The sequence below is a fragment of the Hyperolius riggenbachi genome, chromosome 6 (genome assembly GCF_040937935.1).
Source record: "Hyperolius riggenbachi isolate aHypRig1 chromosome 6, aHypRig1.pri, whole genome shotgun sequence".
NCBI lineage: Eukaryota > Metazoa > Chordata > Amphibia > Anura > Hyperoliidae > Hyperolius > Hyperolius riggenbachi.
Genome location: NC_090651.1, coordinates 271,082,299 through 271,226,477, shown reverse-complemented (window position 1 = coordinate 271,226,477; position 144,179 = coordinate 271,082,299). Strand labels below are relative to the sequence as shown.

General features: G+C 44.7%; 4 protein-coding genes across 5 annotated transcripts; 2 read left to right on the top strand and 2 right to left on the bottom strand.

The window, feature by feature from the left end:
- The first annotated feature begins 29,337 nt into the window (after positions 1–29,337).
- TREH (trehalase) lies at positions 29,338–76,761 on the top strand. 2 transcript variants are annotated; one of them, XM_068240837.1, is made up of 15 exons: positions 29,338–29,484; positions 36,849–36,949; positions 38,996–39,143; positions 40,264–40,351; positions 40,434–40,534; positions 43,373–43,465; positions 45,379–45,495; positions 45,577–45,699; positions 49,790–49,839; positions 52,074–52,238; positions 54,685–54,902; positions 58,771–58,882; positions 66,324–66,436; positions 67,096–67,149; positions 76,014–76,761. In XM_068240837.1, the coding sequence occupies exons 1-15, from the start codon at positions 29,390–29,392 to the stop codon at positions 76,173–76,175; spliced, it is 1,740 nt and encodes a 579-aa protein (XP_068096938.1). In that variant the 5' UTR covers positions 29,338–29,389; the 3' UTR covers positions 76,176–76,761. The 2 variants fall into 2 exon arrangements, with proteins under 2 accessions (XP_068096938.1, XP_068096937.1); XM_068240836.1 differs by having other exon boundaries at positions 52,050–52,238.
- Positions 76,762–81,191: 4,430 nt separating this feature from the next.
- REXO2 (RNA exonuclease 2) lies at positions 81,192–120,101 on the bottom strand. Its single transcript, XM_068240842.1, has 7 exons — positions 119,854–120,101; positions 111,647–111,730; positions 106,543–106,620; positions 89,027–89,138; positions 87,864–87,972; positions 84,642–84,695; positions 81,192–81,529 (listed from the first exon to the last, which is right to left on the bottom strand). Exons 1-7 carry the CDS (start codon positions 119,992–119,994, stop codon positions 81,439–81,441), a joined length of 669 nt encoding a protein of 222 aa, XP_068096943.1. The 5' UTR covers positions 119,995–120,101; the 3' UTR covers positions 81,192–81,438.
- A 6,209-nt stretch (positions 120,102–126,310) lies between these two features.
- On the top strand, positions 126,311–127,961 carry LOC137522160 (uncharacterized). The gene is made up of 3 exons (XM_068242191.1): positions 126,311–126,324; positions 126,414–126,515; positions 127,062–127,961. Exons 1-3 carry the CDS (start codon positions 126,311–126,313, stop codon positions 127,933–127,935), a joined length of 990 nt encoding a protein of 329 aa, XP_068098292.1. The 3' UTR covers positions 127,936–127,961.
- A 302-nt stretch (positions 127,962–128,263) lies between these two features.
- On the bottom strand, positions 128,264–129,832 carry LOC137522159 (activating signal cointegrator 1 complex subunit 2 homolog). Its single transcript, XM_068242190.1, has 2 exons — positions 129,681–129,832; positions 128,264–129,287 (listed from the first exon to the last, which is right to left on the bottom strand). The coding sequence occupies exons 1-2, from the start codon at positions 129,830–129,832 to the stop codon at positions 128,264–128,266; spliced, it is 1,176 nt and encodes a 391-aa protein (XP_068098291.1).
- Between the last annotated feature and the right edge of the window lie 14,347 nt (positions 129,833–144,179).

Sequence of the window (144,179 nt, the reverse complement as noted above, 5' to 3'; positions counted from 1 at the left end):
GTTTACACAGCAAATCTAGCTGCAAACAGCTTTAATAGAATATGATTATTTCTTCCTGTGATACGACAGCAGCCATGTTGTTTGTAAACATTACACAGAGGCAGGCTTATCTACATCTTGAGCAAAAAAAATTAATCACCCCACCTCTCTTCTGCCTCTGAAATCTCTGGCTAGTAATACCTCCCACTCCTCCTGCCCAGACTGAGCTCCCATAAGCCCTTGCTACTGTCTGATAGAGATGTCGCGAACCTCCGATTTTTGGTTCGCGAACCGGGTCCGCGAACTTCCGCGGAAGGTTCGGTTCGCGGAAAAGTTCGCGAACCGCAATAGACTTCAATGGGGAGGCGAACTTTGAAAAATAGAAAAAATTATGCTGGCCACAAAAGTGATGGAAAAGATGTTTGAAGGGGTCTAACACCTGGAGGGGGGCATGGCGGAGTGGGATACACGCCAAAAGTCCCGGGGAAAAATCTGGATGTGACGCAAAACAGCGTTTTAAAGGCAGAAATCACATTGAATGCTCAATTGCAGGCCTAACGTGCTTTAAAACATCTTGCATGTGTATACATCAATCAGGTAGTGTAATTAGAGTACTGCTTCACACTGACACACCAAACTAACTGTGTAACGAACCGCAAGTTACCAGCTGTTTGTGTAGTGGCGGCCATGCTGGACTACTGTGCAACATGGCGAGATTGCTCTTCCTCACTCAGTGATGTCAGGTAATGTGTGACTGCCTTATCAACTTTCCATGGCATTGTTAAAAAGCTTACGTTTTGTTTTTAAATTACATTTTCTACTTGCTGTGTACTTGTTCAGTACCGCTACAATGAGAATCCTATGGAGGCGGGCAAGTCTGGCATTGTGACCCCAGGTAATGGCCGGGGAATGAGGGTTTGAATCCGGTGTGGAGCCTGAGCAACGGCTACCACTACACATCCAAGGAGGGCAGCAGGCAGGCATGCACGCCCGCCCGCCCCAAGGTAGTGACCAAAAATAACAATACAGGAGGAGGACTTTCGAGGCCCTGCTGTGTATTTGAAATGAATTAACTTTAAATCCTTTAATGAGTACCAGTTATGGCAGGAAATTAGTATATGGTTGGCAATCCAAAAGATCTCCTTTCACGAGAATCATATGGAGGGCAAGTCTGCCATTGTGACCGCGGGGAATGAAGGTTGGATTCCGGCCCGAAGTGGGAGCCTGCTGAGACCCATGCTGTAGCTGCCCTGACCGTGCTTTGCAGACCAGGCATCTGTGGTCAGATGGACCCTTGAGCCAGCGGAAGACAAACCAAGTCGAAAGCATTTGCCAAGAATGTTTTACGGAGGGCAAGTTTTTTTGCCCTTTTTTTACATTTTTTGAAAATGATAGATGGTTGTATTTTTAAATTGTTTGAAAGTTTACATGGTTGTATTTTTAAATTGTTTGAAAGTTTAGATAATTGTATTTTTAAATTGTTTAAAAGTGTATCCATTCTTCCTCCCCACAGCCACGAACAATACCATGGGAACGTGGAGCAGCAGAAGCCCCCTGTGACGGCTGCCGCGGTTGTTCTCCGCGGCTTGTCTTTTGAGGGGTGCTGCTTTTCCTCAGGTGTTCTTGCCAATCATAGCTGTTTGGGCCTTCTCTCCAGGTGCCTTCATAAAGCAATTGTCCCTATGTGACAGTTGGCCTTTCCACGGCTCAATTTTTGCTGGCAGAGACAACAGATGGCTTTGCTCCGATCTGAGACACACACGTTCAAAAATTTCCAAACCGCTGAGCCCCCCTGGGCTGATGGCGCTACGGTGGCATCAGCAGCTGAGGTTGAAGGGCATGTTGGCTGTCTGGCCATAGCGGGCGATACATGGCGCCGGACACTGCCCCCAGCTGTTTCTGAGGACGAGCTCCCTCTTGTATTGCGTTCCGGAGTTGGAGCCTGATCAACGTCTACCACCACACATCCAGGCAAGGAGGCATGCAGGCATGCACGCCCGCCCCGAGGTAGTGACCAAAAATAACAATACAGGACTCAGGAGGACCTTTTGCGGCCCTAATTGAAATGAATTAACTTTAAATCCTTTAACAGGAATCCGTTATGGAGGGCAAGTCTGCCATTGTCGCCGCGGGGAATGAAGGTTGGATTCCGGCCCGAAGTGGGAGCCTGCTGAGACCCATGCTGTAGCTGCCCTGACCGTGCTTTGCAGACCAGGCATCTGTGGTCAGATGGACCCTTGAGCCAGCGGAAGACAAACCAAGTCGAAAGCATTTGCCAAGAATGTTGTACGGAGGGCAAGTTTTTTTGCCCTTTTTTTTACATTTTTTGAAAATGATAGATGGTTGTATTTTTAAATTGTTTACAAGTGTATCCATTCAAGTGCAAGTTATGCACTGACTGCCAGGTATAATGTGCAGTCACAGATGCAGTGAAAGGTATGCAGTGACTGCAAACAGCCGTTTGTGTAGTGACGGCAGTGCTGGACTGGTGCGCACCGTGACGAGAGTGCAGGTGACGGTGGCTTTTAAGCCCATATGCTCGCCCGGCTGATGTAGCTGAATGACAGAACAGTGACTGTCCAGCTGATCAAATTTGGTCTGACCACAATGAAGCAACGACCTTATTATCTTGTGTGCCACCCCCACCCGAGACACTCAAATAGCCGGCGGTCATTGCTTCATTGTGATGCGCAAGCCCCTTCACCGCGGCAAGGTAATGATCACGAAGGGGGATGGGCACATGTACACACACCAGAAAAATTAGTGTAGCGCCTAGGAATCCGCCTAGAGTCCTGGACCCTGTTGGTAGTGGCGGAGAAGGCAGTCAAGCGGCCTGCAGGCAGAGATGCTGTGTGTGGGGAATGACTTAGTCTTCGGTCGTGCAGTAGCCCTCCGTGATCCATTCCTCATTCATTTTGATAAAGGTCAGGTACTGAACACTGTCGTGACTTAGGCGACTTCTCTTCTCAGTAACTATGCCTCCAGCTGCACTGAAGGTCCTTTCTGACAGGACGCTTGCGGCAGGGCAAGAGAGAAGTTGTATGGCAAATTGGGACAGCTCTGGCCACAGGTCAAGCCTGCGCAACCAGTAGTCCAAGGGTTCATCGTCGCTTTTCGCAGAGTCTACATCCACACTCAAGGCCAGGTAGTCGGCTACCTGCCGGTCCAGGCGTTGGTGGAGGGTGGATCCGGAAGGACTATGGCGAGGAGTTGGACTAAAGAACGTCTGCATGTCCGACATCACCCTGAGATCGCTGGAGCGTCCTGTTCTTGCCTGCGTGGACTTGGGAGGAGGAGGGTTACTGCCAGTGGTACCTTGATTGCGTTGTGCAGCCACATCACCCTTAAATGCATTGTAAAGCATCATCGACAGCTTGTTCTGCAAGTGCTGCATCCTTTCCGCCTTTTGTTGAGTTGCTAAGAGGTCCGCCACTTTGTGCATGTACCGAGGGTCTAGTAGCGTGGCCACCCAGTACAGGTCATTCGTCTTGAGTTTTTTGATACGGGGGTCCCTCAACAGGCTGGACAACATGAAAGAGGACATCTGCACAAAGCTGGATGCAGACGTACTCTCCATCTCCTCTTGCTCTTCCTCAGTGAGGGGACGCAACTCCTCTTCCTCCCCCCAGCCACGAACAATACCACGGGAACGTGGAGCAGCAGAAGCCCCCTGTGATGGCTGCCGCGGTTGTTCTCCTTCCGCCGTCTCTTCCTCCTCCACAGAAACACCTTCCTCATCATCACCATCATCAGAGTCTGACTCCTCTCCTTCCCCACACGACTCCTCTTCTTCCTCCTCCTCCCCCCTCTGTGCTGCCGCCGGTGTTGTGGAAACATCGGGTTCGTGTGTAAATGGCTCCCAAGACTCCTGCTGCCCTAACTCTTCTTGTTCACGTTCCTCCACACTGTATCCACCACTCTACGCACGGCACGCTCCAGGAAGTAGGCGTAGGGGATCAAGTCGCTGATGGTGCCCTCATCGCGACTCACCAGTTTGGTCACCTCATCAAATGGCTCCATGACCCTGCATGCATTTCGCATCAGTGTCCAGTTGTTGGGCCACAACATCCCCATCCTCCCTCCCTATTTCTGAGGACGAGCTCCCTCTGCTTCTATCATGGAGTCGTCTCCTCCTACTCCTCTCTGACTCCTCCTCTGAACTGTCCACCTGGTCATCTCCTCTACCGGGAACATATGTGGTATCCGTATAATCGTCATCATAATCCTCCTGGCCAGCTGCGCTTTCCTCAGACACCTCCTCAAGTGCACCAACTTCAGGTGGTCCACCATCATCCCCATCCACACACGTTACGTCCATACTTTCGCCACCTAACTCAGACGTAGGAGGTGGTGTACCTGCGCCTTCTTGTTGTTGTTGTTGCAGTAGTGGCTGGGAATCAGTGATTTCACCACCACCACCAAATAACTCCTGCGAAATGTCAAATGCAGCGGATGTGGTGCTTGTTGTAGCGCTGGTGGCTGCGGGAGATGAGGTGTTCTGTGTTAAATACTCAATCACCTCCTCACGATTTTGGGAAGTGATGGCACGTGCCTTCTTCTGAGCACTGTATTTTGGGGCAGGTCCGCACGAAATCACAGCAACACCACCTCGCACAGCCACAGACCTGCCGGTGCCTGGTGGCCTTCCTCTGGGTCTGCCTCTACCTCTTCCTCTACCTGGTTTGTCCATTTTGTCCATCTCGGGGGTATGCTAGCTATATGCACTGAGGTGGGTTCTCACTCAACACAACAGGTAGTTAGATGCAGTGAGCTGGGTTCACTCAACAGTAAAGGTACTTAAGATGCAGTGAGGTGGGTTCTCACTTAACACAACAGGTAGTTAGATGCAACAAGGTGGCCAGGTGGGTTCACACTCAACACAACAGGTAGTTAGATGCAGTGAGCTGGGTTCACTCAACACAACGCTAGGTATATGCAGTGATGAGGTGGGTTAAGTAAACACAACAGGTACTGGGTAGTTAGATGCATTGAGCTGGGTTCACTCAACAGTAAAGGTACTTAAGATGCAGTGACTGAGGTAGGTTCTCACTTAACACAACAGGTAGTTAGATGCAGCAAGGTGGCCAGGTGGGTTCACACTCAACACAACAGGTAGTTAGATGCAGTGAGCTGGGTTCACTCAACACAACGCTAGGTATATGCAGTGATGAGGTGGGTTAAGTAAACACAACAGGTACTGGGTAGCTAGATGCAGTGAGCTGGGTTCACTCAACAGTAAAGGTACTTAAGATGCAGTGAGGTGGGTTCTCACTCAACACAACAGGTAGTTAGATGCAGTGAGGTGGCCAGGTGGGTTCTCACTCAACACAACAGGTAGTTAGATGCAGTAAGCTGGGTTCACTCAACAGTAAAGGTACTTAAGATGAGGTGAGGTGGGTTCTCACTCAACACAACAGGTAGTTAGATGCAGCAAGGTGGCCAGGTGGGTTCACACTCAACACAACAGGTAGTTAGATGCAGTGAGCTGGGTTCACTCAACACAACGCTAGGTATATGCAGTGATGAGGTGGGTTAAGTAAACACAACAGGTACTGGGTAGTTAGATGCAGTGAGCTGGGTTCACTCAACACAAAGCTAGGTATATGCAGTGATGAGGTGGGTTAAGTAAACACAACCGGTACTGGGGTATATGCAGTACTGGGTAGTACAATGTGCAGCTCCCTGTCACACACACAGGTAGTCACTGAATGTGCTGGGCTGCTGGCAGTGGCACACACACTATCAATTAGCAAGGCTGTGCATGCAACAAAACTGTCAGTTTGACACACAGAAAAAAAAAATGTACAGGTTGAGCTCTGAAAAGAGCTGTTGCTGGGTGCTTTAAAAGCAATAATAATCAGTCAGGAGCAAGCAAAGCAGCCTAGAACCTAACTAATCTGTCCCTAGGAGAAAAAGTCTGCAGCAGCTGTCCCTTTCCTCTCACTAGCAGGCACACGAGTGAGTGTAATGGCCGCCGGAGCCTGCCTTATATAAGGGGGGGTGGGGCTCCAGGGCTTAGTGTAGCCTGAATGGCTACAATGTGCCTGCTGACTGTGATGCAGAGGGTCAAAGTTGACCCTCATAGTGCATTATGGGGCGAATCGAACTTCCGCAAAAGTTCGCCTGGTGCAGACGAACGCGAACCCCCTAAGTTCGCCTGGAACCGTTCGCCGGCGAACCGTTCGCTACACCTCTACTGTCTGAAAGTGCCTTGGCTCTCTGAAAACCTGTAAACCTATAAACAAAAGGAAAGGAACACAATTATGCAATGAGTAAAAGTTCATCTCGGATCCACTTTAAATATTACCAACAGTGCATGTTTTGTGAAAACCACAGAGGTAGTTAATCAGTTCTACTGATATTCTAATTACCTTTTCTGTGAATGTGTGTGGTTTTCTGCAATAAAGTACTGTTGGTGGTACTTGAGGAAAGGGTTGGGTAGCCCTGCTCTATATTATCCAGAGCCTTCCCCCTCCTTGGGTAAGTTACGTCACTTCAGATTTACTTTTAGGTCAGGGTCACACTTTCCGATTACCTTCCCAAATTCCATTTCACTAAACCTAATACTGCACAGAAAATTAAAATGATAGACTCCTGCACCATTTCCTGAGTGTTGCGCTTAAATACAAAGTATACAAAGCGATTTCCCCAGCGCTTTTAAAGAGACACTGAAGCGAGAATAATTCTCGCTTCAGAGCTCATAGTTAGCCCCTGCTAAAATGCCGCTATTCCCGTGCCTAAACGGGGGTCCCTTCACCCCCCCCGCAAAATCAATGACCAAATTGGTCGTAGATTTTACTGCTCCCAGAGGCAGGGCTTACGGCCGCAGCCCTGCCTCTAGTCGCGTCTATCAGCGGCGCATCGCCGCCTCTCCCCTGCCTCTCTCAGCGAAGGAAGGAAGAATGAGAGGGGCGGGGGAGAGGCGGAGATACGCGCTGACAGACGCGCGTGGGGCAGGGCTGCGGCGGTTAGCCCTGCCTCAAACAGGAAGTAATCCCCCGCTGCACGGAGGGGATTTGGGGGGTCAGGGACCCTCGTTTAGCCGCGGGATAGCGGCGGTTTAGCAGGGGCACACATGCCCCTGCTAACTATGAGCTCTAAAGCGAGATTTATTCTCGCTTCAGAGTCTCTTTAAGAATAAATACATTGTATTTATTCTGTTCCAGGCAAAGAGTTCGCTTTCTGTCACCAGGAAGTTAAAAAAAAAAAAAGAATCGCTGGGCAAAAGCGCTGAGAAAAGCTCTTAACAAAGAGCTCAGCGCTTGCAATTGTGCTGGCGATTTATAATGTGAACAAGGCCTCATTGGAAGCATTTTTTTTTTAAATGAGAAAGACAGACAAAACGCTTTTTGGTGAGTCAGGGCCCTGAAGCTGATTTGGTCTGGCACCCTGGAAGGCAGGACTTCACTCTGGCAGAGCAGGTTTAGGTTACATCTAATGAAGCTTTTTTGCATGCCTTTAGATGTGAAAATTTGTATACTGGCATACAGAAGAGCTCCCTTTGGACAGAAAACCCCAACTCATACCGTACACACAGCTGACTGCTGACTTTCTCCACAACTGGTGGTAAGTGGGACTTACCAAGCAGGGTTTAGTGAATGGAAGCAGGTTTGTACGGTAAATTACCAAGCTAGTACCGTATGCTTGAAATCTTTAGTGAATTTGGGAAAAAGTGTAAAATACCGAATGTAGTCATTTACTAACCTAAATGACTTTACTGAACTGCCCTTAGTAAATTGAGGCCATAGTCTCACCACATGAGGTTAGTCCTCATGCACCAGGGGGAACCCAGGACCCACTACACAAGTATGGGGTATGAGAAATGTGAGAAATGGTCCAAGGTGCTGATGCCCACACTGTAGAGGTCTGTGTGTCCCTACATGGATATGCCTCCCCAGACCATCACTAATCCACCACCAAACCGTTCCTGCTGAATGATGTTGCAGGCAGCATAATGTTCTCCATGGCTTCCCCAGCTTCTTTCATGGCTGTCATGTGCGCCCAAGGTGATCTGCCTCTCATCTGTGAAAAGCAGAGGGTGACTGTAGTTGAACTTCCTGGTGTTCCATGAAAATGATAAATCTAGCTCCATGGCAGTGGGCAAAGGGCCCACTAGAAACATCAGGTACCTAGACCAACCTCATGAAGGCCAGAAACCCACTAGGAGCCATTTGTAATCGCTAGTGATTTGAAAAAGCTCTTGCTAATGAAATGCTATGAGGGATTTTTATAAAATCACATCGCTCAAGTGGGATCATACCCATAGCATTACATTAGCAAGAGTTTTCAAATCACAAAGCGCTCAGAGAATTGCTCCTAGTGGGTTTCTGGCTGAAGGGCTGGTGCACAGCAAGAGCGCTTTTAAAAACTTTAGTGCTTTGAACACCGCTTGGCTAATGTATTTGATTGGGATGGATCACACCAGAGCAATGTGATTTATTTTTTTCCCAAGTGCAAACCCACAGTACTGCAGCATTTCTGAGGCGATTCGTCCTCAATGTTAAGTATAGGAAAGTGAAATATCGCTCTAAAAAGCGCTATAACAGAGCAATTTTCCAAGTGTTTTTTTTTTTAATTTTTTTTTTTTATAAAAGCTGTTTACTTGCTACACATGCCTAGACTACTGCAACACCCTGCTCTGTGGTCTACCAAAAAACAGGCTAGCACCTCTCAAATCCCTTCTAAATTCAGCGGTCCGCCTCATTCACCTTTCCACACGCTCTTCCGACGCAGCCCCACTGTGCCGTTCTCTCCACTGGTTACCCATTACCCAGAGGATCCAGTTCAAACTCCTGACTCTAACATACAAAGCCCTCCACAAGTTGTCTCCTCCATACATCTCCTCACTAATCTCAAAATATTGTCGCTCCCGCAACCTTCGCTCCTCCCAAGAAATTCTCCTGGCCTCTAAGCTGATCACCTCCTCTCATGCTCGCATCCAGGACTTTACACGAGCATCACCCCTTATCTGGAACTCTCTTCCACAGCCTGTACGTCATGCTCCAAACCTGGACATCTTCAAATGCACTCTTAAAACACACCTTTTCAGACAAGCTTATAACATTCTATAGCCCTTATTTACTTATCTGTCACAATGTAATCAGAGGCAAATGGTCACTGCCTCATCCATTCTCCACCCCCACTACCCATTAGATTGTAAGCTTGCAAGGGCAGGGTCATCCTCCTAATGTTTACTGTTTTGTAGCAATATTTGTGCTACTTGGAACTCTGCTGTACATTTGTTAGTTGTATCTATGTTCCCCTTGTCGTCTTATTGTGCTTCGTAAAGCGCTGCGGAATATGTTTGCGCTATATAAATAAAAAATAATAATAATAATTGTTAAGCCCCATCTACACCATACAATTTGTTATCTGATTCGATTCACTGATTCGATTCAATCCAACATGTCTGATCGGGATTCGATCCGATTCAATTTGCCATTGTTTGGCAATGGCAAATTGAATTGAATCAAATCATATCCCGATCGGACATGTCGGATTAAATTGAATCGAATCAATTAATCGAATCGGACAAAAAATTGTATGGTGTAGATGGGGCTTTAGTAGAGCGGAGATTGCTTGTAGGATGGTATCTGGAAATAAGTTGATTTAGAAAGGAAGGAGCTAGGTTGTACAGAGCTTTGTAGGCGAGAGTCAGGATTTTAAATTGTATCCTTTGTGTAACTGGCTGCCAGTGAAGGGACTGACAGAGGGGGATTGGGTTGGAGAAGCAGGAGGAGAGGTGAACGAGTTGTGCAGCAGAGTTTATAATGGACTGTAGAGAAGTCAAACAGTTAGCGGGTAGGCCACAGAGCTACAGTAGTCTAGACATTAGTCAGGGCATGCACAAGAAGTTTGGACGTGTCCTGCGTGAGAAATGGACAGATGCGAGAGATGATTTTTAGGTGAAGGTGACAAGAGGAGGATAGTTTGACAATGTGTGGTTTGAATGAGAGTCAAGTCCAGTATTACACCTGGGAGAAATAGCCCAGGGCTCGCAGGGCTTTACTTCCTTGAAGAGGCAGAGCTTTGCGCTGTAGCTCTGCCTCCTCCACAGTCAATCTCTGCCGATCGCCGCCTCCTCCCGCACCTCTGTTTTCTTTCACTGAGAGGGGTGGGAGGAGGCGGAGATCCGCAGAGCTACAGCACAAAACTCTGCCTCCCCGGGCAGCATAATATGCAACCTGCAAAGTTGTGGAACTTTGCAGGTCTATTTCTCAGTAGTAAATCACTCATCTGCCGCGGAGATGCGGAGATTCCACTTTAATTAATTAATGCTGAAGAGGATTTTATGACAATATAAGGTAAAAAAAGAGACTTCAGAGTCTTTAAATTGTGGTGGAAAAATAAATATTTTGTTCTTGTCCATGTTGAGTTTTAGAAAACGGGAGGACATGAAGGAGGAGATAGCGTTCAGTCAGGAACATGAGCTGTCATTACCAATGCACAAACGGAACCGCATTGTGTACAAACGCACGCCATCTGCGCTTGCATATGTTGTGTGGCTGATTCCCATTTACTGTAGTGAATGGGACAGCCATGTGTCAGGAACCGGCCCGCGGCACGCCTGCGTATACGGTTCCCGACTGCGGGTTTGACCAGATCAAGCTGGGAGCAGCCTTATTCGAGCTAAAACAAGGCTGGGACCCCTCAGAACACCTCTCACTGCCACCACTAACGGTTCGCTATACACTTCCACTCTGCTGTCAAGTCCTCAGCGTGCAATCCGCATTTTTGTATTCGGGTCAGCTTTGTGCTTAGGCCGAATACGGGAACGCCACGCACCCACACACACACAATTGCAATCTTACACTGTAGTGAAGCAAAACCACTAACAGTCGTTCCGAACGATACTGTTAGCTACTCTGCTGTCGAGCTACTCGCACTGGCGTTTTCGTACGTTGGGTCAGCTGCGCGCTTTAGGCCAACGTATGACAAACGCCCCCACACACAATGCAATTACAATTTCATATGGTAGTGTTGCTCAAGAATACAATTAGGCATGGACTTATACACAGTTACACTGCAGTCTCCTCTAGGCTATGAGTGTTAGTTTAGTACAGCAGAAGTCAAGCAAGTGTTTCCTTGCTAGTGTTTAGGTAGACAGTTCCTAATTACTGTCCAGGTTCCTTTGCCTATTGAAGGTGACTGGTCTATTCAATGAAAACAATGGCAGTTCCCTTGATCTCTGCCCTCAATGCAAATTGAATCTACATACAGACATTATCCAGGTGACACCTTCCAAAAGCCAGACTGGCTGACATACAATCCCATATAATACAGTAGTACACAGCAGACATAAAAATGGGAAAATGAAAATACATTACTGTATTATCCTTAACAGCATCAGCACCCCAATATATCACCACACCTCCGTCGTTAACTTGGTGCAAGGCAGATGATCTTCCCAGATCATCCTGCCTGCACCTACACTGTTGGTTCTGCTTGACGGGACAACCCGTTCGCATTCCCATGATTGCTCCCCTTCCAGATGGCGCTGGCAGACGATTCTAGCGAATCATCCTGCCAAAGCCTACATTGACGGCCTGGCCGGGTTCCCCACTTGTCAGTTAGCTCCAAGCTACGCGACTGGAAAGCTCGGTCAGGTTGCTGCAAGGTGTCGTTGCCCTTGGCAACCTGACGTAACCAACCAGGGGAATGCGGGTCAGTGACGACTGTGAATTCGCGACCATAGAGACAGTGCTGCAGCTGGGGACGGGTTCCGACCGTCACTAACCGCACTCTCTCTAAAGTGGCAGGAGCTATCTCTCGGGCCCTTTGAGGAACGATTATCTGCCGGTCTGCCTCCTCCACTTCAGACAGCTCTGAGGGAATAACTTCCCAGAACCCTCTCAGCCCGCCCCTCCCAGCTGGTGACCTGCTGGCCAGACCCCTGAGCTGTCCCAGGCTGCTGTCAAATCGAACAGCCCCAGAGAGCTCAGTGCTGCCTGTCACACATTCCAGGAAGGCTGCAGACGGAGAGGCTCCTGGGCCCTCAGGGCCAGGTTCCGAAGTGGATGTTGCTGACCCAGCAACCTTTGTCACTTCAGTGGACAGTCCCTCTGCTGTAGACCCGCTAGTGCTGCGGGTTACTACTGCAGCTGAGGGAGTGCCCACATTACACACATCATAAATCACATCACATTTGGTCTTAAAAACATCTGAAGGGGAAAGATCTGGCCTGGTGCCGCCTGCCCCTTCAGTGGACAGTCCACCTGCTGCAGCCCAGCGACCACTGCTGGTTACTTCTGCAGCCGACGGAGTGTCCACAGGACAAGCATCATTACGTAGCACAACACATATGACATTAGCATTGTCCGTCTTACGCATATTGCCATTTAGAACATCACATTCCACATCAACATTATCTGCAGCATTATACCCAGTGCTACTCAGCACTTCACAGGTAGCATCAACAGTTCCTGCATCGATCGCCTCGATAGTCCGTGCGTCATAAATTACATCATAAGTTTCTGCATTCTCCGTATCAACATGTCCCACTCCAGGCCTAGGTACTGGAAAATCACTAGGGCTGGCTCCTAGTACACAGTCCATAGCCCCTGGGGCCTCACCAGCACTCCCCACTTGCACAGCATTATCAAACAGTACCTTGCAAGAGTTCTGAACTTCTGCTGGGGATGCCGGCTCCACGGGGTTTGGAGTAGGCTCATACCGGGCCACTAACCGTCCCAGGTCAGTACCCAGCAAAACGTTGGTGGGGATTTTGTCAGTTACCCTAACTTCTTTCATTCCGCTGCCGGCCCCCCAATCCAGGTGGACCAAGGCGGTGGGTATGGCTGGGGCGACAGCCCAAACTCCTCTGACAGCAATCATTTTCCCAGGTATGTACTGCTCCGGGTTCACAAGCTGGGGATGTATGAGAGTCACTTCTGCTCCAGTGTCTCTCAGCCCAGTGGCAACTGTTCCCCCAACCGTGACAAGCTGCAGATTCTCTGCATAGCCAGTGGCATTCCTGGTAGCACACAAAGCCGTTGGGACTTCACTGGGGTTTGAGGCCTCACTGGATTTTGGGGCCTCCCTCTTCCTCTCTGGGCAAGTCATGCTGATATGACCCACCCTGTCACACACAAAGCATTTCCGAGTGTCAGTGGTTGGTTGGTTGCCTGAATCCAGGAGACAGCGTTGCTTGCCTCCTCTGGGTGCTGGGTGACACAGGTTTAGCAATCTGTTCTCCCCTCCAGCTGGGCGTAGTAGTCCTCCGGGACTCGGGTGCTCTATGGGCGGTGTAGGAATCGGCCATTTCCGCAGCCTCATCCACTGTCTTTGGTTCTCGGTCCAGCACAAACAGCCGGACCTCAACAGGACAAGTGTGGAGGAACTGGTCTTTTATCATCAGCTCCTGCAGGGCGTCCAAGGTTTCCACTGACAGTCCTTTTAGCCACTGCTGGAAGGCAGTGCGCAGGTTGCAAGCATGATCCAGGTAACTGTCATTAGGACCTCGCTGCACTGTCCTGAAACGTTTTCGATACACCTCTGGCGTGAGGTGGTATCACGCAATGATGGCTTTCTTAATCGCCTCAAAGTCTGTTTCTTACTCCTGGGGGAGACTCACAAACGCCTCCAGGGCCTTGCCTCTCAGCCCTGGTGTGAGGTATCTTGCCCACTGCTCACAGGGCAGCCCATACTGCCGACAAGTCCTTTCAAACCCCTGTAGGAAAGTGTCTATGTCAGAGTCCTTGTCCATAGTGGGGAACTTATCCAGGGGGATTCTGTGGACTCGCTCACCTTCGCGTTCTGCAGGTCCAGCAGACCGGTTCTGCTGCTGAAGTTTAGCCAGCTCCAGCTGGTGTTGCCGTTCAGCTCTTCCCTCCTCTGCCCGGAGTCGCTGGGCAGCTTGTTCCCTCTCTGCTTGCCGATGTTCCAGGATCAGCTTTAGGCACAGTTCGGGCTCAGCCGAACCTAGTAGCTGTAGGTCGGCTTCCAGAGATGTCATCTCCGTGTTCGGCGGATCGTCCAGGACATAGTCTCCACTCACATTCTGTGGCGGGAGCGATTCCTCCTCTGGCGTGTCGTGAGCTTCATCCGCTGGCGTTGGAGCACGGGCTTGCTCTGCCTCATACTCCTCGAAGGCACGAACCAACTGCTCCTTAGTCTGGCCGTTCGCCGTCTCGATGCCTCTGTGCTCACACAGGTTGAGTAGCATCTCTTTGTTTTGCCTTGCATAGCTGGATGCTTTCTGAGCCATCGTGTTGCAAAAGAAAAAGAAAAAGGGGGGGGGGGAAGCAAAATACTTGTGTGTATCTTTGAGAAAAAAAAAGTATATAAATTCTGCACTGAGTAGACTTCTGTAGGCTAGTTGCTTCTAGCAAGCTTCCAGCCTTTAGTACTCAGAATAGCGAGCTAAACTGCATACTAATGTACTAAACGTTCCCACCACTGCCAGCCAATTATGTCAGGAACCGGCCCGCGGCACGCCTGCGTATACGGTTCCCGACTGCGGGTTTGACCAGATCAAGCGGGGAGCAGCCTTATTCGAGCTAAAACAAGGCTGGGACCCCTCAGAACACCTCTCACTGCCACCACTAGCGATTCGCTAGACACTTCCACTCTGCTGTCGAGTCCTCAGCGCGCAATCCGCGTTTTCGTATTCAGGTCAGCTTTGCGCTTAGGCCGAATATGGGAACGCCACGCACCCACACACACACACAGTTGCAATCCTACACTGTAGTGAAGCAAAACCACTAACAGTCGTTCCGAACGATACTGTTAGCTACTCTGCTGTCGAGCTACTCGCACTGGCGTTTTCGTACGTTGGGTCAGCTGCGCGCTTTAGGCCAACGTATGACAAACGCCCCCACACACAATGCAATTACAATTTCATATGGTAGTGTTGCTCAAGCATACAATTAGGCATGGACTTATACACAGTTACACTGCAGTCTCCTCTAGGCTATGAATGTTAGTTTAGTACAGCAGAAGTCAAGCTTATTAAATAATAATTTAATATTCCAGGAAAATGTGGAACAATGCAGAACTTAATATATACAAAAGATGTACAAAAAAACAAAGTAAAAAAGTTACAAAGATAAAAGTTACAAAAATAAAAGTTACAAAAATACACACAAAACAAGTTGCCAAAAATAAAAATGGAATAAACTAAAGTGAACTTTTACCATCGCAAATGTCCAACCGTGGAGAGACGCGGATTTACCGATTTCCTCGGGATCATCTCTAGAGATGAGCTACTCTCGGGAAAAGATCCCTGTGACTGCCCTTGACCAGCTTAAATAGTCTGAATTGTCCCCTGGGGCATTAAATGTCCAGCCCCCAGGAACTAATGCAATTTTCCAGTTTGTGACATCACCGAACGCTTGTCATAATCTTCCTGTGATATGCGAACTTCAAAGGGTTCCTGTTTCAGCTTTTTGAAGGTTGCAGATTTCACAGGTAAGATTGTATCCTGAGAACAACAAGTATCCTGCTTACACTTTCAGATTTCAAAGCAATTCCACTTCCAGCCCACTATTCAGACTAAGAAGTAGCCGAACGCCTGTGTGGGCTTCAACCTGGTCGGGTAAATGTCTAAGTGTTTCCTTGCTAGTGTTTAGGTAGACAGTTCCTAATTACTGTCCAGGTTCCTTTGCCTATTGAAGGTGACTGGTCTATTCAATGAAAACAATGGCAGTTCCCTTGATCTCTGCCCTCAATGCAAATTGCATCTACATACAGACATTATCCAGGTGACACCTTCCAAAAGCCAGACTGGCTGACATACAATCCCATATAATACAGTAGTACACAGCAGACATATAAATGGGAAAATGAAAATATATTACTGTATTATCCTTAACAGCATCAGCACCCCAATATATCACCACACTATGCATTTGGACAAGAACCGCACTGGTCCACAACGCATGCATGTTGAACATCAGACAGTCTATGCACTTCTGATGTCGTGCGTTTCTGCCTTCCGCATGTGTTACCGACATACGGATGACAACACGTATAATGTGAACGGGGCCTTAGAGTAGCCAAGTCAGGAGCTGAAAGGTACATTTGGGTAAAAACACATAAATCCAGACACATCACCTCAAGTTAGGACATTATCATACAAAAGGATCATACAAATGTATTCACAGAAATTAATCATCCAGGAACCACTGCTATCCCTACAGCTAAGTTAAAAAGCGGGGTCTTGGTACAAAAATATATTTTCTTGCATAGTCCCCTACACCACGTAGAGGTACCCAGGAATTCGTGGGTGTCCTAACTCTGGCCCTGTAACATGCATAGATAGTGCAGACATGCAAGCATTCATTGCATCATACCTATGTAAACAAAATATATCCATGTGCAGCATGCACACACCACCATAAGCTGTGTGCATACTGACAATGGTCACATACAGGGGAAGGAGGGAGTGCACTGGATTAAACTGTGGCAACAAGGGTAACTTAGAAGAAAAAACACATAAATCCAGGCACATCTCCTCAAGTTATGACATTTAAATACGTTATTAGGGAGCTGCTAAAAGGGGTGTGGCCAGAAAAATGGCAAAGTCAGTTAACTCTCTGCCCACTCACATGGAAATGTTCATACAAATCCATTCACAGTAATCAATCATCCAGGAATCACTGCTATGCGTTTCTAGCATTTTTGTCACTCCAGGCAAGAAATCCTGTGGTCCTTCCCCCCCCCCCCACACACACACACAATAAAAAAAAATAAAAAAAAATCACACCTATTATAGAACGCTTCCCATATGATATAAGCCATAAGCCATCAGAAAAGGATTACTATGAAATGGGCCCTAGACAAGATAACACTTTTTGCCCTCCACTGATGGTCACTTGGCTTATTTAGTTTAGGCTTGCATCCTTCCAGCCCCTACACTCTCTCCAGGCCCTAGGAAACTGCCTAGGTTTGCCTTGTGGATGATCCAGCTCTGTATGCCATACAGCACGTGCTGCCACTATGCACCTCAAATAAGAACACCCACACTACCAGTTCAGACATAATGTCATGTCCTTCACATTGCAGGATCAGATTATCAAGCAAGACGGTTTTTATTTCAGAATAATTTTTTCACAAATATTATGGGATATGCAAATATGTTACTGTCTGTGAGGATAGAACTGGAGTGGGTTTATCATGACATTGAAGAGCTGACATAGTGAGATGGTACAATAGTTTAGCATTCATAACCCATTCTGGAGATAAGCACAGTGTGTTGGTAGTGTAAGTGAGACAAGATAAAGGTGGCCATACACTGGTCTATTTGCCATCAGATTCGACCAACAGTTAGATCCCTCTCTGATCGAATCTGATCAGAGAGGGATCGTATGGCCACCTTTACTGCAAACAGATTGTGAATCGATTTCAGTCTGAAACCGATCACAATCTGTGGAGCTGCCGCTGCTGCCGCCTCCCTGCATACATTACCTGTTCCGCCGGCGCGACTCCCATGGTCCCCGCTGTCTTCTTCTCCGCTCCGGGCTCTGGATCGTTCCTACAGCTACTGAACTTCCTGTCCAGGGGAAGTTTAAACAGTAGAGGGCGCTCTACTGTTTAAACTTCCTGCCGGGACAGGAAGTTCTGTGTAGCTGCAGCAGTATGGAACCCAGCGTGGAAAAAAGACAGCAGGGACCAGGGGAGTCGCGCCGGCGGAACAGGTAATGAATACCCGCTGTATTGCGTCGGTCGTCAGGCATTCGAACACCGCTATCGACGCACTCCCGACCCGCCGGTAATTGAGAAAAATCTTCCACACGGACGGATTGACGGGAACGATCGATTTCGGACGGAAATCGATCGCTCTGTCAGCGGTGTGCGCGGCGATTTCACAGCCGATTCGATCACTGTGATCGAATCAGCTGTATATCGGCGGGAAAATCGTTAGGTGTATGGGCCACTTTAGAGAAGTAGAATGGAGGGAGGAAGGGTAGTAGAGGGTCAGAATTGATTACATGGATGAGCAGATAGATACCAGCGGAATAGAGGCATACTGGATAGCACTATTGTATTATAGTGGTTTCAACATTGGCTAGGGCAAAATCTGCATGGAGTTTCATTAAGACACTTCATATTCTCCTACATCCCAAAAACATACTAATAAGTCAACTGGTTTCCCCCAAAACAATACGCTGAAAATAGTAGACTATAACTATGGTAGGGATTATTGTGAGCTCCTCTGAGGACAGTCAGAGACATGACTGTGATCTGCAAAGTGCTGCAGAAGATATCAGTGCTCTATAAATACATAGAGCAATAGTAATATTGCAGGGATATTAGACTATGACTATGATAGGATTAGACTGTGAGATCCTCTGAGGACAGTCTGTGACATGACTATGTGATCTGCAAGGTGCTGCAGAAGATGTCAGTGCTTTACAAGATGCCTTCCACAAATGGCAGAGCCCTCATAAGAACACAGACCTGCTTACAGACACTTACAGCATGTCATACGATGCAGACAACAGAGGCTGACTGGGGCACATGTATCTCACAGCTTCTACTCCTGGGTCCTGATCTCACTATGCTGTCCTGTCCTCAGGCTGGGAGCGCACTTGTCTGTTTCTGTGTTTTCTGCAGAGGAAAACTATGTATTAAAGAGACTCCGTAACAAAAATTGCATCCTATTTTTTATCATCCTACAAGTTCCAAAAGCTATTCTAATGTGTTCTGGCTTACTGCAACACTTTCTACTGTCACAGTCTCTGCAATAAATCAATGTATCTTTCCCCTGTCAGACTTGTCAGCCTGTGTCTGGAAGGCTGCCAAGTTCTTCAGTGTTGTGGTTCTGCTATGAACTCCCCCTTCCAGGCCCCTCTATGCACACTGCCTGTGTATTATTTAGATTAGGGCAGCTTCTCTCTTCTCTTTTACAAGCTGGATAAATCGTCCTCTGAGCTGGCTGGGCTTTCACATAGTGAAGAATTACAGACAAGGGCAAAGCTGTTTGCAGGAAGAAAAGAGCAGCCTGAAACTTCAGTGCATGAGAACAGGGGGAAAGAAACACACAGATGATCTCTTGAGATTCAAAAGGAAGGCTGTATACAGCCTGCTTGTGTATGGATGTATTTTCTATGTGTGGACATGCTGTACATCAACCTACTTCCTGTTTTGGTGGCCATTTTGTTTGTTTATAAACAAACTTTTATAAACTGTTTTTAACCACTTTTAATGCGGCGAGGAGCGGCGAAATTGTGTCAGAGGGTAATAGGAGATGTCCCCTAACGCAGGGATCCCCAACCTGTGGTCCGCGGCCCACTGGTGGTCCGCAGGACGTTTTCAGTTGGGCCGCGGGACTGTCCTCTTGTCTGCCCCCGCCGCCCCGCCCCCTCCGCGGCCGCCGCTGCTGTTACCTTTGGCAGCCGCGTGGTCTCTTATATTCCCCTTTTCTCTCTTCCCAGCGTGTGAGTCACAACAGCGCGCCCTGCGGCTGCTGTGATAGAGAGGGAGGAAGCAGGAGAGAAAGAGCGGCCTCCTGTAGCGGCGCGCCGTTACTATGGGAACCGCTCTCTCCTTCCTGCTTCCTCCCTCTCTATCACAGCAGCCGCAGGGCGCGCTGTTGTGACTCACACGCTGGGAAGAGAGAGAGAGGGGAATATGAGAGACCTCCGGCCAAGGTAACTGCAGCGGCGGCCACGGGGGGGGAGGTGGGGGCTGCTATACTGGGGCACTATACTAGGGCACTATACTTGCTATACTGGGGCACTATACTTGCTATACTGGGGCACTATACTTGCTATACTGGGGCACTATACTTGCTATACTGGGGCACTATACTAGCTATACTGGGGCACTATACTAGGGCACTATACTTGCTATACTAGGGCACTATACTTGCTATACTGGGCACTATACTAGGCGTAGTGGGCACTATACTGGGGCGCTATACTGGGGCACTATACTAGCTATACTGGGGCATACTAGCTATACTGGGGCACTATACTAGCTATACTGGGGCATACTAGCTATACTGAGGCACTATACTTGCTATACTGGGGCACTATACTAGCTATACTGGGGCACTATACTAGCTATACTGGGGCACTATACTAGCTATACTGGGGCACTATACTAGCTATACTAGCTATACTGGGGCATACTAACTATACTGGGGCATACTAACTATACTGGGGCATACTAGCTATACTGGGCACTTTACTAGCTATACTGGGGCACTACCTACCCATACTGGGCACTATACTAGCTATACTGGGGCACTACCTACCTATACTGGGCACTATACTAGTTACACTGGGCACTATATTAGCTTTACTGGGCACTATACTAGCTATACTGGGGTAACTGTACTAGCCATACTGGGGCAACTAAACTCCCTATACTGGGGCAACTATGCTAGCTATGCCCCCCCCAGTAACCCGCTGTGCACGACACTGTCCACTAGGACGCTAAGCTACGCCACCCCCCCTGTGGCCCCCGGAGAAAAATTTGGTCAGAGAGTGGTCCCCGGGCCGGAAAAGGTTGGGGCCCCCTGCCCTAACGCACTGGTATGTTTACTTTTGTGCGATTTTAACAATACAGATTCTCTTTAATGTTAATCAATTGGCACAAGCACTGCACACATTATTTTCTATCAATTATATTCTCTTTTGTGATATCCTCTTTTGTGATAAAATGTGCATGTTTTCACACATACAGACACACATGGTGTGCAGAAAAAGCATACAGTAAAACGCACACAGAAAACTGACAGACGAGTGTGCTTCCAGCCTCTGCTTCATATTACACCCACACTGTCGTCCTTTGATGAAACAGAACTGGCTCTGCAGACTCAGTAGCATCGCTACAGTACAGTGCCTTTGTGAAGGGTGTGAAGAGGCTAGGTGAATAGCGCTGCGCCTCTGTACACAAGATCCTGCTGTGCACTGAATAGGGACTGCCAACAAATCTCTGCAAAACTAGTCAACAAAACACTCCTAGGAGTTCTGGTTCACCATGAGCTCACTGGGTAGTCTGTAACTCTACAAAACTTTGTATGATTCCTTGTTAGTGGCTGAGCAGTTTTTGTCTCCTGTACCCTTCGCTGTCAATCTCTCAGGAGGGGAAAATAAACTTTTTTTTTTTGTAATCAGCTCTGTGGTTTGAAACCCTATGGAGGGGTGGAGAGGCGCTTAGAACAGCTATAAACAAAACCTTCTGCGCAGGGAGAGTCTATAAATCCAAGTTCTGAATGATTCTTTATCAGTGGCTAAACAGATGCAGTCATTAGAACAATTGTGAAGAAAGCAGAAAGCTTTTTCTCTCCAGACCCTTAAAATGGACTGACAGCAATTTACTGTGGCCTTCCCCAGCATTGCGCTCCAGGCCATCACCTGGACTGCCTATGGGTTTAGACACCTCTGATCCCTACAGCTAAGTTCAATGTGACTATTGTCAGTATGCACACAGCTCATGCTGGTGTGCACATGGTGCATGGAGGTGGAAGTTGAGAATAGATTCATACCAGAAGAAAACAGATATTGCAGCCTAGTAGAGTAAATGCATGGAGGTGGAAGTTGAGTTCAGGTTCATACCTGTGGATGGAGAAGAAGACACTTTGACATCGACACCACCTTAGGACCGCCTAACACCAATTGGTGGCCGCAAGGTGGCTCCCCCAGGATCGCCTAATGCTGATTGGCGTCAAGTCCTGGGGGAGTGTTTTGTAGGCGATCGCGTGTGCCAATGCGCACGCATCCCCGCTTGAGTGACGGAGCGGAGCTCTGTCAACAGTCTGCCAGCTTACAAACTGAAAAAAAAAAGTAACGGCCAATTCTTTTTATAGGCTCTCTCAGACTATCCTGCTGATTGGCTCTTGGGGGGAGGGAGAAAAAAATACACCATTTTATAAAAAAATAAAAAAATAAATTAATATAAAAAAGAATACTGCCTGCAGCAGCGATCAGAGCTCATCAAAAGAAAGCTCTGTTGGTGGACAGAAAAGGGGGAGGGGGGATTCATTTGTGTGCTACCTCGTATGGCTCTGCAGCGAGCTGTTAAAGCTGCAGAGCACTGAATTGTAAAAAAATAGCCTGGTCACTACGGGGATGGGACGCCTGTGCCTAAGGAGCCTGTGGTCCTTAAAGGAACCTAAACTGAGAAGGATATGGATTTTTCCTTTTAAAATAATACCAGTTGCCTTACTCTCCTGCTGATCCTGTGTCTCTATTACTTTTAGCCACAGCCCCTCAACAGCATGCAGATCAGGTGCTCTGACTGAAGTCAGACTGGATTAGCTGCATGCTTGAGATCAGCAGGACTGCCAGGCAACTAGTATTGTTTAAAAGGTAACATCCATATCCCTCTCAGTTAAAGTCCCCTTGAAGTGGTTAAAAGGAGACACACAACCAAGAAATATTGTGTAATTTTGTACAACTAATAACACTTATGTAATATCTGTTTATAAAGTATTAATTCAGTTCTAAAAAAAAAAAAAGCAGTGTTTGATTTGCATAGTAATTGCTTATGGTTAGAATACAATTATAGATGTTGCTAATCATTGGGATATGAGTAAATAAAGCCTTTGGCTATAGTATAAGGAACAGAACCATTAAAATCACTTAATATGTAAAGCTGTTCTGTGTTATAAATGTGTTTTATAGTGGGAAGATTGTAACATTCATGAATTGTATGATCAATAACTGGTCCGAATTTGTATAATAGGAAGTCATACTTAATTATTGTACACTAGGCTACCTAAGCCCGTTTAAAAATGGGCTCTAGGTAGTTAAACTACCGCCGCCACTCAGAGCGCGAGCGCGATCCCGCCGCAAGCGTGTGCCCACCGCGAGCGCGCGCCGTCCGCCGCTTGCGCACACGACCGCCCTTCTCCCTGGCCCGACCTCCCGTCCCAACGGCTGTCTGTACTGCGCACATGCGCAGTACAAAAAAGCTTCAGATGGACGGACAGACAGGGAAAGTGGATGACTGTGTACTGTGTGTGTGTGCGTGGCGTTCCCGTATTCGGCCTAAAGCGCAAAGCTGACCCGAATACGAAAACGCGGATTGCGTGAGCACTAGACAGCAGAGTGGACGTTTCTAGCAACAGCTAGTGATGGCAGTGAGAAGTGTTTAAGGGGTCCCAGCCTTGTTTGTAGCTTGAATAAGGCTGCTCCCCGCTTGATCTTGTCAAACCCGCAGTTGGGAACCGTAGACGCAGGTGTGTCGCGGGCCGGTTCCTGGGACAGTTAGGTTTTATTGTATAGGATTGACCCATAAAATAATTAAAGATAACCTGTTGGCTTTATTACTTTGGGCCCAATTCAATGACAATTAGTGACAGTGTAAAAAAACAACAACTTGCAGTGACATGGATCATGATGAGGTAAACTTGTGTACTGTATTTTACAAAAGTGAAAACACCCCTCACTTTTTTGTAAATATTATACCTTTTCATGAGACACACTGAAGCTATGACACTGATGCAAGGTAAAGTAGTCAGTGTACAGCTTGTATAACAGTGTTAGGCTCCGTTCAAACTTTTAACCGCAATTGCATTGCTGTGTTCTGCAAGTTTTTCGGCTATTGAGTTTTGCGATTCTCATTTCAGGGAATGATAATTGCGACGCAATCGGCGGAAAAATGTTACATGCAGCACACCTTTGTGAACATCAGAAATCACAAACATGCCGCAATCGCTGCAGTGCGAGTAATCACTTGGCTTAATTGTACTGCATCGCTTTACTGATTGCTGGCAAAGCACAAAACGCGGGCTAAAAGTGCCTAAGTGTGTACAGTTTCATTCCTGCCAAAATAACTCAACACACAGCTATTAATGTCTAAACCGCTGGCAAAAAAGTTAGTACATTCCTAAGTGAAGAATGTTCTATTCCAAAAAAAAGGACAAAAGATTTGGTATAAAGCACCATTCAATCAATAACTTTATGATATAGAAAAATTGGTATCAGTGTTGGCCTGACCATTCTGTACATTCACACCAACACACGTGCGCATAAGGGCCGGTTCAGACGGACGTCTTCCAGTGTCCTGTTCTGTGGCGTGTCGTTCGGGGGCTTGTGCGGGCTTTCAGCGTTTTTAGTCCCCGCATGCGGTTTCCAGGGTCGTCTAGAACGACAGAAAAAAGGGATCGGAACGCCGCATTCACCTAAGTGACGGTAAACAGCCGATATAAACGCTCCCATTCACTTGATTGGAAGCGTTGTATAAGATGCCCGCGGTAATCGGCGTCAAGCGTATGTGTGAATTGCCCCTAAAGGGACATGCAAAGCAAGTCCAGTACTGTTGGGTGTCCTGCTATGCAAAGCAAGTCCAGTACTGTTGGGGAACCCCATAAGTTATACATAGGTCGATCCAATTCTGCAAATGAGCCTAATTAGACTCAGGAGAGCAAATCCTGTATGGGGGGGGGGGGGGGGGGGGGTATCCGGCCAGCCCACAACAGAGCCAAACAGTTCATAGGAAGCTCATTCAGCAGAGAGCAAGCAACTTCAATAAGGCTGTGCCGATCACCCACTTCGGACAGCCAATTACGTGTTAACTCAGTAATTCTGTCCTACAGCGTTCTTCAACTACAGGAGCTATAGGGTTGCATTTAAAAATATGAAGTCAAGCAGCCTGATCTACATATCAGCAAGAAGGTACTGAGGCACTTAATTTAGAAGTAGGAGAAGATATTGGGGCGTTCAAGTCAGTCAATCTAAAAGATTCAGGGAGAGAGAGAACTTTCAGCTGCTTAGTGGAATTTGAGAGCATCTTTAAAGGTAATCTGAAGTGAAAATACATGTATGAGATAATGATTTGTAGTAGTAGTACAGCTAAGAAATAGAATGTTGGTACAGAAGTGAGCCTCATATTATTTCAAGGAATAAAAACGGGGCAGTGGAAACACCCCAAGCGCAATCAGACCACCCACTCTTTGCTTTGCTAGTCCATACCTACGCATAGAAATTCATTAGATTAAAGAACTGCAAAACTGACACAAAATACATATATAAATATCCCATGCTCTCACACAAAACCCACTGGTCATAAGTATACAGATAAATATCCATCTATACAAAAAATAAAAAATTACATATATGCATATATACCATCATAAAAAAAAATATTTTTTTATGATGGTATATATGCATATATGTATATGTAATTTTTTATTTTTTTGTATAGAAGGATATTTATCTGTATATTTATGACCAGTGGGTTTTGTGTGAGAGCATGGGATATTTATATATGTATTTTGTGTCAGAGTTACGCAGTTCTTTAATCTAATGAATTTCTATGCGTATGTATGGGATATTGTCCTTTTAGATCTAATATAACTTGATCTTGGTGAGAAGAATACAGATGCTAATGCTTTTTGCATAGCTCATCAATTTACGTTAGTCTCCTCTTGTCCATCTATTAGAAGTGCTACGTTTGTCCTGATTACTATGAAGATTATGGTCCTAATCTCTGCCCCACACAGGACCGATTGGTAGAAAAGCTTATGATGTCATGTATAAAATGAACTAATTTTATTTAGTGTATTAGACTTGAAAAAGCGGAGGCTGATCCTCCGTGAAACGCGTTGTCAGTTTTAATAAATTAATATAGACCCTTTTTGCCTTATGGTGGCTTCTTACAATAGACCACCTCCTTTCCTTAGCCTATAGACGCTGCTCGCAGTGCCTCTGCGGTACGAGCGCGCGCCGTGGTTTCCATAGCTACCATCCAGGAAACGCGCAGGAGAGTGACGTCACATCCGCCCAGTCCAACTCGGAGAGCCTGGTCCCCGGCTCGGCAGAGGGGGTCATATGCTGATCGCGGCCAAGTACGCTGTGCTGGCCAAACTGTAAACAGGTGAGACCTGTCCTGGAAGTGGGTTAATCCTGTTTGACTTGAAGGCTCAGAGCGCTCCTCTTTTTCTTTTATATAATATTATTTCAAGTACAGGAAGAGTTTAGAAACCTCATTTGTTATCTATGCAAAAGAGCTACTCTGAACTCTCTGACCAAACTTGGTCGGCTACAGTGCTGTTTTCTGAAGCATTTATCTCAACCTGTCTCTCACTGTTTCTTGTTTGTGTAAGGTTTTCCTGCCAGGGAGTTCGAAGGGTCATTAGCTCTGCTCTGTTTCATCATTTAAAATACAAAGTGTAATTTGTAAACTGCAAATATTAGAGAATGATGCAATATTATAGAAAAACAGGTATATAACCAATGTCACTTTAACCTTGAAGCACTGAAATTTGAGAGACTAGTCTACAGACAACACCACTGCCAGGGATTAGAAAACCACTCTAAAACATAGAAGTATTATATTATCACTCACTACCATCTGTTCAGTTAGGGCTTGTTCACACCATAAATTGCCAGCGCTCTCACAGTCATTGATCGATTTATTGAGAGGGTTTTCTTTTGCTTTTCCTTGCGCTTTGTGCTTAGAAAAGCTCTTAGAAAAGCGCTTTTGCAGAGCGATTTGGCGATTTTGTTTTTTCACTTCCTGATGTTAGTCAGGGATTGAACACTTTCACCCGGAAATGAAGAAATACAATGTATTTATTCAAGAAAGCGCTGGGAAAATCGCTATTCCAAGCAGGGCCGGATTTGTACTTTCCAGTGCCCTAGGCCTGCTGTCACCAAGCGCCCCCCCCCCCCAAAAAAAAATATTTTGTCCAACACTCTGACTAGCGATCATTGGTTTGAATGGGCTCATTTCAGTTGTGCTGCTCTGCCCCCATTCAACAAATAATTCCTGTAATTTGCGCTCCTGCCCGAATGTGCACAGCAGCCGATAGTGTTCTGGGCATGCATACTTGAGAAATGACGCTGATGTATGACCGGTACTTGTCAAGAATGCATAATACTGTACCGGCCATAGGCAGAAGCAAGAAATTACAGGGAGCGCGAGTTGCCAGAGCATGCGCTGCTTCTTTGTCCTCTGTGCGACTGGCTGCAGTTGGAGCCACAAACAGGTGGCAGAGCAGTGCAATGGAGAGATGCCCATCCAAAACAGAGAACAGGTAAGAAGCAAACATCCTATCAAGACCCACTTTGGATATTCTGTTGTAATTAGAGTGAACCTGAACTCAGAACTTCCTCTCTGCTCTAAAAGATACACAACAACATAACCTTTGAATAAAAACATTTCTTTGTTACAGCTGATACAAATCCTGCAATAAATCTGCAGTGTGCCTACTTCCTGCTTTTATGGAAGCAGACATATTTTTAACATCTTGTGCTTTCAAATGAGCTTAGATGTTGTGGCAGTCAGGTGATACAGTGTAGAGATAAATTACAACTTGTGATTAGACACAGAGGAGGGGGAATTAGACAGGCTCTCTAAATACATACAAGGTACATTTCTCTGTTTTCCTTCTGTCCTGTGCAAGAGTTCAGCTCCACTTTAAGGCCTCTTTTCCAAGAACTGTTGATAGGCAGTGAAATGCCTCTCAAACGCTCACAACTGCTCGCTGCTGCCTGGTAACTGCTCACTGCTGCCTGGTAACTGCTCGCTGCTGCCTGGTAACTGCTTGCGTAGCACACCGCTCAACAGTTCGTGAAAACAGGCCTAAAGCATCTGAATGACATTTATTTATATTTGCTGAAAAATATATGCATCTCTTTGGAATGTTGAATGTACATATGGTGGTGTGCTCTAACATATTGACAGTATACAGCAACAAAGTATGAAGAAGGCTTATTAGCAGAAAGCTTACTTTTTCTTTTAAGCCAATAAATGGTATCATCCTGATTCAAAACTCTCTGCTTTCGCTGATGGCTAAGATGGTACAATGCTCTACTACAGGAAAGTATAAGGATGCCAAACCTTACACACTAGCATAGAGGTAGTAACAGCTCAGGTGTCCTTTAAAGTGACAGTTTAGCAATGAAAGGGAAGCAAACAGCATTTTTATTCCTGCAATTTTCATAGATGGTAGGAGCAGGACATAAAATGAGACAGGAAAGAGTTAACTGAATCAGACAAGAGATCACTGCTAGCTAGTAAAAATAAAGTTATAAATTAGGATTAGTAATTAACAACTGCTGGGGTCAGTGTCAAAGCTGTAAAAGAGGTGAAGAAACTAGCAGAGCTCACTGATGTTTGGGAATGCCTGCATTAAAACTCAGTGGAACTTAGTTCTATCTGCTTTGTAATGTAAATCTCTGGTATTTCTCACATCATCTGTATGTCTATCATACAGAGGAATGGATTATCAGGTGACAGTTATGATTGATCCTGATTGTCATAACACATCAGGAAATGTGAGAGAGAGAAGCAGGGATTGGGGAACTCTGGAATTCAGCTATTAGTGCAGAGCAGGGCGCTGGCTGGCTGCACTGCTGGATCAGAAGAGATGATTTACTTTGACATATGACCTCTTCTCTCTCCAAGTCATGCCGCCCTTCTTATCTTTTCTGATTTTTTCGCCCTAGGCCATGGCTTTTCCGGCCTTTCCGGAAATCCGGCCCTGATTCCAAGCTCTTTTTCAAGCACTTTGTGATTTCCCTATACCTTCCATTGAGCAAAAAGCGCTCCGAAAATGGTACAGGATGCGCCTTGCTGCGGATAGAAATCAAACCAATCAGATGTGAACACTCTCATAGGGAATAATTGCACAAGCGCTTTCAGGGTGATTTTGAAAATCGCCAACGCTTAAAAAAAAACCCCGAAGAACGACCTAGGTGTGAACAAACCCAAACAAGGCAGATCCAGTTGTAAACAGCTTGGACTGTTGGCACAATTTTGTTAATTTCCACCACAAATTTCAATAATGAAAAAAAAAACACAAACTGCTGCCTGAAGGCAATTAATAATTTTACCTGAATTATTTGAGTTGCACACTGGCTTGATTTAAAGGGCAACTGAAGTGATAAGAATATGTAGGCTGCCATATTTATTTCTTTTTAAACAATACCAGTTGCTTGGCTATACAGCGGATCCTCTACCTCTAATATATTTAGCAACAGACCCTGAACAAGCATGCAGCAGATCAGGTGTTTCTGACATTATTGTCAGATCTCACAAGATTAGCTGGATGCTTGTTTCCGGTGTTATTCAGACATTACTGCAGCCAGAGATCAGCAGGGCTGCCAGGCGGCTGGTATTGTTTAAAAGAAAAATTATATATGGCAGTCTCCATATCCCTCTTGCTACAGTTGTCCTTTAATGCACTTGCTACACACAAAAAAAATGTATAAGTTCAGTGCTGAGGCAATATACTGTCTTTTCTTGTTGCACATTGATTGACAGCTTCTGCAATCTTTAATTACAGGTATCTTTTTCAGGAGGGCAGGAACTTTGAACCAAGCTAGTGATAATTCAGGTTGACGAGTATTCCATAACGCGAGTTGAGTGGACCGAATACCTGGGCGTGGTGAGAGGATTCGAGCAGAATGCCAAGGAGCAGATTATTAATAGTTCATTAACTCATCTGAACACTGTTTTTCTTCACTGGAACTTTGAGCAGCCACTACATTTGCTTTACTTTCTGCAACGCATGATGAAGCAGAAGGGTTGGTTGGTGACATTTTTTGTCATATTCTATGTTTTGAAGACAGGTCTTCTTGCTGACCTACCTCCTCCATGTGATAGGTAAGTCATAAGCTTCATAAAAATAGGATGAAATTAATTGGGTTGTAGCAAATAAATTGAAATCTGAAATCTGCACATCTGTGCAATTATAATTGCAAGTACTTTTCAAGGGAAATATCAAACATTTCACTCCTGGGCCCATATGCAATTACCATTATCTCCTGAGTTTTCTCATAGGCGATATTTTTGTGAATAAAATGTTTTTTTAAACCACCAGCAAGCAAGAAAATACTCAAAATAATTTCTGATCTCTGTAAAGGACAAGGACAAGAGTGGGGAGGGGGGAGAGCGCACTCAATAGACCATTGATAGCCAACCGTGGAATAATCTCACTTGAGATTCTTGCCAATTAGCCCATATGGGTTGGTCGGCTGGAGAGCTTTTGTCCCACTCAGAACTAGGGATGAGGTATTTTCAGCGATCCTCCTCCACAAGATGTACTGGCACATACGCTTCTCCGGCCACCAAACTTCCGTTTGAGCTTGTGGTTCCAGGAGCTGGCTTGGTTTGCGTGAGGGGTAATGGCTGAAGGAAGCTCCACTCTGCTCTGCGTGGCTTACACAAGCAAGCAGCAGGCAGCTGGAGAGGTTTGTAAGCTGACAAACGTGGTGCGTGGTAGTAAGCATCAGGGGCGTCGCTAGCCCTGTTTTGGGGGGGCACGTGCCCCCAATCTATCCTGGGGTGCCACGGATCTCCGCCCAGCCCCCTCTGGCAGCGGCTCCCTATAGCCGCCGCCGCCGCGTCACTCAGACCTCAGGATCAGGCGGCGAGCCGGCGACCAATCGTGCGGGCGCTAGGACCCAGCGCCCGCACTGATATGCGGAAGTGACATCACTTCCGCATATCGAGCGGGTGCGTCCAGCGCCCGCTCTTACTGGTCGGGTCGCCGCTGATCCTGAGGTCTGCTACAAGGTAAGGGGGGTGGGGGAAGCAGCGGCGGCGGCGGGGGGCCTCCCTGGCACTCACTCACTCCCTAAAGGGGCTCCCTGGCACTCACTCACTCCCTAAAGGGGCTCCCTGGCACTCACTCACTCCCTAAAGGGGCTCCCCCTGGCGCTCACTCACTCCCTAAAGGGGCTCCCCCTGGCACTCACTCACTCCCTAAAGGGGCTCCCTGGCACTCACTCACTCCCTAAAGGGGCTCCCTGGCACTCACTCACTCCCTAAAGGGGCTCCCCCTGGCACTCACTCACTCCCTAAAGGGGCTCCCCCTGGCACTCACTCACTCCCTAAAGGGGCTCCCTGGCACTCACTCACTCCCTAAAGGGGCTTCCCCTGGCACTCACTCACTCCCTAAAGGGGCTCCCTGGCACTCACTCACTCCCTAAAGGGGCTCCCTGGCACTCACTCCCTAAAGGGGCTCCCTGGCACTCACTCACTCCCTAAAGGGGCTCCCTGGCACTCACTCACTAAAGGGGCTCCCTGGCACTCACTCACTCCCTAAAGCGGCTCCCCTGGCACTCACTCACTCCCTAAAGGGGCTCCCTGGCACTCATTTACTCCCTAAAGGGGCTCCCCCTGGCACTCACTCACTCCCTAAAGGGGCTCCCTGGCACTCACTCCCTAAAGGGGCTCCCCCTGGCACTCACTCACTCCCTAAAGGGGCTCCCTGGCACTCACTCACTCCCTAAAGCGGCTCCCCTGGCACTTACTCACTCCCTAATGGGGCTCCCTGGCTCTCACTCCCTAAAGGGGCTCCCCCTGGCACTCACTCACTCCCTAAAGGGGCTCCCTGGCACTCACTCACTCCCTAAAGGGGCTCCCCCTGGCACTCACTCACTCCCTAAAGGGGCTCCCCCTGGCACTCACTCACTCCCTAAAGGGGCTCTCCCTGGCACTCACTCACTCCCTAAAGGGGCTCCCTGGCACTCACTCCCTAAAGGGGCTCCCTGGCACTCACTCACTCCCTAAAGGGGCTCCCTGGCACTCACTCACTCCCTAAAGGGGCTCCCCCTGGCACTCACTCACTGCCTAAAGGGGCTCCCCCTGGCACTCACTCACTCCCTAAAGGGGCTCCCTGTCACTCACTATCGGGGTCCCTGTCACTCACTACCTAACTGGAGGCGCCTGTCACTCACTAGCTAACCTGGGGGTCCCTGTCACTCACTACCTAACGTGGGGGCTACCATATTAAGGGGGGATTCTGCCTATTATGTGAAATGCTGTCTATTTATGTGCCTCATGACTGCTGAATTTGTCTTGTTGGGAGCCTTATGATTTGTTGGGGGCCTCAAGATTGTTGAATTTGTCTTGTTGGGGGCCTCATGATTTGTTGGGGTCCTCATGATTGCTGAATTTCTTGTTGGGGGCCTCATGATTTGTTGGAGGCTTCATGATTGCTGAATTTGTCTTGTTGGGGGCCTCATGATTTGTTGGGGGCCTCATGATTGCTGAATTTGTCTTGTTGGGGGTCACATGATTGCTAACTGCGAGACTATGGGAAAAGCTGAATCCTTATCATATGAGACAATAGCATTAAACCTACTTTTTTAGCTTTTTAAAACAGAAAATAAAACTGGGAGGTTCTAAAAAATTGAATACATTTTTCAGGAGTAGGATGGATGAAATTGTTTATCTTCACAGTTTATTTTCAACTTGGATTTTCCATAATGTTCATGTATGAGTTAAAACGTTTGTACAGTATTTAGTTTAAATTGCGGTTGCCACTTTGCGATAGATAAGTGACTTTTGGGTTGCAGTTTGGGCACTCGGCCTCCAAAAGGTTCGCTACCACTGTCATAATCTAATGTCCCACCATTGCTAGGTTCATGTAAATTTGTTTCCACCCGGCCGTTACCACACCTATATTCTGGTCCATGGCCCACCCATTTTTCGGTGCGGCACGTTAAGCACACCGCACAACGTGATCCTCATATTTTTGGCACGCTAGCTGCAGTGTGCTGAATTCTGCTGCCTACAGTATGTACAGTATACGCTGTTCTCTAGTTGCTGCACTGTGTGCTGATTTACCTCCAGTGTGTACAGTGTAAGGTGTTACTCTGTGCCTTTACTGATTGTAAACCAGCTATATTGTATGCTGATCCCTGCTACTTTCAGTATGTACAGTATTAGCTGTAAAGCCTGGTACACACATACAATTTTGATTAGCCAATTTTAGCTCTGTTCATAAAATTCATTGTCTGTTGGCCCACTTACTGCACGGGGGTGGTAAAATTGGGGGTCAGTAATTGACCAATCAAAATTGTATGTGCGTATACATCTTTGAACTATGCCTATACTGATTGTAAATTATCCAAATAAAGGACAGGGGGCTCCATCCAATATTTCGATGGGCAGGCCCGTTATCTGTAGCTTACACCGCTGCTAAGTTCATGTACATTTGGCCCCACCCATGGTCACGCCCACTCACCGCATGGCCACGCCCATTTTTTTTGCCGCGGCGCGCGCACTCCCCGCCTGGTGCCCACAGGTGCCCCCGATCTCCAAGGACCCTAGAAACGCCCCTGCTACACTATAGTTAAATCATTAATTAGCTTGATTGATGTCATAGTGTGACAGTTAGAGTGTGTGCTCCAGTGCTGCTAGCCTAGGAAGGGCTGTACACAGTGATAAAGCTGTTCAGTGATTAACCCCTTCACTATCACTACACTATTGTTAAATCTTTAATTAGCTTGATGTCATTTGTGTGACAGTCAGTGTGTGCTGCATGCAGCTGCTATGTGTCTGTGTGTGTGCTGTGCACAGACCAGGCCAGCTGCTGCCTGCTGGCCAGCTATTAGCCTTAGGTATAGGTTAGGTAGGTTAGGGATTAGGGAATATGATTACTGTGTTATTGTGTAGTTAGTTAGTACTGTAGTACTGCAGTCAGTGTGCTAGTAGTTGTTAGAGTAGTAGTACTACGATGTTAGCTTTGTAGAGAACTGCTGTGCTGTGAGCAGTGCCAGTGTGACAGTTAGTGTGCACTAGTGTCTTAGCCTCTGCTGTCTGACTGTCACTCGGCACGTGTCCCATGGCACTTGGCACATATCCTGTGGCACGTGTCACATGCCAAGTGTCACGTGTCACATGCCAAGTGTCACGTGTCACATGCCAAGTGTCACGTGTCACATGCCAAGTGTCACGTGTCACATGCCACGTGTCACATGTCACATGCCACGTGTCACATGCCACGTGTCACATGCTTAAAGCGGACCTAAACTCAGAACTTCCTCTCTGCTCTAAAAGATATGCAAGAGCATAATAACCTATAAAGAAAAACATTCTTTGTTACAGCTGATACAAATCCTAAAATAAACCTCCAGTGCTTCTACTTCCCGCTTTCATGGAAGCAGACATATTGTTAACATCCTGTGCTTTCAAATGAGCTTATCAGCTTATCTGCCATGGCAGTCATGTGACACGGGGAGATATCAAATTACAACTTGTGATTAGACACAGATGAGGCGTAATTAGACAGGCTAAGCGCTCTAAATACATACAGGGTGCATTTCTCTATGTTTTCCTTCTGTCCTGCGCAAGATTTCAGGTTCACTTTAAGCCCGTTTTCCATGGGAGGCTCAAGTAAGCGAATTTACTGCCTGTCAGCAGTTCACATGTATTGGATTGGTGCTTGCTAGCACTCAGTGCAGGCATTGGAGAGGGGGAACCCCATATAGGGGCGGCCACAGTGTATACGTCATTAGTGGTGAGATGACTGATAACCCTGAAGCAGTCACACCTCTCTAGGGACTAACAAATACCAGATAATGTGTCAGTTACTAGGGATGCACGGGTGCAGTAGATATCACAATATATCTCATCACTGCATGATGTAGACTGCATGACTTCATGTACTTTGTAATTCCCTGTGGTTGCAAACTAATAATTTTTACATTATAATTTAAAATACACTTTCTACGGTGTGACATGATAGGCAAAATTAGGATTAACCAAGGCTTTAGTTTAACATTTTTTATTTTAAAGTTATACATGTCTCCAAAAGCTGCATGAAAACCAGCACCACTCAATAGAAGATCTAAGCTTTTCTAAACTAATAAAACATGTTTTAACAGTCATTTGACTTTAAGGGTGGGCAGCACGGTGGCCATTGGTTAGAACTCTTGCCTTGCAGCGCTGGGTCCCCAGTTCGAATCCCAGCCAGGACACTACATGCATGGAGTTTGCATGTGCTTCCTGTCTCTGCATGGGTTTCCTCCAGGCACTTCAGTTTCCACCCACATTCCAAAAACATACAGATAAGTTAATTGGCTTCCTTCCAAAAATTGGCCCTAGACTAGGATACATACACTACATCATACATACATAGATATACAGTGCTGCCCATAATCATTCGTACCCCTGGCAAATTTTGATTTAAATGTACTTTTATTCAACCAGCAAGTATTTTTTTTATGTGAAATTACATCAGTGTCTCCCAAAAGATAATGAGATGATGTACAAGAGGCATTATTGTGGAAAAATAAAAATTTTCAGCTTTTATTTACATTTGAGCAAAAAATTACTTGCTGGTTGAATAAAAGTTTAATAAAAGTCAAAATTTGCCAGGGGTGTGAATAATTATGGGCAGCACTGTATGACTATGGTAGATTGTGAGCCCCTCTGAGGGACAGTTAAGTGACAAGACAAATATACTCTGTACAGCGCTGTGGGAGATGTCAGGGCTATTTAAATACTAAATAATAAAGGGTGAATTTGCTATTACTATGTAATATTTTGTATGGATTTTGTCACATTGACTGAAGTCAGTAAATTCAACAAAACATGTTGCAATAACTATTTAGTCATCCTCTAAATGGTCAGGCACAACATTTCTGTGATAACTTGAAATTTGTCTGGCATTTGATGTGAGTACTGTGTATTTATTTTAAAGGTCATTACAGGTAATGTTCTAGATTTCCAGATTACTGGGACAGATCTCAACAGGTTTTGACACATTAATAATGTACCTAACTGATAGCAACCGGATCCAACATTTAAATAAACACACACACCTTCACGTTAGACTGTAGGTGTGACTGAGTATGTATGCACTAAATTTGTATTTGGGAAATGTGTTAGTTTATAATGTAGCATTATATGTTTTAATACTTAATCCACTCTTCACCTCTACCAGTGTTAGGAAAAAGCTCACCTTTATTTATCTTCCAAATCTCCAACCTCCCAGCTGAATCAAAAAAAGTTAAGCTTTACTTACCTGGGGCTTCTTCCAGCCCCTGAAGTCTATGTGGTCCAGAGTTTCAGTTCTTCTGCCCTCCAGGTTGCATCTGACCACAGTTGTTGGTTGCTGGCTTCTGCACATGCACGGGTACACAAAGTGCCTCTCGTGATCGTGCTTCCATGGCTGGGAGCATTTTGTGCTTGTGGAGTTCAAGTGTTTGTGAACTGCGCAGGTGCAGAATGCTCCCAGTCACAGGAGCTGCACATGCGCAGAAGCCTACAACTAATCTCATGGAGGGGACTGCGGCTCCCAGGACGGCAGTGGAACTGAAGCTCTGGACCAGATAGGCTTCTTGGGGCTGGAGAAAAGCCACAGGTGAGTAAATCTTAACTTTTTTTTTTTTACAACTTGGATATCCTTTAAAGTACACCTGAACAGGTTTTTTTTTTTTTTTTTAAATTACCGTATATTCCCACGTATAAGACGACTGGGTATATAAGACGACCCCCCAACTTTTCCAGTCAAAATATAGAGTTTGGGATATACTCAACGTATAAGACTACCACTCTTCCAATGCACACCAACTAAAAATTAAAAAAAAAACATATACGGGGGCTATGTATGAACAGATACTGGTGCTGTACTGTATGTGGTACCCAGTATATAGGTGACTGCCTGGTTGGATTGGCCAATTCTCCCTCTCCCTAAGTGGATTGGTTAGCTCTCTTTGTCTACCTGTTTATCACAGTGGTATGGAAGAATAGATCACGCTGTGCCAATAAAACACGCCTCTTCCACCCTTGTATCCTATTTACCTCCTTCTCTGCCTCTCAGATCCTGCACATGTGCGCCTGCGCCGCTTCACTACAATCCTCAGCAGCGATATCTAAAAGACAGTAACAGGATAGGGCATATTGCCTGGCATCAATGGCACCTGGCATATAAGACGACCCCTGACTTTTCAGAAGATTTTCAAGGGTTAAAAAGTAGACTTATACGCCAGAATATACAGTAGATACTTAGATACTTCCTTGATGTTCTCTTAGACATCACAATCATTATTCCTAATGTATCTCTGAATGTTTTGGCTTCCTTTGGCAAACAAATAGCCTTGGTTTACATTTTCCTCATTTTGATATTCAAACAAACTAGTAACTACGATTTTTTTTTCATTATTATTTACTAATCACCATCTTAACTTGCCCGAATTCTCTGATGTTCTTCATTTCATGACTTTCATTCTCAGCCAGATCTATTGCACAGGAGATATCATTCATGAAGTCCAGATGCAGAAGCTTTTTGAAGATGATAAACATTTTGTTGACATGGGTCTCCGCGATACACCTGGTTAGTCCCACTTTTGATTTTGTTTTCCGTAGTATTGATATTTTACATCCTACACATGATTTGTATAATTCTAAATACCAACCTTAGCCAGGAAAGGAAATCAAATTTAAAAATAAAACAAAAATTACTGATTTATTCACAATCAAACAAATTAAAGAGGACCAAGGTTGTAAAATATAACATTAGTAGTATAATGAAAACCTCTGTTTTAGTTCTGCAAAAATCGGCGGGTGCCAGGGTAAGCAACTCACCTGTTCCCACATAAATCACTGTATGTCTGAAACTCCACCCCCTCGGGTGCCGGAAGTGTTCACAAAGCTCTGTGACCACCCCCACCTGTGCTCCCGTGGCCCATTCACAGCTCGGCAGCCACCTTTTATGCTGTGGCTGCTGAGCTGGAGGTGGGCCATAACAACACAGGTGGCGGTGGCCACATGACTTTGTGGAAAAACTTCAAGCAAAAAACACCATGGTGGCTTTGCCAGGGGGCTGGGTTCCAGACATATAATGATTTACAGGTTAGAGGGTGTGTTACTCACCTTGGCACCCATTGATTCTTGCATTAATAAAAAAAGATCATGTTTTATATTTTACAACCTTGGTACACTTTAATACTTGTAGTATACTGATCATGCTTGCATGCTCTGTATAATGATTCTGTAGCTGAATGTTACCGCCCTGGTTCAGATAGAAATGCTTTCCTAGATCTGTGCAGCACTTGGTTGCTTGCAGATATTGTTTTTATTAGTCTACAAGTTACTTCATTTTCTGTTGGCAGAAGCTCTAGTTCCCCCTTTCTGAGTTTATTTAATTAGTAAAGGTGAATAGGGATCTGTACTGTTACTCACACAGTATTCAGTGTTGAACATCAAAAGATAGCATTGTATATCATAGGTGCCCACTCTTTTTCGGCTTTCAAGCTAGTTTAAATATTATGAATTAAAAATGATCTACCTACAGGTGCAATCCGCAACTGCAGCGTATGCACAGCAGCAGTCCATTAGTGATTACCACAAGCTGCCAGTCAATAAGATGCATATCATAAAGTCCCGCTCAGTAAGCCAAATATAACAGTGATTGACCACAATATCATGCCTACATTATTTTGCTCAGTGTCTGGCAAAATTATATTCAGCAGTAGCACATAATGGGCCAGATTAATCAAATGCCAATAATACTGTGGTGCCAACATAGAGCACGGTAGCATTAGCATCACTTCAGCACGCAGCACAGCGACTTACGCCAGTAGCGTGACTCGTGGTACTAGAGTAGCGTGACTTGTTAGTAATGGGTGTTACTGTAGCAACAGTGGTGCTACTGTAGTACTGCAAGTTGCGCTAATGGCGTAACGTGCTGTGCTGCATGCAGAAGGATGGTGATGCTGCAATGCGTTGTGTGCGCTGCAGTATTACCACTATTTGATGAATCTAGCTCATTGCTTGTAAATAAATGGCCCCCCACCTTGCAGCATCATAATCCTCTACACTGCAAAACTTGAGGACAGCATAACACACTAAGCTTAAAACAAAGAGATGACGCAAACATCACTCAGGCAGTAGGTGTGGGATCTACCCAGAAGTCCTTTACGATTTACCAGTAGATCACAATCTATGCAATGGGCACCCTGTTGTATATAGTATGGCATAACACACACACTTGTGGTCAAGCTTTATATTGTTTGTATTGATTTATACCAGTTACCCCTGTCTTAGATCAATTCCACTCCCGTCCGGACAATATCATCATCCATTATAACTGAAACAACACTGATGAGATCATAAGTAGGCATGGTCTTCCACATTGTATAATGTCATATATGTATATTTGTTCATAATAACAGTGATCTGGTGCACCCTATCAGGCTGGTTAATGCACTTAGCACACACTTTGTTTGGTCTATACTACTTGCTGTATTTAGAACTGGTTCAAAAGGTGGCAAAGCTTGAAATCTTTGCACTTAAATGTGAAATACTATGTAATGTATTAGGTGCAAAAATGATAAATGACTACGGTATTTAATGAGACTGATGTGTTCTTACTCCTCAGAGAATACAATAAATAAATTTAAGAGTCTATATACGAGAAATCCTATGAGAAGTATATCTAGGGAAACATTGATTGAATTTGTCAACACATCGTTCCATGAACCGGGCACAGAAATACAACAATGGGATCCACCAGACTGGAAAGAAAGGTAAGAAGATACATTTTGTCAATTGTATTTAATTCTGAGCGCTCTTTCACACTAGCTAACATGTGCACGAACCCGATTCTGTGCTTGTGTTATGACTTACGACATGACGTCTGGAAGTTGCAACGGGTGTTGTGTTGAACACTTGAGCGGTACGATTAAACACTCTCAGATGCATTACAATGTAACGCTCTGGAACAATTTGTCTAATATGAAAGGTAACATGGAAGCCAATAGACTTTCATGTGACCTTTCTTACTGCATCTTAGGTGCGTTCCTTCAAAAAGGACGGAACAGCTCCCAGTGTGAAAGAGCCCTGATGGAAATATTTATGGCACAGTTTGTTAGTAACAAAAACCTTTTTATAGCAATTTATTTTGCACTGACATCTTCCACAGCACTTAACAGAGTACATAGTCATGTCATTCAGAGGAGCTTACAATATACTCCCTACCATAGCCATAGTCTAAAGTACTTATCATAGTCTTAGCCAAATTTTGGGAGAAATCAATTAACTTTTGAAACATGGGAGGAACCCCACACAAACACAGGAGGCAGGCCCGGATTTACATCACAGGAGCCTATAGGCACAGATGTCCTGGCACCCTAGACTCCGCCCTCCATGAACCTACAACCCCCGACAAAATGCACGGCAACTTCTCCCTTACTTCCTTTGCCCGACATAGGTAGCTACTGGTGCCGCCAAGTATTAGGTAGCGATGACCTCGACTGAAGGGAAATCTGGTCAGTAGAATGCCAAAAGACAGGTAAATACCCTCTCATTTACACTGGGACTCTGCATAGGGAATAACGGAGGGAGACACTCGAGGGGCAGAGTGAGCCACCTTTCTATAATCGGGTACCTGTAGGCATGTGCCTACAGTGCCTTATGGTAAATCTGGCCCTGACAGGAGGGAACATACAAACTCTGTGTAGATAGTGTCTTGGCTAGTGCTGTAGGGCAAGAGTGCCAACCACCACACCTCCATTCCACCTTGGGCTCTTATCTCATCTATAGATCTACTTTATACATTGATCACTCAACTCATAAATGATGGAGCATTTGTTGCTTTTTATGTTAGTGTTCTTGATTATAATAATTTGTTTTGTTTCTTTTTGCCAGTCCTAAATTTGTATCTAACATATCCGATTCAAACCTCCAGAAGTGGGCGAAAGATCTTAATGATCTCTGGAAGTTTTTGGGGAGAAAGGTCAGTGAATAAATAAGACAAATTGTGATATGTTGAACACTGAATGCATTTTGTAAACTGTATCAACCATGTTAATTTACAGATCAAAGATGAAGTAAAGGTGGAACCAGAAAAACATTCACAGATCTATGTTCCAAATCCACTGATTGTACCTGGAGGTAGATTCCGAGAGTTTTACTACTGGTGCGTTAAACACTGCAATTGCCCTTTTATTTATCCCCTAATGAAGGTAGAGAAAACTTTATAGTAAAGTCTTAATGTACAAAGCAATTAATGACAGGGCCAAGAGTCAGTAATTGCTGTCTATCTTTGAGAGCATCAATCCCAATTCAGAGAAAAAACATGTAATCTGTGCCATTTGTAGTCTAGCAAGAGAGAGGGTCAGCCTGGAAGTCATTGTCGTTGGCGACGCATAGATTTTTAAGAAAAGCAACGACGTGAAGGTGTGGCGTACATGTGCGTAAGTGTATTTAATCAATACACTTCCATATACCCGAAGCAGGAAGTGACGACAAGCACGTGTCATGTTCGTGTCACTTCTTGCTTGGCCGGTGGCCAATAGCGTGGTGTTCCCTGAAGGCCTGTTTTTGACAGTGCGATGCGGTACTTTGGGCGTGACACACTACATTGCTGACACTGGTTTGGTGTGAAACCAGCCTCAGGGTTAGTTTTTTTTAAGGATTGACAGATTGGATCTTCATGCAGTCCATTGAACTCTCAAAAGTGACTATTACGTTTGTACTAGTTTTACTTTCATTTTTTTTAATACTGTTTTTGACAAATCTGTCAGACGTTCCTTTTACTGATTATAAACAATCTACAGTCTGTGTAAATCCCCTTCTGAAAAAATGTCCAGCTCCCTACACTCATTACTGTCCCTCTGGTGAACTCAGGCCTGGATTTACATCACAGAAGCCTATAGGCACATAAGTCCTGGCACCCTAGACTTTGACCTCCATAAATCTAAAAATCCCTGCTGAACCACACCAGAAGTGTGCTGGTTGTCTCAGTTGTTGGTTCTTCCTTACTTCCCTTGCCTGTCTTTGATAGTTACAGGTGTCCCTTAGCATTAGGTAGCCAGAGGTACCCTCAGTATTAAGTAGCTAGTGATGCACCCTACTGAAGGGAGAGCGCGTCAGTGGAATGCCCAGAGCTGAGTGAGTAACCTCTTATTTACGCTTTGCTTTGGACTCTGTATAGAGAAGGAAGGAGGGAGGCAATAGGGAAGAGGAGTGAGCCTCCTTTTTATTATCAGGCGCCTGTAGGCGAATGCCTACAGTGCCTTATGGTAAATCCGGCCCTGAGTGAACTGCTGATCACATCTAGAAATGCTGGGGGGGGGGGGGGGGAAGGGGGATTTACTGTATAAAAGAAAGGTGGTTTGGAGCAAAATAGGTAGAACAAATACCAAGATTAAGGATTCAGACCAGTGACCTGAAGCAAAACTGATGCAAAAGGTGAGCAGTTGCTCAGATTTTTATTGTACTGGTTTTGATAAATCTGCCCCTATGCATAGAATATGTCTGGTGATTACCGGTGCTCATTTCTGTAATTTGCCATCAAGGGGTGAAGAAAGTATGGGCAGGTTTCTTAACAAAAAGCCATAGTACAGGCATTCCGCTTAACTACAGATTTTTTTTTTTACTTTTAAAATGCCTTACATTTCTTATTCAAGAAATACACATTTCAAACTAGTGAAACTAATATAAACCACACCTGCCTAAATGGACAGCCATGTGAATTTTGCCATGTTTTGCCCCACTGCTAATATCCTATATAATAATTTGCAAGTGTCTCTGCGTCCCATGTCCCTGTGTTTCTGTGTCCCGTGTCCCGGCTTTCAGACCTGACAGTTTGCTGCCTGCGAACCTCATTGCATTGTGGGAAATAACAGCTTTTTCCAACTGCCAAACAAGCAACAATTCCCTGTGTGCATAGGCTTTGGACAGGGGTGTTTCTAGCCACTTTGTCACTCCAGGCAAGAAAACCTGTGGCCCCCCCCCCCCCCCACTCAAATCTCAGGGCCAGCCAGGGGAGAGTGGGGCATATAATATCAAGAGGGGTCACGCCACTCACTATGAGGGTGTCCCCTCTGCTGCTCTGTACACTGCGCAGCAAGTGTGTCTCCCTCCCTCCGAGTCCTGCCCAGACCCACACAGCAGCAGGCATGAAGCTATATATGCCTGTGTTTAATATCCATTCCCAGGAGCCACTGGGCGAGCGGGGGGGATATGGGCGAGCGGGGGGGCGGAATCAGGGCCGGCCAGCCAGCCAGGATGCATATAAAAAAATTATCAAGAGCAGCAGTCAGATCTGAGGATTGGCACTCACTGTCTGTGTGTGTGTCGTCTCTCAGGCTCTGCTAGTTTGTGCGCTGTGTGCACACTGACTCAGGTCAGGTGTCAGCCGGCGGTAGCACTGGTCCCTCCGTCTGGCGTCACACACGGTGCCTTCAAGCACGTGTGACAGGCGGGGGGCGGAGTTAGGGGCGGCGCCGGCGCGGCGTGTAAACAAACTAGCGTGCGGCGGCCGCACGCTCTAAACAGAGAGGGAGAGAGGGGGCGGGGAGAGGGGGCGAACCAGTAGGCGGCGGCACAGCACTCCCACATAAACTAATGTGCGTGCTGCTGCTGCTCGCTCGGAAAAGAGGAGAGGAAGGGGGCGGACCAGTAGGCGGCGCCGGGCACAGGCTGAGCTGCCTGTCACAGCCGGCGCCGACCTGGCTGAAAAAAATAAATAAAATAAACACGAACAGAGCGGTGACTTGTCGGGAGGGCGCCCACTTCCACCAATGGCGCTATAGGCAAAAATTTAGAGTTGCCTAGTGACTCAGACGCCCCTGGCTTTGGACAGCGATGGTGGATGGGCAATCGGGATATGTCTGTGCACGCAATGTGCGGGGGGGGGGGGGGGGGGGGGGAGGGATTGGGGTCTGGCTGCCATGGCCTTTTTAACGGGCGGGCCTTTTTACTAGTTTGTATATATCTTTAAATCAAGTCTGATTTTTATACTTTTTTTCAGGGATTCGTACTGGGTTATCAATGGACTTCTTCTCTCAGAGATGAGGGACACAGCTAGAGGGATGATAGAAAATTTTCTCTACATGGTGGATAAGTAAGCTAGACCATAATCTACAAATCAATATTATTATTATTATTATTGCAAATTGAATGATATCAGCATGCATTACTCATAGGCTCAATATAAACCTCTCACAAATATTAAGGTTAAAGTGAGAGATATATGAAAAGTGCCATCGCACTACAATAGATACTATAGAAATAGGATGCACCACCAGTAATTGAAATACTCACCCGTAAGAACGGATGGAACTGCTCTCAACTATTGTACAATAGGCGAAAATAATAGCAATAGGCGCTCTATATAATTTCAAAAAACCATTGTGCCATCAATACAAATACATCAAGACAAAGCCATCCCCTTCCTACCCATTGAAATCCATAAAATCCCATATGCTAATCGGACCTGCAGCCACATAGGCGCTGATAGTCTAATTGGACTGGTCCCACACTCACACCACTCCCACTCAGCAGACAGAGCCAATACATCCTAATACAATGGCCCTGGCCATGATAGACATCCACAGAGTGAGGAGACTATCAATATGAGCGGTGATCCAAGTGCTAAGGACAATATAACTGATCTCACCCAGTCCCAGTATCCCCAAGTCTCTAATGGGAGCTATACAACAAGTGCTTCAGGGTCCACAAGGCATGCCCTAGTCCTGCAGGTCCAGTTTCCACATTTTCAGCAACAGCATCCAGATGTCCATCGTGTGTCTCAGCTCAGAGTCCCAAGCGCTAATAAAAGAGTGTGCAGCCATGGCTGAGTCTCAGTATGTGGGAGTGCTTCCACTGTGGCCAGATAGCAATCTGGGAACCCTCCAAACCAGCTATCTACATGTTTTGACTGATGTTTTGGGCTTTGCCATGGCTGTGCAAGGGGAAAGTATGGTGAGAGTGGACTGGTCGAATTAGACCAGTGGTTCTCAAACTGTTTTGGGTGAGGGCGCCCTTGATGGCTTTAAACTTCAACTTGCCTGATTATTGCACCCAGAGCCATATAGCATGCAAGCACTTAGCCTAGGGCCTAGTGGGTGTCCAGGGGCCTAAGTGTCATTTTCTATGAGCCCATGACCATGTCTTATGTTAGCAGAAATAACACCTGGTCTCACAGAATGCTCTGGGAGAAGTATTCTGCATAGAAAAAACAGCCTAGGCTAAATATCACTGGGAGGGCGGGGCTGTGTACCAATATACAGCAATACAGTATATAGAATTAAGAAGTATTTATGATGCAGAAACCAGGATAATTAAAGCAGATCTGAGATGAAAAACTAACTAGAACAAGTAACTTGTCTATATATGTTATCTAAAGTTTAGATCGTTTACACAGCATATCTAGCTGCAAACAGCTTCAAAAGTTTATGATTATTTATTGCTGTGATACAATGAGGGCAGCCATGTTCTGTTTGTCACATTGTCACAGGCTGAGGGCTTGAGATGCTATCAACTTGCCTGTGTGTAAATTCAATCCCCTCTCCTCCTCCCTCCTCCCCTCTGCCTCTAAAATCAATGGCTGGTAACCTCCTCCTCCTCCTGCCCAGACTGAGCTCCCATAAGCCCTTGCTACAGTGCCAAGGCACAAAAGGAGCTGTGGGCGAGGCTTGTTTAGTTTATAGGTAATAAGAGTATAAAAGTATTTGGCTTGAGGAATGCCATATAAACTATATGAAAGGAACACAATTATGCATTGACTAAAAGTTTATCTCGCATCCACTTTAACGTAAAAGTGGGTATCCTGAATCATATATTACATTTTACTATATTTCACTGGAGTTGCTTTTTAAACATGTACTCTGTATCGGCATTTGCATAAGCCCTACCAATAGAGCCATATCCAACCCATACATTGCACTTATGAAGGTTGTGTGTGTGTTTATAGATAGAAGAAAGAGCAGTATTTGCATAGACCAATTTAGGTGCTTTTTTCTGTTGATCTCACAGATATGGTATAATTCCAAATGGAGGAAGAGTTTATTACCTGTGCAGAAGCCAGCCACCATTCCTTACTTTAATGATGGAGAGCTACATGGCCAATCAAAACAACCTCACTTTTCTCAGGTAATGCTCTTAACGGACTTCATGATTTGATGAATCGTGGTCAATTCAAAATAACTTACATGCTGTCAATCTCTAACAAAGGCAGAACATCCATTTGTTGGCAAAAGAATATGACTTCTGGATGAATAACCGGAGCGTATCAGTTACACTCAATGGAACAGATTACACCCTGAATCGCTACTATGTGCCAGCAGGAGGACCAAGGTGAGACAATAACATATTATTAATGAACGATTTTGACAGTTACAGTTGCCCAGTCTATTTTAAGAAAATCAAGAAAAATTAGTTCAAATATAATTTTCCCGTATAAGGAAACCACTCAAAAAGAAAAAGGGTAGCAAAAAACACTATAAATAATTATAGATCAGCTTTATTTTACACATCACTATATATAGCATTTAAAAACATGAAACTCTTCCGTATGATATAACATTTACAAATAACATTTATGTAGCGCTTTTCTCCTGGCAGACTCATTGCAATAGAGCTGCAGTCACTAGGGCGTGCTCTACAGGCAGTAGCAGTGTTAGGGAGTCTTTCCCAAGGTCTACTCACTGAATAGGTGCTGGCTTACTGGCTTACTGGGCAGGAAGAGCTGAGATTTGAATCCAGGTCACCTGTGTCAGTGGGAAGGATGAGAAGGATGCAGCTCAAAGCAGAACTACAATTCATGGCCGGTGAGGCATTTTCCCACTCAATGGGCTCTATTCAGATGACAAAACACTGAAAAATTTTACCAAAAAATTTCCGCCAGCGGTAAACTCCACATTTTTTCCACATTCACTAATATTTTCCGCATGTTTTCCGCATGCGGGAAAAAAGATGTGGTAACAGCCATTATTCATGCGGAAATCATGCGGTAAAAAGGTCGCATGAAAAAGTGTTTAAAAAAAAAATGTTAAAGTCCAGCAAGCACAGCCCATAAGCCTCCAGACTTCATTAAAGTCAATGGGATGGGGAATATATCTTGTAGGTGATAAAAAAAAATCGGTAAATAATGACGAAATGATGCGCCTGAACAGTTTTGAGAATTGATTTTTTTTCCAGAAAATACCGACTTTTGCGGAAATGTTTCCCGCACTTTTACCGCACTTTTTCTGCATGCAGAGAAAACATGCGGAAACCTTTGTGAATGTGAACTTGCCGATGTTTTGGTCGCAATCTTCCCGCATGTACTTTACCGCATGCAGGAAGTCATTGAGAATAGAGCCCAATGAATTGATGAAGGTGAGGCCGCCTCTTCCCATGCTAGCTTACCACCTGATATCACCATAAATGATCAATCTTGGCTACAAAAATCTAGCATGTGTACATCAGTTCCGTAGAATAGCATGTCTGGTAATAAAGTATAGGGAGACTTAATGTCCATTTTAAATAAACATTTTATTTTAACCAGCTGAGCGGTCTGGACGAGCTCAGCTCGTCCAACACCGCCAGCGGCTGCCGCTCAGGCCCTGCTGGGCCGATTTTAATGAAATAAAAAGCAGCACACGCAGCCGGCACTTTGCCAGCCGCGTGTGCTGCCTGATCGCCGCCGCTCTGCGGCGATTCGCCGCGAGCAGCGGCGAAAGAGGGTCCCCCCAGCCGCCTGAGCCCAGCGTAGCCGGAACAAAAAGTTCCGGCCAGCGCTAAGGGCTGGATCGGAGGCGGCTGACGTCACGACGTCGGCTGACGTCGATGACGTCACTCCGCTCGTCGCTATGGCGACGATATAAGCAAAACATATATAAACATATATATATAACACAATATAAGCTCATTGCGGCCTTCCTTGTTTATTCTGGGCGCCGGAGGCGATCGGAAGATCGCCTCCGGAGCGCCCTCTAGTGGGCTTTCATGCAGCCAACTTTCAGTTGGCTACATGAAATAGTTTTTTTTTTATTTAAAAAAAACCCTCCCGCAGCCACCCTGGCGATTTAATCAGAACGCCAGGGTGGTTAACAGCCAGGACTATTTATTTGTAAGCACTAAAATGATGAAATGAAGCTTTAGAGTAGGAACACATTAGGCAGAATCGCATATGCGTTTTCCATAGCACATCGTGGAAAACGCATATGCGATTCTGCCTAGTGTGTTCCTACCATTAGAGATTTATTTACAGCTAGTGGAACAGGATCTGTCAAGCCCTGCCATATTATTATCTCAGTATGTGAATTTACTGTATCGTTAAGATTACTATAAAGACTAATTACGCTGATCTGGGGTTTTCATCGCTCCTGCGCTGATTAGGTGCAGCTGGAGCCAAAGTCTGCACAATCTTTTATTGCAACTGTATATTTGCTATCCTTAATTGCCACATCATCTGTTTTCTGAAAAACACGTGGCTCAGTCATATGCTGAGTCAGCTCGTTTGGAATCTTTTCCATAAGGAATTTCATGTCCCTATGGCCACTGATTTTATGTGAGTTTTTCTGGACGCAGTTGCCAAATTATATACATCTTAGTTACATAGTTATTTTGGTTGAAAAAAGACATACGTCCATCGAGTTCAACCAGTATAAAGTACAACACCAGCCTGCTCCCTCACATATCCCTGTTGATCCAGATCTGTGCAGCCCCATTTCTAGGGGCGTGCAGGCCATACGAATGCCATGAGCGCTATGAGAGGGAGGGGGCGCCGTGATGGAGAGGGAAACCGCGGCCACACTGAGTCTCAGCCGTGTGGAGGGGAGCCCGACTTCTCCCTCCATTCCTCTCTTCCATGCTCCTGCCTCTATGCAGAGTTAGCGCAGCGGGAAGCCTGGTATGCGCAACTCACCTTCCTGCTCTCTCCAATCGCTGAGCTCCTCTTACCAGGCTTCCTGCTGCGCTAACTCTGCATAGAGGGGGGAGCACGGAGGGGAGCCGTGGGGAGAGGAAGGGAGGGAGAAGTCAGGCTCCATGCGTCTGAGACTCAGTGTGGCCGCAGCTACTGCCTCTATCACCTATAGGGGGGCACCTACCTATCTAACATATACTGGAGGCACATACCTAGCTAACCTACACTAGGGGCACCTACCTATCTAACCTTTACTGGGGGCACCTACCTATCTAACCTATGCTGGAGGCACCTACCTATCTAGCCTATACTGGGGACACCTACCTGATACTGTGGGCACCTACCTATCTAACATACAATGCGGGAACCTACCTATCTAACAAAAAATGCGGGCACCAACCTATCTAACCTATACTGGGGGCACCTACCTATCTAACCTATACTGGTGGGAACTATACTGTCTACCTATATTAGAAGCACCCACCTAGCTAATCTATACTGGGAGCACCTACCTATCTAGCCTATACTGGGGGCACCTGCCTATCTAACCTATGCTGGAGGCACCTACCTGGCTAACCTATACTGAAGGCAATTATACTGCCTACCTATACTGGGGGCACCTATGCCTGGCTACCTATACTGGGGGGACCTATAGTCCTATATTTATACCTTCGCCCTAGATGCAATTTAGCCTAGAAACTGCCCTGCATCTGTGCATTCATCTGTGTAGAATGTTCCACTGATTTAGGATTTTAGCTATGTGATGTTGTTTTTGAGTCATTTAAACTGTTACTTTCTTTGTCATTTGGCTGAGGGAAAGCATAGAGAAATGCACCCTGTATGTCTTGAGATAGTTTAGCTTGTCTAATTCCCCCTCATCTGTGATTAATCACTGCTGTAATTTGATCTCTCAGCTGCATCAGCTCAGGAATCTCCTCTGCCATGAAAGCAGGAAGGAGACACACTGCAGATTTATTGCAGGATTTCTATCAGCTGTAACAAAGAAATAGGTTATTATGCTGTTGCGTATCTTTTAGAGAACAGAGAGGAAGTTCTGAGTTCAGGTCTGCTTTAAATAATTTTTTGATGCTGGGCATCCAAGGATAAAACATTCCGGTGCCAAAATGAGTTATAATGGAAGTACAAGTACCACCGGCAGTTATTGTTTGTAGTGCAGGAAGGAGGTGATATATTGATGATGCTTACGCTTTTTTACATACTTACGAGCTGCAAAAATATAAGACAGTAATGCTGCATTTGTTTCAATATTTATAATTTTGCATTTTTTTCTTGTTTGAAATATCAAATATTTATTGAGATCTGTTTTATGTTTGATGCATTATTTTATAAACTTTCTTTATGAAGAATTTAAATTAACAAGCAGCTACATGAACATGAACGGATATACGGTACCGTTAAGACACCATGTTGGGGAGAGATATTTAAATTTGTAAATTATAAAAATAAAGAAGTCTGTAATGATGCAAACTTTAAGAAATATAAGTCCCTTTGAAGATTATGTCATATCTTTCGCAGGCCCGAGGCTTATTCGGCTGACTATGAACAAGCACAAAAACTTGCAGAAGGTAAGAATTATTTTTTGCACGTATCTAAGGGCTTGTCTTTTTTTTTGTTTTTTGCATCAAACTGGATTTAAATAGCATCTGAACTTGTATGTGAAAAATGTGTTGCATTTGAATAAGAGTTTTATTTGCCCAAGTCACATATTTGCTTGTAGCCATGCACTAAATTCAGTAAAATTAGAAAAGCACTGCAAAAACAGGATGACAACACTTCTAAACATTGTTTAGAAAAATTCAAAGCCTGACAAAAGCTGTAAAAAAAGGGGGGCATGTTTACACTACTCTCAGGGCTGGATTTACCATAAGGCACTGTAGGCACGTGCCTACAGGCGCCTGATGATGGAAAGGCAGCTCCCTCCCCCCTCCCCGAGTGCCTCCTTCCCTATGCAGAGTCCTGATGAGAGTGTAATTGAGAGTTTACTAACCCGGGTCTCAGCACTCCACTGACCTGATCTCCCTTCAGTGAGGGGTACCTCTAGCTACTTAATACTGTGGTTCTGCTAGCTACCTAATACTGAGGGGCACCTCTAGCTACTTATTAAGGGTTCTTCTGCCTACCTAATGCTAAGGGGCACCTGTAGCTACCTATGACGGGCAAGGGAGGTAAGGGAGAAGTGACAGTAGGGACATCCAGCACACTTGCGGTGCAGTTTGGTGGGGGTTTGTAGGTTCAAGAAGACTTAAGTGCCAGGACATCTGTGCCTATAGGCTCCTGTGAAGTAAATCCGGGCCTGACTACTCTACATGCCATGCAATCACTGTCACAAGAATAAGTACTCAATCCTTCACGCAACAGTTTGGGGTCCAAATTTTGTAGAGATGTGTCACTGGCCTACAAGCTACCTACGCATTCTGTTGCTGTGAAAGGCGGAGGATGGCTGATGGCTTGGCGCATGACAGTGTGTGGAGTAAAAAGAAATCTGAAGCAAAATCATTGGTAGCGGTTTAAATGACGCACATCAACATCAAATAGATAATCTTGAATGAACATCACGTTTATTTCTTAAAAATAGTCCATATTCTTCTGTTTTCATGTAACAAAGTAGACTGGATATAGCTCCAAGAACAATACTCAAAACAGATGCCTGACACATTTTGAAAACCAAAGATTGCTTCCTCCGAGGCAAACACATGTACACACGTTCATATTCCAATGACCAAAAACTTAAAGGGACACTGTCTGTTACGCTTTCCAAATAGGCCAAAATGTGTCGGGACACATCTATCTGACCACGAGGATTGCAGTGCCACCTCTCACTCACCACCAGGACAAAAACTATGCATCTCTATCCCTGTGGCAAGGGAGACATGGCATTTCTAATAGTGTCCCTTGAACTTTTTGTTCATTGAAATAGGATCATGTGTAATCGTTCATTGGAATTGGATCAGTCGTTATGTGTGACGACTCTACGAGCAAGGGGAGGGGGAAGAGGCAGGAAGAAGAGAAACACTGTGTGTGTGCAATTCCTTAACTTAGTAGCTAAGCATTGCTGCAGTCTGGAGCTTGTATTTTACAGACAGGAAGTTTTGAATCAGGATAATACCATGTATTGGCTAATTTAGAAGAGAAACAGTAAGCTATTAAGCATTCTACAGATTCCTGTTTACTGACAATGTTAGAACATACATTCAGATGGAGGTAGAGAGATTTTTTTTTTGCAAATATAAGTGTCATCCAGATACATTAATTACAAGGGATCTTGCAAGGATTGTGAGGTATTTATGGCAAATAGATAAGGCCCTTTGTTTTCTTAATGCCCATAAAGACTCAGGCTGACATGGACCCTGTCCCGTGCGATGTACTCTGCTGGAGCCGTGAAACAGTTAACTGTATGTTACTGAGCAGGAGGGGCACTGAGAGGGACACAGTGATTCCTAGGGTGAGCCAGTGCCTTTGCATGCCCCATTGTAGCGCTGCCACTGGAAGAAAGGTTGTTTACGTCCATATATGTCCATCATAGTCTAGGGACAATATTAGGGGGAAGCCAATTAACTTATCTGTGTGTTTTGTGATGTGGGAGGAAACTATTTCTGTGAATGGAGTTTAGGTATAGCTTTTGTTTGCTAACAAATTGCAGAGTTCTGATCCACCCAAAGTGTTTCAGAAATGCATATCAGATGTAAAACACAAGTGCTCATATACATAAGTATTCTTATTAATGTTAATGTAAAAGCCCTATGTACTAACAACATAATGTTTTATTTATAAATAGAAGAAAAAACACCATTTTATTCAGATATTAAAGCTGCTGCTGAGTCTGGCTGGGACTTCTCCTCTCGCTGGTTCTACGGTCCAAGAGGTAATCTGCTGGATACAAAGACAAATTCTGTCGTACCTGCGGACTTAAATGCCATACTGTGCCGTGTGGAGAGAATACTGGCCAACTTCTACACGCAACTAGGTGAAATATTGGATTTAATTACATTTTGCAAACATTATTTTCAATCAGGAAGGTAACTTATAATCAGTAAAAAAAATGTAGGTACATACTAGAGCAGTCGTGCTCCGCTTTATACAGTTTACAGTACTAAAATTATATCTGAACTCTTTGAGGGGTGGAGGGGGTGGGGTGCTACCATAATAGTCCCTAAGCTATTAAATATACAAGAGTTTATTATTCTCCTGTGATCTAAATGACTATTGATGCTCGGTACACGCACACACACTATCTCACAAAAGTGAATACACCTCTCACATCTTTGTAAATACTGTTCTTCCAGTGTACACTACAGTGTGTGCTTTCAGAATAAAGCTGCTTCAGTTTTTGGATTAGTTGAGCTTTAAATCACTGTAACATTGTTTGAATGGATGAATTTGTTTCTCTGCCTCCTGGAGTGTAATACTTTTAGTTTTCATTCTTCCAACGATGCCGAAATTGTTGGCACCCCAGAATTTTTTCCCAGAAAATCAATTATTTCTCAGAGTAAGTATTGCAGCAACACGTTTTGCTATAAACATGTTTATTCCCTTTGTGTGTTTTGGGACAAAACAAAAACAAAAAAGTGAGGAAAAAAGCAAATTGGACATAATGTCACACAAAACTCCAAAAATAGTCTGGACAAAATTATTGGCACTCTTAACTTAATATTTGGTTGCACAACCTTTGGAAAAAAATAACTGAAATCAGTCGCTTCCTATAACGATCAATAAGCTTCTTACACCTCTCACACAGAATTTTGGACCACTCTTTCTTTGCAAACTGCTGCAGGTTTCTCTTATTGGAAGGGCGCCTTTTCCCAACAGCAATTTTAAGATCTCTCCACAGGTGTTCAATGGGATTTAGATCTGGACTCATTGCTGGCCACTTCAGAACTCTCCAGCACTTTGTTGCCATCCATTTCTGAGTGCCTTTTGACATATGTTTGGGGTCATTGTCCTGCTGGAAGACCCAAGATCTCGGATGCAAACCCAGCTTTCTGACACTGGGCTCTACAGTGCGACCAGAAATCCTTTGTTAATCCTCAGATTTCATGATGCCTTGCACACATTCAAGGCTCCCAGTGCCAGAGGCAGCAAAATAACCCCAAAACATAATTGAACCTCCACCATATTTCACTTTAGGTACATTGTTAATTTCTTTGTAGGCCTCATTCCGTTTTCAGTAAACAGAATTATGTGCTTTACCAAAAAGCTCTATCTTGGTCTCATCTGTACACAAGACGTTTTCTCAGGATTTCGGCTTACAATTTAACAAACTGTAGTCTTGCATTTTTATGTCTCTGTGTCAGCAGTGGGGTCCTCCTCGGTCTCCTGCCATAGCGTTTCATTTCATTTAAATGTCGACGGATTGTTTGCGCTGATACTGATGCTCCCTGAGCCTGCAGGACAGCTTGAATTTCTTTGGAACTTGTTTGAAACTCTTTCTGTTGTCCATGCTTAGTGTGGCACACACAGACACACAATGCAAAGACTAAGTGAACTTCTCTCCTTTGTATCTGCTTTCAGGTGTGATTTTTAAATAGCCCACACCTGTTACTCACCCCAGGTGAGTTTAACCACTTGCCGACCAGAGGATTTTTCTGTGATCGGTGCTGCGTGGGCTCTACAGCCCGCAGCACCGATCAGGAGTGCAGCAGGGCGATCAGACTACCCCCCTTTTTTCCCCACTAGGGGGATGTCCTGCTGGGGGGGTCTGATCGCCTCTGGCTGCATTTGCTTAGCGGGGGGGGCTCTTCAGAGCCCCCCTCCGCAGCGTTCTCCGCCGTCTTGCCCGCTCCCTCCCTCTCCCTCCCCCTGTGAGCTGCGCAGGACGGATTTCCGTCCTGCGCATTGAAGGATAGGCTTTAGCCTATCATATGCTGGCGATCCCCGGCCAATCAGAGGCCGGGGATCGCCGATCTGCCTTACGGCGCTGCTGCGCAGCAGTGCCGTATGATGTAAACAGCGGGGATTCCTTCCCCGCCTGTTTACATTTTGCCGGCGAGCCGCGATCGGCGAGCGGCTGTTTCCATGGTAACCCGCAGACGACCAGTTTATGCCAATCGGCGTTAGCTGGTCGTCAAGAGGTTAAAGGAGCATCGCATGCTTGAAACAATCTTATTTATCAACCATTTTGAAAGGGTGCCAATAATTTTGTCCAGGCCATTTTTTGGGGGAGTTTTGTGTGACATTATGTCCAATTTGCTTTTTTTCCTCCCTTTTTCTGTTTTGTTCGAATACACACAAAGGGAAAAAACACGTGTATAGCAAAACATGTACTGCAATTACTGCAATACTTTCTGTGAGAAATCTGTATTCACAATTTTTTTTCTACCCAACTCAGTATTTGATGAATCAAAAGTAATGCATCACGTCTGCTCAGGATAACTATGCTTTGTTCCCGTTCTGTGTTCCTTTGCTATGTACAGATATGCCGCAGGAGGCATCTCGGTTTTCAGCAGCCCATACTCAACGGATTGATGCTGTGCATAATGTACTGTGGGACGACAAACTGGGAGTCTGGCTGGATTATAATGTAGAACTTCAGTACCGGAATCCAAACTTTTACCCCAGTAATTTGGCTCCTCTTTGGGCTTCTTGTTACACCAACAGTGCAGTTGTTGACAAAGTGGTTTCTTATTTAGAGGTCAGTTCATTGTATTTATTAATGCTTAACCTCCTATTCCACAAATAAATGTTCATACTGTAATTTGTATTGCTTTATCTCCATAACAAAAGTGATAACTGAGGCTCCTTGCCAGCTTCCCTGTTTTGATGTCTTTCATCTTATAAAGTGTAATTTATTGAAGCAATTTCCATATAAATGACAGAGTACAGCAAAAAGTCATACAAATAGTTTAACAAAGCATGAAAGATAATACATGAAAGTTGGATGAATCATATGGTGATACAAAGAACCACATGAATAGTGCAAATAGTCATCAAAGCAATAAAACAGAACAGAAAGCATAACAACAACAAAATTTGTGCATCACATACATTCACACGCTAGGCAATTTGTGTGTTTTGATGTTTTTCAAAGCATATTTTGGTTGTCACATTTCATTGGGTAAATGCAAGGGTTGTGGGTGGGGTGTGTATTTCACTACACTGAACCGTGAAGCGTATGACAGCATACCCCCCAACAGGGCTCCTGTAATACGGCCTATACGCTATGCTATAATTGTATACAATGTATATTTTTTGCACCTTGGCACGTTAGCACTTTACTGTCTGCACTTACCCTTGAAAAAGGTTCCTTATGAATTGAAACATGTCGGGTTTTATGGTGGAGGGTGTTTAATTTTAATATACAAACACTGCAATTGGAATGGGTGTTCCATAATACAATACTTACCTTACAATGGTTTCCAACACAGTCTATTGCTATCTGTCCATCTCATACATGATAGCATTTTCACTTGATATTAAACTTGCTATTAAAGGTTAAGTTTTAGTATTCAGTCCCTCTTAGGGAAATTCCTATGTATCTAGGTTCTGACCCTAGCCAGGATTTGAACCCTGGTCTCCCATGGCAAAGGCGGTGCCCTTAACCAGTACACTATCCAGCCCCTAAGTTAGCAAACGATCATATTACTTTACATAAGTGCAACGGCTTTAGACCATTTTGTGTCAGTTGCCCTTTGTCAAGCGATAGTCATCTATTTACTTCTTTTACTTGTCAGTTATTCCACTTTATCTTGATTATGAGCTTCACAAATAAAATTACCTTAGACAACAAGCCCTATGGACTGCTTGTTTCCTTACTTATTAGATATAAAAACAAGGCAAAAATAAAGAAAAGGAAAACTCATCTGCATTTAGTCAAGTTCAAGTAGAAGAGTTTTATTGGCATATAAAGTACTCTTAGGATATTTAATGGCAGTCAGGGGTGTTAGCTGTTGCTAAGGCCTGGCCTCCAGTCCAGTGTGTAGCCAGTCAGTCAGGTAGGATCTGCAGATTCAGTTTTTCTTATTGTACTCACCAAGCAGCTTAATTTGCTGACATTATCATCTGCCTAACAGCAAAAGAGAAAGTGTCATCTGCACAGGACTACCAAAATATTTGTGCCTAGATTTGGTCTTTATGAGGATGATTCTGTTGTAGAATTACTTGCTAAATCCACCACTGTGGTTAGTTTCTTGCCTGCAGTTCAGTGTAGGAATGGTCGGAAATTACGATTTCTGTCAATTACCGATTCTGCGGACTTCCAAAGAGTCTTTTTTTTGTGGTCATTTTTGGCATTCTCTGATCGGCCAATCACTTCCAACTCTCCGAGTTGACTCTGCATAATCTGGTCCAATGCGTCCAAGTTCTGTGATTGGGCTAAAATTACCGAGTTGCGGTAATGCGGTATATCCACGGAAATCCGTTTCCGGAAATCCGATGAGAAATGCAGAGATTGTCTGTACCTTTATATCATTTCACTGTTGGATTTCACTGCCTAAATCGGAGCCTGGTTGGTTTTCAGAAATTGTTAAAGCGGTTTAAAACTCTGACAAAAATTTCAACAAAAATGTGTTTTCCTACTTTTTATAACCCATACAATTATCATATTTGCGTTTGTGCACAAGTATTATTATTCATTCAGACATAACTTCCCAAAGTTCAGTTAATTTATTTTTAAAGCTGCTGGTGCATTTTATTCATAACTGTTGTAATTATGTTGTGAATGCAGCCACCAGTGATTTCTGACCTGTGGTTCACCCCAGGACTCATCAGCTGAAGTCCTGCACAGCCAGAGAATGTTTACATAAATGTATCAAGTAAAGAATGTGTACACAAGATAAGCTTAACAGCAGTTTGGATGCGGGTTCTCCCTGCAGAAGAAAGAGTCAGCCCTGTGATGTAACCCTTTGAATGCTGTTTTTACTAAAAAAAAAACCCATTGTGTTAGTATATTATATGCTGTAAATAATCTTTTAGAGCAAAGACGAAATTCTGGATTATATTCCGCTTTAATAGTGTAACGATTGTGGAATTCTCTCCGTGATCAGCGCACAAGACGTGCGCTGACACTGCGGAAATCCTCCACAAGCATGTAATTTGAGGGAACCCAGCAAAAGGTGCAATGCACCTGTAGAGGGAAATTCCTGTCGACAGGTGGAGCTGTGGAGTGCAGAGGAACAGCTCCTCTGCCCTGCCACACACGCCAGACAGGAATTGCACGAAGGAAGAAATGCAGGGCAAGATAGCCCTGAAAGAGAGAGATCAAAGCGACAGAGGGTATGTGTGTCCCCCAAACTAGTCGCCACCCTGCGACGATGAACACACAACCATGAAGACAAAGTGAGAAGGCAATCGCCAGAGATGGCGATTGCTAACAGCGACACAAGACCGAATAAGCACAGATGAGGAATGTATGTATGTCCACCAATCTAGCCGCCACCCTGCGACGGCGGACACACAACAGGGGAAACCAAGTGAGAACGCAATCGCAAGAGAAGCGATTGCAAAAGAGAATGAGCACAGGGACAGATTGTATGTGTGTGCACCAAACTAGTCGCCAACCCGCGACGGTGCATACACAACAGCAGATATGAAGTAGGAACGCAATCGCGAGAGATGCGATTGCCCGAGGTGACACAAGGCTACAGCAAGGCAGAGCACGAGAGTAGCAAAGGCACAGCAAATGATACAATGAGAAGATAAGGAAAATAACAAACGCTAGCTAAACGCGAACACCGCACTCATTCGCAACAGTGCACGCGTTTATGCGCGGTCTCCGCGTGTTAAGCACAACAGAGACAAGCACGCCTAACTAACCACCGACAGACAAACATGAAACAGAGGACGCGAGCGCTTGCTTAACGGTTACCTCACCGAGCCTCCAGCAAGCGTTCGTAGCAGACAAGACAGATACACGAAAACAGGAATAAGTGAGAGAGACGGATCGACAGCACTAGCGAAAGGCGAGTGCGATCCAGGCGAAACAGATTAGAGGAGATAGCTGGTAGCAACCGCTGCTCCAGCTATACTCCAAGAACAAAAATCAGAATGACTTCCTGTCGACCACCGCTGGGACAGAACAATCGCAACAGACAAACAAAACAGATATGCAATCCTAACTGCACTAGGGAAACTGCCTAGTGCAGTTCCAGGAATTACTCTAAGCTAATCTTCAAACAATGAGCAAGGCTGACACTCCGGGAGTGTTCCACAGGACTAACCCTCATGACCAGCAAAGGACTCTGGGAAACATAGCTCTTTATACTGCCAGTCATCAAAGGAGGCAGGTAGGGGATTTGCATAACGAGTGTATGCAAATTCCTCAGCAGCAGAACAGACAAGAAACTTGTAATGGAAAGACAGGTCTCTCTTGCAGAGACCTGCAGCCCACAGACTAGAGAAATGGTCAAACAGCTGTCTGCCAGTGCATCCAGCTGAGCGGATCATTACAAATAGTAGTTTAATGGATGACAGATTTCACATTTTGAAGGAATAGGTTTATTCCTTTGTAGTTTACCAGTTTTTCATGATTCAAAATAACCAGACTGACATCATACTTTTGGCAGAAAAGTGGAGCGCTGTCTTACAAGAATGGGCTTCCAACCTCTCTCAACAACACTGGACAGCAGTGGGACTTCCCCAATGGCTGGGCACCCTTGCAGCACATGGTAATTGAAGGTGAGAATCACTAACTGAAGCAGTAAGTACAATATATGTGTATATCAAGAATATATAGTCATGTGACAGTGTACAAATGTCTACAGGTCTCTGAAGATCACTGTTAAAGGGAACCTAAAATGAGAGGGCTATAGGGGTTTTTAATTTCCTTTTACACAATACTAGTTTCTAGCAGTCATGGTTATCCTCTGCCTCAAATACCTTTAGCCATAGACCCTGAAAACAAGCATGCAGATCAGATCTATCTGACAAAGATCTGAAAAGATTAGCTGCATGCTTGTTTCAGGTGTTTAATTCAGGCACTACTGCAACCAGTATAATTAGCAGGATGCCAGGCAACTGTTATTGTTTTTAAAGAAAATGAATATGGCAGCCTCCATATCTCTCTCACTTCAGGTTCACGTTAAGCCTCGTACACATGTATGAGGACTGTCATCTGGGAGGGATTGAGACTTGATACCTCAGGCAACAGCGCAGGCCCAAGGCTGTACAGACAAGTCACCATCTTCCAGGCTAGCAACACAGTCTTTTTCTGTGTGTGGGGAGGAGGGCCTATAGAGTGGGGCACAAAGAGCATGTAGGTGAGTTAGGAGGACAATGCCCTTAGCCATATTGATCCAACAGGTGGATCACTCGCCAACATGCCAAGTGGGGATCGGGGCTGCTGTACACGCACTAGAATCACAGCAGAGGCAGTCATTATTAGCTAAATGTAATCTTGCATGTGTACGAAGCTCTAGACTCACATCTGAATAGTGAAGTCTGCACACAAGGGCACTTGAGGCTTATGTGAACATGTACATTTATTAATGGGTGAGAATATATTTATTAATGAGGTGTAAGGAGCTTATCATAATCCCCTTTGCTCTATTAATACAATTGAGCATCAATCTTGATGATCTTCATTTTTAATAGTTATTCAAATAATTCAATGTTTTCATAAAGTCTAACATCTAATGTCTTAAAAATGTGGAATAGTATATGCTAGAATATCATATAAATAATATCATAAGACACAGTCAGCTTAGATTTAGGAAAGATAAATGTTGTGGAACAAACCTACAGTACTTGCGTTATTATAGAGCAGTTAGTAGATATTTAGACAGGCTTTAAGCCTGGTTCACACTTTCAATGATGATTGGCCAATCACTGACAAATTGTTCCACACTTCCACCTCCATGTAGTGTGAGAGTTTATCCACACAATCTGCTCATAGTATTCCATACCTGTTGACCTCATACTACATGGCGGCGGTAAAATTGGTCAATGATTGGCCAATCATAACTGAAAGTGTGTACCAGGCTTTAAACTTTTTTTTTTTCAACAAGAACATTTTATTGAGGTCACCAACAAATTTTGCAATACAACTTTCAGAGAGCAAACAGTGAAATTTATAAACAAGGTACATATAGTGAAGTTTACAGAAGGACATACTTATCAAGTGTTACTTACAAAACTTCTAGATAAACCAATATTAGCCAAAATTCTTTCCCTAAGGCAGGGCACACACTCACAGGGCCGTTTTCCCCTGCGTTTCCCAGGTTTCCGTCGGGTTTTGCGGTCGCGTCTAACGCGTGCGTTTTTCCGCGTGCGCTTCCGCGTTTATGCGTTTGCATGGCATGTAGTGCCATGCAATGTGCGGGAAAAAGCAGAAAGCTGTGCGGGTACAAAACGCGGAAAAAAACGTGAACGCAAACACGCACAAACGCATGCGGCGCAGCGTTTCCTGAGCTAGGCTATTAATTTCAATAGCCTTTAAAATCGTGCGCGTTTTGCCGTATATATGTGCATATATAATTTTTTCAAGTTTTAAAGAAGCATTTATCTGTACAATCCACATATTTAGGGAAGGGGGATTGGGTTTCTTTCAAATCTGAAGGATCAATTTTCTAGCAATAAACAATGATCTTATAACTGCAATTTTGGTGTGTTCTGATATATTACCATCCTCAAAGGAGCCCAAAATACATACCCAGGGGCAAATCCAGGATTTTCAAGGGGGGGGGGGGGATTCCTGATAGGTCTCTTTTGGCAAGCCGCACACTACCGCGCATGCGTTTGCCCACAAAATCCACATGATGCACAACATTTCTCCACAAAATACACACAATGCGCGGTGTTTCCCTACAAAATACACATTTTAGTAGTGTTTCGCCAAAATATATATAATGTGGCGGTGATTAAGTAGCCAGATAACCCCCCTTTATTATGGATAACGAAATTACCCCACCCCTCTTTAGTATAGGTGACCAGATGACCCCCATTTATCACACAGGTAGCAGACCTGAATATCGAAATGTGGGCAACATTCACCAGAAAATCGCAATGTGGGCAGCAGTGACCAGAAAATCGTAATGTGGGCAGCAGACACCTGAAAATCGTAATGTGGGCAGCAGTGACCAGAAAATCGTAATGTGGGCAGCAGACACCTGAAAATCGCAATGTGGGCAGCAGTGACCAGAAAATCGTAATGTGGGCAGCAGACACCTGAAAATCGCAATGTGGGCAGCAGTTACCAGAAAATCGCAATGTGGGCAGCAGACACCTGAAAATCGCAATGTGGGCAGCAGTCACCAGAAAATCGTAATGTGGGCAACAGTCACCAGAAAATCGTAATGTGGGCAACAGTCACCAGAAAATCGTAATGTGGGCAACAGTCACCAGAAAATCACAATGTGGGCAGCAGTGACCAGAAAATCGTAATGTGGGCAGCAGACACCTGAAAATCGCAATGTGGGCAGCAGTCACCAGAAAATTGTAATGTGGGCAGCAGACACCTGAAAATTGCAATGTGGGCAGCAGTGACCAGAAAATCGTAATGTGGGCAGCAGACACCTGAAAATCGTAATGTGGGCAGGAGACACCTGAAAATCGCAATGTGGGCAGCAGTTACCAGAAAATCATAATGTGGGCAGCAGACACCTGAAAATCGCAATGTGGGCAGCAGACACCAGAAAATCGTAATGTGGGCAGCAGACACCTGAAAATCGCAATGTGGGCAGCAGTGACCAGAAAATCATAATGTGGGCAGCAGACACCTGAAAATCGCAATGTGGGCAGCAGACACCAGAAAATCATAATGTGTGCAGCAGACACCTGAAAATCGTAATGTGGGCAGCAGACACCTGAAAATCACAATGTGTGCAGCAGACACCTGAAAATCACAATGTGTGCAGCAGACACCTGAAAATCACAATGTGTGCAGCAGGCACTAGAAAATCACAATGTGTGCAGCAGACACCTGAAAATCGTAATGTGGGCAGCAGACACCTGAAAATCGTAATGTGGGCAGCAGTCACCTGAAAAATCGTAATGTGGGCAGCAGTCACCTGAAAAATCGTAATGTGGGCAGCAGTCACCTGAAAAATCGCAATGTGGGCAGCAGTCACCTGAAAAATCGCAATGTGGGCAGCAGTGACCAGAAAATCACAATGTGGGCAGCAGTCACCTGAAAATCGTAATGTGGGCAGCAGGCACCAGAAAATCGCAATGTGGGCAGCAGGCACCAGAAAATCGCAATGTGGGCAGCAGTCACCAGAAAATCGTAATGTGAGCAGCAGACACCAGAAAATCGTAATGTGGGCAGCAGTGACCAGAAAATCGTAATGTGGGCAGCAGTCACCAGAAAATCGTAATGTGGGCAGCAGACACCTGAAAATCGCAATGTGGGCAGCAGTCATCAGAAAATCGCAATGAGGGCAGCAGACACCAGAAAATCGTAATGTGGGCAGCAGTCACCAGAAAATCGTAATGTGGGCAGCAGTCACCAGAAAATCGTAATGTGGGCAGCAGTCACCAGAAAATCGTAATGTGGGCAGCAGGCACCAGAAAATCGTAATGTGGGCGGCAGTGACCAGAAAATCGTAATGTGGGCAGCAGTCACCAGAAAATCGCAATGAGGGCAGCAGTCACCAGAAAATCGTAATGTGGGCAGCAGTGACCAGAAAATCGTAATGTGGGCAGCAGACACCTGAAAATCTCAATGTGGGCAGCAGACACCAGAAAATCACAATGTGGGCAGCAGTGACCAGAAAATCGCAATGTGGGCAGCAGTGACCAGAAAATCGTAATGTGGGCAGCAGACACCTGAAAATCGTAATGTATGCAGCAGACACCAGAAAATCACAATGTAGGCAGCAGACACCAGAAAATCACAATGTAGGCAGCAGACACCAGAAAAAAAAATGCACCTGTGAAAAAAAAAAATTCACTTACCTGGCAGAAGTCTGCTCTCCCAGCATCTGGCGCGCAGCTCCCCGACGATCCTCCAGCAGCACATCTCCCGCGCTGACAGGCAGAGTGCAGGGCTATGACAAGATGGCTCCCGAAGCCCTGTACTGGAGACACAAATAGTCTCCAGTGCAGGGCTTCAGCAGCCATCTTGCCGTAGCCCTGCTCTGCCTCCCGGGAGACTGAGGGCTGCGGGGAAGAAGCTCTACACCTGGCTGGGGGGTCCCGCAATCGGGAGGGCGTCAGCGCTCCCCCCCCACACACACGGCTGGTGGGCCCCGTGGCCCCCCTGCGGCCGATAAGGAACCCGGCGCACACACATGAGCAGGCGGCAGCTGCACTATAACAGTGGCTGCCGCTGCTCAGATTCAGGAGGCACTTCCGGTCTAGGTGCGAGGGGGTGGTTCCAGACACCCGGAACACCCCCTTCCGTGCGCCATTGATACCAGTACAGTGTGTGGGACTTTTATTTGGAATGCCTGATCAATAACATCCAGAACGCTACCCCAGTATCTTCTGAGTTTGGGCCAGTTCCAAAGCATATGTAAAAGATCACCATGATCTCTAGCACATCTGGTACAAATTGGGGAAGGAAACAGACCAAAGCGGTGTAGACTAGGTGTGTAATGTGTCCTGTGTATAATTTGCAGCTGCGTAAGGGCTTTATACTCTTTAGTCAGTCTTTATGCACCTCTTATCCAATCTTGGATGTTTTAATACACACATCCATGTTTTGGGGGCCAATCACTGACCAATTTTACAACATCCATTTAGTATGAGGGTCAACAGACTTTGAATGCTACGAACAAATTGTGTAGCTAAGCCCTCCTACTACAGGGAAATGGTAGAATTGGCCAATCAAAGTTGGATGTGTGTACCAGGGTATAGATGCTGTCAGAGTAGTTGGGCTGTGAGAGGGGTCGTCAGCTGTTGTGCACTAAAGTATAACTTCTTCATCAATGGAGGTGCTTAGCAAATCAGGACCACAATATGTATAAGTTAAGATCTGTTGGTGTAAGAAATAAAGTATATACATCAGGGGTGTTGCTAGCCCCGAAGATTAGTGGCACGTGCCCCGGATCTATTCTGGGGTGCCCCGAATGTCCCCCAGGCAGAGTCAGAGCTGTGGAGCATCTATGGGGGCATGCTGGGAGCTGTGATGCATTAATGGGGGGTATGCTGGGTGCTGTGGTGCCTCTATGGGCGCATGTTGGGTGCTGTGGTGCCATGCTGGGTGCTGTGGAGCCTTTATGGAGGGGCATGTAGGGAGCTGTGGATGTTCTATGGGGGCATGCTGGGAGTTGTGGCGCCTCAATGGGAGGCCCATTGGAGCATGGGAGGCGGTCCACTAAGTTCAGGGAATGCTATGGGGGAACTGCCAGATAACCTGGCGGTAGGCCAGCTCGCCTGTAGAAAGCCAGACCAGCCAGCACAGAAGCCAGGTTATGTTCTGCCTAGTTATGTTTAAGTGACATTGCCTATGTATGTAATATGCTGCATTTATATATTTTTTTTTGTATTAATGGAGAGGGGGCTTAATCCAACATTTTGCTGGGCAGGCCTACCTAGACCGCTGTTAAAGTGAACCTCCAGACTAAAAATCAACTCAGCAGCACTGAAAAGGCTTGGTGTTTCTTTAACAGTTTCACAGCATCAGAACTTCGTTTCTCTTACCCAAGCCTCATTTTTAGTTGCACAGAAGAAAACTGCCCGGGCATTTTTCCCCTGATGCTGTGCAAAGCAGGATGGGATTTCTGATGTTGTTCTCGTTCTGCTGTTTTTTGAATAAAGTTGATAGAGTGAATACAAATATACTCACAAAGCAGGGTTACCTCAAAGGCAAACACTGTAACAGCAGGTGGGGAGATTAGACCTGACCCCACTCAGGATAAGAAGTCACTCTCTGTAGATTAGGAAAAAGGGGATGACACCCCTCCACCAAGGGTGGACTTAGAACAATGGACTTAGAACAATGTAACAGGGATACAGAGGCGCCAGAATAAAAATGTCTAAAAAGTTTAAAATTTGTGCAGGCAGTGGTGGACTTACCTCCTCCAAACAGACAAGATATGCCAACAAAGTTTAGCAGAACAAATTTATTTACATACTCCAGGGAAAAATGCAATGCGTTTTGCAGGTATGACCCCGCTTCTTCAGGCAACAGGTAGGAGTAGGTACAGTGCAGGTCTGTAGCTGGGCCAAGCACCTCTGAGGAGGCTCATACTACATGGAGGTGATACAATTGGCCAGTGATTGGCCAATCATAATTTAAAGTGTGTCATTTAAAGTGTGTACCAGGCATAAAGTGTAACAGATATGGTACACTAGCACTAATTTATACTTGCCCAGGGCTTCCTTCAGGCCCATAAGCACCATGGCTTCCCTCACTGTCCTCTTCAGCCCCTCCGTTCGGGCGGTATGAGTCCTGGTCATCTGGTCAGTCGCCACCAGTTGAGGGCTTCTGCGCATACGCTCCCCCACCGCGCTCCAGGGCATTGGAGCACAACAAGGGGTGCGCGCACGGCCAAATCGTGCATGCGCAGGAGCCTGCCACTGCCTGGATTACCAGGAGTCATAGCGCCTTAAAAGAGGGGCCAAGGAGGACGGCAAGGGAGGCCACAGTACTTATGGGGCTAGACGAAGCCCCAGGTAAGTATAAATTAGCGCTTGTGAGTGATCTCAGGTTCACTTTAAGGTGCTTTCTTCCCAGATCCTGCTGCTTTCATTACTCCAAAAAGTGTCATTAGGTCTCTGTTCTATCTGTACATAGTTAACTGCACATTTCTTTCAGTTTCTTTCTGTTTTACTGAACACATTTGCATAGCACTGACACTTTTCCTGCAGTGCTTTAGGTAAAAAGCTAAATGTATTTACATCACGAAGTGCCCCATCTGGTATTCACAAACCCCTACCACATTCTAGTCCAAATATTGGGGTAGCGAGTTAACCTACCAGTTTGTGTTTGGTAGGTCAGGTGGTAGTAAACCAGAGTACTCAAGGAAAATAACAAGCTCGGAGGGAAGTAGTCTCCATGGGTTGTGCCCTGGCCAGGATCAGACCTGATATTTCAGTGCCAGAAGGTGAGCATGCCAGCTATGTAGCCAGATGTGCTGTAATTGGTGTCTACTAAGTAACTATAAACCTTGTATCATTGAATACAGTACACAGATAGGATTACATCTTATAATACATTTGATTTTGTCCATGGCAGGTCTAGAGAAAACACAATCTGCAAAAGCCAAGGAAATTGCCTTCAAGCTAGCTCAAAAGTGGGTGCAAGTTAATTATGATGCCTACAAGAAGTACAATGCCATGTATGAAAAGGTATGCAAATACACTCTTAACAGTCTAAAAAAGTCCTACATGAAAATGGCAAGAAACCATTATTATGACATCTAGGCTACATTCACAGAGGGGTGTGGTGTTGCGCATCCTGCAAATACAAGATTGCAACAGGGGAAAAGTCACATTGTGTGGTATACATGCACTGCATAACCTGCGGTGAGGCATACAGTACGTACACAGTATGTTTCACAGCACCTGTTAATGCATGTGATATGCAGTACTGCTTTTCATGCACCGCATTACGCCAACAGATTCCAATGTACCATACTGCTATGTGAATGTACCATTTCAATACAATTGCATTGGAGCTTGACATCCCTGCTCTAGAGGTATGAATACAGTGCAGGTACCTCTGAAGGTAACTTGGTACCAGTCAGTGCACTTCTGGCCAACACCCAGTTTGAAAAACACTCAAACTATTCTGGGGAACCTCTTCAAACGAGGGCTTTGAAACACCAGCCGTGTAAACACAGAACACTGACCATGGAGCTGACTTGGCACTTCTCAAACACAGAAACAGCCGCTTGTTAAGTAAATCTTCTTCGTAGTTAATATTTTTAATACACTGATCTTTGCAAAAAATTGATCCTAAATGTATGTGATACCAATTAGTGATATATTGCTTTATTTTTCCATAGTATGATGTTGAAGGTGATGGAAAACCAGGTGGAGGAGGGGAATATGAAGTTCAGGTAAATCTAGGATGATACCACAGATACATGTATTTTTATTAGTTTAATTATTAGTATGTTTTTATCTTTGTCCTCATCTGAGCCCCTCAGTTTGTTCAATCTGTGTAATACCTTTGGAACCTACTGTTCCAAGTGGTGACCTGATTAACATGAATACATCACAGGGCAATACAGGAACTTGGCAGATTAGCTTTTTGTCCCAAGGTTTGTGCAAAGGACTCGATCTGCGTATGGAGGAAAAAAGGTTTTGCCATCTATTTAGGAAAGTAGGAAGTGTTCTTTACAATAAGAGTTGTTAAAAGGTTGAATATTTAACAACAGAAAGTAGTTATGACAAATTTTATATCTGCATTTATAAGATATTTGGATGCTTTCCTTGCATTGAATAACATGGTGTACTGGTAAAGATTTATTTTGAGGCTGTCATTAAAATCTATTCAGTAGAGAATAAATCTTCTGTCACTTATTTTTCTTAAAGGGAAGGTTCAAGCAAAATAAAAAAATGAGTTTCACTTATCGGGGGCTTCTACCAGCCCCATGCAGCCATCCTGTGCCCTCGTAGTCTCTCACTGCTGCTCCAGTCCCCCGCTGGCAGCTTCCTGACCTCGGAGGTCAGCAGGACGCATTGCGTACATTTTTACGCATTCCCGATAGTGCAGGAACATTAACGCATACATTTTTACGCGTTACTGGTTCAATGCGTACATTTTTACGCATTGAACCAGTAATGCGTAAAAATGTATGTATTAATGTTCCTGCACTAGCGGGAATGCGTAAAAATGTACGCAATGCGTCCCGCCGACCTCCGAGGTCGGCAAGCTGCCAGCTGGGGACTGGAGCAACAGTGAGTGACTACGAGGGCACAGGATGGCTGCATGGGGCTGGTAGAAGCCCCCGATAAGTGAAACTCTTTTTTTTATTTTGCTTGGACCTTCCCTTTAAGGAAATGGGAGCAGATTTTTGCATAAACAAAAATTCCCAGAAGTTGCAAATACTTTTGTGAAAAGTGGATTTCTACAGACTCCAGAGATCAGAGAGACTTCAATAGAACAGGGATAGAAGGCAAAGAGTGGTGGCAAACGGAACATAACTCAAAATGGGAAGCTGTTAGCAGTGGGGTACCACAGGGGTCAGTACTTGGTCCTATTCTTTTCAGTTTATTTATTAATGATCTAGTAGACGGAATACAATGTAATGTAGCCATCTTTGCAGATGATACAAAACTATGAAGAATTATCAACACTAAGACTGATAGTGACATATTACAGCAGGACCTTGACAACACGGCCATATGGGATAGCACATGGCAGGTTAAATTTAATAAAAGGTGGGGGGAAAGGCTGCGCGTCCCTAAACACATGCTGCAATTGAATAGTTAATCGCACGGGCATACACCGCCTCTGCTAGACTGAAAAATGCATGCCCTGCATCCAAGACAAGTGCTAACATTTATTAAACTAGGAGGAACTTTAGCTTCCAATATGGTTTGCATGCAAAGTATATTATACTAGACACTTGCGCCACGGTGAGGCAAACCTCCGGGCAAGTGACCCAACCTAAATTTAAAACCTTGGGAGCATCTAAGCAAAAAAATGTGTAACTTACATTTGGTTGAACAGCGAGGAGAACGCCAGCGCATACCACTAAGGCTGCATCCGAAATGACCACTAGCTCAGTGTGCAGCACCTAAATAGATTTTCTGCACTTTGCATTAAATTCAGATGCAAATCATATGCAAATCTGCTACTAATTATGCAAACAGGAAACTCAGGAGGAGGGGCTGGGAGCAGCTAACCTGACAGTTACATACTTACAAAGTTAACCACTTGAGGACCGTGGGCTTTACACCCCTTAAGGACCGGCCACTTTTTTTCCATTCAGACCACTGCAGCTTTGACGGTTTATTGCTCGGTCATACAACCTACCACCTAAATGAATTTTGGCTCCTTTTCTTGTCACTAATAAAGCTTTCTTTTGGTGCTATTTGATTGCTCCTGCGATTTTTACTTTTTATTATATTCATCAAAAAAGACATGAATTTTGGAAAAAAAATATTTTTTTAACTTTCTGTGCTGACATTTTTCAAATAAAGTAAAATTTCTGTATACATGCAGCGCGAAAAATGTGGACAAACATGTTTTTGATAAAAAAAAAACCCATTCAGTGTATATTTATTGGTTTGGGTAAAAGTTATAGCGTTTACAAACTATGGTGCAAAAAGTGAATTTTCCCATTTTCAAGCATCTATGACTTTTCTGACCACCTGACATGTTTCATGAGGGGCTAGAATTCCAGGATAGTATAAATACCCCCCAAATGACCCCATTTTGGAAAGAAGACATCCCAAAGTATTCACTGAGAGGCATAGTGAGTTCATAGAAGATATTAATTTTTGTCACAAGTAAGCGAAAAAATGACACTTTGTGACAAAAAAAAAAAGTTTCCATTTCTTCTAACTTGCGACAAAAAAAAAAATGAAATCTGCCACGGACTCACCATGCCCCTCTCTGAATACCTTGAAGTGTCTACTTTCCAAAATGGGGTCATTTGTGGGGTGTGTTTACTGTCCTCGCATTTTGGAAGGTGCTAATTTGTAAGCACCCATGTAAAGCCTAAAGGTGCTCATTGGACTTTGGGCCCCTTAGCGCAGCTAGGGTGCAAAAAAGTGCCACACATGTGGTATTGCCGTACTCAGGAGAAGTAGTATAATGTGTTTTGGGGTGTATTTTTACACATACCCATGCTGGGTGGGAGAAATATCTCTGTAAATGACAATTTTTTTTTACACACAATTGTCCATTTACAGAGATCTTTCTCCCACTCAGCATGGGTATGTGTAAAAATACACCCCAAAACACATTATACTACTTCTCCCGAGTACGGCGATACCACATGATTTTTTTTTTTGCAGCCTAACTGCGCTAAGGGGCCCAAAGTCCAATGAGTACCTTTAGGATTTCACAGGTCATTTTTGTTTCAAGACTACTCCTCACGGTTTAGGGACCCTAAAATGCCAGGGCAGTATAGGAAACCCACTAATGACCCCATTTTAGAAAGAAGACACCCCAAGGTATTCCGTTAGGAGTATGGTGAGTTCATAGAAGTTTTTATTTTTTTGTCACAAGTTAGCGGAAATTGATTTTAATTGTTTTTTTTCACAAAGTGTCATTTTCCGCTAACTTGTGACAAAAAATAAAATCTTCTATGAACTCACCATACTCCTAACGGAATACGTTTGGGTGTCTTCTTTCTAGAATGGGGTCATTTTTGGGGTTCCTATACTGCCCTGGCATTTTAGGGGCCCTAAACCGTGAGGAGTAGTCTTGAAACAAAAATGACCTGTGAAATCCTAAAGGTACTCATTGGACTTTGGGCCCCTTAGCGCAGTTAGGCTGCAAAAAAGTGCCAATCATGTGGTATCGCCGTACTCGGGAGAAGTAGTATAATGTGTTTTGGGGTGTATTTTTACACATACCCATGCTGGGTGGGAGAAATACCTTTGTAAATGACAATTGTTTGATTTTTTTTTTTACACACAATTGTCCATTTACAGAGAGATTTCTCCCACCCAGCATGGGTATGTGTAAAAATACACCCCAAAACACATTATACTACTTCTCCTGAGTACGGCGATACCACATGTGTGACACTTTTTTGCAGCCTAGGTGCGCTAAGGGGCCCAACTTCCTAATCACAGGTCATTTTGAGGCATTTGTTTTCTAGACTACTCCTCACGGTTTAGGGCCCCTAAAATGCCAGGGCAGTATAGGAACCCCACAAGTGACCCCATTTTGGAAAGAAGACACCCCAAGGTATTCCGTTAGGTGTATGGCGAGTTCATAGAAGATTTTATTTTTTGTCACAAGTTAGTGAAAAATGACACTTTGTGAAAAAAAAAAAAATCTTCTATGAACTCGTCATACACCTAACAGAATACATTGGGGTGTCTTTTCTAAAATGGGGTCAGTTTCTGGGGTTCCTATACCGCCCTGGCATTTTACGGGCCCAAAACCGTGAGTAGTCTGGAAACCAAATGTCTCAAAATGACTGTTCAGGGGTATAAGCATCTGCAAATTTTGATGACAGGTGGTCTATGAGGGGGCGAATTTTGTGGAAACGGTCATATACAGGGTGGCATTTTAGATGACAGGTTGTATTGGACCCGATCTGATGGATAGGAGTGCTGGGGGGGTGACAGGAGGTGATTGATGGGTGTCTCAGGGGGTGGTTAGAGGGGAAAATAGATGCAATCAATGCACTGGGGAGGTGATCGGAAGGGGGTCTGAGGGGGATCTGAGGGTTTGGCTGAGTGATCAGGAGCCCACACGGGGCAAATTAGGGCCTGATCTGATGGGTAGGTGTGCTAGGGGGTGACAGGAGGTGATTGATGGGTGTCTCAAGGTGTGATTAGAAGGGGGAATAGATGCAAACAATGCACTGGCGAGGTGATCAGGGCTGGGGCCTGAGGGCATTCTGAGGGTGTGGGCGGGTGATTGAGTGCCCTAGGGGCAGATAGGGGTCTAATCTGATAGGAAGCAGTGACAGGGGGTGATTGATGGGTAATTAGTGGATGTTTAGGGTAGAGAACAGATATAAACACTGCACTTGGGAGGTGATCTGACGTCGGATCTGCGGGCGAACTATTGGTGTGGGTGGGTGATCAGATTGCCCGCAAGGGGCAGGTTAGGGGCTGATTGATGAGTGGCAGTGACAGGGGGTGATTGATGGGTGGTAGTGCCAGGGGGTGATTGATGGGTGGCAGTAACAGGGGGTGATTGATGGGTGATTGACAGGTGATCAGTGGGTTATTACAGGGAAGAACAGATGTAACTAATGCACTGGCGAATTGATAAGGGGGAGTCTGAGGGCAATCTGAGTGTGTAGGCGGGTGATTGGGTGCCCGCAAGGGGCAGATTAGGGTCTGATCTGATGGGTAACAGTGACAGGTGGTGATAGGGGGTGATTGATGGGTAATTAGTGGGTGTTTAGAGGAGAGAATAGATGTAAACACTGCGTTTGGGTGGTGATCTGATGTCGGATCTGCGGGCGATCTATTGGTGTGGGTGGGTGATCAGATTGCCCGCAAGGGGCAGGTTAGGGGCTGATTGATGGGTGGCAGTGACAGGGGGTGATTGATGGGTGATTGACAGGTGATCAGGGGGGATAGATGCATACAGTACACAGGGGGGGGGGGGGGGGGTGTCTGGGGAGAATCTGAGGGGTGGGGGGGGTGATCAGGAGGGGGCAGTGGGCGGGGGGATAAAAAAAAAATAGCATTGACAGATAGTGACAGGGAGTGATTGATGGGTGATTAGGGGGGTGATTGGGTGCAAACAGGGGTCTGGGGGGTGGGCAGGGGTGGGTCTGAGGGGTGCTGTGGGCGATCTGGGGCAGGGGGGGGAGAAATCAGTGTGCTTGGGTGCGACATAGGGTGGCTGCAGCCTGCCCTGGTGGTCCCTCGGACACTGGGACCACCAGGGCAGGAGGCAGCCTGTATAATACACTTTGTAAACATTACAAAGTGTATTATACACTTTGTATGCGGCGATCGCGGGGTTAACATCCCGCCGGCGCTTCCGTATAGCCGGCGGGATGTTGCGGCGGGCGAGCGGTGACAGGCGCCGGCGGAGGATCGCGTCACGGATGACGCGATCGCTCCGCCCATGCCCTTACAAGGACCGCCGCCTCTGTGGGTGAGCTAGTCCTTAAGGGCTCCACTTCCCGGCCGCCGCTGTGCGTTAGGCGGTCGGGAAGTGGTTAAGAAAAGGTGGGGGGAAAGGCTGCGTGTCCCTAAACACATGCTGCAATTGAATGGTTAATCGCACAGGTATACACCGCCTCTGCTAGACTGAAAAATGCATGCCCTGCATCCAAGACAAGTGCTAACATTTATTAAACTAGGAGGTTAAATTTAATGTTGATAAATCTAAAGCCATGCACCTTGGACACACCAATGGTAGATCACCATATAAAATAAATGGCATACAGCTGGGAACATTAGACTTGGAGAAGGACTTAGGGCGCATTTCCACTTGAGCGGAAACCGCCGCAAATCCGCAGTTTCCCCGCAGGCGGATAGTGCGGTTAAACTCTGCCATAGGGTGCAATGGTAACGCCGGCCGAATCGCTACCGCTAGCGATTCGGCCGGCTTTTCCATCCGAATCGGCACGGGAGGCTGCGGATCCCATAGCCGTGCATGGCACGGCTGATGGGATTCGTGTGCTTTCCCCGCAGACCCAGAAGAGCCGACTCACGTCTCGCAGACGCGCACCGCTCTAGTGGAATCGCGCCCTTAGGAATACTGGTTGATAACAAGTTAGGTAATCCTATACAATGCCAAGCAGTGGTAGCTTAAGCAAATAAAATTCCGGGATACATAAAAAGGGAAACAATATCTCAAGATGCTAGTATACTACTCCCTCAGTATAAATCACTTGTGAGGCCACATCTGGAGTATGGAGTACAGTTTTGGGCACCACACTATAGAAACGACATTGACCTTCTGGAACGGGTACAAAGACGGGCAACTAAATTAATCAGAGGGATAGAAGATCTCACTTACCAAGAAAGGTCGGACAAACTGGGCTTATTTAGCTTGGAAAAAAGGCGACAGAGGTGACCTGATTCAAAAGCTTGGTATATGAGCTTTTTCTCCCTAGGGTTGTACGACGGACAAGGGGACATGATTTTCATGTGGAGGAAAAAAGTTTTCGCCATCTATTTCGAAAGGGGTCGTTCACAGGGAGAGTGGTTGAAATCTGGAACATCTTACCTCAGGAAGTAGTTATGGCAAACGCTATATCTGCATTTAAAGAGGGCTTGGATACTTTCCTTGCATTGAAGGGCATCCATGGCTATAATTTTTAGGTAATTTGCAGAAGAGCTGATCCAGGGATTTATCTGACTGCCATCTGGAGTCGGGAAGGAGTTTTTCCCTTTTAATGCCAATGAGCTCAGGCCTTGTAAGATTTTTTGCCTTCCCCTGCATCAACTGGGATATGTGCAGGTTCAGGATGGTGTTTTATTTATTTTTCTGGTTGGACTTGGACAAATTTTCAACCAAAATATGTATCTATATGTAACTATGTATGGGCCCAATTCCAAACAACATACAATTTGCATTACATTTGCTTGCAAGTCAGAACTTGTCCTTCTAGCTAGGTCACCTCCTCTTACTCACCCATCAAAGACTTCTCATGTGCATCACCTCTTCTTTGGAAGCCTGTCCATCATGCTGCAAGTCTGGAAACCTTCAAACATATTCTCAAAACACACCTGTTCAGACAAGCCTATAATTTGCTAAAGGTAGCATTGGGGGTTAATTGCCTCTTCTACTAACCCTAATGTCATCGACCCTCTCCTCCACCTCGTGTTTCTTAATCTGCTGTAATTTATCATATGTTCAATGTACCAGTATTGGTGATGTCTCAAACCACACATGATCTATATATGTATTTGTATTGCTGGATGTCCTGATTGTACAGAGTTTTGAATGTTTCATGTATCTATGCTCTCCACAATTTGTTTTGTACTATTTACAGCGCTACAGAATATGTTGGTGCCATATACATAAATAATGAATTAGCATCTTATTCACCATTTTTAGAAGCAGGATTTGGACTTTTGAGCTGAAAACATTGACAGTAAATTCTATACTGAAGTGGACCCAAAGTAAAAATACAAGATTTCAGAAACAAAATCGATTTTCTAAATTATAATAAATAGCAGCCTTTTTTCAGCTGCATGATGACAAATATAAAATATTTTACATTTATTGGAGGAACCCCTCCCTTCCTTTCATATTGCTGGGACAGAATCCTGCAGACTGGTGGAGTAGGAGGTGTCTGGCAAAGGAGGAATTGCTAATGGCTGCCACCTGTATAACCCTAGTTATGAAAAGAGAAGAGTGAAAAGCATGCTCTGAAATGCTCATAGGCTTGAAGGAGTGTTTATTTATCTTTGTATGTGTCAGAGTGGTGCAACTAAATATTTTGAATTAAAAAAAATGTTCGGTTTGGGTCCGCTTTAAAGATCACCTTAAGTCAAAAAAAAAAATAAAAAAAAAAAATGAGATGAACTCACCTGGGGCTTCCCTCAGCCCCCTGCAGACGATCGGTGCCCTCGCAGCTCCGCTCCGACGCCTCTGCACCCGCCGGCAAACACTTCCGGTTTTGCCGTCACCGGCCGACAGGCATGGGAACGCGAGTGATTGTTCGCGTTCCCAGCCTGTATATCACCCCCTATGCTGCTATTGCTGCCTTCTGGCCGCAATAGCAGCATAGGGGGCGATATACAGGCTGGGAACGCGAACAATCACTCGCGTTCCCATGCCTGTCGGCCGGTGACGGCAAAACCAGAAGTCGTCGCCGGCGGGTCCAGAGGCATCGGACCGGAGCTGCGAGGGCACCGATCGTCTGCAGGGGGCTGAGGGAAGCCCCAGGTGAGTTCATCTCATTTTTTTTTTTTTGCCTTTAGGTTCACTTTAAGCCTAGTGCTTACCTTCAATTTTGATTGGCCAATCACTGACCAATTTTAATACCTGCATGTAGTAAGAAAGTTTAGCTGTACAATCTGTTTATAGTATTAAAAATCTGTTGACCCTCATACTACTACATGGAGGTGGTAAAATTGGCCAACCAAAATTGAAGGTGTGTACCACGCTTTACTGGTGTGCTGCCACCTCTGTAGGGGAGCTGGATATATTAACAGGGGGCACAATAAGAGGAAGCACTATAATGAGGGGAGGGATTTTGATGGGAACATACAGGGAAGCAATATGAGGGTGGGTACTATAATAGAATGCTCTATGATAATCCAGTGATAATGTGCATTGTCTAATCCAGCTATTTTGTGTTGTCCTCAGCTGGGCTTTGGATGGAGTAATGGAGTAATCATGCAGCTTCTGGACCTCTATGGTACCCGCCTGACAAGCTCTGCCATCACAACTTCATTATCTTTCTTAACTGTATTATTTCCTGTATTAATCACTGCTGTCGGTATACATTTTATGCAATGTCTGCCATAAGCTTTCACTCATTTTTAATCATGCGAGTTTCATGTAATCCTGGCAAGGTTTGAGAAAATACTATTGGTTATCCATTTGTATATTAATTATTTTACGTCTCAGTGGAATTTATTGAATACAGATGCCCATAACTGAAGTTTGTCGAGTGTATCTTAAAACTGTATGAGTGGCAATAGTTTAAGATTTTCCAATAAAAGTCTATGGCGAAGGAGAGGTCTTTGGTGGGCCATCCCAGAGAGACACGGAGGGTGGGATCGGTTAACAAAGCATTAGCAACCAACAGGGCTATGGGCCAAAGAAGTGTGAAATATTTCAATAGTGTGGCCTATCAGAGTGGGGCAGGGTAGGAGGGGGCGCTTGTGAGTTGGACGGGCACACAAACGTACATACAGTCCCAAGCATGGAAATTATAATTATAGATGGACTGCATCATGCTCCCCTAAACACACCAATGTTGATAAAGTAAAAGAAAAATTTGTTTTTGTACTTTGTTTATTCATCAGGGTCCCTGTCGCAAGGGCCCTCACGTGAGTGGATGTTTTAAGTTCATGTATTTTAATAAATGGGAGATCGTAATTGATACTTACAGGTGACTTTTTACGTTTTATTGCCAATTTACGTGAATCTGCTACTTGGAGTGGCTGTGGACTTTGCACGACAGAGAGAGGCTGGCTTCACATATGACAAGAGTGAAAATGTAGCATTTTCAGATGGTGCGTTTGCGATTTTCTATTGCGTTTTTACCACATTTCTGCCATTTAGCGATTTTTTTTTTACGCAGATGCGTTTTTTCATGCATTTTGCTAATGGAAACCGCATGCATTTTGTATGCGTTTTTTTATATGCAAATCACTAGGAAGACAACAGGAAGCAGAAACACATCACAGAGCTTTACTTTTTAATGAAAAACGCATAAAAAAATCATGAAAAACGCAATGCATATGCATTACCATAGACTTTCATTATGTGCATTTTGGCAGCCATCCTGCATACTATGCAACACTACAAGCATCTGCAGAACGCTTACTGTAAATTGCAAGTGCAACGCTGGTACTTCTGCGTCCCAAAGACTAACATTGCTGCATAAAACGCAGCATTTCTGCCATGTGTGCACTCAGCCAGAGGATCAGGCAGTAGAGGAGCTGGCTGCTGGTCCATATAAGGCGTTCTCAGACCATGTAATTAAGGTCTACATCATATCTGGTAAGCGTGTCCACAATTACTTTGGTGTGGTGGTGGGGGAAGTGTAAGGTCAGCGCTGAAGGTTGACAGATTATATGTGAAAAAGGTGTACTGAAGCACTGGACTTTTAGCAGCGACCTGTTCATTTCATTTCATTGGAGTGCAGATATATTAAGGATCTTTGTGCATTTCATGCAATTTATGTGATGGAGACAATCTAAAAAGTAGCATTTTATTGATGGCCAGAAGGCCACAATAGCAGCATAGGGGGCGATATTATGGCTGGGAACGCGAACAATCACTCGCGTTCCCATGCCTGTCGGACGGTGACGGCCAAACCGGAAAGCGGTCGCCGGCGGGGCTGCGAGGGCACCGATCAGCTGCAGGGGGCACTGCAGGTTCTGTTGCATGTGGAGCTATTGCACACCATCACCACCATGCACCATATCCCGAGATATCAGCATTGGACCAAAATTGGTTGCATCCTCGATCGGGTATGCTCTTCGCCAAGTTGAGTGATGTATGAGCACCTTAACAACTGTGCAAGTTGGAAAAGGTGTAATATCTGAACGCTGCATAGCTAGGCCCTCATTGCAGAACTGCAGTAAACATAGAAGTGTTGATATTGTGGCTACTTCCCAGGTGTGCATCTGCATAATGACATCTTTTAACTCATTGCATGTCCACGCTGCTCCATGCTTCCGGCCCCGTAGTGGGTTGGCTGCTGCTGCACACGTCTCGTGATTGTGCTCTCACTGCTGGGAACATAGTTACATAGTTACATAGTTACATAGTTATTTTGGTTGAAAAAAGACATACGTCCATCGAGTTCAACCAGTACAAAGTACAACACCAGCCTGCTCCCTCACATATCCCTGTTGATCCAGAGGAAGGCGAAAAAACCCTTACAAGGCATGGTCCAATTAGCCCCTAAAGGGAAAAATTCCTTCCCGACTCCAGATGGCAATCAGATAAAATCCCTGGATCAACATCATTAGGCATTACCTAGTAATTGTAGCCATGGATGTCTTTCAACGCAAGGAAAGCATCTAAGCCCCCTTTAAATGCAGGTATAGAGTTTGCCATAACGACTTCCTGTGGCAATGCATTCCACATCTTAATCACTCTTACTGTAAAGAACCCTTTCCTAAATAAATGGCTAAAACGTTTTTCCTCCATGCGCAGATCATGTCCTCTAGTCCTTTGAGAAGGCCTAGGGACAAAAAGCTCATCCGCCAAGGTATTATATTGCCCTCTGATGTATTTATACATGTTAATTAGATCCCCTCTAAGGCGTCTTTTCTCTAGACTAAATAAACCCAGTTTATCTAACCTTTCTTGATAAGTGAGACCTTCCATCCCACGCATCAATTTTGTTGCTCGTCTCTGCACCTGCTCTAAAACTGCAATATCTTTTTTGTAATGTGGTGCCCAGAACTGAATTCCATATTCCAGATGTGGCCTTACTAGAGAGTTAAACAGGGGCAATATTATGCTAGCATCTCGAGTTTTTATTTCCCTTTTAATGCATCCCAAAATTTTGTTAGCTTTAGCTGCAGCTGCTTGGCATTGAGTACGATTATTTAACTTGTTGTCAATGAGTACTCCTAAGTCCTTCTCCAAGTTTGATGTCCCCAACTGTATCCCATTTATTTTTTATGGTGCTAGACCATTCGTACGTCCAAAATGCATGACCTTACATTTGTCAACATTGAATTTCATCTGCCATGTATGTGCCCATATAGCCATCCTATCCAGATCCTGTTGCAATATGACACTATCTTCCTGAGAGTTAATGATTCTGCACAATTTTGTATCATCTGCAAAAATAGCAACATTGCTCACTACTGCATCTACTAGGTCATTAATAAATAAATTGAAGAGCACTGGACCCAGAACAGACCCCTGTGGGACCCCACTGCTAACAGTCTCCCATTTTGAGTATGATCCATTGACCACAACTCTTTGTTTTCTGTCCATTAGCCAGTTCCCTATCCATGAACACAGACTCTTCCCCAGTCCTTGCATTCTCAACTTTTGCACCAGACTTTTGTGGGGAACGTTCTGCGCTTGTGCAAAATGCTCCCAGAGATGGGAGCGAGATCGCAAGAAACACACATGCTTGAGTGGCAGCACCAAACGATTGGGGGGGGGGGGGGGGGGTAGCGATGGGTGTCTGCAATCTACTACGAGGCGGGGAGTGCAGACCTGTGTGGCATGGGACACACACACACACACACACACACACACACACACACACACACACACACACACACACACACACACACACACACACTTCAAAGGGCTGGAAGAAGCCCTAGGTAAGTAAATCTGAATACATTATTCTCATCTGACAACTCCTATAAGGCCTCTATAAATTACACATTTTATCATGTTTATCAAACAAACTTCAGTGGTCAGTAACAATTGCTGGGTTTCATTTGTGGAGAGTTAGGCTAGTTTCACACTGGTGAGTATGTGAAGAACTGGAAGCAAAAAGGGCCTTTTTTTAATGTTTTACATACTTTTTCACTAGTGAAAAATTCTGTATTACACTATAAAATATTATAAAATAGAAGCATGTATATATCCTACAATACACAAATGAAATGACAATTCATTAATATGCCACAATGAAACCTTATTTACATTCTGTCAATGCTTAGTAGTCTGGCGCGCCTTCTTGATACCTTCTGATATAATTCTGTTTGTCATGCCGAACCATAATCATTCACTAACCGCCTAACCTAAACTCAGTGCAGAGGCAATAAAACCGTAGTGCAGTGCAATAATCAGTTGGTTGTTAGCAAGAGTAGATCATTTGAGTGGTGGTATTCGGCTATTATACAACTGAGTGCTGGGCAACTGTTATGCTCCAGTTAGCCGAGTGAAGTGCAGCCAACAGCTATGCCCAGTTAGCACATAGCCGAGTGCACTGCAGTTAGCCGAGTGCAGTGCAGCCAACAGCTACGCTCCAGTTAGTACAGTACTGAGCAAACAATGTCCTACATGCGCTGTCAATCCAGCCCGCCGCTGGGCAACACTATTCCTCTCCTCCCTCCCTGCAAAGTTGTGAACGGGCGATAGGAAGAGGGTTAACTCACGTAATTGCCGCTTCCAGCGTTGGGTCTCCATGGCCACAGCAGCGTCACGTGACACACAGTCAGGATGCGCTAGCATGTAACGCCATGGAGACTACGCTGGAAGTGGTGATTAGGCTAGTTAAACCTCTTATTGCCCACTCGCAACTCTACAGGGAGGGAAGGAAAAAAACAAAACAAAAAAAAACGACAAAACAATGTGGCCCGATCTGCTTAAACTTTGCCCAGGCCTTAGTAAGTACAAAACCGAGTGCACTTTTGCCAACAGCTCCACTCATTCTACATCTGCCACCACTGGTGTGATGCAGCAGCAACAAAAAAAATAAATGCCATACGCTAAAATGATTTTATAATACCTAGCAAAGAAAAAGTGTTATGCACAGGAGATACCAGGATGTCCTGACATTTAATGACTGGATATCCTTTGTGCCCAAATAGGGGCATCTGTGCCAGTATCCTCTATAATAAAACCCTACTGTCTCTGCATCCCATGTCCCTGTGTGTCCCACATGCGCTCTGCACATGTGTAGGGACGCAGAGACATTGAGGGAGAGTGACGCTCGGCGAGCGATGACGGTGCAAAGGGGCGGACGTGCCAGCGGGCGCGGCAGAAATGTGCGGGTGCATGCGCAGTGACAGACCTAGCTAGTTTTTAAACGGGCTTAGGTCCACTAGTTTTATATAGTATTCTTTTGTTCAAGCTAAAGTTTATATATATCAAGGGAAGACAATATGTATTTATTTATGAACTTTATTATCAAATACAAATAGTTTAAAATAAGCCAAGTTTTTCATATGTCATTTCATGTGTAAAGGCAATATTTCATCCAGGAAGAACAGCAAGTCTTTATTTACTGTAACAATCCAACCTTTTTTTTTTTTAATTGTCTGACATCATCCCAGACCTGAACAAACACAGGCGCAGAATTCACCATTGTGATGTTCATACTGGGCAACTGTAAAGACAGACATTTTCATTCTCAAGTTCTCTTTTCATTCTGGTTCTTCTTGAAAATGTGTTCCCTGTAAAACCGCAGCTCCTTGATGCTCTCTTGGATATCATCCAAGGCTCTGAAAAGTGACCAATATTTATAAATCATGAACAGCCAGCAAATGCATATCAAGCTGCATGAGCAGAGCAAAAATGCAGATAGTCACCTATAATTACCTCCCCTCCCCCCCAAACATTTTATTCATATATTTTGTAAATGTCTCACCTGAACCCTAATTTACATTCTTAAATGTATTTAGAGATGCCGGCATCTTTACTGCTGGTAAGGTGCATCCCTGTTTTTTTTTTTTTTTTTTAATCTGCTTTGTGCGTTGAGCAATTACATCACCCAGAATACTAAGTGTCATGATAGCCTAGGCTATCATCACTGACGGCTCACCCTGCTGCCACTCAAATTCCTGTGGCATTCATTACTATACCCCCTCAGAGTCGTAGCAACTCGGAGGGAGAAGTAATTCCGGGTCCAGTTATCGCCGCATTACACTGCTGCGCGGCCACAGACATGCAGAACACTCCAGACCATGTGACCGTGATTGACAGGAGCGTTCGCACAGGCACAGTAGAGGCCGACCTGGCGAGGTGGGTTTCTGAAACTGAGGGGATCCTGGGACACCTAAACTGCTGCGAGGGACATAGCTGCTGTCAGGAGCTGGAGGAAGCCCCGGGTAAGTAGAGCGTTTTTTTGCTGCTCGGATGCTTCCTTTAATGGATGTAACAGATATGATGACAATCCTAATTAGGGTTGCCGCGATTTACCGGTATCGCGGTATACCATGGTTTTACAATGCACGGTAATCACGGTAAGCACTTTTAGGAAATACCGGTTTAGGCTGCATTTCCGTTTCCCCCGCCACCGCTCCAGCATTGTCCTGCTCTCCGTCTCCCTCCGTTAGGAAGGCAAGCTCCCAAAGCTAGTTCCTGATTGCGGGAGGCTTGCCGACATGAGTGCAGGAGCTGGGTGGTGATACGCGTCCTGTGATGACGCGGGCGGCCACGGCTGGAGAGCACACAGAGATCTTTCCTTCCCCTGCCCGCCCGCAATGTTTCCGCTTGTGGTTTTTTATTGTGGACTGTACCACAAAGGCAGAGGGGGAGTCACCAGGTCATTCCTACCTAAATAAATACGGGAAATGAGAAAAAGCAACAGCCCGTTCTCCCTCCTGCTAGATGTATGCAGCCCCCTGCCTCCCCCGACTGCAGAGCTGACAAACACTGATACAGATCAGTGTTCAAAGGAATGTCCAGCTCTCCTCCCCCATGAAAATGAGTATGCCGCCCGCCCGGGAGAAGGAGCGAGAGACACACTGCACGTGGACAAGCTGAAGCTTATGACACAAGATAAGCAATGTTGCTGTGTGAGAGGTGCTGTGTTTGAATGCAGCCAGTGTGTAATGTATGGCATGTGTGTGATGCCTGAGCTATGTCTGCCTGATGGATGAATGTCTGCCTGATGGATGAATGTCTGCCTGATGTATATGTTTGTGATGGTGTGTGTGTGGGTGGGTGTGTGTGTACAGTGTGTGAGTGTGTGTGTGCGTCTGCCTGATGTACGTGTGTTTGTGTGATGTCATGTCCTCATGCCCACCGCTCTCCCCTGTTCTACTCTGTCCCCCTACTTTTAAAAGAAATCGTCCGCAGTGGCTTAGCACAGGACTTCACCTAATTCATGTCCGCTCCACCCATTTGCATTTTATTTTTCAGCTCTGGTATCCTTTAAAGGAAACCAGAGACGCAGCATGGTGAAAGTTTTATAGGTAACTGCGGCTTCCTCCAGCCCGATCATGCGCACAAATCCCTCCCACGCCGCCATCCTCAGCCTTTTCTATCGCTGTTACTGAGTCCCGTAACTTTGGCCAGTCGCTGCCAGTTTTACGCATGCGCAGTGCGCTCCCTCTGTCAGAAAATATTATTACTATGCCTACGTAGTATTATTCTCCGCTGCAGAGAACGCACTGCGCATGCTCAGACTGGCCGCAACTGGCTCAAGTTACCGGACTCAATACCAGCGATAGAAAAGGCTGAGGATGGCGGCGTGGGAGGGATCCGTGCACATGATGAGGCTGGAGGAAGCCGCAGGTATATATAAAACTTTCACAATGCTTCATCTCTGGTACACTAAGGTGTATAGTAAAGTTTACCACCAGCATTTTTAAAGTGGACCTGAACTCAAAACGTCCTCTCTGCTCAAAAAGATATGCAACAGCAATTTCTTTCTTTGTTACAGCTGATACAAATCCTAAAATAAATCTGCACAGTTTCTACTTCCTGATTCATGGAAGCCGACATATTAACCTTCTGTGCTTTCAAATGGCCTTATTATCTGCCCTCTCTGCCATAGGCAGTCATGTGACACGGGGAGAATGAGATTTACTTTTGGTACTGTTTGGGATTGTTGTTTTTTTTGACATTTTTATAGGTAGATTGGAATGAGAATAATTGCGTAATACCGTATACCGTAATACCGTGGTATTTTTTTTGACGGTTATCATACCGTGAATTTTCATACCGTTGCAACCCTAATCCTAATACATCATATTCAAGGTGTGTATTTAGCCCCAAGGGGCTGGGCATATCTCTGGAGCTTTCACTTCACTTGCAGCCTGTGAGCGCTGCCCATTGCTTGCTGTCTTCTGAACAAATGTGTATACCATTTATGGCTAGCTGCACCAGGTAAGGATTATGATTTTAAATTTTAGACTAGCTAGGGTTCACTGTTGGATATGTTTCACTGTTGAATATGTTTCACTGTTACATTAGTTTGAGGTTTTAACCTTTTTTTCTTCTTTTTTTTTTGGACAATTTTCATTGTTTGAACATGCTTCACTTTTTTATATGTTTCACTGCTAGATTAGTGGTTAGTTTCTCTCCTATGGGGCACATCACCGCCGTTGGAGAGTCTATTAGGGATAATTTGTGCACAACTTATGCTAAAGCTAACGCCCCCCTTTACTGTACCTGTTTTGAATGCAAGGTGTGTAACCTGCCCGTTATTTGAGCTCTGCATACCTGTGCAGGTAGTCAATTCAGGTGCAGCGTCTGTTTGGAAGCGCTGCCATTGCCTTCTGCTGTACAATCCTAATACATGCCTCTGTTGTTGAACTAAGTTTTCATATAGAAATAAAGCTATATTTAAAACAAACAAAAAAATAACAGAATTAGCAAGAGACATACCTATGTGAAGATGCTTTCTTTGGTGCAAGTTCATATTCTACTGGATACCAACGCCTGCAAGAAGTGCATAAACTGGTGTTTACAAAACAGATCTCACAATGGAAAGTTACAAAGAGGGGTTAAATATAAAACCTTGAGCAATGTGACCGTTAGGTCCCTCCCCCATTTGCAACGCAGGTGGCCGTAGCGTTGCTCTCCAATACAGTGCAGATCCCACTAATTTATAATGAATCCGATCATATTAAAGAGAACCCGAGGTGTGTTTAAAGAATGTTATCTGCATACAGAGGCTGGATCTGCCTATACAGCCCAGCCTCTGTTGCTATCCCAAATCCCCCTAAGGTCCCCCTGCACTCTGCAATCCCCCATAAATCACAGCCGTGCTGTGAGGCTTTGTTTACATCTGTAGAGTCAGCAGACTGACACTATAGAGATAAACACAGCCAGCTCTGACAAGCTGTTTGTCAGCAGCGTGGCTGTGATTTATGAGGGATTGCAGAGTGCAGGGGGACCTTAGGGGGGTTTGGGATAGCAACAGAGGCTGGGCTGTATAGGCAGATCCAGCCTCTGTATGCAGATAACATTTTTCAAACCCACCTCGGGTTCTCTTTAAGTATTTGCTCATAATTGCATGCAACCATGCATTGCTATGCAGAATCGCAGCGCATGTCACACTGCAATGGATCAGCAGGTTCCAATGAAAATTGACAGTATTCAAGTCGTAGCGCTAAAAGAGTGTTTTAATTTCTAATAGGCTGCAAAAGTATACAAGTGGTTAACTCTCATCCCCACCTTGATAAAAATGCAATAAAACAGATACCTGCGCCTTCAATAGTAAAATACTATGATCATTTAATAAAGTCATTGCACAGTACAGTAAAACATGCAATGAAATAAAATAAATGAGCTCCAAGCACACACACATACAAATCTCATTACCACTCAGAGTCCATAGCAGCTTCCTGCTCGATCTCCTACTGTGGCAATCTGTCTATCAATAGTGCACTATTGTCAAACTAATTCTATTTAATCCCTTTGGGCACTCATATGATCTCTATTGAGATAGGTACACAGCAGCAAATGGTTCTAAAAGCACTTTTAAAATCCGCAGCAGCGGAAAAAGTTTCATATGGCAACAAATTCCAAAAAGCACTTGAACTCCGCAGCAGCGGACTAACTTCAAAGGCGGCAGTTTCCTTAATTAGACGTGCGTTCCATCCTCCGCAACGCCAAAACAGTTTTTTCATCAGGTATAAAAAGATATGTCACTCACGAAACTCCTAGAGTGCGGAGGGAGGCAGTAGTGTTCAAAGTTCGTGTGGTCTTCAATGGCAATAAGTCCCGGCCGGCGACTTTCCAAGGGATGTTTCAACTGGTTACCGTATAGACCCCAAGCGTATACATGAATCCCGGTGCTGTCTACCGGAAATTCGGGTGACGTCACCACAAGTTTGCAGCCAATCCGCTTACGCGTTTCGGTAGGTCCGCCTACCTTCTTCAGAGCTCAGGTGCTGTGTACCTATCTCAATAGAGATCATATGAGTGCCCAAAGGGATTCATTAGAATTAGTTTGACAATAGTGCACTATTGATAGACAGATTGATTGCCACAGTAGGAGATCGAGCAGGAAGCTGCGATGGACTCTGAGTGGTAATGAGATTTGTATGCGTGTGTTTGGAGTCATTTATTTTATTTCATTGCATGTTTTACTGTGCTGTGCAATGGCTTTATTAAATGATCATAGTATTTTACTATTGAAGGTGCAGGTATCTGTTTTATTGCAGGTTCCAATGAAGTAAGTAGACGCAATAATCACACACACGGATGCGTTCCCCCATATAGCATATGGGGGAACGCATCTGCCCCTGGCTACAGCTGGACCACCAGCTCCCACTGTGGTCTGGAACAAGTGGGAACACAGCCTCAGCTGTAAAATAAGCAGTGAATTAATGTGTAGTGAAAAAAAAAAAAAAGGGGGGGGGGGGGTGTAGTGGGGAGGCTGACAGAAGTGGTGTCACTTTAAGCATCACAGAAAAAAGAAAGTGAAGATGAAAAACCGCAGAAATATTCTTTTTTCATATCTCATTTCTCTTAAATCTGACAGTAAACCTCTAAAATCAACAGGATAGGTAAGCTAAATAGTTTAAGGATTTATTTTTTTTTCCGCTAATGTGGAGCTCAATTTAAAGAGAATCTGTACTCTAATATTCTTACAATAAAAAGCATACCATTCTATTCATTATTTTCTCCTGTGCCCCTCTGTGCTGTTTCTGCCACTCTCTGCTGCAATCCTGGCTTGTAATTAACAGTTTTAGGCAGTGTTTACAAGCAAACTAACCAGCTTCTAATAGGCTCAGCTAAGCATAGTGTGTGAGTCATTTACAGTATGCAGGGGGCCTGCAGAGGGTGTGTATCGCTTCTACCAATCACAAGCAGCCCTGCACATTCCACACAATCAATCCTTAGCCCGACAAACAGGACAGAGAAAAGATACATTGATTTATTACAGAGACAGTGCAGTTAGGAAAGACTGCAGTAAGCCAGAGCAGATTAGAACAGGCATAGGAACTTATAGGATAGAAGAACTAAAACTGAAAAATTTGTTACAGAGTCTCTTTAAAGGGATACTGTAAGGGTGGGTGGGTCGGGGGAAAAAACTAGTTGAACTTACCCGGGGGCTTCTAACGGTCCCCCACAGACATCCTGTGCCCGTGCAGCCACTCACCAATGCTCCGGCCCCGCCTCTGGTTCACTTCTGGAATTTCAGATTTTAAAGACTGAAAACCACTGTGCCTGCATTGCCGTGTCCTCGATCCCGCTGATTTCACCAGAAGTGTACTGCGCATACACAGACTATACTGGGCCTGCGCAGTATGCTCCTGGTGACATCAGCGGGATCGAGGACACGGCAACGCAGGCGCAGTGGTTTTCAGACTTTAAAATCTGAAATTCCAGAAGTGAACCGGAGGCGGGGCCGGAACATCGGTAAGTGGCTGCGTGGGCACAGGATGTCTGCGGGGAACCATTAGAAGCCCCGGGTAAGTTCAACTAATTTTCCTCCCAAACCCCCCTACAGTGTCCCTTTAAATATCAGAGTAGCTGGTTATTTCAAAGTTAGTGTTATATAGTCTATGACATATTAAATCAAAAACATTACCCGAATTGTGAAAGTGACAATTTGTTTTAATTCCTGGGTATTGTGGCATGGTTTGTGCTTCTTACCTGCATAATTCTTTTATGGTGCTTACATCAACAATCCTATAGTGCAGATGTCGCATGAATTGAGGCATATATTTGTTCAGAAACACTTTATCCACATGCACAGAATTCCCTGATGAAAAAACAAACAAACTATTATTTTCATATAAACATACCACAACATCACTGTAAAGCCCACTTCACCTTACAAAGCTCCCTCATACCCAGGGCCGGCGCTACCATTAAGGCAAAGGAGGCAGCTGCCCCAGGGCCCCAGAGCTTGTAGGGGCCCCCAGTGGCTACAAGAGGAAAAAAAAAATTTTCAAATCGGCCTTATACTTTGAGAAAATCGATTTTAAAGTTTCAAAGGAAAAAAAAAAAAACACATTTAAAAACCTGCCGACTTTAATGGTTAATAGCAAATCCACCTTAAATGCCAGAAACCCTACATTTGCAGGATATGTTAAGGAGATCATTAGAAATAAGAGGAAAAAACATTTTTTCAAAAAGACCTTATAGTTTTTTAAACTATATAGTTTTAAAGTTTAGAAGGAAAAAAGTATAGTTTTAAATGCGGTAAATGTCACTTTTAGTAGCAAACCTAACGGTAGTGTAATTTTACATGCATCAAACGAAAGCGCGATAAATTTCCTGACGGGGTTTCCAGGGGGTCTATACGCAGCCGCAGCGCTTTGGCCAGGGATCGCTATACAGCTGCAATATGGCTGTATGAAGATCCCTGGCATTTTTTCCTATTTTCCCAATTTTTTTTTATGTTCAGAGTTTGGGAATTTTTTTTTTTTTAATTATGTGGGGTCCCCCCTCCAGAAACTTTTTAACCACTTGTCCCCCATGCAGGCTGGGATAGCCAGAATGTGGAGCTCTGACCGATTGGGACTTCACACCCTGACTATACCAGCTGCAAAAAAGGTCCCCTAATGCCGATTTTTGTTCCGGGGTATATGTTGGGGGGCCCCCCAGGTTTATTTTGCCCTGGGGCCCCATTGTTGCTTAAACCGGCCCTGCTCATACCCCTCTATCTTCAGTGTCACAAAGGAAAATTACTAGTTTCACTGTATTCATCCTGCGATTTTATTAGTGTTGGCGTTGCTTGTTTGTACTGCCCAAATTCAGTTGACTAGATATTACGGTATTTCCATGATTAAATAAAAAAATGGAATACTTACCAGCTAGAGGGCAAACACCCGGGGGCGTGTTTTGTCTGATGAAAGAAAGAAATTCATACTCTGCTTGTGGCAGGGATACTTTACTATTCCGTACAGCTTCAGTTAGGCCAGACTGCAAAGGATAATTTATAAACATTAAACAGTGAATAATTCTAAAAGTACAAACATCAAGTCAAAGTGGAAGTCTGGCCAAAAATAACTGGTTTTAAGTTTTGATGGGATGGGGAAGGCTTAGATATTGGTTGGATTTTTGCCTAAAATATAAAGTTTTTGTCTTAACATCTAACCGCAACTTGAAAAGTAAATCTCTGCAAAAGGGCTCCGTAAACACTGAAAAAAATAAATCACAACTGCAAACGTGCGATTGTGATTTGCATCTATGTACAAAATGCACATTCCCAAGCGACTGTAATGCGATTGCGTGGAACTTCACAGCACAATTGCACTGAAAGAATTTTAAAATGGATGAACAAAAAAACAAAAAAACAAAAAAAAAAAACGACTTCTTCCCAGTGTTGAAAATAAATCACAAATGGTCCTGTTCTATGCAGCCAATTATTCATGAAGGAAAAGGTAACTTTCTAAGCAGTCCATACTCCAAAGAGAGTGCTTTTACAAAGTTTATCACTGGCTGCAAATTTAAAAATGTGTTACCAATGAAAAAAAAGGTCTAACATAATTAACACTGGACACAGTATCCCAAAGCAGGGATATTATGAACGCCACGGGGCTGCCAAGATTTGGTGGCAAAGATTTGGGCGCTGCCATAGGCTGTATTGTGTAATATAGCTAAAGTGGTGCTCAGTGAGTAATTTGGGCGCCGGCAAAAGACGGAGCTCAAATTGGGAAAAACAACAATTTTAATTTGGCTGCCAATCTTACCCCACTGATCAACTGCTTCAGAGGGGAAATAAAAGTATTTAACATCCTCAGGAAATTTGCCACAGCAGGGTGAGCCTTTTTTGGCTTTTTACTTTTTGGCCACTAGATGACCCCACACTATCCTGTGTACTGTGCACAGGCCGTAATCATATGCTTGTAAATACAAGGCTACATGTATCTACACCCTTGGTTGTTAAAGGGGAACTGAAGAGAGAGGTATATGGAGGCTGCCATGTTTATTTCCTTTTAAGCAATACCAGTTACCTGACATCCTCTGCCTCTAATACTATTAGCCATAGCCCCTGAACAAGCATGCAGCAGATCAGGTGTTTTAGACTTTAAAGTCAGAGCTGACAAGACTAGCTGCATGCTTGTTTCTGGTGTTATTCAGATAGTACTGCAGAGAAATAGACCAGCAGGGCTGCCAGGCAACTGGTATTGATTAAAAGAAAATAAATATGGCAGCCTCCGTATACCTCTTACTTCAGTTCCCCTTTAAGTAAAGGCTAGAGGAGCGTACTGTAGATACACTATGGGGCGGTGTGGAACTGGTTATTGATTATTGCCGGTTATGGTTGCCTTTTGTTTATGGTAATGTGCTGTGGCACTTAGAGGTTTCTTGTAGATGTTTGCAGCCTTCCCATCTGTATGAAGATGAAATTGTATTTTATTAAACAAAAAACACAGAAATGACAAATCAAAGCCTAGGAGAAACGGCCCATTTTGCATGAAATTACGTTTTATATGCAATCAGATTTTAATGTCCAAAAATGTTGGGCTACTTGATTAAGATCACATTTAAATGTGTAATTATACTGGCATGCATGCAATGAAGGCGAAGGGTGAGCCTTTTTTTTGCCACAGCACATTATCATAAACAAAAGGCAACCATAACCAGCAATAATCAATAACCAGTTCCATACCGCCCCATAGTGTATCTACTGTACGCTCCTCTAGCCACTTCGGGACCACAGTCTTTTCGCCCCTTAAGGACCAGAGCCTTTTTCTCCATTCAGACCACTGCAGCTTTCACGGTTTATTGCTCGGTCATAAAACCTACCACCTAAATGAATTTTACCTCCTTTTCTTGTCACTAATACAGCTTTCTTTTGATGCTATTTGATTGCTGCTGCGAGTTTTACTTTTTATTATATTCATCAAAAAAGACATGAATTTTGTCAAAAAAATGACTTTTTTAACTTTCTGTGCTGACATTTTTCAAATAAAGTAAAATTTCCTATACATTTGAGCGCGAAAGTTATTCTGCTACATGTCTTTGATAAAAAAAAAAACATTCAGTGTATATTTATTGGATTGGGTAAAAGTTATAGCGTTTACAAACTATGGTGCCAAAAGTGAATTTTCCCATTTTCAAGCATCTCTGACTTTTCTGCGCACCTGTCATGTTTCATGAGGGGCTAAAATTCCAGGATAGTACAAATACCCCCCAAATGACCCCATTTTGGAAAGAAGACATCCCAAAGTATTCAGTGAGAGGCATGGTGAGTTCATAGAAGATTTTATTTTTTGTCACAAGTTAGCGGAAAATGACAGTTTGTGACAAAAAAAAAAAAAAAAAAAAGTTTCCATTTCTTCTAACTTGCGACAAAAAAAAATGAAATCTGCCACGGACTCACTATGCTCCTCTCTGAATACCTTGAAGTGTCTACTTTCCAGAATGGGGTCATTTGTGGGGTGTGTTTACTGTCCTGGCATTTGGGGGGTGCCTAATTGTAAGCACCCCTGTAAAGCCTAAAGATGCTCATTGGACTTTGGGCCCCTTAGCGCAGTTAGGCCGCAAAAAAGTGCCACACATGTGGTATTGCCGTACTCAGGAAAAGTAGTATAATGTGTTTTGGGGTGTATTTTTACACATACACATGCTGGGTGGGAGAAATATCTCCGTAAATGACAATTTTTTTATTTTTTTTACACACAATTGTCTATTTATAGAGATATTTCTCCCACTCAGCATGGGTATGTGGAAAAATACACCCCAAAACACATTATACTACTTCTCCTGAGTACGGCGATACCACATGTGTGGCACTTTTTTGCACCCTAACTGCGCTAAGGGGCCCAAAGTCCAATGAGTACCTTTAGGATTTCACAGGTCATTTTGAGAAATTTCGTTTCAAGACTACTCCTCACGGTTTAGGGCCCCTAAAATGCCAGGACAGTATAGGAACCCCACAAATTACCCCATTTTAGAAAGAAGACACCCCAAGGTATTCCGTTAGATGTATGGTGAGTTCATAGAAGATTTTTTTTTTTTGTCACAAGTTAGCGGAAATTGATTGTAATTGTTTTTTTTCACAAAGTGTCATTTTCCGCTAACTTGTGACAAAAAATAAAATCTTCTATGAACTCGCCATTCTCCTAACGGAATACCTTGGGGTGTCTTCTTTCTAAAATGGAGTCATTTGTGGGGTTCCTATACTGCCCTGGCATTTTAGGGGCCCTAAACCGTGAGGAGTAGTCTTGAAACCAAATGTGGCAAAATGACCTGTGAAATCCTAAAGGTACTCATTGGACTTTGGGCCCCTTAGCGCACTTAGGGTGCAAAAAAGTGCCACACATGTGGTACCGCCGTACTCAGGAGAAGTAGTATAATGTGTTTTGGGGTGTATTTTTACACATACCCATGCTGGGTGGGAGAAATATCTCTGTAAATGACAATTATTTGATTTTTTTTACACACAATTGTCCATTTACAGAGAGATTTCTCCCACCCAGCATGGGTATGTATAAAAATACACCCCAAAACACATTATACTACTTCTTCTGAGTACGGCGATACCACATGTGTGACACTTTTTTGCAACCTAGGTGCGCTAAGGGGCCTAACGTCCTATTCACAGGTCATTTTGAGGCATTTGGATTCTAGACTACTCCTCACGGTTTAGGGCCCCTAAAATGCCAGGGCAGTATAGGAACCCCACAAGTGACCCCATTTTAGAAAGAAGACACCCCAAGGTATTCTGTTAGGAGTATGGTGAGTTCATAGAAGATTTTTTTTTTGTCACAAGTTAGCGGAAAATGACACTTTGTGAAAAAAAAAACAATACATATCAATTTCCGCTAACTTGTGACAAAAAATAAAATCTTCTATGAACTCATCATACACCTAAAAGAATACCTTGGGGTGTCTTCTTTCTAAAATGGGGTCACTTGTGGGGTTCCTATACTGCCCTGGCATTTTAGGGGCCCTAAACCGTGAGGAGTAGTCTTGAACCCAAATGTCTCAAAATGACCTGTGAAATCCTAAAGGTACTCATTGGACTTTGGGCCCCTTAGCACAGTTAGGCTGCAAAAAAGTGTCACACATGTGGTATCGCCGTACTCAGAAGAAGTAGTATAATGTGTTTTGTGGTGTATTTTTACATATAACCATGCTGGGTGGGAGAAATATCTCTGTAAATGACACATTTTTGATTTTTTTTACACACAATTGTCCATTTACAGAGAGATTTCTCCCACCCAGCATGGGTATGTGTAAAAATACACCACAAAACACATTATACTACTTCTCCTGAGTATGGCGATACCACATGTGTGACACTTTTTTGCAGCCTAGGTGCGCTAAGGGGCCCAACGTCCTATTCACAGGTCATTTTGAGGCATTTGTTTTCTAGACTACTCCTCACGGTTTAGGGCCCCTAAAATGCCAGGGCAGTATAGGAACCCCACAAGTGACCCCATTTTAGAAAGAAGACACCCCAAGGTATTCCGTTAGGGGTATGGTGAGTTCATAGAAGATTTTATTTTTTCTCACAAGTTAGTGAAAAATGACACTTTGTGAAAAAAACAATAACAATCCAATTTCCGCTAACTTTTGACAAAAAATAAAATATTCTATGAACTCATCATACACCTAACAGAATACCTTGGGGTGTCTTCTTTCTAAAATGGGGTCACTTGTGGGGTTCCTATACTGCCCTGGCATTTTACGGGCCCAAAACTGTGAGTAGTCTGGAAACCAAATTTCTCAAAATGACTGTTCAGGGGTATAAGCATCTGCAAATTTTGATGACAGGTGGTCTATGAGGGGGCAAATTTTGTGGAATCGGTCATAAGCAGGGTGGCCTCTTAGATGACAGGATGTATTGGGCCTGATCTGATGGATAGGAGTGCTAGGGGGGTGACAGGAGGTGATTGATGGGTGTCTCAGGGGGCGGTTAGAGGGGAAAATAGATGCAATCAATGCACTGGGGAGGTGATCGGAAGGGGGTCTGAGGGGGATCTGAGGGTTTGGCCGAGTGATCAGGAGCCCACACGGGGCAAATTAGGGCCTGATCTGATGGGTAGGTGTGCTAGGGGGTGACAGGAGGTGATTGATGGGTGTCTCAAGGTGTGATTAGAGGGGGGAAATAGATGCAAGCAATGCACTGGCGAGGTGATCAGGGCTGGGGTCTGAGGGCGTTCTGAGGTGTGGGCGGGTGATTGGGTGCCCGCAAGGGGCAGATTAGGGTCTAATCTGATGGGTAACAGTGACAGGTGGTGATAGGGGGTGATTGATGGGTAATTAGTGGGTGTTTAGAGGAGAGAATAGATGTAAACAATGGATTTGGGAGGTGATCTGATGTCGGATCTGCGGGCGATCTATTGGTGTGGGTGGGTGATCAGATTGCCCGCAAGGGGCAGGTTAGGGGCTGATTGATGGGTGGCAGTGACAGGGGGTGATTGATGGGTGGCAGTGACAGGGGGTGATTGATGGGTGATTGACAGGTAATCAGTGGGTTATTACAGGGGAGAACAGATGTAAATATTGCACGGGCGAATTGATAAGGGGGGGGTCTGAGGGCAATCTGAGCGTGTGGGCAGGTGATTGGGTGCCCGCAAGGGGCAGATTAGGGTCTAATCTGATGGGTAACAGTGACAGGTGGTGATAGGGGGTGATTGATGGGTAATTAGTGGGTGTTTAGAGGAGAGAATAGATGTAAACAATGGATTTGGGAGGTGATCTGATGTCGGATCTGCGGGCGATCTATTGGTGTGGGTGGGTGATCAGATTGCCCGCAAGGGGCAGGTTAGGGGCTGATTGATGGGTGGCAGTGACAGGGGGTGATTGATGGGTGGCAGTGACAGGGGGTGATTGATGGGTGATTGACAGGTAATCAGTGGGTTATTACAGGGAGAACAGATGTAAATATTGCACGGGCGAATTGATAAGGGGGGGGTCTGAGGGCAATCTGAGCGTGTGGGCAGGTGATTGGGTGCCCGCAAGGGGCAGATTAGGGTCTAATCTGATGGGTAACAGTGACAGGTGGTGATAGGGGGTGATTGATGGGTAATTAGTGGGTGTTTAGAGGAGAGAATAGATGTAAACAATGGATTTGGGAGGTGATCTGATGTCGGATCTGCGGGCGATCTATTGGTGTGGGGGGGTGATCAGATTGCCCGCAAGGGGCAGATCAGGGGCTGATTGATGGGTGGCAGTGACAGGGGGTGATTGACGGGTGATTGACAGGTGATTGACAGGTGATTGACAGGTGATTGACAGGTGATCAGGGGGGATAGATGCATACAGTACACGGGGGGGGGGGGGTCTGGGGGGGGTCTGGGGAGAATCTGAGGGGTGGGGGGGTGATCAGGAGGGAGTAGGGGGCAGATTAGGGACTTAAAAAAAAAATAGCGTTGACAGATAGTGACAGGGAGTGATTGATGGGTGATTAGGAGGGTGACTGGGTGCAAACAGTGGTCTGGGGGGTGGGCAGGGGGGGGGTCTGAGGGGTGCTGTGGGCGATCAGGGGGCAGGGGGGGGGGGAAATCAGTGTGTTTGGTGCAGACTAGGGTGGCTGCAGCCTGCCCTGGTGGTCCCTCGGACACTGGGACCACCAGGGCAGGAGGCAGCCAGTATAATAGGCTTTGTATACATTACAAAGCCTATTATACACTGTTGCAGCGGCGATCCGGATGCCAGTAACCCGCCGGCGCTTCCGAACGGCCGGCGGGTTACGGCGAACGGGGGGCGGAGCCAGTCCCCGGCGGCTGATCGCGTCACGAATGACGCGATCGCCGCATAGCCACTCCCGCAGCCGCCCCCGCCGATGGGCGTATTGCGGTCGTTTGGGCCCAGACTTTGCCGCCGCCCATCGGCTGGGGGCGGTCGTTATGTGGCTAGACTACACTTGAAGGGGCACCATGGCGAAAAATTGTAACATTTAAAATATGTGCAAACATATACAAATAAGTACATTTTTTTCCAGAGTAAAATGAGCCATAAATTACCTTTCTCCTATGTTGATGTCACTTACAGTGGGTAGTAGAAATCTGAGAGAAGCGACAGGTTTTGGACTAGTCCATTTCTTCATAGGGGATTCTCAGGGACTTATTTTCAAAAGCACTTAGTGAATGGCAGTTGCTCTGTCCTACTGCCAAAAAAAACAACTGTGTAGCAAGCAGGGAAGCTGGCCAGCATCATTGTTTAAATCCTTTTTAGGCAATATCTTTATAAAGAATAAAAGCCTTGCTGAGAATCCCCTAAGAAGAGATGGACTAGTCCAAAACCTGTCACTTCTGTCAGATTTCTATTACCTACTGTAAGTGACAAACAGGAGAAAAGTAATTTATGGCTCATTTTACTCTGGAAAAAAAAAAAATGTACTTCCTATTTATTTATGTTTGCACATATTTTAAATGTTAACATTTTTCACAACAGTGCCACTTTAACAAGGGTGTAGATCAGGCATGGGCAAACTCAGCCCTCCAGCTGTTACGGAACTACCAGTCCCACAATGCATTGCAGGAGTCTGACAGCCACAGTCATGACTCAAAGGCAAATGCATTGTGGGACTTGTAGTTCCATAACAGCTGGAGGGCCGAGTTTGCCCATGCCCGATGTACATACATGTAGCCTTGTATTTACAAGTGTGTGATTACGGCCTGTGTACTTCTCAGTAAACAGGATAGTGTGGGGTCATCTAGTGGCCAAAAAGTAAAAAAAAGACACATTAAACATTAAAAAAAATCCCCCATTAGTTATTAACCCATTCTTCTCGCTCCCATAGTTATCAAAATAAAAAAACACTTAAATAAAAGTGACAACATAAAAAGTTACCTTGGGGACTCCGTAATATTCCCTCATGATGCAGATTAAAAAAGCTGTTATTTTTGCAATTGAGGGCTTGTAATTATTGATAAGGTACAAAGAATCACTAAACAGAAAAAACACCTGTATTTCCAAATAAAATATTGTCACCATACATTGTATTCGAGACACAATGTAAACATTTAAAAATGGGCAAATAAAATGTGAGGATTTTATCTACAGTAGCACATTTTATTTTAAAAACTATAATAGCTGAAAACTAAGAAATAATGAATTTTCTCGTATTCCCTTTAAAATGAATATAAAAAAAATTATTTGCAAAGAGTACCACCCAAAGAAAGCCTAATCTGTGTTGAAAAACAAAACAAAACAACAATCTATAGATTTAGTGTGATAGGGAGTGAGTTATTGGTGAATACATGGGTGGAGCGTGAAAATTGCTGTGGTTTTTAAAAGACAACAGAGGTGACGTAACATGGATGAGATAGACAGGCGTACAGCGCCAAGCACACAAATAACTAGGCTGTGTTCCTTTCTTTCTTTGCCTGAAAAACGTAAACATTAGGTATGCAAGTAAGTTTATATAACCCTCACTGATAAGTAATTACAGCCATAAAACACTTTCCTGTGAGTAAATGGCTTCTGAGAGCAGAAAACAGATAAAAAGGGTCAATAATTCATAGATTTGAGCTCCGACATACTTCAATGAAGGGGTCATTGAGCAGAGACAACGAAACTTAAAAGTAAGTAAAAACTTAAAAACTAGATTTAAATATAAAATAAAACTGTGGCATGCCAAAAAATAAAAAGTCTTTTTTTGGAGACTGAAAAGAGATTACTACCCCCCCCCCCCCCCCCTAAAGACCAGGCCATGTTTTACTAAAATGGCCACTGCAGCTTTCAGGGCTCACTGCAGGGCCACACAAGACAGCACAAGTAATCCCCCCCCCCCTTTTCTCCCCACCAACAGAGCTTTCTGTTGGTGGGGTCTGATCACCCCCCAGATGTATATTTTTTTTGCCACATATTTATTGTATTTTTTTTTTCCCATAGAAACGGTATTTTGCTTAAATGTTAGCCACCCTCCCTCCCCATGTCAGCCAATCACGGTGATCGGCTGTCATAGGCTTCAGCCTATGGCAGCTGATCACTCTGGAGCCAATGGAGGGGACAGCCGTGTCACACGGCTGTCCGAAGTACAGGGCTGCTGAGGATCGCAATGCAGTCTCCCAAGCGGCGATCGCTGCTAGGAGACTGAAGACGGAGTGGAACCTCCACCTTCCGAGCAGGAGATGCACGCGCAGCCTGTGCGCGATCTCCTGCACAAGCCAGCTCCAGGACCTGATGCCAATTGGAGTTAGGGGGACCTGGGGCTGCCGCTGCGGTCACGCCCATTGGCGTGAGGCGGTCTTAGGGTAGTTAAAGGACAACTGTAGCAAGAGGTATGTGGAGGCTGCCATATTTATTTCCTTTTAAACAATACCAGTTGCCTGGCAGCCCTGCTAATCTATTTGGCTGCAGCAGTGACTGAATAACACCAGAAACAAGCATGCAGATACTCTTCTGACAATGTCAGAAACACCTGATCTGCTGCATGCTTGTTCAGGGTCTATGGCTAAAAGTATTAGAGGCAGAGGATCAGCAGGATAGCCAGGCAAAGGGTATTGCTTAAAAGGAAATAAATATGGCAGCCGCCACATACCTCTCACTACAGTTGTCCTTTAAGGGAAAAATCCCTTAGGGCCCATTCACACTTAAAAGCGCAAAACTGCAGATTTTTCCACGATTTCACGCGAAAAAAAAAACAAAACCACTAGACACTGCAGCGATTTTTCCGCGACCGCTTTTAGCGCTTCTATAGCACTGAAACGTGATTGCCGGGAAATCACCTGAAAATGGTGCAGGCTACACGTTTGCGTTTAGCATTAATCGCCAGCAATTAACGCAAATTGCCCAAGTAAGAACGGGCCCATAGGGTGTCATAGCACTAGCGCTTTCAAAAGCGTTAGCGCTTGAGCGTTTTGCCGAAATTGCTGGCAAACCGCTCTAGTGTGAATGAGCCCTTAGTGGTGAAGTGGTCAAGGCAATACTGAAGCAGCTGTGCGTAAAAAAAAGGCAGATACTCACCTATGGAGAGGGAAAGCGCTGGGACCTATAGAGCAGTGTTTCTCAACATTATTATAACATATACCCCCTTCTCAATGACTTTGCTTGTACCCCATTATTGTGGCTAACATCTCAAATACCCCTAAATAGAATATATATAGATTTACAGCTTTCCATAATTGCAAAGAAATTACTGCATTGATGCATTCCTTAAAGGGAACCAGAGACGAAGCACCCTTGTGTATTTTACCATATATATCAGTAAGAACATAAGAGAAAACGCTTACCATGCTCTGTTTCATCCTCACTGCTAAAAGTGTCTGTTATCAGCTGTGATAAGAATCCCGGACTGAGCATTCAGTCTGGCTTTGCAGGGAATAATTATAGCTGAGTCATTATAGCAGAGCCACAAGGGGGCAGGCTTGGGCTTGAAAAGACACCAGAGAAGACAGACTGAGCTATAATCTTTCCGTAGCAAAGCTAGACTGAGTGCTCAGTCGGGGATTCTTAGAGGTGATAACAGTCAGTTTAAACAGAGAACAATGAAACAAAGAGCAGATTAGTTGTTTACTGTCATGATCCCACTGATTTATAAGGTAAAATACAAGAGGGTGCTTCCTCTCTGGTTCTCTTTAAAGGGGTTCTGTGGATTATTACAACAAAAACTGACACTTTCTTGGAGCTTCTATCAGCCCCCTGCAGCTGTAATGTCCCGCACCGTCCTCCTACGATCCTCCGTTCCCCGCTGCCGGTCCCCTTAGCTATCTGACACAACTGCGTGGCTATGCTCACTCCTGCTGTGTCTCCGGGGAGGCTCCCGGAGATGTGAGTGGAAGCGAACATTCGTCTAATTAGATGAATAATTGACTGGTGCCGGTGGCGGGGAACGGAGGATTGTAGGACGGTGAGGAACATGACAACTGCCCACTGCAGGGGGCCGATAGAAGCCCCAGGAAAGTGTCAGTTTGTTTTTTTACATTATAGAACCCCTTTAAAGCTTTTCATTTCTATAAATACTTATTCAGGTTTACTCATATAAAATGTTTATTCTTCTTAGTCTCTAAACTTACTTTAACTGGTTCTCATTTCACGGTTTTTACACCTTAACCACTTGCCGACCACCCACAGCCGATGGGCGGCAGCAAAGTGGACGCTGAAAGGACCGCAATACGCCCATCGGCGGCGGGTCCTTTCGGCATGCGCGGGGAGAGATCGTGTCACTGGTGATGCGCGCTGCCCCCAGCAACTGGCTCCGCCCACCCGCGACGACAACCCGCCGGCCGTTCGGAAGCGCCGGCGGGTTGTTAACCCCACGATCGCCGCATGAAAAGCGTATAATACGCTTTGTAATGTATACAAAGCTTATTATTATACAGGCTGCCTCCTGCCCTGGTGGTCCCAGTGTTCGAGGGACCACCAGGGCAGGCTGTAGCCACCCTAGTCTGCACCCAAACACACTGATCCGGCCCCCCCTGCCCCCTGATTGCCCACAGCGCCCCTCAGACCCCTCCCTGCCCAGACCACTGTTTGCACCCAATCACCCATCAATCACTCCCTGTCACTATCTGTCAACGCTATTTTTTTAATGTCCTTAACTGCCCCCTGGGGGCTCCTGATCACCCCCCACCCCTCAGAATCTCTCAGACCCCCCCCCCCCCAGACATCCCCCTATGTACTGTATGCATCTATCCCCCCTGTAATAACCCACTGATGACCTGTCAATCACCCATTAAACACCCCCTGTAACTGCCACCCGTCAGATATGCCCCTAACCTGCCCCTTGCAGGCATCTGATCACCCACCCACACCATCATATCGCCCACAGACCCGCCGTCAGATCACCTCCCAAGTGCATTGTTTACATCGGTTCTCTCCTCTAAACGCCCACGAATTACTCATCAATCACCCCCTATCACTGCTACCCATCAGATCAGACCCTAATCTGCCCCTTGAGGGCACCCAAACACCCGCTACACCCTCAGATTGCCCTCAGACCCCCCCCCTTATCACCTCCCCAGTGCATTATTTACATCTGTTCTACCCTCTAATCACCCATCACCCCCTGTCACTGCTACCTATCATACCCATCAGATCAGACCCTCATCTGCCCCTCGCGGGTACCCAAATCACCCGCCCACACCCTCAAATAGCCCTCAGACCCACCCTGATCACCTCCCCAGTGCATTTCTTGCATCTATTCCCCCTTCTAATCACACCCTGAGACACCTATCAATCACCTGTCACCCCCTAGCACACCTACCCATCAGATCAGGCCCTAATTTGCCCCGTGTGGGCTCCCGATTACTCGGCCAAACCCTCACCCGCCCAACCGCAGTGACAGAATTTTTTTTTCTGATCACTGCTGGTTTCTACGACTTAATTGTGACTGAGACCAACCGTTATGCCACACAATACACAACCGCCAATCCAAGAAGCTACCATGCCCAGCCTTTTCGGTGGAAACCACTCCAAGTTTCCGAACGTAACATTTTTTTGGGGCCTTCTCCTTAACATGGGTCTAGTCAAAAAGAATGTATTGCGGCCTTATTGGTTTACGCACCCAATACATCACATGCCCATGTTCTCTGATGCCATGTCCAGGTCACGATTTGAGAACATCCTGCACTTCAGTGCCAATACAACCTGTCATCTAAGAGGCCACCCTGCTTATGACCGGTTCCACAAAATTCGGCCCCTCATAGACCACCTGTCATCAAAATTTGCAGATGCTTATACCCCTGAACAGTCATTTTGAAGCATTTGGTTTCCAGACTACTCCTCACGGTTTTGGGCCCCTAAAATGCCAGGGCAGTATAGGAACCCCACAAGTGACCCCATTTTAGAAAGAAGACACCCCAAGGTATTCTGTTAGGTGTATGACGAGTTCATAGAAGATATTATTTTTGTCACAAATTAGTGGAAAATGACACTTTGTGAAAAAAAAAAAATCAATTTCTGCTAACTTGTGACAAAAAATAAAATCTATGAACTCACCATACACCTAACGGAATACCTTGGGGGTGTCTTCTTTCTAAAATGGGGTCGCTTGTGGTGTTCCTATAGTTACATAGTTATTATGGTTGAAAAAAAAAAAGACATACGTCCATCGAGTTCAACCAGTACAAAGTACAACTCCAGCCTGCTCCCTCACATATTCCTGCTGATCCAGAGGAAGGCGAAAAAACCCTTACAAGGCATGGTCCAATTAGCCCCAAAAGGGAAAAAAATCCTTCCTGACTCCAAATGGCAATCAGATAAAAATCCCTGGATCAACATTAGGCATTACCTAGTAATTGTAGCCATGGATGTCTTTCAACGCAAGGAAAGCATCTAAGCCCCCTTTAAATTCAGGTATAGAGTTTGCCATAACGACTTCCTGTGGCAATGCATTCCACATCTTAATCACTCTTACTGTAAAGAACCCTTTCCTAAATAAATGGCTAAAACGTTTTTCCTCCATGCGCAGATCAGGTCCTCTAGTCCTTTGAGAAGGCCTAGGGACAAAAAGCTCATCCGCCAAGCTATTATATTGCCCTAAACCGTGAGGAGTAGTCTTGAAAAGAAATGTCTCAAAGTGACCTGTGAAATCCTAAAGGTACTCATTGGACTTTGGGCCCCTTAGCGCAGTTAGGGTGCAAAAAAGTGCCACACATGTGGTATCGCCGTACTCGGAAGAAGTAGTATAATGTGTTTTGCTGGGTGGGAGAAATCTCTCTGTAAATGGACAATTAAGTGTAAAAAAATAAAAAATAAAATAAAAAAAATATATCTATATATCTATCTATATCTATATCTATATACATATATACATTGTCATTTACAGAGATATTTCTCCCACCCAGCATGGGTATGTGTAAACATACACCCCAAAACACATTATACTACTTCTCCTGAGTACGGCAATACCACGTGTGGCACTTTTTTGCAGCCTAACTGCGCTAAGGGGCCCAAAGTCCAATGAGCACCTTTAGGCTTTACAGGGGTGCTTAGAATTTAGCACCCCCCAAAATGCCAGGACAGTAAACACACCCCACAAATTACACCATTTTGGAAAGTAGACACTTCAAGGTATTCAGAGAGGGGCATGGTGAGTCCATGGCAGATTTCATTTTTTTTTGTCACAAGTTAGAAGAAATGGAAACTTTTTTTGTCACAAAGTGTCATTTTCCGCTAACTTGTGACAAAAATTAATATCTTCAATGAACTCACTATGCCTCTCAGTGAATACTTTGGGATGTCTTCTTTCCAAAATGGGGTCAGTTGGGGGGTATTTATACTATCCTGGAATTCTAGCACCTCATGAAATATGACAGGTGGTCAGAGATGCTTCAAAATGGGAAAATTCACTTTTTGCACCATAGTTTGTTAACGCTACAGCACCGCTCATTCACAGCGTGTCATGTGTTTCTAAACACGTTATAGTGTGAGCTACATGGTTAAAGGATTTTCTGCTGCAAGCAGAAGTCCCTTTACCCTTATTCTCCTCATTTATTCCTTTTATTTACTTTCTCCTCTTTTTCATTATTTTCTATTTTTATTTTTCCTTATTTCTTTTTTTTTCCCTTGTGCCCTTTAGTGTAATCTTGCTTGTCCTGCAATATAACTACATATGCTCACCCCATTCATCCTGCCCTTATGGACTGTTAGGCTTCACATACATTTTCTATCAAAGTATATTTACTTCTGCTTGCAGCAGAAAATCCTTTAACCATGTAGCTCACACTATAACGTGTTTAGAAACACATGACACGCTGTGAATGAGCGGTGCTGTTGCTAGACAACAGACACACGCTCTTCCTTCCACTGGGGGCGGACACATTGGCTCTCTATTTACATCTATAGTGACGAATGAGCGGCCATCTGTCCGCTCACGTCACTAGTTGCTGGGCGGAAGGGGAGTTGGCCTTCGCCGCCCTCTCCCTCTACGTAGTGCGGGATGTCTCCTCTCAGGTCCGCCGGGGGCGCGTCTTGGCGGAGACCAGTTTCCGCACTCTCAGCCCAGCAAAGAGTAGCCGTTTGCCTCACGTGGGACTGACGTAGGGGGGGAAGTGAACAGACTCCATTTCGTATGATCCTATCAGGTAGGCAGCACTGTGGTTTCCCATCAGGTCCACTAGGTAGGACCTGATTTGATTGGTTGATATCTGCATCAGCAATTGCTGATTGGCTGGCTGCCTTTTTTCCATGTTGTGTATATATAAGTCCGTTTGTTCATTAAGTGTTTTGATCATGCACAGCTCAGCTTGAGAAAGGGGCTTATTTGCCTCGAAACGTCGCATATTGGCTGTATGCATGTTTTAATTCCAATAAAAGAGCATTGATACGATTGATGGTGCCGGCTTCGTCCTCTCTCTACTACATTCCACAGTTATAAAAAAAACTTTTACAAATAAATTATTTGGCCCTTCCCGATTAAATGATACCCCATATGCCACATTTTACTTCTAGCTGAGCATGTGATGGACTGTTATCCCCAATCCGCGTCTGTGGCGATCGAATGCGTTCGCTAAGGCGACAGTTCAGGGGGCATAGAGCAGTACAGATGCAACACTAGGTTTTCGCCCTAGCGATTGCATCCGATCGCTACTGGCAGTAGTCATTAAACGTTTATAAACAGGTTTAGGTATTGTAGGGGTTAAAGGGACTCCGAGCAGTGCAAAAACTATGGAAAGATACATTTCATTTTAAAGCTCTCTTTCTCCTCTTTCCAATGATATATAAACCGCCACCCTACGCCTTTTAGTTTTCGCGACTGAAATTGCCACGGCTGCGATTTCGATCGCGAAAATAGAGAACTAAAAGGCGTAGGGCGACGATTTAGGGGTCGTCAGAAAGAGCTTTAAAATGATATCCATCTTTCCATAGTTACATTGTATTACACAGGGTGACTTTTTCTTAAAGAGGAGCTGTTAGGTATAAGGTCTCAGAGAAAATAAACACATATATCAGTAGCTAAAGATTGGCTGTACTTACATTACATATGCATTTCACTGTCCACGTTTGGATTTCACAGAATTTGTATATAGTATATGCAGAGATAGATGCTCCTGACAGCTCATGGCAGGCTCCATGTTTTTCTGTCAAATGTGTCGTCATGTCCTGCCTGCTTCCTGATCACAGATAAGCTTGTACTTGAACAACACAGTGTGCAGTGAATATTAATGAGCCATGTGGCTAGGAACAATAGCTGACTCCTGCAGTGTACTCTGCCCGCGATTACAAGCTGCTGTAATGTCTCATTAGCAGCCGAGGGGAGAGCCCCAGAATGCTTTGCAGTATGGTATGCGGCTTGCGTCTTCTTAAGAATAACAGCCTTGCTGATAAGCACACATCAAAGGTAACTGAGATTTTTATCTTCACTAATTGCTTTTGGGCTTCCTTCTAAACTGTTTAACACAGGAGAATAGAGGTTTAAATTAGCTTCTGCAGCCTGACAGTTACTCTTTAAAGTCAGCAGCTCCATTCAGCAGAATGGAGTTACTGACTTTAGGAAAAGGTCGCCCTGTGTAATACAATGTAACTATGGAAAGATGGATATCATTTTAAAGCTCTCTTTCTGACGACCCCTAAATCGTCGCCCTACGCCTTTTAGTTCTCTATTTTTCGCGATCGAAATCGCAGCCGTGGCAATTCCAATCATGAAAATAGCGAAAACTAAAAGGCGTAGGGCGGCGGTTTATATATCATTGGAAAGAGGAGAAAGAGAGCTTTAAAATTATATGCATCTTTCCATAGTTTCTGCACTGCTCGGAGTCCCTTTAATAATGGATTAATAGGCTAGGTTTGGGTTAAAAATTAATGGGGCATTAAAAAAAAAAAAAAAACACTTTATTTTATTGGTACTATGTCACTTTTTTTTTTCACTTTTACAACTTTTTTTTTTTAACTTTATTGAATGATTGTTGCTAGCTAACAGCAACAATCATTCACTTTTCCATTCACGTAACTGTGCAGGACACAGATTCTACGTCCTAGAACACACAGGGGGGGCTAATTAGGACGTAGAATCTACGTCCTAAAACCTTGATCAGTTAATAGATTGATCATGGCAACTTTAAGTACCCCAGCTGAACCCCAACCAAGTACCCCCTGGGATATGCATACCATGTGTTGGGAACCTAGGTTATAGAGGCTCCCCTGACCTCTCGTTCCAGTGCTGTCCCCTGTTCAAATTTGCCACCTCCAGAAACATTTGTGTTCCCACATGTTTCCAAAGACAGCCATCTGAGGATCCCTAAAGGCGCATTCCACCAGTTAGTCAAATATCTAAAAACGGGGTGACAGCGCTGGAACAAGGACACCGAGGGGGGACCGGAAAAATAAACATTAATTAAAATAAACTAAAAAATAGTAATTAATCATTACACTATAAAAACTACACCAGACCTTAGCAATAGTAGAGAATAAACTGTTTAAACCATGATTGACATTAAGTTTGTCAATAAAATATTGACCTGCTATCATCTACACATCTTACCTGTCCATGATGCTCTTTACACCATTCAGACATGCCATCCAGTAGCTCATCAGGTTGCTTTATAATTAAGTTAGGACCCTGTCGTTAAAAGAATAGTCCTGAATAATTATTTCAAACATCTCTGTATTACACGCAATGCTACTGCAAAAGATGTTCTACATTTTGTTAGGTGCACTAGGATCAGGAATGAAAACTGCACATGCTCAGTAAGCTGGTAAACTGACACTTGCACTCACCAGTCCAGTTAGAAAATGATGCAATACTAGCAGAGGAAAGTAAAAAAGAAAAAAAAAAAAAAACTCAGATGTGCAAGTTTGGACCACTTACATGCCAATTCATGCAACTTGCAAGCCTTTTAGGATCACCTTGGAACAAAATCTAACCCACCTCATATAAAGCACCAGCTAAACAGACCTGAGCTCTTCTACACCTACAGAGCTGCTAGAGATGCCTGGAATGAGGGCAATTGTATGCCACTCACCTACTGTCTTGAAGGAGAGCTTAAAGGGGTTCCCGTGGGTTGAAAAAAAAACAAAAAAAAACAGACACTTACCTGGGGCTTCTACCAGCCCCCTGTAGCAGTACAAGAAGCCTTCGTACTGTTCCTGCGCTGTAAGCTCCCGATGACGCGAGCGCGCTTTATTCGGCTTGTTAGACGAATAGCCCGGTGCTGGCGGCGGGGGAACGGGTGATCGGAGGAGGACAAGACAGCTACAGGGGGCTAAAAGAAGCCCCAGGTAAGTGTCAGATTTTATTTTCAACCCCCCCCCCCCAGAGAATCCCTTTAAAAACAGCAAACTTCTAAATGGGGAAAGGAAAAAATGTATTCGCATCTTTTCCATACCCCAGACTCATCTCTCAGAACAGCAGGCAGTAAAATAAAAACAGGCATATAGATGTGTATCGTATACTACCCAGTTGTTTGCTTGCTGGAAAATTATGTGCATATAGGGGAAATCCAGCCAAATTTAACAAAACATGGGACAAGAGGAGAGAACGCTGAAATATGCAAGTCACAGGGTATCCTGCTGGATATGATGTTACAAGGCCCACACGAATCAATATCTGTATGTCAAATCTTGGGAACAAGTGTACAGTATATAACTTTGGCTTGATAAGGTACATACAGTATTCGGCCCACTTGAAGTTTTCCACATTTTGTTATATTACTGCCACAAACATAAATCAATTTTATTGGAAATCCACGTGAAAGACCAATACAAAGAAGCGTACACGTGAGAAGTGGAACGAAAATCATACAGGATTCCAAACATTTAAAAAAAAAAAAAAAAAAATAACTGCAAAGTGGGGTGTGCGTAATTATTCAGCCCCGAGTCAATACTTTGTAGAACCACCTTTTGCTGCAATTACAGCTGCCAGTCTTTTAGGGTATGTCTCTTCCAGCTTTGCACATCTACAGACTGAAATCCTTGCCTATTCTTTGCAAAACAGCTCCAGCTCAGTCAGATTGGATGGACAGCGTTTGTGAACAGCAGTTTTCAGATCTTGCCACAGATTCTCAATTGGATTTAGATCTGGACTTTGACTGGGCCATTCTAAGGGCTCGTTTCCACTAGTGCGGCGTGCGTCTCGTAGACGCACGCCGCCACTGAGCGGGATCGCAGGCGATTCCCATCAGCCGTGCCATGCACGGCTATGGGAATCGCAGCCTCCGCCGCGAATTCTGTGGGGGTTTCCGGCCGAATCGCTACTGCAAGCGATTCGGCCGGCGGCGCCGTTATCCCCTATGGCAGAGTTTCCCCGCGCGATTTGCCTGCGGGGAAACTGCGGATTCGCGGCCGTTTCCGCGAGAGTGGAAACGGGCCCTAACACATCGATACGTTCTATTTTAAACCATTCCATTGTTGCCCTGGCTTTATGTTTAGGGTCGTTGTCCTGCTTGAAGGTGAACCTCCGCCCCAGTCTCAAGTCTTTTGCAGACTCCAAGAGGTTTTCTTTCAAGATTGCCCTGTATTTGGCTCCATCCATCTTCCCATCAACTCTGACCAGCTTCCCTGTCCCTGCTGAAGAGAAGCACCCCCAGAGCATGATACTTCCACCACCATATTTGACAGTGGGGATGGTGTGTTCATAGTGATGTGCAGTGTTAGTTTTCTGCCACACATAGCGGTTTGCATTTTGGCCAAAAAGTTCAATTTTGGTCTCATCTGACCAGAGCACCTTCTTCCACATGTTTGCTGTGTCCCCCACATGGCTTGTGGCAAACTGCAAACGGGACTTCTTATGCTTTTCTGTTAACAATAGCTTTTTCTTGCCACTCTTCCATAAAGGTTAACTTTGTGCAGTGCACGACTAATAGTTGTCCTATGGACAGATTCCCTGAGCTGTAGATCTCTGCAGCTCGTCCAGTGTCACCATGGACCTCTTAACTGCATTTCTGATCAGCACTCTCCTTGTTCGGCCTGTGAGTTTAGGTAGATGGCCTCGTCTTGGTAGGTTTACAGTTGTGCCATACTCCTTCCATTTCCGAATGATCGATTGAACAGTGCTCCGTGGGATGTTCAAGGCTTTGGAAATCTTTTTGTAGCCTAAGCATGCTTTAAAATTTCTCAATACCTTTATCCCTGACCTGTCTGGTGTGTTCTTTGGACTTCATGGTGTTGTTGCTCCCAATATTCTCTTAGGCCTGGTGCACACCAAAAACCGCTAGCAGATCCGCAAAATGCTAGCAGATTTTGAAACGCTTTTTCTTCTTTTTCTGTAGCGTTTCAGCTAGCATTTTGCGGTTTTGTGAAGCGTTTTTGGTGTAGATTTCATGTATTGTTACAGTAAAGCTGTTACTGAACAGCTACTGTAACAAAAAACGCCTGGCAAACCGCTCTGAAGTGCCATTTTTCAGAGCGGTTTGCGTTTTTCCTATACTTAACATTGAGGCAGAAACGCATCCGCAATCCAAAATCTGCAGCAGCCCGGGAGTATGCGTTTCTGCAAAACGCCTCCCTCTCTGGTGTGCACAAGCCCATTGAAATACATTACCCAAGCAGATCCGCACCAGCATGCGGATCGCAAACCGCAGCCGAAACGCTCTGGTGTGCACTAGGCCTTAGACAACCTCTGAGGCCGTCACTGAGCAGCTGTATTTGTACTGACATTAGATTACACACAGGTGCACTCTATTTAGTCATTACCACTCATCAGGCAATGTCTATGGGCAACTGACTGCACTCAGACCAAAGTGGGCTGAATAATTATGCACACCCCACTTTGCAGTTATTTGTAAACAATGTTTGGAATCATGTATGATTTTCGTTCCATTTCTCACGTGTACACCACTTTGTATTGGTCTTTCACGTGGAATTCCAATAAAATTGATTCACGTTTGTGGCAGTAATATGACAAAATGTGGAAGCCGTCAAGGGGGCCGAATACTTTTGCAAATCACTGTAAGTGTATACTACATACTTGGTGTTGTAAAGCCTCTTTGCATCTCACCTGCAAACTATATTCCTGATATCTACAGAAGTGTACACTGCGCTACATTATTTGACTATCCAGATTGTATATACAGCTTGCAATACTCAAAATAAAGCCTTGATTTGTGAAAACAAAGGGGGGGGGGGGGTGGAGCACAACACGATCGAGTGGCTTCTGGCAGGTGGAATAAGGAGGAGGACAATGTGCACAGCCAACAATTTCAGCAACATGAGCAGCTGGACACACTAGATTCTCTGCGAAGGCTGGTTTAGATTCTGGGTACACACGCCGATCATATTGAATTACACAGTGTGGCACTAGACCTTTAGAGCAAGACGCGCCAACAATTAAAATAGCTAAATTTTAGAACGGTTTTAAAACGGAGGAGAATAATGACTTACCTACTCCAAGGATGACAGTAATGCAAAAATATGTCTATTCAGACACACAAGTATGTGTTTCATGGATGTGGCATGCATCCTCAGATCAAAGTAACAGCTTCACAAAAAAAAAGAAAAAAAAAAAAAAAAAAAGCTTTGGGCCAGCATAACAGTCTGATGGCATAAGGCATTAATTGCTTGTCATCCTTGAAGAAGGTAAGAGGCCACCCCTCCTCCATTTTTTTTTAGTTCCCCACCTTGGTAGTAGGTTTTGGGTTTTTAACCCACTTTCCCTCCTGGCTGCTCTTAATATGTCTAACATACTACACAAGAAGAGAGTCTAGGTAATGTAACATGAAATGTACTGTTTCATCAAACATAACACATACTGTCTGCCTGTCTAAATAGAATGACCTTCTACATTTATATTATGAAGAATTTTTACTGCCAAATAAAAAAAGGTTTTTACCTTTTTGAAAAAAAGATTTTTTGGATACAATAAAGTGTGATATTGAACTTTGGAATCAAAATACTGTTTTGTTGTTTCATCACATACATAGATCTTCCTATACAGAAATGTGACATTTTTACTGCTGGCAGGTGATGTCAATAGAAGTAGCTGCTGCTTGCTTTTTGGCAGTTGGAAACAGCTGTAAACAGCTATTTCCCACAATGCAATGAAGTTCACAGACAGGAAACTGCCAGGACCATGGTCCTCACAGTTTCCTGTGGGAGGGGTTTCACCACAACATCAGCCATACAGAGCCCCCTGATGATCCGTTTGTGAAAAGGAATAGATTTCTCATGGGAAAGGGGGTATCAGCTACTGATTGGGATGAAGTTCAATTCTTGGTCACGGGTTCTCTTTAAGTTGCCACAATAGGGAAGCATGGAACTTTGGAAGACTGAATTTGCCCCATGCAGCCACTTGTTGATCATCTGGCTACTGCTTAACCTCACCAATAAAATCATTTCTAGGGAGAAAACCAAGCGAGGATTCACACTTGTAGCGTCAGGAAACACAAATTATTTCTTGCACACAATTTTACACATACGCATGAGTTTTTAGATCATCAGTAGCAAGGATTATCAATGAAAAATCACGAGTTAAAGTAGTACTGAAAACTAACTGCCGAATCTCAGATGCCTCCTGAAATTGCAGGAGGCCCACAGAAATGCATTATGTGTGTTTTAGAAATGCATTAAAAGGGATGCAATCTCTGCATAAAACCCATAGCCACATGAAGTACGGTATGTTAACTTTATTAGAATAAATATACTATACTCACCTCGGCAAGAATATTGAGCTCTGAGTCAGTTATTATACATGCCATCTCTATTATTTCATCTTTTTTAATATCCAGCCCAGTCATCTGTAACACAAATATAATGCACACGGAGCATTAAAAAGAAAAATAGATTTGCATGACAAGAGTACTCATAAGCAATTTTTCACTCAATAGATTAGCTCTTAGTGATGTAAACATCAAATCTAAAGCTACTGAACATACTCACTGCAACAACCCAGGAAGATGGATACAGAGACGTCACTCAGTGACGAGCACAAACAGGAAGCCATGCGATCGCGTTACTTTGTGCTAAGTTGTCGGGGATCTTAAAAATCCCAACCGCCGTGATGGCCGTTATCGTTGTGACACGCTAAACAACATTTGCGTAATGGCTCGCCTGTACCCACATCACGAGATTGCAGAAACGATCGCTCATCGCTAAACAAAATAAATATTCGCCAGCCGTTGTGGAAATCACGTGGTGGCTACGGGCCGTAAAAAACGTGATAAAAAACAGGGACAGGTTGATCCATGTTTGGACCATTTTATTGATTGAATGCGGACAGGACATAGCCATTCTTTATCACATTAAGCATGTGGGAGAGAAGGGGCACCACGGTATACACGCCATGATTTCATAGCTCTGTATTGTACTGTGAAATCAAAAGCAAGTGGTGGCATAATTCATAAACAAAACGTATGCTGAAATCTTCTAATATCTATCAGTGCAAGGTGGTAAAAATGAATGATATCAGATAGATATCCATAGTTTGCCTAACCGGCCACTAACCTAACAGCTCATGCATTGTTTTCTTTCATACTTAGGGTCGGTTTCCACTATGCATGTGCAGTGTTCGATTGTGCTGCACTAATGCTGTCTTAATGCACATGCTCAGTGGCATATTTCCAGGTGGCATAAATTACTATTCCCCCTCTAGCCCGCCATGGACAATCGGACACAGCACCAGCATATGTCTTGCAGGACAGCTCTGGCACTGGCAGTGATAAGAGTACACATCCGAATACCTGTAGCTATATGCATGGCTATAGGGATCTGGATGCATGCTGCAGAAAACTGCAGCGTTTCTTGATCTGCCTCGCATGTGGGAAAATGCTGCGTATTGGGACGTAGTGGAAATGGCACTTAAAGGGGTTCTGTGTATCTTTTTAAACTTCTACCGGCTCCCTGCAGCTGTCCTGTCCCACACCTTCCTCTACGATCCTCTGTTCCCCCACCGCCGGTCACTGTCCAATTATTTGTCTAACTAGACAAATGCATCTGAGCCTGCACGGCATTACTCGCTTTCTGTGAGTGGATCAGATACCTCGGGGCGGGATTTAGCACTCTACTCTCCACAGTTTTGCAGTGAGTAGGCCAGCTCTGATCTGCAGTAAAAGCAAAAATAGCCTGCACTGCACTCCACATGTTACCCGGAAGTGCGTACAATCCCATGGGAGGACTGTGATGATATTTTTATCGGTGACTGCAAAGTGGAAGTGGTAACGCTGCATCCTCTCATGTTTACATTATTCCTCATTTTCCCCAGGCTGCTTATTTGTACAGTACTGTATACAGGGCTGTGGAGTCGGTCCAAAAATCCACCGACTCCGACTCCTCAGTTTAGGATTCCACCGACTCCAACTCCTCTATTTTGCATATTACAATTTTGTTGATTAAAAGTATGTAACGTGAAATTCGTCTCTAACTGCCAACGCTTAGGAATTTTAAAAGACAACTGAAGTGAGAAGGATATGTAGACTACTAGATTTATTCCCTTTAAACTAAAACTAGTCCTTGGTAAGAGTACTTGTAAAAAGGTACAAACCGGAACAAAGAACATCTATCAGGCCCTAGGCAATGTAAGGCCTGGTGCACACTAGAGGAGTTTTTCTGAGCGTTTTGAGTTTTTAAATCTGCTGCTAATGTTATCCGATGTGTCTGTTCACACTGGAGCAATGAGGTTTTGTAAAAAAAAAAAAACCATAGCATTACATTGGGAAGAGCTTTTAGAGGTTTCAAAAGCTCTTCCCAATGTAATGCTATGAGGTTTTTTACAAAGAGCTTTTGAAACCTCTAAAAGCTCTTCCCAATGTAATGCTATGGGTTTTTTTTTACAAAACCTCATTGCTCCAGTGTGCACAGACACATCGGATAACATTAGCAGCAGATTTAAAAACTCAAAACGCTCAGAAAAACTCCTCTGGTGTGCACCAGGCCTGAGGCTGCATTTCCACTTGTGCGGTGCGAATCGCCGCGGTAAAAATTCGCATGCGGATGCGAATTTCGCATGCGGGTCTATACGAATTTTCATGCGAATTCGCATGGATGACGATGTATGCGAATTTAACCATGGCAGTGCTGGTGTGCTTTTCCATTGTTTCTATGCGAATTTGCATGCGAATTTGCATGAAAATTCGCATGAAAATTCGCATGCCCAAACCTCATGCGAATTTCCTATTAAATACATTGTATGCGATTCGCATAGCGGTATGCGATATGCGAATTCTGATGGCTCTGCCATGCAAATTTTTTCTGCACAGAAAAACGCAAAGGAATCCTGACAAGTGGAAACAGTCCCATTCACTTGTATTGCTATGCGAATTTTCATGCGAAAAACGCATGCGAATTCGCTATAGTGGAAATGAGCCCTAAGTGTGGGTGCTTGTAAGAATTATGTGCAGGTACTCTGCAGGGGAATGAGGAGATTCTTCCTCTATTACACATTCTTCATGCACAATCTGAACAAGGTTTATGGGTGATAGACAACACCTCTGTGTTCAATGTGCACAACATTCTCAGTGGATTCCCTGCAGCTCTGTGGGGAGTGCACATGTAGAGTATAGTACTGTGTAACAAAGTAAACCTGAGACAGATGAAAATTAAAGTTTTATACATACCTGGGGCTTCCTCCAGCCGCCTTCGGGATAATCAGTCCGTCGTTGTCCTTCACCACCTGGATCTTTTGCTATGAGTCCAGGTACTTGAGCCAGTCAGGCGTAGTGCGCATGCACACACTCCGCCGCCAGGAGCATACTACACCTGTGCAGCACTATTGCGCAGGTGCAGAATGTTCCTGGCTGTGGGAGCGGCACGTGGCTGGACTGCGCTGATTGGCTGAATTACCGGGACTCATAGCAGAAGATCCAGGTGGTGGAGGACAGCGAGGGACTGATTGGCCTGAAGAGGGCTGGAGGAAGCCCCAGGTATGTATAAAACTTTACTTTTCATCCGTCTCAGGTACCCTTTAATTTGTAGTCACCAAACCAAATTTTAACATATCAAATTATTTGATTTCATGAGCAAAGGGAGTGCATACATTTGCATAAATCAGCATCAATGCAGAATTATTTCCATCTTATTGACCATCTCTATTAGTGACAGCTCCACATCAGGCTTTATTCTTACAGCATAGATGTTATTTAGTATATATAAGAGATTCCTGTGTACACATAATATATACAGTCACAATCAGATATGTATATCTGACCTTAAAAATACGGGGACTGCTTTATTGAAGCAGCACAAGTAACTAATTTTGATTGGTTTATTTCATTTTTGTGGACTAAGCACAGCTATTACTGTATATATACTGTATTTATATACATTATTTTTAATGGCTATTATCTGAGAAAGAACATTTTATCATATTTTCTATTTTAATTAGTTTCAAATTCATTAGGAGTCGGAGTATTTTTTCCCCGACTCCGAGCACCCAAAATTGCCCCGACTCCGACTCCACAGCCCAGACTGTATATCCAGCAGAGGCCATTCTTGTCTTACAAATGTTATCAGGCATCAACTCACTGCAACCAGCCCGAAGAGAGCAGCTGACCATAGATTTCACACTGACATATGACACATGCACCGCCCACTGTTTACTATATCCAGAGTCAGCATCACGTAGGGGCCAAAAAAACACGTTAACTATAACAGAAGTTTTATTATATCTGAGTTGTCTATACCAGGCGTTGCTCCCACAGACTTAAAGCGGATCCGAGATGAAAAACTAATTATAACAAGTAAAGGTAGCCATACACTGGTCGATTTGCCATCAGATTCGAACAACAAATAGATCCCTCTCTGATCGAATCTGATCAGAGAGGGATCGTATGGCTGCCTTTACTGCAGATTGTGAATGGATTTCAGCCTGAAACCGATCACAATCTGCTGAGCTGCCGCTATCGCCCACCCGGGCCCCCGCATACGGGCATCTTCTCCGCATCAGCTTCTGCATCCCGGCTTCCGGCATAACCAGAGCGCCCTCTATTTGTACTTCCGCTGTCACTGCAGTGACACAGGAAGTTATGCTGATGCCGGGATGCGGAAGCTGATGCGGAGAAGATGCCAGCCGGGAGGTGATGCAGAGAAGATGCCGGGAGCCAGCTTCAGGTAATGTATACCTGCGTCGGTCGTACGCCACTACCGATGCGCTCCTTACCCGCAGCAATCGACGGTAATTTTCCGCACGGTGCGATCGACGGGACCGATCTATTTCGGGCCGAAATAGATCGAAAATTAGCGTGTTGCGTGAACGATTTGACAGCAGATTCGATCCCAGTGATCGAATCTGCTGTCGATCGGCGGGAAATCGGGCCAGTGTATGGCCAGCTTAACTTGTCTATATATCTTAGCTAAAGTTTAGATAGTTTACACAGCAAATCTAGCTGCAAACAGCTTTAATAGAATATAAAGGTGGCCATACACTGGTCGATTTGCCATCAGATTCGACCAACAGATAGATCCCTCTCTGATCGAATCTGATCAGAGAGGGATCGTATGGCTACCTTTACAGCAAACAGATTGTGAACCGATTTCAGCCTGAAACCGTTCACAATCTGTTGTGGTGGTGCTGCTGCTGCTGCTGCTGCTGCCCCCGCCCGCATACATTACCTGCTCCGCCGGCGCGACTCCAGCCCCCCGGTCACCGCTGCTCTGTCTGCGCTCTGGTCTCCAGGTCCGGCATGCCTCACTTCTTCTAGCCCGGCAGGAAGTTTAAACAGTAGAGGGCGCTCTACTGTTTAAACTTCCTGCCGGGCTAGAAGAAGTGAGTCATGCCGGACCTGGAGACCAGAGCGCAGACAGAGCAGCGGTGACCGGGAGACTGGAGTCGCGCCGGCGGAGCAGGTAATGTATGCGGGCTCTATTGCGTCGGTCGTCGGGCACTCGAACGCCGCTAGCGATGCGCTCTTTACCCGCGGGCGATCGACGGTTATTTTCCGCACGGCGGGATCGGACGAAATGGATCGAAATTCGGCGTGTAGCGTGAACGATTGGCAGCAGATTCGATCCCAGTGATCGAATCTGCTGTCGAAACGGGCGCAAATCGGGCCAGTGTATGGCCAGCTTAACCACTTTCGGATTTCCCAGACGCATAACTACGCCCCTATTGACTTAATGAGCGGATCAGGGGCGTTGATAAATGCCCCTGCCGCTATTGTGCTGTGCGGACACGATCGCGCGCTCCCGCTCCCGCGCGCTCCCGCCCGCGGGTGCGCGCCCCCGTGCGTGCACATGCGCGTGCACCAGCTTCATTTATCTCTGGGTGGGATTGATGAATGGGAGTAATTACTCCCATCACCAATCAGATGCCTGTAACCATGAATGAGCACTGCTATAAGCCAATAGCAGTGCTCATTCATTTGTGAGGTTTACAAACAATGTTGCCAGCACTTAAGAAGATACAGTTACCTTGTAATCACTCCTGAGAGGATTACAAGGTAACTGGATCTTCTTTTCTTGTATTCTGACTGCCACCTAGAGGATTTTATAAATATACCAGGACTTATAAATAAATATACCAGGACTATATACCCCTGATCAACCCTGATTAACCCTGATCAACCCTGATCTAATCCTAGCCTCCCTTGCTTTTTTTTTTATGGTTGGAAATATAGAAATAGTGTATCTTTTCATTTTTTTCTCTTTTTTCTTTTTAAAATGCATAGAGAATAACATTATTACTAAAATAAAATATCACCCTTGAAAAGCCTAATTTGTGGCGAAAAAAACAACCTATAGATCATTCACATGTGATGAGTAGCAATAAAGTTATCAGTGAATGAATGGGAGGAGCGCTGAAATGTAAAAGTTGTTTTGGTTTTAAGGGAAGAAAACCTGTGATCCTGAAGTGGTTAAGAACATTTCTTCCTGTGATACAATGACAGCAGACATGTTTGTAAACATTACACAGAGGCAGGCTTATCTGCATCTTGAGCAAAGAAAACTAATCCCCCCCTCCTCCTCTGAAATCTCTGGCTAGTAATACCTCCCCCTGCCCAGACTGGGCTCCCATGAGCCCTTGCTACTGTCTGAAAGTGCCTTGGCTCTCTGAAAATCTGTTTGAGTGGTTTATTTAGTTTATAGGGAATTAGAGCATTAAAACAAAAAAGTATTTGGCTTGAGGAATGCCCTATAAACAATAGGAAAGGAACACAATTATGCAATGAGTAAAAGTTAATCTCGGATCCACTTTAAGGCCCGTACACACGCTTGATCTGCAGGAACAACGGGTCCGTCAGACCCTCCCGCTGGGCGGGTCGTTCCAGCGACAGTCTGTCTGCAGACTGATAAGGCTGTTTCTGAGCCAGAAACAGCCTCATCAGTCTGCCTGACAGACTGTACACACGCCAGACTGTCGCTGGAACGCCCGCCCAGCAGGAGGGTCTGACGGACAGGTCGATCCTGCAGATCAATCGTGTGTACGGGCCTTTATAATGGAGATTGACCGGGACCGGGAGAGGTAGTTTACTAGAATCACGTTTGTTTTATCAGAGCTTATTATAAAGAGATAATATTGTATTAGAGTTAAGGAAATTCAGCTAATGCGATTGGGTGGATAGCACCCTCTTGAACTGCTAAGTTTCCAATAAGCTTTGTGCTGTAATTGGAAACCGGTTCCCAAAGAGGTTTCCTGCTGGGTCCCTTAAGAACCTGAGGTGAGAGACCTATGGAAGCTGCCATATTTATTTTCTTTTAAACAATACCAGTTGCCTGGCAGTCCTGATGATCTCTCTGGTCAGTAGGATATAAATCACACACTTAAAGGATACCCGAACTAAAATGTGAAATAATGAGATAGACATGTGTATGTACAGTGCCTAGCACACAAATAACTATGCTGTGTTTCTTTTTTTCTTTCTCTGCCTGAAAGAGTTTAATATCAGGTATGTAAGTGGCTGACTCAGACAGGGAATAGAGTGTGACCCTCACTGATAAGAAACTCCCCTTTTTTACATCTTTCTTGCTCTCAGAAGCCATTTTCTGCTAGGAAAGTGTTTTATAGTTGGAATAGCTTATCAGTGTGGGTCACACTGTAGTCACTTCCTGTCTGAGTCAGGACTGAGTCAGCCACTTACATACCTTATATTTAACACTTTCAGGCAGAGAAAGAAAAAAAAGGAACACAGCATAGTTATTTGTGTGCTAGGCACTGTACATACACATGTCTATCTCATCATGTCACATTTCAGTTCTGGTATCCTTTAAAACAGGCATGCAGCTAAACTTTCAGGGGCCAATCGTAGAAGCTCCAGGAGGCGGAGGAGGATGGCGAGGGAGCTAGAGAAAGCCCCGGGTATGTATAACCCCCCCCCCCCCCCGAGTACATTTGAAATCGGCACCGGTAGACTTGGGCGTAGGATACAGCGGTATATGGCTGATCCTGCTTCTGCACAAGTCCGGGCCGATTTAATTACTATTCCCCCTCCAGGACGCCATGGATAGTGGGGGAATGAAATAATTTGGTTTCCGGAGCCCACGTTACTCACTAAGCGCTGCAATAGGAGTGATTTCTATTGTAGTCTATGTAGGCGCCGGCTGCGCCCAAATCTAGCAGCGCTGAAAAGCACTGCTCCGTGTCCCCCCCCCCCCCCCAAATCCTCTCAGGTACTCTTCAAGGTATAAGAGGCAGAGGATCAGCAGGACAGCCAGGCTATGTGCATAAAGTAAACAAACATGTCAGCTTCCATATCCCTCCCACCCAGGGTCCCTGACTAGCCCCAACCCAGCAGGAGACCTCATAGCTTTGTGGAAAACTTGTAATTAACTTCTAACAATATATTATTAGAAGATAACCTACATCAACTTTTAGATTCTAGAACCATGGATCTACAATGTGCTTAATGCTCATGATTAGTATGACCGAACTGGTAACCAGCAACTATACAGAAACGTCAGCAGCTGGTGCAAAGCCCAGCTCTTCTCTCACCTCTAGATCCACCCATACCATTCGCTGCTCCATATTCCCCGACATTCTCCTACCCGATGTGACTGGCAGCAGAGAGTCGCTCAACAAACCATTACCAATGCACAACGCTATTCTCTGCAAACCACTAGACGCGCGAAGCATCACCCAGTCACTACCAGCGCTACCGGCTTCCGGAAACACTCAGCATGCCGGGTGAGTCCACGCGTTCAGAAATTCAGAATCGACTCCTATCGGCCACCGTACAACAGCGAAGTGCCGATTCTAGCTGCGCAACCACACCCCTCTTAATCGCAAGACTTCAGCATCTGGAACGGGACGTGGTTGAGGAAATGTGGACGTCACTGCAGTCATGTGCCCTGTCAGGGCGGGAAAAGTGACAGATCAGTGAAAATTGTATGCAACTTTTGTGGGAAAGCCAAGGCAGGTTATAAAGTGGCATATTTATCACCTTCCCTTCTCTCCTCAGATTCTATATAATTATATTACGTTTTGTAAAATGAGACTGCATTTTGGGAATAGTGTAGTCTGGTGATCTGGCATTTGTAAATGTGATGTGGTAGTGTACTGTACCACTAGACCTCCACATGCCTTTTGTAGCTGCCGGAGAGATACTGGAGAGCGCACTTCTCTTGCGCAGACTGGCCAAAGTTACTGGACCCGGTTCCGGCGATAAAGAACATGCGGCGGACTCGCTATTCCTGAGAGATTTTGGGCTCTATTCATAAACCGTTACCGCAAGTTTTCAGCTCAAAACAGCGGACTTTCCCGACCATTTAGCAAAGTGGGCATTCATAAAAGCTGTTCCCGCATGAAAATCTACAATCCCCCAGCAGAGCGAGAAATTTCTTCCTTCTGCAGCGTTTTTCTAGATTTATCTAGAAAAAAGTAACAAAATGGCCATTCATAAAGATTAGAGGAAGCGGTATGTGGACGAGAAATACCGCTTCCTCGAAGCCTGCGGATTACATACAAGTGAATGGGACAGACCTCCCAGAGAGAGTAGTGCACGGAGGGACTCTGCCGGCGTAAGTGTTTCCGCATGCCTTCCGACAGCTTACCGCCAGCCTTCAGCGGGAGATCTCCGCACTTGCATCGCAGCTGCCAACATTTTTATGAATGACCACCCAGAAGTCTAAAATACCGCTGCGGTATTTTCCCTCCAGGAGTTTTTTCGCCGCAAATGTTTTATGAATAGAGCCCACTATGCTGAAATTAATCGGGAATTGGCCTGCAGTGTATGGGTAGCCAATGGATCTCTGTAATCAGATTCTATCAGAGAGATTTGTCTTCTAGTCGAATCTGCCCATCATCACTTGGTATTGGTGCAGGTTGAGCAACTGCAGTTTGTAAGTGTAAATTATCAGAGATGCGTACGTTAAAAAGGGGCACTGGGAAAAAAGGGCGCAGGGTTTTAAACGATAAGCATGGATAACGTTTAAAAATGTATTGTACTGTATTTCGTTTAAAATTAATGTTTTATAAAGTTATAAATCATTAAATAATGTGCATTAAATCGGCAATTGTAAAAACGTTAATCTTTCGTTTAAATAGTGAAACGTATAATAACGTTTAAAATTTTTTTACTAAGTAACCCTCCCTGTACCTACCCCTAACCCCTAGACCCCCCTGTTGATGCCTAAACCTAAGAGCCCCCTGTTGGTGCCTAAGTAACCCTCCCTGTACCTACCCCTAACCCCTAGACCCCCCTGTTAGTGCCTAAACCTAAGACCCCCCTGTTGGTGCCTAAACCTAAGACCCCCTGTTGGTGCCTAAACCTAAGACCCCCCTGGTGGTGCCTAAACCTAAGACCCCCCTGTTGGTGCCTAAACCTAAGACCCCCCTGTTGGTGCCTAAACCTAAGACCCCCCCTGTTGGTGCCTAAACCTAAGACCCCCCTGTTGGTGCCTAAACCTAAGACCCCCCTGTTGGTGCCTAAACCTAAGACCCCCCTGTTGGTGCCTAAACCTAAGACCCCCCTGTGATAAGCATTATTAAAGTTTCAAAAACATATTGTGCGTTTTTTTCGTTTAAAAATAATGTAAAAAAAAAAATTGTACTGTTTTTCGTTTAAAAATAATGTTTGAAAAAAATATTGTACTGTTTTTCGTTTAAAAATAATATTAAAAAATGTATAAATCATTAAATAATGTGTAATCATGAGAAGCAGTAATAAAACATTAAGTCTCCGGGCGCCGCTTTTAAAACGTTATTTTTCTCCGGCGCCCTTTTTTCCTATCGGGCGCCCATTAAACGATATTTATTATGGGAGTGAATGGCGGCGCCCGATTTGTCCACTAGCCTCCTGCGCCCTTTTTTACTGTTACCATCAGAGATACTGTGGAGTAATTTTGCACTTTACAGGGAGCCTCAGTATCATATTGGGTTGGCATGTGTTCATAAGCCAGGGACTCCCTGTATTCAGACCATAAGACACAGTGACATTTTCCTACATTAACCACCTGGGTGGTATGGGTCAGGCAAGAAAAATGACCTAAAAGCGGTATGCTTGACACATAGGGTGGCCACTTGCAGAACCCCAAAAAGGAGGACATCGTACCGAGGACAGTGGCGTACAATAGTCCACATGATAGAGGGCCGCCCAACCACAAAATGCAATCAGATTCGCAGAAGATTTCAGATTTCCACACAAATGCTATGAGATTGACAGCAGATTTCCCCACAAATGCTATGAGATTGACAGCAGATTTCCACACAAATGCAATTTTATTGGCAGCAGATTTCCCCACAAATGCTATGAGATTGGCAGCAGATTTCCACACAAATGCTATGAGATTGGCAGCAGATTTCCCCACAAATGCTATGAGATTGGCAGCAGATTTCCCCACAAATGCTATGAGATTGGCAGCAGATTTCCCCACAAATGCAATCTTATTGGCAGCAGATTTCCACACAAATGCAATCTTATTGGCAGCAGATTTCCCCACACATGCTATGAGATTGGCAGCAGATTTCCCCACAAATGCTATGAGATTGGCAGCAGATTTCCACACTAATGCAATCTTATTGGCAGCAGATTTCCACACAAATGCAATCTTATTGGCAGCAGATTTCCACACTAATGCAATCTTATTGGCAGCAGATTTCCACACAAATGCTATGAGATTGGCAGCAGATTTCCACACAAATGCTATGAGATTGGCAGCAATTCACTCACCGGAGTCTCTGGGTGGAGGATATAGGCACTTAGGCAGTGGCTCTGCCTCTGGAATCCTGGATGTGTCTGTGACGTGGGAGCCTGGGACCCACGGGTTGGCAGCGGCAGTGGCACTGGCTGAGCAGTGCTGACCTGGGCCTGGCTCTGGCTGGCTGTGTCTCTCATCGGCCGCGGACGGCGGCACTCTGCTGGCTGCGACTGCCTCTCTGAGAGGCTCTCTGTCTGGGCTGGATCTGTTGTGACCACGGGCGGGGCGGCACGCACTCACACACACACACACTGCTGGCTGGCTAATGGCTGCGGCTGCCTGGCTCGCGTGCGTCGTCAGCTCCTACCCCCGTCACCCGGGCCAACTAACTCAGCTCAGGGCTGCCTTTTCCCGTTGCGCGGCGGTGTGCGTGTGCCGACGTCTACGTGTGACGTCACACACGTCACTGTCGGAGATGCGGAGATCGGGCCGGACAGTCTAAAAAGGAGGACATCTGGCTGTCCGTCCTGGCCTTGCGCCGGACGGAGGACAAGCCGTCTAAAAACCGGACTGTCCGGCCTAAATCCGGACGGATGGCCACCCTATTGACACAGTATTCAGCATAACGCATAGGAGGTTTTTAAAGGTAGCCTACCTAGTTTAGGTGCCCTAGTATAGGTTACTGAGGTATAGGTGCCCCCTCCCCCCCCCCCATAAATATCAATCCCCAGCACTATATCAGTACTCACTGTGCCTCTCTCCAGTGCTAATCGCATCACCTCTGCTGCAGCTCATCAGGATGCGGGTTGATGACATCATTAAGCTGCATCCCGGTGCTATGGAAAGAGAAAACTGTAGCTGTATGTGGCAGAGGTGATGCGACGTCACTGGAGAGAGCCATTGCGGGGGATTGTTCTTTGTGTTTGTGTGTGTAGGGGGGGGGGGGGTTGTTGAGGGGGACACCTATACCTTGCTAACCTATACTTGTGCACCTATAGCTGGCTAACCTATACTGGGGGCAAATATAACTGGCTAACCTATGCTGGGGACACTTATACCTGGCCACCTATACTGGGGGGCACCTATACCGGGCTACCTATACTGGAGGCAGCTATATCTGTCTACCTTTACTGGGGGCACCTATACCTGGCTATCTATACTGGGGGTATCTATACCTGGATACCTATACTGGGGGCACCTATTCCTGGCTACCTATACTGTGACACCTATACCTAGCTACCTATACTGGGGGCACCTATACCTATCTACCTATACTGAGGGTACCTATACCTGGCTACCTCACTGGGGGCATCTATACCTAGCTACCTATACTGGGGGCATCTATACCTGGATACCTATATTAACCATTTCAGCCTGTGGGTTGTTTTCACCATATGGACGAGAGGAATTTTCACATTTCAGCGCTTCTCCTATTCATTCCCCAATTAAGCTTTCTTTGGGTGGTACATTAAGATAAGTATTATTTTATTCTAAAAGCATTTTAACGGGAATAATAAGAAAAGAAAAAAACATTATTTCTCAGTTTTTGGCCATTATAGTTTTAAAATAAAACGTAAAACTGTGGATAAAGCCACACATTTTTTTGCCAATTTGTCCCGGTTATTGTTACATTTAGGATGGTTTCACAGTGGGACGTTACAGGCGCACGTTAGAGCAGCCTGTAACGCAGCCCACCGCACAGTAATGAAAAATCAATGGGGTTGTTCACAGTGCGGACGTTGTGTTACATTGTAACGCTGTGTCACAAGACAACGTACTGCATGCAGTACTTTGGACGCGGCTGAGCCCCGTTAGACTGCTTGCACATGCTCAGAAATGTTGGGGAGGAGCGGAGAGCGGCCAGGCACATGGCTAATTAATATGCACTGCACGTTATGACGTGCAGTGTTTACTTCCTGGAGCAGCCGCTCTGTGCGGCGATTGGCCGGCGGGACCACGTGATGCCGCATGCGCACAAGAGTGCGCATCACGGCATCACTGACGCCAGAGTGAGCTGCACAACGCGGCTCACTCTGACGTCCAGATCTAGCACCACCAGGCGTTCCGTTAGGGGGACGTTATGCGACCTTAACGCCTCCTCTAACGCAACGTCCTGGTGTGAAATTAGCCTTAAAGAGACACTGAAGTCTCTTTAAAATCATCTTTTTATTACAAAATCCTGTTTAACATTACTGTCCTAACTAAAACGCCACATCCCCGCGGCTGCAACCTAACTAAATCCCCCCTAACTCCCCCCTCCCTCTCCCCCCAAAAACCCACAACTTTTTTTGTTGTGGATTTTGCTGCTGTTGGGAGGCAGAGCTTTCAGCCGCAGCTCTGCCTCCTTACGCGTCTATCAGCCGCGTATCACCGCCTATCCTCTGCCCCTCTCAGTGAAGGAAGACTGAGGGGTGGGGGAGAGGCGGTGATCCGGGTTGATAGACGAGATGATAGGCAGAGCTGCGGCTCATAGCTCTGCCTCTCACAGGAGCGCTGCCCGGATTGCCCCTGGGGAGTTTGGGGGAATTTAGTTAGAATAACGTGATCCATTCTGTTACTGTGAACAGGCCCATAGAACTGCAGTGTATGGGCGGTGAGTTCACATACAGAAGTATTTTGCAACGCAACTGACCACTGTGAACAAGGCCTCCAGTTTTGGTCTATAATAAAATTACTAGCTTAAGGCCCTGTTCACAGTGGTCAGTTGCATTGCAGAAAAAATCTGCATGACAACTCACTGTCCATACAATTCTATGGGACTGTTCACAGTAACGGATCGTGTTATTCTAACTCACTGCATGCAGGCTTTGTATTAAAGTCTATGGCCAGTCTCCATTGCAGTTCACAGTCATTATAACACGTGAGTTATGCAACTGACCACTGTAAACCTAACCTAAGGCTAGGTTCACAGTGCCAACGCGCGTTGCGCTGTTACACAACGTGGCTAAAACGCAACGCTAAATAGCAAGTAAAGTGGTAACGTTAGCATGCGATTTAACGGAGGCACAACAATCAAAATAGCATCATAATATGCGACGTTTGTGTCGCACATTTACAACTATAAATGAGCATTTGTATGTTTGAAAAATCGGAGGTATAGGTGAAGTTGGTTAGTCAGTATGTGCACTAGCATAGATGAGCAAATGTTTGGTGGTGGTTGTTTATTATTTTTTATGCGCCTTTTACAAAGGCAGAGGAGGAGGAGGAGGTATTGGGTACATCCTCTCCTAGAAGAAAGGGTTGAGAAGGGCTATTTTGGAGTTTTGTACCCTGATCTGATAGCTGATCCTGAGAAGTTTTTTAATTTTACCCGCATGTCAATAGCAAGGTGAGTAGTTATTTTTCTAACAATTGCCAATGTTTGCTGTAATTTAGTGTGTGAGCCCCTATTAAATGTGTTTTTCATTTTCACATTAGCTTTCAACATCTCTTGGAGCTTATTCGTGTTGATATTACCAAAGAAAATGTCAATTTCAGACCTTCTATCTCAGCAGAGGAGAAACTATTGGTGACATTGAGGTATGATGTTAATAAATCTCTATATAATGTACTTGGCATAGTTATGTGAATGTTAAAAATGTGTTATTTCGTGTAAACGTTCTTAGCAACTATATTGTCAAAGTGTTGTTTTTCTCAAAAATGCATGTGACATGTGTAAGCAAGGGCTCCTAAGTAGTATGCTTATCTATCGAACACATGTTAATATTTTAATAGTGTTGTCAATATGTTTTTATTTGTCTGCAAATATAACTATTGTAGTCTTGCAAGGCTTCATCAAACAAGACTCATGAAGATGTATAATATCCTTTCAATTAATACCTATAAGTTAATGTCTGTTGAATGTAAATACAATATGTTTGGTGTTGTTGATACTTACAGACCAGTGTGTAATGTAAGTAAATTTTTGTGTGGTAATCCTTGTTCAAGGATATTTTTGTGGTTGTACAATGTAAAAACCATTATGAATCTCTTTATAATGAGTGCTTTCACAAGGTTGTTGTATAGTGTTCTAAATTTTGAAACATTGATGTGTAATGGTGTGTGTTTCGTTATTTTGTATTACAGATATCTGGCTACGGGCCAGTCTTTTGCTTCCCTACATTATTCTTTCCGTCTGGGCAAATCCACAATAGCTTACATCATTCGAGACACCTGTAAGGCAATTTGGAAGAGAGTCGCTCCAATTTACATGGCCCCACCTGATCAAAGCACATGGCAACGGATAGCGGATGGTTTTTGGGACATAGCTTATTTTCCAAATTGTCTGGGAGCCATTGATGGCAAACATGTGCGCATCATTATGCCTCCCAAGTCTGGGAGCCGATATTATAATTATAAACGTTATTTTTCTTTAGTTATTTTGGCTATTGCTGATGTAAACAGTAATTTCATTTATATTGATGTTGGTTCTTATGGCAGCTCCTGTGATTCCTTTATTTTCCATCATTCAAATTTTTATCAAAGAATGGAAGCAGGTCTTTTGGGTTTTCCACCTCCCAAACCATGGCCAAGACGAGCAGAACCAGCTTACCAATATACATTGGTGGGAGATGAGGCCTTTGGCCTTGGTCCTCATATGATGAGACCTTATCCATCACGAGGTCTTAATGATGTTACCACCATTTTTAACAAACGCCTAACCCGGGCAAGGCGTGTTGTTGAATGTGCCTTTGGCATTTTGGTAAGCAAATGGCGGATTCTACACACACCTATTCAGCTTGATTTGCCAAATGCTGTTGCTGTCATAAAAGCAGCTTGTTGTCTACACAACTTTGTTAGGCAAAGAGAAGGTGGTAGACCAGATGACCCACAGGTTTGTGCTATGCAAGATGTGACAGCAAACCCCCCACGTGGCACCTCTGATGCTCTAAATATGCGCAATTCTATGGCACAATATTTTGTAAGCCCTGACGGATATGTTGCATGGCAAGATGAGTAGTTGTTCAAATAGTTTAAAACCACAATAGGACATTTTATTTGAATTTATGTAAACACACTGATTGAAAGTTCATTGATGTGTAAGTAGTCCTTATAGTTTGTAATTGTAGGGTAAAGTATTACATATTAAAAATAAAATATCTTGACACAATGAACGTTTGAAATGGGTTTATTTTCATGTTAATTGTTTTAAATGTGTGCAGCATTATAGGCCTTATTTGAGGTCTTAACAATGCTACAACAGGGTACCCAAATAAACCAAAGTAACATATTTACATTCATTATGACACTGTCAAATCAAATCACATTATAATTACCATGAAAATTATTTAATAAAATTGAGATTCCTGAGATGATGTTTCTTCAATACAGCTTGTTGTTTGTGATGGCATTTGAGAGTTAAATGGCTGAGGGTGTGGTTGTGTCTGATTGTGTTCATTGTTAGGAATATAGTGTTGTGTAATATGTTCAGGATGATTTTGTTTGTAATATGGCAATTGTCTTTGTTGTGCATGTATTTGTTGTGAAGAACCGTATGGATGAGTGGCGGCATAACTTTTAGCCAAAGGTTGTGAATGTGCTGATGGAGGTTGTGAATGTATAGATGGATGTTGTGAATGTATAGATGGATGTTGTGAATGTGCTGATGGAGGTTGTGAGTGTATAGATGGAGGTTGTGAATGTATAGATGGAGGTTGTGAATGTATAGATGGAGGTTGTGAATGTATAGATGGATGTTGTGAATGTGCTGATGGATGTTGTGAATGTGCTGATGGAGGTTGTGAATGTATAGATGGAGGTTGTGAATGTATAGATGAATGTTGTGAATGTATAGATGGAGGTTGGGAATGTATAGATGGAGGTTGGGAATGTATGGATGGATGTTGGGAATGTATAGATGGAGGTTGGGAATGTATAGATGGATGTTGGGAATGTATAGATGGAGGTTGGGAATCTTCACATACTGTATTAATGTGTTGGTCTTGGCTGTGACTGTTTATACTTGTATTGTGTTGGTATTTAATAATAACATCAAGAATTTCTTTATGCATGAATGGTAGTGATTCTTCAGGGACTTTCTCCATATATGTAACCAGACTATTGGCCAATTTTTGAATAGGTGACATCTGCTCTTGGCTCTGCTTCCATCTTTCCATCAATTGTTGAAAAGCATAAAACATATTGGTATCCACATTTTTTCCAGGTCCAACTAACTCACGAGATCTCTTTCGTCCAGTAGGGGCATTTTGGCTTGTGGATGGTGCAGCTTCTAGTGTGTCCATTTGTGACATTCCATCTTGAGTGTGGCTGCTCTCTGTCTCCAATGCATCAATTTGGAAGCTATCCTCAGTCCTACACAAAGAAAAAATACAATGCTTTATTATTACATATATATGTAAGATATGTAATCATAAGTACTGCCATATGTATGCTGCTTTTATTAGAGGCCATATATTCAAATGTGCCAGACAAACACTGTAAATCAAGATACATCGAACTCACAGTATAAAATTGTGACATTAACATCTGACCTATGTAATCAGAGGAGATTGAAATTTAACACATGATGACCACTATTACAAACATGTACACTGATGTTGGATTGTAGCATACAGACAAAATGTAGGCCTGTGGGCCCCTAGTGGCACAAAATTGCCCCAGAAGCTGGAAAAAACATTAGCAACTACACTTCGTGGAAAAATATATATATAAGCACAATTAAAAGCTGTGTATTATCACACTTACTGTCTTCCATCAAAGGTAGGACGTAGAAATTCCAGCTGCTGAAAGTGGCAATATTTGCTCACATAGGCTGGTCCACTTCCACTTTTTGCACGTTTCTCCTTTTCTATCTCTCTTTTGTAGTTATCTTTCACAGCTTTCCAACGATCTCGCATTTCAAGGACTGAAATATACATATAAGAATAAATCATTATATGCATAGCAAACATGTAAATCATTTATATAACATGTTAAAAACATATATAATTATGATCACTATACCTTTAACTCAATAAGCGTTATCAAACACTATATCCTAAGCTAGATAAAGTATCTGATGTGTAAAATCGATTTCTGAAGTCACTAAGGTGGTATACTGTACATTTATGGAAGGTGTTATTGTTAAAAGTGGGAAAACATCCATAACACCTTTGTCAATTTACAATTCGATTTTTACCATGAGGTACATTATCACACAATTCCCAAAATGTTGGATAAAGCTGCGTGAAGTGCGTCTTTTAGGTGTCATTTACTGTTAGAAATGTGGAACATGTAACAATTTTTAGTAAAACATTTCAGCAAATGGCCAAATAATTATGCCAGTTTGCAAAACAACAGATAAATTAAGAATATAGCACAGCCAATACACTATGGGCTTTATTCTCAAAAGAGTGCTAACTGTTAGCACTCTTTTGTGAATCAAGCCCTATATGTATGTATTAGACAGTTACATACATATTTGTAATAAGTGATATGCGAAACTTACACAGATAAATACATTTAGCTCTGATAGGCACAATACATACACCATGTTATTGTAATGTTTTATAAGCATTGCTTATATTCCACTCAAAAGCAGTAGTAATATTTTCTATGCTATCGTATTCATTATGCGACTTAACAACCGCATACAACTCGAAAGAGTGCGGCTACTTTAAGACGTCTCTGAGTGGCGCTAAAGCGTGCCGTCATGTGATCCAATGAGGTTTAACAGTGCGTCTAGACGCTCATCCTGTTATGTGTAGACGCACACAGACCGCGCCTTGAGCAAGATGCCACCAGCAGTCTTCAGCGAGGAGGAGAAAGAAATTTTAGCCAAAGTAAGTGCACTTTCTACTTCATACCACATCCCACACCCATCCCATACCTTATAATATTTGGTAGGCATTCACGTTCACTTTGTCATGTAACAGGATTATTTACAATAATGGCTGAATGTCACAATACATTTTATGACCTCACCTTACTATTACAGATATGATCATTAACATGTGCCTTCTTTACATGCCAATACATATAATGAGGCCTCAGCTGCAATAGGATGTTAGCGACTTTAGAGGGACCAGTGCTTCTATTGTTGGTGAAATGTATTGTCTAATTATAACATGATATCTTAGAGATGGCTGAATTAGGTTTTTTTCTTGATTTTCAGACCATGTTTCGCAACAATTATGACCTCATGAGGAGCAGGTATCAGAAGCACCGTGTTCTGCTTAGCCTGCAGGCACTATTCTTGCGTAATTATTTCAAGCTTCACTCCATCAGCTCTATTGTGAAACGTTGGTGTGACCTAAAAAGAAGGGACGTAGAGTGGCTGGAACAAATGAAGCAGGAATATAGACAGGGTAAATATACCACTATGAGTTATTCATTTTGGCAAAATGATAAACAAATGGAAATCTTCATTCCCATTGCTGTGTACTTTAACATTCATGTTGTATTGTCATACAGAGGAACGAAGACGCCTCAGGACACGTCGTCTGCAAAGACAGCAAGACATTCATCTAATGACCAGAGCAACAGCTGCCAGAACTACTACACCACCTGACACACCACCAGATACTCAAACTCCACCATCACCTGACACACCACCACATACTCAAACTCCACCACCACCTGACACACCACCACATACTCAAACTCCACCACCACCTGACACACCACCACCACATATCCCAACCTCTTCCTCCAGTGACAACTCTACAATGGCATTTTCACCAAGCCCTGCACCTTCCGTAAATTCTTCAGCTGATACATTGCCACTGGATTTGGATGATGTAGTTGAACAGGCAACAGATGTCCCACCACAGCCTCAGACATCACGTCGTGAAAATGAACAATCAGGGAGCAACACCATAACCGATGGAAGTGAGTTAATCACAATAATAATATTTTTAAGCCACACCAAGGACAACTCACTTGGTGATTTCACACTATTGCTGCTGGGAAGCATGCCCCTTTTTAAGGCCAGACCACAAACCAAGCCAGTAAACCACCATTATGTATTGCCTGTGACGTGGTTTGTACATTAAAGTATTTCCTCTTGTGCCTCCATATTGTTCACTGTATGCCTCTTTGTGTGTCCTTGTGTCCCCTTTTGCCATCTCTGACCCCCTGTGCAACCACAGATAGATTATTGTGAAATGTTGCCAAACACAACTATGCATGTTTGACACACACTTCATAACAAGCTATTGGATACAGAATTTTTTGTATGTGCACATAAACTCTGGCCATGAAAACACTTCATGGAATAGGCACCTGCCTATGTTGACTTGTGGATGATCTGGCTATGTGTTGAAACCTCTGTTCCTAACTATGTCTCACTGTGCCTCCTTAGGTACCCCTTTGAGCCTTCATCTATCCCCTCTGCACCTATGTCAACATGACACACTCCTGTGCTTTCACAGGGCAGTGTGTAAAGGCTGAGTATAGGGCACTAGAAGCTGGCCTAAAACCTCCCCTCTATAATACAGTGACTGTGCAATAATCCAGTTTTCGCCTCCCTTGAAAGGTGACTCTCCTCATGTAGTGTGTCATCACAATACATGTGTTTTGAGATTGGGGACACTATGGTGAGTGTATAGGACACATGTGCAGGCAAACCAATGGAGTGTAGGGGAGAGGTGACATCACAGCTTATTATGCAGTACACTATGCACTTACAGACTAAGCTGCTGAACTGTTGGAATTAAAGAATGATTATTAACTTTCAGGGCAAAGGACTACAAAGGCACATGTTTGAAACCTTTTCATAATCACACTGAGATTTTAAATTTATTTTGTGTTTTGTTTTTTACAGATGCCAACAATTATTACATCAGCAGAAGCGAATACTTGTTCCTGTTGCGCACAATGCATTCTATCGTGGTGTGGGTGCAAATAATGTATGCAGAGCTGCATCCTGATGAGCACAGAAATGAGTAGTTATAGTTCCAACATGTTACAATGTTTTTATGTTCAAAAAAAGTTACGCTAGTTAGCAAGTTGTGTGTTTTTTTGTTTATTAATAAAATTTTCAAAGAGGACAAAAAAAAGGTGCCATTGCATTGAAAAGCACCACATGTTACCAAAAAAAACAAAAAACAAAACACATTATAAACAAAATACGCTACCTTACTTACGAATTCAACATCATAGTTTGTATGCGATCCAAACGTGGGTGCGATCTAAAAATTCCATACGATAAATAAAAAAACATAATACTACGTACAATATACACGTGGTAGGTGACCCGGACACATCCTCACAGTCTCAAAATTTAAACATTACACATCTGTTTTTGACAATTATAACATTACATACTCATTAACACAGGGATTACGCCATCAAGCCACGCTCAGTCTATACAAACTTGAAACAATCAACGGAAAATATAACAAAAATATACAAAAAACTTACAGGACCTTTTTGATCCTTATTTTCCTGGCTATCCCAATCAGAATAGAAGGCAGCTGTTATCTGCTCCCAAATTTTCTTCTTGTTAACATTGTCCTTAAAACGAGAATGGGTCTGATCATATAGTTCGGGGTGCGTCTGCACCCTACTTATTAGGTCATCTATATCTATAGCAAGTTTTTTCTTGCGGCCTGCCATCTCCAAATAGCACAAAACTATTCCATTCATGAGGCTAACTCCGCCTCATTATACCTACAACAGGTAACATAAAATTGACAACACATGATTTGTATTTAAATGCGCATGTGCACTAACTACAACGTCATAACATTCAGCCAACCACTTTGAACAGGAAAGCGTTACCATAGGTTAACATTGAACGCGTCAACGACAAATTTGCATAAACGCAGAGCAGGATCGCCGTTATTTTTACGTACCTCGTTGACGCGCATCGCACCGCGTGCACTCTGAACGTCGCATTGACTGATCATTGATGTGCGATTTCCGACGTTACAAAACCTCCGTCATGACGCACCGCAACGGAGCACTGTGAATGTAGCCTAAAGGAGTCATCAGGGCAAATCTAGTAAAATGAGTGGTACTTACCGGGGGCTTCCTCCAGCACCAAGCTCCCAGGACCTCCCTCACCGCAGCTCTGCCCGCAGTCGTTCGCCGGAGCTCCGACCCGGTCCCCGGCAATGATGTCAGAGCGACCTGGAGGTCGCTCTGTACTGCGCCTGTGCGATCGACGCTGTCAATCACCGCCACGTGGGCCGGAGCGGACTGCGCAGGCACAGAACTACTGTGCCTGCGCAGGCACAGAACTACTGTGCCTGCGCAGTCCGCTTCGGCCCATGTGGCGGACCTCCAGGTCGCTCTGACGTCATCGCCGGGGACCGGGTCGGAGCTCCAGCGAACGGCTGCGGGCAGAGCTGCGGCGAGGGAGGTCCTGGGAGCTTGGGGCTGGAGGAAGCCCCCGGTAAGTACCACTCATTTTACTAGATTTGCCCTGATGACTCCTTTAAAGAGACACTGAAGCGAAAAAAATATGATATAATGAATTGGTTGTGTAGTAGGGGTAATTACTAGAACATTGGTAGCAAAAAATATATTCTCATATTTTTATTTTCAGTTATACAGCTTTTTTTTTTTTTTTTTTTAATAATATTGCATCATTCTCTCATATTTGCAGTTTACACACTACTCAGCATTCTAAATGATTTTACAGAGCAGGCCAGTGAACTATTGACCTGTCCTCTGCAGAAGAAAAAAACAATACAGTGACTGACAGTTGAGATAACAAGCTTCAGAAGACAGAGCTCTCTGGGACTTGAAAGTCCCAAAGTCGTGGAGCTCAATGGCTCTTTTGCATAGATAACAACTGAAGTTTAACTGTACTGTACTGGAAACAATATTAGACGTATGTCTCTGCTCCTAATGTTTTATTTCTTAGCTGTACTACACATTATTATATAATAAAAAAATTTCGCTTCAGTGTCTCTTTAAGGCTAGGTTCATAGTGTTCAGTTGCACAGCTCACGAGTTATAATGTGTGTGAACTGCAATGTAGACTGGACATAGACATTAATACAAAGCCTGCATGCAGTAAGTTAGAATAAGGTGATCAGTTACAACGCAGTACTGTGAACAGGCCCATAGAATTGTATGGGCAGTGAGTTGAAACGCAGAATTATTCTGCAACACAACTGATTACTGTTAATAGGACTTGACACTATGGGGGCTTTGTGCTCCACCTGCTCTATCACTGAAGCCAAAGCCGTTTTGTCCATGCTGCATGCTGAAGTCAAGTATATTCTGGAAAACTGAGTGACTGACCTGAGCACCTGCCTCCTGATGTGTCTGTGGGCTGGTGCACACCAAGAGCGCTTTTGAGAGCTTTTAAAATCGCTAGCGCTTTGAAAAGCGCTTGGCTAATATATTTAAATAGGATGGAGCACACCAGAGTGATGTGATTTTCTCCCAAACGCGGGTCCTGCAGCATTTCTGATTTCTGAGGCGATTCAGCCTCAATGTTAAGTATAGGAAAGTGGAAAATTGCTCTTAGTGCTTAGCGATTTTTCAAGTGTTCTTGTTACAGAAGCTGCACAGTTACAGCTCTACTGTAACAAAAAATAAAAACTGTGACTCCAAAAATCGCTAGGCATGATTAAAAAATCGCCAGGCACATGCCTAGAAAAATCAATTTAAAAAGTGCTGAGCGTTTGCGATTACGCTACCGCTTTTTGGTGTGCACTTGCCCTGTGAAAGTGCTGGCAAACCACTTGTAATTTGGGAGTAAAACAAAAAAAATCTGTTACGCTGCTACTAAAACATTGTGGCAGGGGACTCCTTACCCTTGTAGGGAGTAGAGATGGCTCGAACCTCTGATTTTTGGTTCACGAACCTCGAACGCAAACCTTTGCCAAAAGTTCGGTACGCGTGAACTTTCGCAAACCGCAATAGACTTCAATAGGGAGGCGAACTTTGAAAACTAGAAACATTTATGCTGGCTACAAAAGTGATGGAAAAGATGTTTCAAGGGGTCTAGCATCTGAGTTTTTGCATGGATGAGTGGGATAGACGCCAAAAGTCTCAAGGAAAAATCTGGATTTGACGCAAAGCAGCGTTTTAAGGGCAGAAATCAGATTTCATGCTAAATTGGAGGCCTAAAGTGCTTTGAAACATCTTGCATGTGTATGCATCAATCAGGGAGTGTAATTAGAGTACTGCCAGTGGCGTAGCTAAGGAGCTGTGGGCCCCGATGCAAGTTTCACCTGGGGCCCCCCAAGTACTCTATACATAACAATTGATACGGCGCACCAAAACCTGCCAATGGCAACTACAGTGTCAGAGGTGCAAGAAGGGGATGGGGAACAGTTTGTTAATGAATACCACTATTCATAGCATCCATTGAAGTGATTATTATGAGCATAGGACCAATAGAGAGCTAAAACTGTAGTTGAGGGAGGGCCCTTCGGGGCCCCTCTGGCCCAAGGGCCCCGATGCGGTCGCTACCTCTGCACCCCCTATTGCTACGCCCCTGAGTACTGCTTTACACTGACAGACCAAACTCACTGTGTAACGCACCGCACACAGCTGTTTGTGTAGTGACGGCCGTGCTGGACTGGTGCGCACCATGGCCAGAGTGCAGGCCATGGCGGTTTTCAAGCCCATATGGTCACCGGGCTGAGGTAAATCAATGACAGAACAACAGTGACTATCCAACTGATCGAATTTGGTCTGTCCACAATTAAGCAACAACCTTATTATCTTGGGTGTGCCCCCCCCGAGACACTCATATAGCCGGCGATCATTGCTTCATTCTGATACGCAAGCCCCTTCATCGCGGCAAGGTAACGATCACGGAGGGGAATTGACACATGTACATGCCTTTTGTTTTGTTGCAGCTGCAGTGCAGCCAGAAAAATTAGGCAGGCATGTACACGCACCAGAAAAATTATTATAGCGGCCGCTGCTAGCAGCGGTCTTAAAAATTCAGGAATCCGCCTGGAGTCCTGGACCCTGTTGGTGGTGGCGGAGAAGGCAGTCAAGTTGTGCCGTGACATCACCCTTAAACGCACTGTAAAGCATAGTTGCCAGCTTATTGTGCATGCGCAGAATCCTTTCTGCCTTCTGGTGAGTTGGTAACATCTCAGCCACTTCCTATCCCGAGGGTCTAGTAGCGTGGCCAGTAATTGTCATTCCCCTTGAGTTTTTTTATACGGAGGTCCCTTAACAGGCTGGACAGCATAAAACGCCATCTGCACAAATTTGGATCCAGACGTACTATCCATCTCCTCTTGCTCTTCCTCAGTGACGTCAGGTAAGTTCTCCTCCCCCAGCCACGAACAATACCACGGGAACGTTGAGCAGCACAAGCCCCCTGCGACGCCTGCTGCGGTTGTTCTTCTGCCGCCTCCTCCTCCAAAAAAACACCTTCCTCATCCCCACACGACTCTTCCTCCTCCTCCTCCCTCTATGCTGCCGCAGGTGTTGAGGAAACATCTTAATCTGATAAGGATTGATCCAACAACTCTTCCTCCTGTAACTGTTCCTGTTCACGCGCCTCCACAGCTTGATCCACCACTCTACGCACAGTACGCTCCAGGAAGAAAGCATACGGGATCAAGTCGCTGATGGCGCCTTCACTGCGACTCACCGTGTTTGTCACCTCTCCAAACGGCCGCATGAGCCTGCAGGCATTTCGCATGAGTGTCCAGTTCTTCGGCCAGAACATCCCCATCTCCCCAGAGTGTGTCCTTCTACTGTAGTTGTAGAGATACTGGGTGACGGCTTTCTCCTGTTGTAGCAGGCGGTCGAACATCAGGAGGGTCGAATTCCAGCGAGTCGGGCTATCGCAAATCAAGCCTCTCACCGGCAAGTTGTTTTTCTGCTGAATATCGGCAAAGCGTGCCATGGCCGTGTAAGACCGCCTGAAATGCCCACACAACTTCCTGGCCTGCTTCAGGACGTCCTGTAAGCCTGGGTACTTAGACACAAATCTCTGAATTATGAGATTCAGCACATGTGCCATGCAGGGTACATGTGTCAACTTTCCCAAATTAAAAGCCGAAATGAGATTGCTGCCGTTGTCACACACCACGTTACCGATCTCCAGTTGGTGCGGGGTCAGCCACTGATCCACCTGTTTGTTAAGAGCAGCCAGGAGAGCTGCTCCAGTGTGACTCTCCGCTTTGAGGCAAGACATGTCTAAGATGGCGTGACACCGTCGTACCTGGCATGCAGCATAGGCCCTGGGGAGCTGGGGCTGTATAGCTGTAGAGGAGATTGCAGCACCAGTAGAGTTAAACTGCCACTCAGCCAAGGAGGAGGAGGATGACGACAGCGAAGAGGATGTAGCAGGAGAGGAGGTGGCAGGAGTCCTGCCTGAAAGCCGTGGAGGTGTCACAAGTAGGTCCACTGCACAGCCACGTGCTTCCTGCTTGCCAGCGGTCACCAGGTTGACCCGATGGGCTGTGTAAGTAATGTACCTGCCCTGACCTTGCTTGGCAGACCAGGCATCCATGGTCAGATGGACCCTTGACCCAACGCTGTGTGCCAGAGATGACACCACTTGTCTTTCAACTTCATGGTACAGTTTGGGTATTGCCTTTTTTGAGAAATAATTGCGGCCTGGTATCTTCCACTGCGGTGTCCCAATGGCCACAAATTTTCGGAAGGCCTCAGAGTCCACCAGCTGGTATAGTAACAGCTGGTGAGCTAACAGTTCCGCCAAACCAGCTGTCAGACGCCGGGCAAGGGGGTGACTGGCAGAAATTGGCTTCTTCCACTCAAAGATTTCCCTCACAGACACCTGGCTGCTGCTGTGGACAGAGGAGCAGGAACCGCTCAAGGTGAGAGGCGGACTGGAGGAGGGTAGCTGTGATTGTGAAGGTGCAAGGGAGAAAGCAGCTGAAGATGATGCACCTGAAGGAGGAAGAGGAGAAGGAGGGTGGCTTTGCTTTTGTGTGCTGCTTATTCCTCTGGTGCTCTTCCCATTGCAGTGTGTGCCTTTTTTCCATGTGCCTTCGTAAGGCAGTTGTCCCTACGCGGCTGTTGGCCTTTCCACGGCTCATTTTTTGGAGGCAGAGAGAACAGATGGCATTGCTCTGATCTAAGGCAGACACGCAAAAAAATTTCCAAACCGCTGAGCCCCCCTGGGGTGATGGCACTATGGTGGCATCAGCAGCTGACGTTGAAGGGCATGTTGGATGGCTGTCCATAGGTGGCGATACAAGGTGCCGGACACTGCCCCCAGCTGTTTCGGACGACGAGTTCCCCCTGCTTCTTTCAGGAACTCGTCTCCTCCTACTCCTCTCTGACTCCCCCTCTGAACTGTCCCCTTGGTCATCTTGTCTATTAGGATCCCACGTGGCATTCGTAGCATCATAATCATCTTCCCTAGCTTTGCTTGCCTCAGACACCTCATAAACTGCACCAACAGTAGGAAGACTTCATCATCCTCCTCCTCACACGTTACGTCCATAGTGTTGCTTAACTCACACATATGAGGTGGTGTAACTTGCTTAGCCTTCATCTGGTTGTAACAATAATGTCTGTGAATCAGTTAATTCCCCACCAAATAACTCCTGCGATGTGTCAAATGCAGCGGATGTGGTGCTTGTAGTATCGCTGGTGGCTGCGGAAGATGAGGTGTTCTGTGTTAAATAGTCAACCAACCTGACAATCTTGGGAGTTGATGGGACGTGCCTACTTCTGAGCACTGTACTTTGGTCCAGGGCCGCACTAAATCACGTCAGCACGACCTCGAACAGACCTGCTGGGTGGCCTGCCTCTGCCTCTACCTGTTTTCTCCATATCGGGGGGGGGGGGGGGATGATGATGAAATGAAAGGTATGCACTGACTTGACTAATACAATGTGCAGTCACACAGGTGCAGTGAAAGGTATGCAGTGACTGGTATTACAATACAATGTGCAGCTGTCACACAGGTGCAGGTAACAGGTATGCACGGAGTGGTATATTACACAGCGTCTGGTCACACAGGTACTGTGAACAATTATGCGATGACTGGTATTACAAATTTGCAGCTGTCACACACACAGGTACCATGAACAGGTGCAGTGACACTGCGTGCTGTCACGTAGGTAGGTAGGTGCACTGAACAACAGGTGGGTATGCAGTGATTGATATTACAAATGTGCACCTGTCACACACACACACACACACACAGGTACCGTGATACTGCGTGCGGTCACGTAGGTAGGTAGGTGCACTGAACAACAGGTGGGTATGCAGTGATTGGTATTACAAATGTGCACCTGTCACACACACACACAGGTACCGTGAACAGGTGCAGTGGCACTGCATGCGCTCACGTAATTAAGTAGGTGCACTGAACAACAACAGGTGGGTATGCAGTGATTGGTATTACAAATGTGCACCTGTCACACACAGGTACCGTGAACAGGTGCAGTGACACTGCGTGCGGTCACGTAGGTAGGTGCACTGAACAACAACAGGTTGGGTATGCAGTGATTGGTATTACAAATGTGCAGCTGCCTGTCACACACACAGGTTGTCACTGAATGTGTTGGGTCTGGCAGTGGCACAATAGTAATTACCAAGGCTGTATATGCAACACAAGTGTCTGTGGGACACACACACAAAAAAAATAGATCACAAGAACAACATTAGCTCTCAAAAGAGCGGTTGAGGATGAGGATTGCTTTTTAGCAATAAGATCAGCAAGAAGGAGCAAGCTAACAAGCCTAACACAAGAGCCTAACTAAGCTTTCCCTATGTCAGCAGCAGCAAGGTTCTCTCCCTTCTCTAATTACTGCAGCCACACGAGTGAGTGAAATGGCTGATGCTGTCTGTGTTTTATAAGGGGGGAGGGGCTCCAGGAGGGAGTGTAGCCTGATTGGCTACCCTGTGCCTGCTGACTGTGATGTAGAGGGTCAAAGTTGACCCTAATGATGTAGTATAGGGGGCGGGTTGAACCGCCATAAAGTTCGCGTTCGAACGTGAACCACCGAAGTTCGCGTGAATAAGTTGGCATGCGAACCGTTCGGGCCATCTCTAGTAAGGAGTCCTCTGCCACACTGTGCTAGTAGCAGCGTACCAGGCATGGTCAATGAGAAGCAAATAATTCCAAGTTGATGCTAATTTTGTGCAGCTTAAAAATGAACAAGTTGAATGTAGCCTCATTGCAGTATTTGATTATTCAGTTTTTAAGATGCATAAAATTTGCATCAGCTCAGAATTATTTGCATCTTACTGACCATCATTAGATTTGCCAGTCTAAATACCTCAGCTTTTACTAATAAAGTTGACATTTTAGCTTAAAGTGGACTTGAACTCTTGCACAGGACACAAGGAAAACAACAGAAATGCACCCTGTATGTATTTAAAGAGTTTAGACTGTGTAATTCCCCCTCATTTGTGTCTAATCACTAGTTGTAATTTGATCTCCCCCGTGTCCCATGACTGCCTATGGCAGATAAGCCCATTGGAAAGCACAGGCTGTCTACAATATGTCTGCTTCCATGAATCACAAAGTAGAAACAGTGAAGATTTATTTTAGGATTTGTATCAGCTGTAACAAGGTAATGTTTTTTTTTTGTTTGTTTAAAGGTTATTATGCTGTTGTGTATCTTTTAGAGCAGAAAGGAGTTCTGAGTTCAGGTCCACTTTAAAGCAGCAGGGTCAACCATATAAAAGTAGATACAGTGGGTTGCAAAAGTATTCGGCCCCCTTGAAGTTTTCCACATTTTGTCATATTACTGCCACAAACAGGAATCAATTTTATTGGAATTCCACATGAAAGACCAACACAAAGTGGTGTACACGTGAGAAGTGGAATGAAAATCATACATGATTCCAAACATTTTTTACAAATAAATAACTGCAAAGTGGTGTGTGCATAATTATTCGGCCCCCTTTGATCTGAGTGCAGTCAGTTGCCTATAGACATTGCCTGATGAGTGCTAATGACTAAATAGAGTGCACCTGTGTGTAATCTAATGTCAGTACAAATACAGCTGCTCTGTGATGGCCTCAGAGGTTGTCTAAGAGAATATTGGGAGCAACAACACCGTGAAGTCCAAAGAACACACCAGACAGGTCCAATACAGGTCAGGAATCAAGTTATTGAGAAATTTAAAGCAGGCTTAGGCTACAAAAAGATTTCCAAAGCTTTGAACATCCCACAGAGCACTGTTAAAGCGATCATTCAGAAATGGAAGGAGTATGGCACAACTGTAAACCTACCAAGACAAGGCCGTCCACCTAAACTCACATGTCGAACAAGGAGAGCACTGATCAGAAATGCAGTCAAGAGGCCCATGGTAACTCTGGACGAGCTGCAGAGATCTACAGCTCAGGTGGGAGACTCTATCCATAGGACAACTATTAGTCATGCACTGTACAAAGTTGGCCTTTATGGAAGAGTGGCAAGAAGAAAGGCATTGTTAACAGAAAGCTTAAGAAGTCCCGTTTGCAGTTTGCCACAAGCCATGTGGGGGACACAGCAACCATGTGGAAGAAGGTGCTCTGGTCAGATGAGACCATAATGGAACTTTTTGGCCAAAATGCAAAACGCTATGTGTGGCAGAAAACTAACACTGCACATCACTCTGAACACACCATCCCCACTGTCAAATATGGTGGTGGCAGCATCATGCTCGGGGGGTGCATCTCTTCAGCAGGGACAGGGAAGCTGGTCAGAGTTGATGGGAAGATGGATGGAGCCAAATACAGGGCAAACTTGGAAGAAAACCTCTTGGAGACTGCAAAAGACTTGAGACTGGGGCAGAGGTTCACCTTCCAGCAGGACAATGACCCTAAACATAAAGCCAGGGCAACAATGGAATGGTTTAAAACAAAACATCTATGTGTTAGAATGGCCCAGTCAAAGTCCAGATCTAAATCCAATCGAGAATCTGTGGCAAGATCTGAAAACTGCTGTTCACAAACGCTGTCTATCTAATCTGACTGAGCTGGAGCTGTTTTGCAAAGAAGAATGGGCAAGGATTTCAGTCTCTAGATGTGCAAAGCTGGTAGAGACATACCCTAAAAGACTGGCAGCTGTAATTGCAGCAAAAGGTGGTTCTACAAAGTATTGACTCAGGGGGCCGAATAATTACGCACACCCCACTTTGCAGTTATTTATTTGTAAAAAATGTTTGGAATGATGTATGATTTTCGATCCACTTCTCACATGTACACCACTTTGTATTGGTCTTTCACGTGGACTTCCAATAAAATTGATGCATGTTTGTGGCAGTAATATGACAAAATGTGGAAAACTTCAAGGGGGCTGAATACTTTTGCAACCCACTGTAACTACATGTTCTACTTACATAACAGATGTATTGTATTGGAGTGGCTGGTCAGTGTAATGGTTAAGGGCTCTGCCTCTGACACAGGAGACCTGGGTTCAAATCTCGGCTCTGCCTGTTCAGTAAGCCAGCACCTATTTCAGTAAGGAGTTTCTTGGGCAAGTCTCATTAACACTGCTACTGCCTACTGAGTGCGCTCTAGTGGCTGCCTCGCAAGCGCTTTGAGTCCGACAGGAGAAAGGCGCTATACAAATACTGCAATTATTATTATTATTATTGTACTGTCCATGTTTTGATTTCAGTGAATTTTATATAGTAAATAAAGAGAAAACTGTTCCTGGCATTTGCCATTGTGATTCCCTCTGACTGAAGCCAATCCTGATGTCATTTCCTCCCTTACTCTTTTTCTCCTAGAATCTGCACTGTCATAGCTTGCTAGCTTTGTAAACACATGAGAAAACAGCATAGATCATATTTCAGCTTCACACTTAACTGCCCTCAGCCAATCAGTGAGGAGCAGAAATGTGGGAGAGAAGATGACAGCTTGCTTCTTATTGGCAATGTACCAAATACAGCCAGTCTGACTGAGATGAGATTTATTACAGAAGAATCATTTCTGAATAGATTGGAGTACTTGCAATACAGGTTAAAGAGAACCCAAGGTGATATTTAATTATGTTAGTGGGGCACAGAGGCTGGTTGTGCACACTAAGACCAGCCTCGTTGCCCCATGGTGTGCCTCCAGGACCCCCCTGCGCGCCGCTATACCCGACGCAGTGCTGGCGACACGCAGCGCGTCGCCAGCACAAGGTTTACCTATGCGCTGTCAGTCAGCGCCTCTCCCCCGCCTCCTCCGCATCGGCGCTACCCACCCGCGTCACTTCCCTCCTATCAGCGGGAGGGAAGGGACACGGGCGGGTAGCGCCGATGCGGAGGAGGCGGGGGAGCGGCGCTGACAGACAGCGCTTAGGTAAACACTGCGTGTCGCCAGCACTGCGGGGGTATAGCGGCGTACAACGGAGGCTGGTCTTAGTGTGCACAA

Excerpts from the sequence above, each read along its gene's own strand:
- TREH (XM_068240836.1), top strand. The coding sequence starts at position 29,390 with ATGATGAAGCAGAAGGGTTGGTTGGTGACATTTTTTGTCATATTCTAT. Across the intron at positions 40,352-40,433 it reads GGAAGTTTTTGGGGAGAAAG|ATCAAAGATGAAGTAAAGGT; the intron begins GTCAGTGAATAA and ends GTTAATTTACAG. Across the intron at positions 49,840-52,049 it reads AGCACAAAAACTTGCAGAAG|AAGAAAAAACACCATTTTAT; the intron begins GTAAGAATTATT and ends ATTTATAAATAG.
- REXO2 (XM_068240842.1), bottom strand. The coding sequence starts at position 119,994 with ATGCTTCGCGCGTCTAGTGGTTTGCAGAGAATAGCGTTGTGCATTGGT. Across the intron at positions 89,139-106,542 it reads GTAAAGAGCATCATGGACAG|TCTGGCCTAACTGAAGCTGT; the intron begins GTAAGATGTGTA and ends TATCCTTTGCAG. Across the intron at positions 87,973-89,026 it reads GGGTGTTTGCCCTCTAGCTG|GGAATTCTGTGCATGTGGAT; the intron begins GTAAGTATTCCA and ends TTTTTTCATCAG.
- LOC137522159 (XM_068242190.1), bottom strand. The coding sequence starts at position 129,832 with ATGCGAGATCGTTGGAAAGCTGTGAAAGATAACTACAAAAGAGAGATA. Across the intron at positions 129,288-129,680 it reads CCTACCTTTGATGGAAGACA|GACTGAGGATAGCTTCCAAA; the intron begins GTAAGTGTGATA and ends TTCTTTGTGTAG.
- LOC137522160 (XM_068242191.1), top strand. Across the intron at positions 126,516-127,061 it reads AAACTATTGGTGACATTGAG|ATATCTGGCTACGGGCCAGT; the intron begins GTATGATGTTAA and ends TTTGTATTACAG.